Source organism: Phyllostomus hastatus, unplaced genomic scaffold, assembly GCF_019186645.2.
Source record: "Phyllostomus hastatus isolate PE091 unplaced genomic scaffold, TTU_PhHast_1.1 phas_contig_98, whole genome shotgun sequence".
In the NCBI taxonomy this organism is placed as follows: Eukaryota; Metazoa; Chordata; class Mammalia; order Chiroptera; family Phyllostomidae; genus Phyllostomus; species Phyllostomus hastatus.
In genome coordinates this window covers 4,058,829-4,203,007 of record NW_025333999.1, presented here as the reverse complement: position 1 = coordinate 4,203,007, position 144,179 = coordinate 4,058,829, and the positions used below count along the sequence as shown (strand labels likewise).

The window sequence follows — 144,179 nt, the reverse complement described above, 5'->3', positions numbered from 1 at the left end:
AAAATCAGGATTGATGAAGCAGAAGATTGGATCAGCAAGCTGGAGGACAAGGTAGAAAAAAAACACCAAGAGTGAACAAAAAAAAAAAAAGAGGCTCAGAAAGAATGAATAGAGGTTAAATAAAATGCAGGACAGCATAAAACATAATAATATCTGTATAATTGTGATAACAGAAGAAGAAGGGCAAGGGATAAAAAACCTGTTTGAAAAAGTAATGATGGAAAACTTCCCTAATTTGATGAGAGAAAAAGTCACACAAGTCCAGGAAACATAGACAGTCCCAATCAAGAGGAACCCAAAGGGTCCCACTTCAAGACACATCATAATTAAAATGGCAAAATTCCAAGATAGAGAGAGAATCTTAAAGGCAGCAAAAGGAATACAGGAAGTAACATACAAGGAAGCCCCAATAAGACTAGCAGCTGACTTCTCAGTGGAAACGCTTCAAGTCAGAAGAGAATGGCAAGAAATATTCCAAGTAATGAAAATTAGAGGCTGGCAACCAAGACTACTTTATCCAGCAAGGCTCTCAATTAAAATGGAAGGCCAAATAAGTAGCTTCACAGACAAAAGAAGCCCCAAAGTATATACTTCCTCCAAACCAGCTCTGCAAAGGGATGCTAAAGGGTTTGCTTTAAGAACAGGAAGAAAAACAGTGAAAAACAGAGGAACACAGGTACAAGAAATGGCGATTAATAAGTACCTATCAATAATAACCTTAAATATAAATGCATTAAATGCTCCAATAAAAAGACACAGATAGCAGAATGGATAAGAAAATATGACCCATATATATGCTGCCTACAGGACACATCTCAGGATAAAAGACCTACATAGGCAGAAAGTGAAGGGCTGGAAACAAATATTCCAAGCAAATGGACAGGAAAAAAGCCGGGATAGCAGTACTCATATCAGACAAAATAGACTTCCAAAAAAGGGCCATAAAGAGAGGCAAAGAAGGTCATTTCATAATGCTCAAGGGAAGAATCCACCAAGAAGACTTAAACATTGTAAATATATGTGCACCCAACATAGGAGCACCCAATACATAAAGAAAATCTTGGAGGACTTCAAGAAAGATATTGACAGCAACACAATTATAGTGGAGGATTTTAACACCCCACTGTCAAAAATGGACAGATCTTCCAAACAAAATATCAACAAAGATATTGTGGCATTGAATAATGCCCTAGAGGAAATGGATTAAACTGATATAGATAGAGCCCTTCATCCAAAGAAGCAAAATACACATTCTTTTCAAACTCGCATGGAACATTTTCAAAGATAGACCACATGATAGGACACAAAACAAGCCTCAACAAATTCAAGAAAATTGAAATCATGCCAAGCATTTTCTCTGACCACACGGGAGTGAAACTAGAAACCAACCTCAAGGAAAAAAAACCCAGACCCTCAAACTCATGGAGATTGAATAGCATGCTATTAAACAATGAATGGGTCAAGAATGAGATTAGGGAAGAAATCAAAAAGTTCCTGGAAACACATGAAAATGACCTCACAACAACCCAAAACTTATGGGACACAGCCAAGGCAGTCCTGAGAGGGAAGTTTATAGCAATACAGGCCTACCTAAAAAAGATAGAAACATTTCAAATAACAACCTAACTCTATGCCTACAAGAACTCAAGGAACAACAACAAAGACAGCCCAGAGAAAGTAGAAGGAAGGAAATAACAAAGATCAGAGCAGAATTAAATGACATAGAAACTAAAAGCACAATTTTAAGGATCAATGAATCCAGGAGCTGGTTCTTTGAAAAGATAAACAAAATTGACAAGCTTTTAAGTAGGCTCATCAAGAAAAAAAGAGAGAGGACCCAAATAGACAGAATCAGAAATGAAAGAGGAGAGATTACAACTGGTACCACAGAAATACAAAGGATTGTAACAAATTACTATGAAGAACTGCATACCAAGAAATTTGAAAACCTAGGTGAAATAGACAAATTTCTAAAAATGTATAATCTTCCAAAACTCAATAAAGAAAAAGCAGAAAGCCTGAACAACCAATAACAGCTGTTGAAATTGAGACAGTAAGCAAAAAGCTTAAGACACACAAAAGCCCTGGACCAGACAGTTACACAGGAGAATTTTATAAAGCATTTAAGGGAGAGTTAAACTCCATCCTCCACAGATTATTTCAAAAATTCAAGAAGATGGAAGACTCCAAAACTTTTTTAATGTAGCCAGCCTCATCCTAATCCCAAAACCAGATAAAGACACAACAAAGAAAGAAAACTTTAGGCCAATATTGCTGATGAACATAGACGCTAAAATCCTCAACAAAATATTGGCAAACCTCATCCAACAATACCATAAAAAGATCATACACCATGACCAAGTGGGATTCATCCCAGGGATGCAAGGATGGTTCAAAATTCACAAATCAGAAAATGTAATACATCACATAAACAAAAGCAAAGACAAAAGTCACATGATCATATCAATAGGTGCGGAAAATCATTTGATAAGGTACAGCACACATTTATGATAAAAAACACTCATCAAAGTGTGAATAGAGGAGCATTCCTCAACATAATAAAGGCCATATATGAGAGACCTAGAGCCAACATAATACTCAATGGACAAAAACTTAGAGCTTTCCCACTAAGATCAGGAACAAGACAAGGATGCCCGCTTTCACCACTGCTATTCAACACACTACTGGAAGTCTTAGCCTCAGCAATCAGACAAGAAAAAGAAATAAAAGGCATCCAAATGGAAAGGAGGAAGCAAAACTGTTATTGTTTGCAGATGACATGACAGTGTACATAAAAAACCCTATAGAATCCACCAAAAAATTACACGACCTAATAAGTGAATTTGGCAAAACAACAGGATACAAAGTCAATATTCAGAAATCAAGGGCATTTTTGTAGACAAATAAATGAAATATTAGAAAAAGAAACCAGGGAAAAAAGTCCCATTTGATATAGCAACAAGAAAAATAAAGTACCGAGGAATAAACCTAACCAAGGAGGTAAAAGATCTATACTCAGAAAATGATACAATATTGAAGAAATTAAGGAGGACACAAACAAATGGAAGCATGTACCATGCTCATGGATTGGAAGAATTAACATCATCAAAATGTCCATACTACCCAAAGCAATTTATAGATTCAATGCAATCCCTATTAAAATGTTAATGACATAGTTCACAGATATAGAACAAACATTTCAAAAATCTATATGGAACCATAAATGACCTCGAATAGCTGCAGCAATTTTGAGAAAGAAGAACAAAGTAGGGAGGATCACAGTATCTGACATCAAACTGTATTACAAGGCCACAATAATCAAAACAGCCTGGTACTGGCATAAGAACATACACATAGATCAATGGAACAGAATAGAGAACTTAGAAATAAACCCAAGTCTCTATGGTCAATGAATAATTGACAAAGGGGAAGAAGCATAAAATGGAGTAAAAATAGCCCTTTCAACAAATCATGTTGGGAGATCTGGACAGCTCCAAGCAAAAAAATAAAATAAAATAAAATAAAATAAAATAAAACTCAATCACCAACTTACACCATACACAAAAATAAATTCAAGGTGGATAAAAGACTTAAATATAACCCTGGCTGGTGTAGCTCAGTGGATTGAACGCAGGCTGTGAACCAAAGCATCGCAGGTTCGATTCCCAGTCAGGGCACATGCCTGGGTTGCAGGCCACTGCCCCCAGCAACTGCACATTGATGTTTCTCCCTCTCTCTCTCTCTCTCTCTCTCTCTCTCTCTCTCTCTCTCTCTCTCTCTCTCTCTCTCTCTCTCTCTGTCTCTCTCTGTCTCTCTCTGTCTCTCTCTCTCCCTTCCCTCTCTAAAAATAAATAAATATAATTTTAAAAAAAAGACTTAAATATAAGTTGTGACACCATAGAAGTCCCAGATGAAAACATCGGCAGGAAAATCTCAGACATTCCATGCAGCAACATCTTCACTGATATGTACCCTAAAACAAGGGACATAAAGGAAAGAATAAACAATTGAGATCTCATCAAATTAAAGAGCTTCTGCATGGCCAAAGAAAATGGCATTAAAATGGAAAGAGAACCAACTGTATGGGAAAAGATGTTTTTCAATAATACCTTGGACAAGGGTTTGATCTCCAAAATGTATAAAGAACTCACACAACTCCACCCCAGGAAGACAAACAACCAAATCACAAAATGGGCAGAAGACCTGAACAGACACTTCTCCACGAAGGACATACAGAGGATCCAGAGACACATGAAAAGATGCTCTGCATCGCTAGCCATCAGAGAGATGCAAATTAAAACCACAATGAGCCACCACTTCACACCCATCAGAATGGCCATCATGAACAAATCAACAAACAAGTGTTAAAGAGGATGTGGAGAAAAAGGAACCCTACTGCACTGTTGGTGGGATTAGGGTGGTACAACCACTGTGGGAAACAGTATGGAATTTCCTCAGAAAACTAAAAATGGGACTTCCTTTTGACCCAGCAATTCCACTGCTGGGATTATATCCTAAGAACTCTGAAACACCAATCCAAAAGAACCTATGCACCCCAATGTTCATAGCAGCACAATTTACAATAGCCAAGTGCTGGAAGCAACCTAAGTACCCATCAGTAAATGAGTGGATCAAAAGACTATCATACATTTACACAATGGAATACTATACAGCAGATAGATAGGAGACCCTACCCTTTGTGACAGCATGGATGGAAGTAGAGAGTGTTATGGTAAGTGAAATAAGCCAGGAGGTGAGGTACAAATGCCATATGATCTCACCTTTAACTGGAATATAATCAACAAAAGAAAAAAAGCAAGCAAAATGTACCAAAGATATAGAAATTAAGAAAATTTAACAGTAACCAGAGGGGAGGTGGGAGGGGATAATGAGGGGAAGGGTTTTCAGAAACTAATATAAAGGACACATAGACAAAACCAAGGGGAAGGATGGAAGCAAGGGAGGAAAGCAGGTTTGGCTGGTGTGGGTGGGGAGTAGTTGGGGGAAAATGCAGACAACTGTAATTGAACAACAATAAAATAATTATTTTTTAAAATGAAAATGGAGTAGCCAAAGAACTTATACACATGACTCATGGACATGAACAATGGCAGGGGGTTGCCTGAGGGAGCAGAGGGTGCTGGATGGAACGGGGAGAGGGGGAAAAATCAGGACAAGTGTAACAACATAATCAATACAATATAATTTTTTAAAAAAGGAAATGTATTTTTCCCTGGAGCCTCCAGAAGGACTCCAGTCTTGCAGACATCTGAATTATAGCCCAAAGAGAACAATTTTAGACCTCTTACCTTCTAGAATTTTAAGATAGATATTTGTTTGTTTTATGCCAGCAGTGTAGCAATTTTTGTTAGAGCAAGAATAAAATTTCAATATAGGCATTTATCCAATAAATTATTGTTTGCAGGAACTTATGGTTGTCAAGTGGGAGGGTGCTGGGGGCTGGGTGAAAAAGGTGAAGGGATTAAGAAGTAAGTACACACTGGCATTTACAAAATAGTCATGGGGATGTAAAGTATGGCATAGGCCATATAGTCAATAATATGTATGGTGTCAAGTGGGCATGAGACTTACTGGGGGATCTCTCTGTAAGTTACATAAATGTCTAACCCCTATAATGATAAGTGTCAACTGTAACTCAAAAAAAATTTAAGGTACTTTTAAAAATGAAAAAATTGTTGGCAGAATTGCTTCAATATGGTATAGTGCCTGGTGGGTACTGGAAATACCAGGTGGATCACTTTGTGAAGTATATGATTGCCTAACCGATATGCTGTATGGTTGAAACTAATTTGATTTAGGTGGTGGTCATGCCATGCGATATACAGATGATGAGCTATAGAATTGTACACCTGAAACCCATATAATTTTACTAACCAATAACCTAATAAAAATTTTTAAATATTGAATGTCGGTTGTAATTAAAAAATAAAATAAAAAAGAACAAATTATTTGCAAGAACTAATTTTAAGCTGCTCTTTTTTAAAATCTTATTTTATTTTCATTGTTGTTCAAGTACAGTTTTCTTCCTTTTACCCCCATCCCAGCCCACTGCCCCAGCCCTACCCACTTCCCATTTCCACCCCCTCTTGTTTTTGTCCATGTGTTCTTTATACGTGTTCCTGCAAACCCTTCCCCTTTTCCCATGAAATTCTTTCCACTCTCCCCTCTGGTCACTGTCAGCCTGTTCTCAATTTCAATGTTTTTGGTTATATTTTGCTTGTTTGTTTGGTTGGTTGATTAGGTTCCTGCTAAAGGTAAGATCATATGGTATTTGTCTTTCACCACCTCGCTTATTTTGCTAAGCTGCTCATTTTTTTTATTTATTTTTCAGTTACACTTGATATACAGTATTATATTAGTTTCAGGTGTACAACACAGTGATTAGACATTTATTTTTAATATATAATCTTTATTTTTTCATTACCACTTAGCCCCCTTGTGCCCCCTCACCCCCAAAATAACCACCCCGTTGTTCATGTCCATGAGTGTTATTTCTTTATTCCTCAATCTCTCCACCACCTAACCTCCCCCCAGTAGCTGTCCTTTTTGTTCCATCTATGAGTCTGTGTCAGTTTTGCTTGTTAGTTCAGTTTGTTTGTTAGGTTCCACACATGAGTGAAATTATATGGTATTTATATTTATCTGACTGGCCTACTTCACTTAGCATAATAGACCTCTATATAACATAAAAAGTGATCATTCTGATAAATCTAGTACCATCTGACATTATATATAGTTGTTAAAATGTTATTGGCTGTATTTCTTATGCTGTACTTTGCATTCCCATGACTATTAAGCCTCTCAATCCATTCACTGAGCACTGCTTAGGTACAGCCATTTCATGGTAAATCCCACCTTCAAATAGAAGGTGAAAATTAGAGTCCATGTGGAGATATTCTGCCCCACTAGGTGGTACAGAGAATTCTCCATTGCATAAGTGTAAATGTTCTGACCTTGAAGCCTTTGAGAATCTAAGATAGGAAAAATAATTTCTTATTAAAATTATAGTCCTCCTTTAAATCTTCGTGTCAGAATTTCTACATTCTCTCCATTTTGTGTTCGCTCAAACATTCATTCTTTTTATTTTTATTCCCTCCAACTTTCTCTCAAGATTTCTTTAGCATAATAAATGGGAATATATGTGATGCTGTGTGCATGTACATGTATGTGTGTGAAGGTGCTTATTTGAGAGAAAAGTGTACACAATTGTACACACACACAGTCCTAAACTTGAAGATTGTCTTTGAACTCAACAGAGTATTTCAATACATTTAATTTATTCTGCACAATATTTATCTGTAATTAGAATTTATTATCTCATATTACTGTCAGAAATGAAGAAACCAGTTCAGGGTGATTACATTTTTAACAATAACATAACAAAGGAGTTAACCCTTGTACATCTTTGCAAAGTATACACAAATGGAGTCATGTAGTATAAATTCTTAATTTCTGTATGTCTCACTTAATTCAGCATGGTGTATGTGCTGTGTATTATATGTAATTATGCTCCATGAATTAGTTAGGAATTAAATTTTCTAGTAGAGCGTGGCTCAGGGTCACATCAAGAGCACAGGTAGCCAAGTCACCCCCAGAAGCGCTAGGAGAATCTCTTCTAAGCAAGAAGAAAGCAAATGTTATATATCAATATAGGAATTAAAATAAAGCAATTGTCATTTAATAAATTCATTTTCTCCATAAATTAATGACTCACTTGCATGTATAAAGAGAATAAACTGACACGAATTGGTTGAGCAGAGAAGAGCACTACAGCCACATTCAGCATCATGGATGAGCCTTAGAGACACAATAGACAGACTGACAGCTGACACAGACCCGTGAGGAAACAATCAGAACTCAGAACAACTTCCCACCATGTAATCTCATTGGTAATAAATGCATCATATTAAACCATTTGTTTCTAGGATGACATATGCAATGACAGCTATTTGGTAACAATAATCATGGTGAACAGAACTGAAGAAAAATATCATAATCTACCACTAGTCATTACAGGTCTTTGTTCTGAATTTGAAGATGGCATCATGATTGCTCCTACTGAAGTTTATTCCAAGTGACTGTATTAAAAAGTGATTTCATTTTGATTCCCTTGTAGGTAAGCAAGGGGATTGAAAGAACATGTATGTTTGTGCAACACTTATGACTCTGAGTCACAGAACTGGACAAGAATTCAAGCTCTCTACTTACTCATCATTTGGTCATTGCTATATATATGTGACATACCTATAGATCACATATATAATATATAATGGATGATATTGATATAGTTTTTTCCATACCACTCAGTGGTTACACAATATTTACAGTAGGGGTAAATGCTTCCTTTAGAACAATAGAGGGAATCATATCTTTAGGCAGCAATGAAAGTTTTCAAGTGGAGGCAGGAAGACAATTTGGTAGGAAACATAATTACACTAAGCAATAATTCACCCCAAGCATAAATTCCTTTACACACAGACACAGATCTTATATACATCAATAAGTGAACATACACCATAAAAATAGTTTACATAGTAATAAATGTATGACTCAAAATTTTGCTTCTTCACACTTAAGGTCGTCTTTGACTCTAAGCACATATTATGTCAAACTATGTTATGAAATTTGTGTTTCCACATCAATTAGAATTGGAGACATGATTTGATGGTCAGTTTTGCCTGTGACTATGGTAAGAATGTGCACGCCAAGCTCAATAAGAATCAGGATCCTAATGAGGGAAGACAACCCAATGGCCTGTTACTAACCACACTATATGTTGAAGTCTACATTTTCAATAAGAGAAGTTATGGTAGTGAGATATGAAGAAATGATATACAAGAGATGTTAAACTGTGCTCTTCTAGTTTCCTCTCCTATGAAATGATATAAATGGCTTTGGTTACCAAGTGTAGTGTAATTCCATAAGAGAAGTACAACTCAAGATGTTTCTTTTAGTGAAACAAAAGAAAAAGTACTCAGTATGCTATATTTCATTTCAAAGGAAATTGTTCCTAAGAAATCCATGTAGTCTCCATAAGATACATGGGAGCATCCAAATATTTCATCCAAGGCTGGGAATCAACTCAGGAGGGAGAAAATGGATTGAGAAAAAGCTGCTATATATCATAAAGTTGAAAAGTTAACAGTGAGTCGCTTAAATATTATAGAGAAGTTGAAATCACAGAAACACAAACTTGAGGAAATAAACAGAGATAGTAATTTCTACTTTCACAGCCTGATCAAAGAGTCACAATATCTGGCTCCAGGCTTTGAGCTCTATAAACATGGGCATTTCTTCAGCCCTAGGACAAATGGTCCTTTTATAGCTGCCACCCCAAATAATCTTCTCAGAGCCCCCTTTATATCTCTGTTCCTGAGACTGTAGATGGAAGGGTTCAACATGGGTGTGACCACAGTGTACATCACTGAGGCAACTCCCCTTGAATGTGAGCTGTGAGTACCAGCAGAGCTGAGATACACTCCTAGGCCAGTACCATAAAATAAGGAGACGACCAAGAGGTGAGACACACAGGTGGAAAATGCTTTATACTTCCCCTGAGCTGATGGGGTTGTTTGTATGGAGGACACTATCTTAGAGTAAGAGTAAAGGATCCCAGCCAGGGAACCACCACCTAGCAGCCCAGCTGAAATATATATTACCACATCACTAAGAAAGGTATCAGTACAGGCAAGTTGCACCATATGTTTGATATCACAAAAAAAAGTGGGGGATTTCCAAGTCTATGCAGAAGGACAGCCTCAATACCATCAAGCACTGTAGCAAGGAATTCAGGGCACTCATGACCCAGGACACCAGAACCAGGAGATTACAGAGCTGGGGGGTCATGATGACCATGTAGTGCAGGGGGTCACATATGGCCACAAAGCAGTCATAGGCCATTACAGTCAGGAGAAAGTTGTCCAATCCTGCAAAGCATAAGAAGAAATACATCTGGCTGATACAGCCTGCATAGGTGATGGCTTTGTTCTCTGTCTGGATGTTCACCAGCATCTTTGGGATGGTGGTGGAGGTGAAACAGATGTCTACCAAGGACAGGTTGGAGAGGAAGAAGTACATAAGCGTGTGCAGGTGGGAGTCTGAGCTGACGGCCAGGATGATGAGCAGGTTTCCCAACACAGTGATCAGGTACATGCAGAGGAACAGCTCAAAAAAGGAGGGGCTGCAGTTCTGGTTCCTCTGATAATCCCAAGAAATTCCAGATTTTGTGTAAGATTCTCTGTTTCCATGTGGTGCAGTTGACTTCCAAAATATAGCAAAAGTACATGACTAATTTTCACACATGCAAACATTACTAACCTAGCATAAGTGCTACTACTTAAATTTTAGAACCAAGAAATTAATTCCATATTTGGTGTATGGTCTAGCATCCTTTTTAGGATGTGCCTAGTGCCATTACTCATTAGGACTTTTCTTCTGCTAAAAGCACATGAAGAATTCTTCTGTCTTACTCAATTTTTCCAGTAAGAAAAATAAAAGCAAAAAGGCAATGGATGTGATGTAAGGCACAGCATGGTGACTCAAGCTAATATACTGAATCATGTATTTGAAAGTTGCTAGAGAGGAGAGTTTTAAAGTCCTTATCAAAGAGAAAATTTGTGACAGTGACGAGAGGGGAGAGAAGAGGGAATTTCAGGGGAGAATGGGAAGGGTTTACAGGAACAAATTTAAAGGACACATGGACAAAAACTAGGGGGAGGGTGGTAATGGGAGGGAAGTGGGGAGGGTCGAGGGGGTGGTCTGGATTGGGATTAAAAGGGAGAAAACTGTACTTGAACAATGATTAAAATAAAATTTAAAAAAAAAGATTCTAAAAACCAAAAAAAAAAAAACAAAGAGAAAATTTGTAACTGTGTGTGGTGACAGAGGTTAACTACACTTAGTGTGGAAGTCATTTTGCATTATATACAAATATGATATTATGTTGTACACCTGAAATTAATATAATGTTTTATGTCTATTCTAATTCCAAAACATTCCATGCCAATTGGTTGCTATGGGTAAGAGTATTCAAATTGGTGTTTATAATTTTCAAAGTTATATGAAGTTTTCACTTCCTTCGTTTTTTCCTTTGCACAAGAACTACAAAAACTTTATTCCCGGCTTTTTTCCATGTGGCCAAAAGAACATTTAATAAATCAATTACTTAAACTAAAAAATTATACTTCAATTTAAAAACATTTTTTGAAAAAGCCCCAGAGACAACACAGCATCACTGGCTGATAGATTGGAAGACACAAAATTTATCAACTATGTACATTCCCCAAAAGTGCATGTACACATACCTAAAATAACTAAATGGAAAACAGACAGTTTATATAAAAAACTCCAATTCTTGGTTAGAAGGAATCCAATAAAAATAACAAAAGGGAATGTAGCCAAAATATTGTGATAAGCTTGCATAGTAACAGGTAATTACTAAACTTAGTGTGGCAATTGCATTGCAATGGATATAGATGTGAGTCACTCTATTGTACACCTGAAACTGATGTGATATTGTCTATGAACTATACTTAAACAAACAAAAAAGGAATAAAAATACTCTGATAACACTATCCAAGAGCAAGGAACTTTCTGGTGTATGACATAGTGAAAGTTATAATATTGTAGTCCAACTATAATTTAAAATAAATTAATACACATGTAAAGCAAAATCTTGGAGTGAGAAATTTTAACAGAGACACTAAATGCCTAACAAACTCACACATTTCCTTACTCAGCCTCACAGGCAATGAAATAATTACAAAGTGAACCTCATCAGCACACTTGTTTTCACCTACCAAATAAATGCTTTTTCATGTGAATAGCCAGGGTGAGAGAAGATGCTGTGAAATGCATGTCTCATGCACTGCTACGGCAAGGATGTATTTGTGAGCCTTCCCTGATCCAGATCTTTCTCATCATAGGGAGACATAGTCTAATAGGCCCCATCATAACATTTGTAAATGCCCTCACATCACTGTCTGTTCCTCCACAGCTAATAACCTATCTGTCTATTCCTGTTCATTGAACTTATGTTCTACTTCTACTAGAAGGACCACACCTCCAATTCCCTCTCTTAATATTTCTTCAGTTAAAACCACTTAGTTGTCAACAGTGACACCTGTGTTTCTGAGTACAATGTTCACTTTCCTTTCCACATCATGAATAAACACTCATTTATTTGTAAAGTCAGCCAGCAACCACAGTGATCACTGGTGTCTATCTGGGCTGTGTTGGAATGGTTCCCAGGTGATTTCAGGTACAAATTCTTGGTTTCCAGTCTCTCTGATCCTCTCCTGCCATGTCTGTTGGGCTCTCAGACTCACCTGCATGGGAACTCTGACAAGAAGATTTCCCTGTGGGAGTCCAAAATCTTCCCTGGGTGATTGATGATGGAGACAAACTCTATCCCAGACAAGACATCAAGGAATGGTCAAGCATTGCGGTCCCTGCCAGATTCAGGACTCCAAGGGCAACAGCCACGTTTCTCCATCCAAAGGTTGCACATGCTGAGAAGCTGCAGTACAGAAGCGACTTACAGCTCTCCAGGTCTGCTCATTAGGCACATTTACTTCTCAGCACTCTAACCTCTAAGTGCATAGTTCCCATTGGAGATGCAGGTGTAGACAGAATGGAGAGTTTTCCTGCTGATCCTCTGTTCCTAGGAGACTATGTAATAAGCCATCTGAGTACAGTTTTGATTAGTCCTTCTCCATTAACTGCCCTGCTTCCTGATGTCTACACCTCCCAGCACCTCATCCCATCTCTGTGTTAAAGTTTTTGAATGGGTGGACCTAGAGGGTATTGTGCTCAGTGAAATAAGCCAGTCAGAAAAAGACAAATACCATGTGATTTTACTTGTATGTGGAATCTACAGAACAAAATAAATGAACAAACAAAATTGGCACAATTTCATAGGCACAGAGAGCAGACTTGTGCTTGCCAGAGGGGAAGTAGTTTGAGGGACTGGGAGGAAAAGTTAAAGAGAGTTAGAAGTACAAATTAGCAGTTAAAGAATAGTCTCATGGATATGAAGGAGAGCAAAGGGAACATAGTCCATAATATTGTTATAACTATGTGTGAGACCAGTTGCATACTGGAAGTACCAGAGGGGGAAGGGGGGACCACTATGTAAAGTTTATGATTGTCTGACCACTGTGCTGTACACCTGAAACCAATACAAAAAATATTAACAGTAAACTGTAATTGAAAAACAAAGTCTTATACTGAGAAATTTGTCTGACTGGTCTTTGGGTCTTCAAAGCATTGATTTGTGGTGGGACACACCACTGACACCCCTCTTTCCCCTCTAAGAAAGGGGAGATATTTGTTCCCTTAGTATAAAACCTTGGGCACTATACCCCTAGGCTTCATGATTGTTCAGCCAGAACAGTTAGGGATTTCATAGTGATATTGCATGTTAACAGTTGGCATCTGGTGCCCCATCATCAAATGTTTATTAAATATAAAAAGGACATTTAAATTTTAGGCACCATAGCTCAGCCTTCCACTTTGTAACCACTGTCAAATTTATGTTTCACAGAAATGCCTTTTATCGGAAAGTGCATTGAGAAACTACCTTCTCCAACACAGAAAAGGGGCACAGAGGGACCAATTGTTGTGCTCAAAGGTACAAACCAAGGAAGGGAGAGTTTTGATTGCAATCAGTCAGGATGCTTCCAGTTTGGAGATGCTGGGCCAATGATTCTCAAACAGAGATGACTTTGCCTCTGGGGATGTTTGTAATTTCTGAAGGTTGGCTGCTAAACACCTGCAATGCACAGGACACCACCCAACACATAGAATTACCCAGCCCCAAGTGTCAACTGTGACAAAGTGAAAACATCTATTGTAGATCAGTACTTGTCCACTTCATTGTGCATATAAGTCACCAAAGTTTGAAGTTCAAGTGCAAATTCTGGTTTCCAGTGGGCCCAGAGACTGCATTTCTGACAAACTCCCAGGTGATGTTGAAGCTGCAGGTCTTCTTGTTCTGAGGACCACAGTTTGAGTAGCTGGCTATGGCTCTGTGTTAGAGTTGCGGGGGGAGGTAATTTTAGGTCTTCTCCACCAGGAATCTTCTGTGTATGTAATTTTGAAAGACAAATTTTCCACTCATTCCATAGAGGAGGATCATTCCATTCTGTGTTTGATTCTTTTAAATTAGAGTTCCAGAGAGACATGGAATAATTTGTATCTGGGAAAAGCATTGTAGTAGGCAGAATAAGAGCCTCAAAAGATGTCAACATCCTAATTCAGATAACTTTGGAATATGTTAGTTCACCCAGCAGCGTAGCTATGATAAGAGATGAAATAAAGTTATTGGTCATTTGTCATACAATAAGGAGACTGGCTCAGATTGTCCAGGTTGGTGAAATGTCATCACAATTGTCCTCTAAATATGGAAGAGAGCAGAAGAATTGGTGTCAGAGAGCCAACTGAAGATGCTCTGTTGCTGGCATTGAAGATGGATAAATGTAATAAAAATATAATTTTTGGTCAGTTTTTCTGTTATCTTTATCAAACTGCCGATTATATTCATCTTGTCCTCAAAACAGTCCTTCCAGATCCTATTTTTGTCCCTTTTATACGTGAACACATTCCAAGTTGGTTCTTTTCATCAGATGAAAATGCAATTCATATTTTAGACCTAAACAAAAGACTCTGCCTTAGTCCCTAGTGATCTTCAACTTGAGTCTCTACAGTTCTCTAGCATGGCCAGGTAGTTTTGAGTCCTGATGTGCTTGTGACTCTTAATAACTATGATACTCAGCTTTGTTTTTCTCTTCGTTTTTTTATAAAATTTTGATTTTCACATATATATCATTAATTCATCTGGAATTTATTTTCTATATTTTTATTGTTGTTCCAGTACACTTGTCTGTATTTTCCCCCTTTTCTCCCTCAACTCCAGCCATCCCCACCTCCCTCCTCTGATCCACCCCCCTTGATTTTGTCCATGTGTCTTCTATAGTTGTTCCTGAAAACCCTCCCACCTTTCCCCCATTAAATAAATTTTTAAAATATGTTCAACTGTAATTGAAAAATAAAATAGAAAAAGAAAAAATTTTTTCCAGCAACTAATTTTAAGATTCTCATTTTAAACCTTTTATATTTCATTTTGAGTTGACACACAATATCATATTAGTTTCATGTGTACAACATAGTGATTAGGCATTTATGTAATTTACAAAGTGATCACCCTCATAAATCTAATACCATCTGAAATCACATATAGTTGTTAAAATATTACTGACTATATTCCGTATGCTGTACTTTACATACCCATGACTATTAAGCTTCTCAATCAATTCAGTGAGTATTGTTTAGATACAGCCATTTCATGGTAAAATCCCACCTTCAAATAAAAGGTGTAAATTAAAGTCCATGTGGAGATATTCTGCCCCACTGGGTGGTACAGAGAATTCCCCATTCCATAAGTGCAAATGTTCTGAGCTTGAAGACTTTCAGGACCTAAGATAGGAAAAATAATTTCTTATTAAAATTATAGTCTTCCTTTATTTGTTTTTCTTCCGTTATCCTTAATTTTTAAATATTTTTTTATTTTAATTGTTGTTGCAGTACAATTTTCTATCTTTTACTCCCATCCCAACCCACCCACCGAGCACTCCCCTCCTCCCTCTCATTTCCACTCACTCCTAGTTTTTATCCATGTGTCATTTATACTTCTTCCTGTAAACCCTTCCCCTTTTCCCCTGAAATTCCCCTGAAATTCCCTCTCCTCTCCCCTCTGAACACTGTCAGACTATTCTCTATTTCAGTGTCTGTGGTTTTATTTTGCTTTTTGTTTTGTTCTTTAGGTTCCTGTTAAAGGTGAGATCATATGGTATTTGTCTTTCACTGCCTGACTTATTTTGCTTAGCATAATGCTTTCCAGTTGCATCCATGCTGTTGCAAGGGGTAGGAGCTCCTTCTTTCTTTCTGCTGCATAGAATTCCATTGTGTAAATGTACCATAGTTTTTTGATCCATTCATTTGCTGATGGGCACTTAGGTTGCTTCCAAAACTTGGCTATTGTAAATTGTGCTGCTATGAACATTGGGTTCTTTTGGATTGGTGTTTCAGGGTTCTTAGGATATAATCCTAGCAGTAGAATTGCTGTGTCAAAAGGCACTTCAATTTTTAGTTTTCTGAGGAAATTCCATACTGTTTTCCATACTGGTTGTACCAGTCTGCAATCCCACCAAGAGTGTACCAGGGTCCCTTTTCTTCACAACCTCTCCAACACTTGTTGTGTGTTGCTTTGTTTATGGTGGCCATTCTGACTTGTGTGAAGTGTTATCTCATTGTGGTTTTAATTTGCATCTCTCTGATAGCTAGTGATACTGAGCATCTTTTCATGCATTTCTGGATTCTCTGTGTATCCTCCTTGGAGAAGTGTCTGTTCAAATCCTTTGCCCATTTTATAATTGGGTTGCTTGTCTTCTTAGAGTGGAGTCGTGTAAGTTCTTTATATATTTTGGAGATGAAACCCTTGTGTGAGGTATCATTGGCAAATATGTTTTCCCATACAGTTGGTTCTCTTTTTATTTTAATATTGTTTTCTTTAGCTGTGCAGAAGCTTTTTATTTTGATGAGATCCCATTTGTTTATTCTTTCCTTTATGTCCCTTGCTCTGTGGGATGTATCAGTAAAAAAGTTTCTGCATGAAATATCTGAGATTTTCCTGCCTATATTCTCCTCTAAGACTTTAATGGTGACATGGTTTATATTTAAGTCTTTTATCCACCTTGAATTTATTTTTGTGTATGATGTAAGTTGGTGCTCGAGTTTCATTTTTTTGCACATAGTTGTCCAGTTCTCCCAACACCATTTGTTGAAGACACTGTTTTTACTCCATTTTATGTTGCTGCCCTCTTTGTCAAATATTAATTGGCCATAGAGACTTGGGCTTATTTCTGGGCTCTCTGTTCTGTTCCATTGGTCAATATGTCTGTTCTTATGCCAGTACCAGGCTGTTTTGATTACAGTGGCCTTGTAGTATAGTTTAGTGTCGGGTATTGTGATCCCTCCTACTTTGCTTTTCTTTGTCAAAATTGCAGCAACCATTCAGGGTCATTTATGGTTCCAAATAAATTTTTGAAATGTTTGTTCTATGTCTATGAAATATGCCATTGGTCCTTTAATAGGTATTGCATTGAATTTGTAAATTGCTTTGGGTAGTATGGACACTGTGATGATGTTAATTCTTCCAATCGATGAACATGGTATATGTTTCCATTTGTTTGTGTCTTCCTTAATTTCTTTCTTCAATGTTGTGTAGTTTTCTGTATACAGGTCTTTTACTTTCTTGGTTAGATTTATTCCTAGGTATTTTATTTTTCTTGTAGCTATATCAAATGGGATTTTTTTCTTGATTTCAGCTTCTGCTGTTTCATCATTGGTATACAAAAATGCCTTTGATTCTGGATATTGACTTTGTATCCCGCTGTTTTGCCAAATTCATTTATTAGGTCAAGCAGTTTTTTGGTGGAGTCTATAGGATTTTCTATGTACACTATCATGTCATCTGCAAACAATGACAGCATTGTTTCCTCCTTTCTGATTTGGATGCCTTTTATTTCTTTTTCTTGTCTGATTGCTGTGGCTAAAACTTCCAATAGTATATTGAATAAAATTGGTGAAAGTGAACAGCCTGGTCTTGTTCCTGATCTTAGTGGAAAGATTTTAGTTTTTGCCCATTGAGTATGTTGTTGGCTGTAGGTCTCTCATATACAGCCTTTATTATGTGGAGGAATGCTCCCTCTATTCCCACTTTGCTGAGTGTTTTTATCATAAATGGGTGCTCTACCTTATCAAATGCTTTTTCTGCATCTATGGATATGATCATGTGATTTTTGTCTTTGCTTTTGTCTATGTGATGTATTACATTTACTGATTTGCAAATATTTGAACCATCCTTTCATCCCTGGGATGAATCCCACTTGGTCATGGTGTATGATCTTTTTAATGTACTCTTGGATGCGGTTTCCCAATATTTTGTTGAGGGTTTTAGTGTCTATGTTCATCAGTGATATTAGCCTCAAGTTTTCTTTCTTTGTTGTGTCCTTATCTGGTTTTAGGATAAGGATGATGCTGACTTCATAAAAAGAATTTGGGAGTCTTCCATCATTCTGGATTTTTTGGAATAGTCTGTGGAGGTTAGGGGTTAGCTCTTCCTTAAATGCTTTGTAGAATTCTCCTGTGAAACCATCTGGTCCAGGGCTTTTGTGTGTTGGGAGTTTTTTGATTACTGCTTCAATTTCTTTTGCTGTTATTGGTCTGTTCAGGCTTTCTGCTTCTTTTTTATTGAGTTTTAGAAGATTATATTTTTCTAGAAATTTGTCCATTTCACATAGGTTTTAAAATTTCTTGGCATACAGTTCTTCATAGTAATTTCTTACAATTCTTTGTATTTCTGTGCTGTCCGTTATAATCTCTCCTCTTTCATTTCTGATTGTTTATTTGGATCCTTTCACTTTTTTTCTTGATGAGTCTGCTTAAAGGCTTGTCAATTTTGTTTATCTTTTCAAAGAACCAGCTCCTAGATTCATTGATCCTAGATTTGTGCTTTTAGTCTCTATGCCATTTAATTCTGCTCTGATCTTGGTTATTTTCTTCCTTCTGATTGCTCTGGGCTGTCTTTGTTCTTTTCCTCGAGTTCTTGTAGATGTAGGGTTAGGTTGTTTGTTTGAAATGTTTCTATCTTTTTTAGGTAGGCCTGTATTGCTATGAACTTCCCTCTCAGGACTGCCTTGGCTGTGTCCCATAAGTTTTGGGTTGTTGTGAATTCATTTTCATTTGTTTCCAGAAACTCTTTGATTTCTTCCCTAATTTCATTCTTGACCCATTCATTATTTAATAGCATGCTATTCAATCTCCATGATTTTGAGTGTTTCGGGTTTCTTCCCTTGGTTTTGGTTTCTAGTTTCAGACCTTTGTGGTCAGAGAAAATGCTTGCTATAATTTCAATTTTCTTGAATTTGTTGAGGCTTGTTTTGTGTCCTATCATGTGGTCTATCTTTGAAAATGTTCCATGCGAGTTTGAAAAGAATGTGTATTTTGCTTCTTTGGATGAAGGGCTCTATCTATATCAGTTTAATCCATTTCCTCTAGGGCATTATTCAATGCCACAATATCTTTGTTGATATTTTGTTTGGAAGATCTGTCCATTTTTGACAGTGGGGTGTTAAAATCCCCTACTCTAATTGTGTTGCTGTCAATATCTTTCTTGAAGTCTTCTAAGATTTTCTTTATGTATTGGGTGCTCCTATGTTGGGTGCATATATATTTATAATGTTTAAGTCTTCCTGGTGGATTCTTCCCTTGAGTATTATGAAGTGACCTTCTAGGTCTCTTTTTATGGCCCTTTTTTGGAAGTCTATTTTGTCTGATATGAGTATTGCTACCCTGGCTTTTTTTTTTCCTGTCCATTTGCTTGGAAAATTTGTTTCCAGCCCTTCACTTTTAGCCTGTGTATATCTTTTGTCCTGAGGTGGGTCTCTTGTAGGCAACATATGTATGGGTCATGCTTTCTTATCCATTCAGCTATTCTATGTCTTTTTATTGGAGCATTTAATCCATTTACATTTAAGGTTATTACTGATAAGTACTTATTCATTGCCATTTTCATATCTGTGTTTCCCTCTCTCTCTCTTCCTTATTTTCCTTAAAGCAGGCCCTTTAGCATCTGTTGCAGATTTGGTTTGGTGGAGGTGTATTCTTTTAGACTTCTTTTGTCTGGGAAGCTTCTTATTTGGCCTTCTATCTTGATGAGCCTTGCTGGGTAAAGTAGCCTTGGTTGGAGACCTCTGGTTCTCATTACTTGGAATATTTCTTGCCATTCTCTTCTGGCTTGGAGTGTTTCCTTTGAGAAGTCAGCTGCTAACCTTATCAAGACTCCCTTGTATGTTACTTCCTATTTCTCCCTTGCTGCTTTTAAGATTCTCTCTTTGTCTAGGTATTTTGCCATTTTAATTATGATATGTCTTGAAGTGACCCTCTTTGGGCCCCTCTTGATTGGAACTCTCTGTGTTTCCTGGATTTGTGTGACTTTTTCTCTCATCAAATTAGGGAAGTTTTCCATCATTCCTTTTTCAAATAGGTTTTCTATTCCTTGCTGTTCCTCTTCTCCTTCTGGTATCCCTATTATACGGATATTATTACATTTCATATTGTCTTGCATTTCTCTTAATCCCTCTTCATTCTTTTTCAGCCTCTTTTCCTTTTGTTGCTCCTTCTGGGTGATTTCTTCTACTTTGTCCTCTAGCTTGCTGATCCGATCTTCTGCTTCATCAATTCTGCTTTTCATTCCTGCTACTGTGTTCTTCAGTTCAGAAATTGTATTCTTCATTTCCTCTTGGCCCTTGTTGATAGTTTCTATTTCCTTTTGTATGTTGATATAGTTTGCAGTGAGCTCATTGTAGCTTTCCTGTAGTTTCTGGTATCTCATTGTGAGCTCATTGAGCTTCCTGATAACCATTGCTTTGAATTCAATATCTGATCGTTGAGTTGCCTCTATTTCATTTAGCATTCTTTCTGCAGCTTCCTCTTTTCCTTTCATTTGGGTATTGTTTCTTTGTCTTCCCATTGTTTGTGAGACTCTTCTTGTTAGCCTCAGCTTCTTAAATTGATCTGTTCTGGCTCCCTGGGTTTGTGGTGTGAACTTCTGTGGTATAATACCAGTGAGTTTCAGTGGTGCAGTTTCCTTGATCTCCTGAGTTTGCTAGTCTTGGGCTGTCACTGGTCTAGGCTCTGTGTTTGTCTTTGGGTTTTGATTGTTGTTGGGTCTTACTTTGGTGGTTCCTTCCCACTGGCTGGTTAAACGAGGGTCACTCTGTCCACCACCTCTTGTATTTTGTTGTGCTGGTGAGGGCAGGTTTTGTTGAAGCTGGTTCTTCCATGTGAATAAAGCTTTGAGGATTCTCTCTTGCTCTTGTTCAGTTGTTTGTACTGGGTACTGTCTCTACTGTTTAGGTGTATTGCCAGATAGGTCCTGGATTGAGGTTTGTGTGGTTTCCACTCCCTCCTTCACCATTCTTCTGTTGTTATCTGTTAATGGTTTCTTTGTTGTTGGGTTTCCTCTTCTAGTTAGTATCCTACTGTTCACCACTTCCACCTACACTTTTTTGTGATCAGTTGGAGGGGGAAGGCAAAATGGTTTAAGACAGCAAGAAAGTATTCTATGATATTTACAGTAACAGCCAGAAGAGAAGAGACAGGAGATCCTTTGGTAGTATTAACTGTGATTTTCCACCCAGCTAGCTGATTTTTAGAAAGGATGGAAAGAAGATAAGACTCTTGTTGTGGAAGGAAGGATTGTGAGTTGGATCTAGAAAACAGCAAGGTTGTGGGAAGTCAGATTCTGAGGTAAGGTGAGAGTAAAGGATAGTAAATAGATGCAGTGTATGAGAGAGTGGAGTTAATAACTGCAGTAATAGAGTTCAGGAAATTTTGAAGTGGGCTAAGATCTGGGAGGGGTGTTGTGAAGTATTTACAATTGCATGGAACAGCAATTATTTACAATAATATTAGAGCAACAATCATATGACAGAATCTATGAGATCTAGATAACAAGAATAGGGAGTGTAGAACCTTGAGTACTGTGCTAATGGGACACAGGTGAGGTGAAGGACAGTACATTAGCAATACACTATAAAAGAGATATCAGGGGAAATCTGTCAGGTGATACAATATACCAGGCTAGCAAAGCATACTATACAGAAAAAAGAGGAATACAACAATATTATTTAAAAAGATGTAAGAATAATAGAAAAATAATAATAATACAAATATGCAATAACTTGAAGGTTCTCTAATAGCACAGTGAAATTTGTCTCAGCGTCACAGCTGTTGTGATTCCCCTTCTTTGGGTTCAACTCTGGTCCTTTCACAGTTCCAGGTTTTTGTCTCACTTGTAGGTATTTAAAAAATTAAAATTAAAAAGGCAGATGAAGGAAGGAAGAAGAGTTAAAATTGGAGGAAAAAAGGAGGAAGGAATAAAACAAGAAAGCAGGAAAGAGAGGAAAAAGAAATTAAAAGAGAATAAAAATAATAAAAATTAACAAATTAAGAATTGTTTAAAAAAATAGAATAAAATTTAAAAGTCTTTTGGTTTCAAAGTGGCCAAACTGGTTTTTCTGTTCTTGCTGGCTTCAGCAGGCTGAGGGATGATTGGTATGGCTTTTCTTCCTTCAGAATCTGCACTCAGTCAATGGCGCACACTGTCTGGGGAGCTATGGTGGCTCCTGGGCCCTGTGCCCTGAGTATGGGAACCAGGCCTTTCTGCAGGGTTACGGCTGTGGACTGGGGTGTGGCGATGCGCTCCCATGCATGAGCGAGTGCTTGTGCCCTAGGCCAACCGCTTCACCCTTCCCAGCGTTATGGGGTTGTGCAGGGTCCTCCACACATGCACAACCCTGTGTGCAAATTCGGGATCACTGCCCAGCTGGGTGGCAGGGAGGCCAACAATTGCTGTAGGAGCATTCCCCAAACAGTGTCTGTTTTTTTCACTCCTTCCTCTCGAGAAATTCCTCTTATTCAAGCCTGCCACTCCACACCTTGGCCTGGCTTCTCCCACAGCCCAACTCTCCAGCCAGACCAGTGACCATGTGGATCAGCGCCCGTTGTGTGACCCAACCCCGGCAGTGTCCACAGATTCTGAGGGTGCTCACAGCTAGTAACTGGGTTCCTCTTGGTGCCACCCAGACCCTGGTTGGCTGAGGAGGGAGCAGTTGTCCCAGCTCTCTCCCAAGGACTCTGTGGCAAACCCAGCAAGGGGCACTGGGCCTGGGGCTGTACCCCTCTCCCCCCCACCCCCAGTCTAGTCCCTGGGACCCTACCGTCTTGCAGCACTCCTCTCACCGACTGGATTTTTGGTTCTGCCACAATCCTTGGTCCCCTATTTTCACATATGCTGAGGTGTGTTGGTTGCTTGCTCCTCCACTCCATAGATCACCAGGATTCTCTCCTGTGAGCAGAGGGAAGCCAAATCTCCTCCTTCCTACTCCGACACCATTTTCCTTCCTATAGTCCTCCTTTAAATCTTTGTGTCAAAATTTCTACATTCTCTCCATTTTGTGTTCACTCAAACATTCATTCTTTTTATTTTTATTCCCTCCAACTTTCTCTCAAGATTTCTTTAGCATAATAAATGGGAATATATGTGATTCTGTGTGCATGTACATGTATGTGTGTGAAGGTGCTTATTTGAGAGAAAAGTGTACACAATTGTACACACACACAGTCCTAAACTTGAAGATTGTCTTTGAACTCAACAGAGTATTTCAATACATTTAATTTATTCTGCACAATATTTATCTGTAATTAGAATTTATTATCTCATATTACTGTCAGAAATGAAGAAACCAGTTCAGGGTGATTACATTTTTAACAATAACATAACAAAGGAGTTAACCCTTGTACATCTTTGCAAAGTATACACAAATGGAGTCATGTAGTATAAATTCTTAATTTCTGTATGTCTCACTTAATTCAACATGTTGTATGTGCTGTATATTATATGTAATTATGCTCCATGAATTAGTTAGGAATTAAATTTTCTAGTAGAGCGTGGCTCAGGGTTACATCTAGAGCACAGGTAGCCAAGTCACCCCCAGAAGTGCTGAGAGAATCTCTTCTAAGCAAGAAGAAAGCAAATGTTATATATCAATATAGGAATTAAAATAAAGCAATTGTCATTTAATAAATTCATTTTCTCCATAAATTAATGACTCACTTGCATGTATAAAGAGAATAAACTGACATGAATTGGTTGAGCAGAGAAGAGCACTACAGCCACACACAGCATCATGGATGAGCCTTAGGGACACAATAGACAGACTGACAGCTGACTACAGACCCATGAGGAGACAGTCAGAACTCAGAACAACTTCCCACCATGTAATCCCACTAGTAATAAATGCATCATATTAAGCCATTTGCTTCTAAGTTGACCTGGTATGCAGGGACCGCCCACTGACAACAATAACAAAAGTAGACAGAAGGGAAGAAATTTATTATAATCTGTTGCTTGTTATTATAGACTTTTGTTTTGATATTTAAAGACAGCATTCATGATTATTCTGGTATTAAAATTTATGTCAAATAATTGCATTAAAGAGGGACTCTATCGAGTGTCCATGTAGGTTAGCAGAAGTTGTTGAAAGAACATGTATATTTGTGCAACATTTACAACTCTGAGTCACAGATATGGACAGGAATTCAAGCTCTCTAGTGAGTCATTGTTTGGCCATTTATGTACATATATGACATATCTATAGATCACATATATATTATATACACTGCATGAGATTGATGTAGTTCTTTTCCTACCTCTCCAGTGGTGGTTACATAATATTTACAGTAGGGGAAAATGCTTCATTTAGAACAATAGAGGGAATCATATCTTTAGGCAGTAATGGAAGTTTTCAAGTGGAGGCAGGAAGACAATTCAATAGAAAACATAATTACACCAAGCAATAATTCACACCAAGCATAAATTTACACAGGGACACCAATCTTATATACATTGGTAAACAAACATACACCATAAAAGTTGTTTACATAGTAATAAATGCATGACTTAAAATTTTGCTTCTTCACACTTAAGGTTTGTGTTTGACTCTCAGGACATATTATGTTGAACTAAGTATTGAAGTTTGTGTTTCCACATCAACTAGTATTGGAGACATGATTTGATGGTCAGTTTTGCCTGTGACTATGGTAAGAATGTACACAGCAAGCTCAATAAGAATCAGGATCCTAATGAGGGAAGACAAATAATGACCTGTTATACATCACACTATATGTTGAAGTCTACATTTTCAATAAGAAAAGTTATGGTAGTGAGATATGAAGAAATGATGTACAAGAAGTGTTAAACTTTGCTCTTCTATTTTCTTCTTTGAAATGATATAAATGGCTTTGGTTACCAAGTGCAGTATAATTCCGTAAGAGAAGTACAACTCAAGATGTTTCTTTTAGTGAAACAAAAGAAAAATTACTCAGTATGCTATATTTCATTTCAAAAGAAATTGTTCTTAACAAATCCATGTAATTCATGAGGTAAGTGGCAATGTCCAAATGTTTTATCCAAGGTTGGGAATTAATTTAGGAGAGAAGAAAAATGACAAAGAAAAGCTGCTGGAGATCACAGTGTTGAAAAGTTATTAAAGTGATTTACTTAAATTGTATACAGAGGTTGAAATCATGGAAACAGAAACTCGAGAAAATAAACACAGAGTAATTTCTACTTCCATATCCTGATTGAAGAGTCACAATTTTTATTTTTACGGAATCAAATAATAGACTTAGAAGTGAAGTGAGGTGTTTTCCACATCATTAATACCACTTATTATTATTCTATCTACAGAACAAAAACAAATTACTTACAATCATATGTCATTTGAGAAGAAATTATTCTTAAGATAATAATGTTTCCACAGCAGTAAATAAAAACTTCCAAATATTCCTATTCAAGGTTAGAAAAATCTTTGAGGAAGAAAAAGGACAAAGGGAATAACTGTCTAGACAATAGACAAAGTAGAAAGCTTCATAAAATGGTGACTTAATCTGTATAGAGAAGTTGAATTGAACAAAGAAAATTCCAGGACAGAAACAAAAAGAACAACTTCAAAACCCAAGATCTGATTTAAAAAAAATAATTTCTGGTTTTGAGTCTTGGAGCCAACAAAGCAAGGTCACTTTTTTTTTCTTTTTTTAATAAATCTTTTTTTTAATCTTTTTTTAAAGATTTTATTTATTTTTAGGGAGGGAAGAGAGGGAGAGAGAGAGAGAGAGAGAAACATCAATGTGCGGTTGCTGGGGGTTATGGCCTGCAACCCAGGAATGTACCCTGGCTGGGATTCGAACCTGGGACACTTTGGTTCCCAGCCCATGCTCAATCCACTGAGCTACGCCAGCCAGAGCTCAAGGTCACTTTTTCAAACTCAGGGTGATTGTCCCTTTTGTACCTGCCATCCCAAAGAATCTTCTGAGAGCTCCCTTTATGTCTCTGTTCCTGAGACTGTAGATGAAGGGGTTCAGCATGGGTATGACCACAGTGTACAACACTGAGGCTATTGCACTTGGCTGTGAGCTGTGAGTACCAGCAGAACTGAGACACACTCCTAGGATTGTACCATAAAATAAGGAGACAACTGAAAGGTGAGATGCACAGGTGGAAAATGCTTTATACTTCCCCTGAGCTGATGGGATTGGCCCTATGGAGGACATGATCTTAGAGTAAGAGTAAAGGATCCCAGCCAGAGGACCACCACCCAGTAGCACAGTTGCAAAATACATCACAATGTTATTAAGAAAATTGTCAGAACAGGCAAGTTGTAATACTTGTTCACAGTCACAGAAAAAAGGGGGATTTCCAAGTCTGTACAAAAAGAAAGCAGCAACACCATTAAGCATTGTAGCAAGGAATCCAATGCACTTATGATCCAGGACACCAGAACCAGCAGTTCACAGAGCCAGGGGTTCATAATGACTGTGTAGTACAGGGGGTGACAGATGGCCACAAACTGGTCATAGGCCATCACAGTTGGGAGGAAGTCATCCAACCCTGCAAAGAGTATGAGAAAATATATCTGTGTGATGCAGCCTGCATAGGTGATGGTTTTGATCTGTGTCTGGATGTTCAGCAGCATCTTTGGGATGGTGGTGGAGGTGAAACAGATGTTAGCCAAGGACAGGCTGGAGAGGAAGAAGTACATGGGCGTGTGGAGGTGGGAGTCTCAGCTGATGGACAGGATGATGAGCAAGTTTCCCAACACAGTGATCAGGTACATGCAGACCTGGTTATGTAGAGGAACAGCCCAAATAGGAGGGGCTGCAGTTCTGGTGCCTCTGCTAGTCCTAGGAGAAGAAATTCTGACACTCTAGTAAGGTTTCCTGGATCCATTAGGTAGAGCTGACTTTCAAGAAGGTGAAAGAAAAGAGAACAGGAGTAATTTTCATATAAGCCAGTATTACTCACATAGATCTAATGCTACCATTTATATTTTGCAGTCAAGAAATACATTTCATCTTTTGGGACAGATCTGTTCTGCTTTAGTTTTCTGTGTCATCTCAGAGTAGGAATTTTTGTTCCAACCTACTTTTTCCCCAAGATGTCAGGCATACTACAGTTTTAATGAGAAATATATCATGTACTTCGGGAATATAAGTTGAGTGCTGAATGTGTTTTCTACCCTGTCCAGGCTGAGTAGAAGGTGCTGAAGAACACAAGTCCCTACCAGTAAATACTGGCAGAGAATATGAAACAGGAAAAAGCCAGTGTTCATGCTGCCTGTCACATACCGAACCCAACAAGCAGAGATGGGGATTGAATCTTTATGGGTGCTTTATTCATCTGGCCAGTGATCCAGGAAGACAGCAGTTCATACCCTAATGGACCATCTTACATTTTCTTTCCATACCAGCCTTTTTATAACAGAGAAAAAAGTGTGGTGAGAGGTTTTGAAATTCAGGGAAAATTAGATTAAAAAACTGCAGTATTCTAGCCCTGGGCAGTTAGCTGTCCCTGGGCAGATAGGCAGGTGTCTCTCCCTGGAACACAATGGCTCAGGTGTTTCCAGCTGTGGCCCCAGAGGCCAGCTGTCTCTCCAGGGAGTAGTGGACCTTATCTGCAGTTCCTGAAACAATAGCTTTAACATATGCAGTACCTACTAGGCTTATTAACTATTTACCTAAAACTAAAATTTCCCAACTCTTGAGTCCCCTGTCAAATATAGAAACAAATAAAAGAAATAAATTTAACATTACAGATAGTGACAAATCCTGTGGAGAAAATGAAAGCAGGTCTAAAGGAGAAAGTGACAAGGCCATTCTATTTCTCATGTTTTTTTAGGCAAGACCTGCCAACAAAATGACATTTGAGCACAAGACTCAAGGGAGAAAAGGAGAGAGATCAAGCTTATGTGGGCAAGTGTGTGCCCAGCAGAGGGAACAGCCAGAAGCAAGGTCTTAGGGAGGAGCTGCAGGGGTTTAGTGATTTGCTCAAAGTTAGTATCAGAGCATTGATGGGCCTTGATGATAACTTTTTCAGGTTGCTTCTAGTCAGTTGGCCTCAACCATAAATTATTTTGCCCCTACCAATACCTGAAGGGATACCACTAAACACCTACAATTCACAAACATACACACAACCCACCCCCATTATTATCCCTCCCCCATGTCAATGTTAAAAAGTGACAAAACCTACTTTACACCAGCAGTTTTCAGTTTCAAATTCATAGGAGGTCCCCAGGATTCTAGTTCAAATGCAGAATCTGATTCAGCAGGTCCTTCAGGCTCAGAGAAGCTGTGTTTCTGACAAGTGCCCAGGTGGTGTTGATGCTACAGGTCCTGGTCTGTGGACCACTTTCTGGAAAGAAAGGCTGTGGTTCTGTATTAGACTCAGTTGAAGTCATTTTAGTTCCTGTGATCCAAATATCTTCTCTGCATGGGGTTGTGAAGAAAGAGTGTATTCACTCATTCCAGAGGCTATGATTGAATCTGTGTTGCCTTAATATAAGGGTGCTTGAGTGGCACAGAATAATACACTTATGAAAAACAACTTGTAGCAGGCAGGAAAACTTCTCTAAGATGTCCACTCTAATCCTCAGTTCCTTGGAATAAAATATTTTTTTCATAGCAAGGGGAGGATGAGGGTAGCAGATGGAACAGGGCTGCTACTCAGCTGACTTTAAGGTTGAAGATGAGCAGGATCATCCAGGGGGACTAAGGTCAGCACAGTGCTCCCCTACATGCAGAGAGGGAGACCAGGGGAAAATGCAACACTGCTGGCTTCGACGAAGAAGGAAGGACCCAGAGCCAAGGAATGCAGGTGGTCAGAATACAAACTGGAATTAAGGAGAAGACAGGTTTTTCCCCTGAGCCTCTAGGAGGAACCCAGCGCTGCAGACACCTTGAGATTTGCCAGTGATACTCGTGCCAGGCTCTGACACCTAGAGCTGTATGCACATATGTGTGCTTGTTACAGAAACACACCCGTGGAAGGAAGGGGGTAACTATATACTATAACCGAATGGACGCCCTCTTCTCCCTGGATCCCCCTGTTTTAGGTTCACCTCACCCGCCGCCAGGAAATTACGGCTCTCAATGCCACACACTGGTGAAAGTGAAAGGAATTATTTATTCAAAAGTTATACAAACTTAAGAGTAATAACTTAGTGTCTTCACTGAAACCCCAAAGTTCCTTGGAATACCCACAAATGCATACAGTCCTTCCTTCCCCCTCTGTCCAGTCCAGGGTACTGTATCCTAGAAAAAAATAGAAGTCCTTGACTTAGGTAGCCCTTCGGTTCCCAGAAATCTGCACTTGCCTGGCCAGCCTCCTGCAGTTCCCAGCACCATCAGCTGTGTCGCTACCACAATCTCCAGTTAATCCAAAACCACGCAATACCTTCTCATGGTCCACCAGCAAGAGTTGTTTCACCCCTTTTCTTCTCAGCAAGGTCTCTCCTGCTTTCTAAGCCACATAGCAAAAGGGAGCACCCCAAAGTCACATTGTTCTGACTCTCGCCAAAGCTGTGTGGTCCCAACCTCAAATGGTTGCCATGCCTGAGTTTAAATCCCAGTGCCAATCTTCCTCTGCAGCCCCATTTCTGACTCCTCCCACAACCAGCTACTCCCACCAGCACTCCTGTATTTTTCCAGCTTTTCTGGGCTGCCATACTAAGTCCGGGGAGGCATGGCCCTGTGGCTTGGAGCCAATCATCTCTAAGCTCTCACATGGGTGCTGTAACCAGGGGGAGTTGCCTCCCAGTTATGTCATAGCTCAAAGTCACTCCCAATTCCTGGCTCAAAGCGTAGCCACAGCTATTTAACATATCCATGAAACCAGTTAAAAGTTATAGATATGTTAAATGGCCATGCCAGAGGTTAGTTGCAAAACTGTTGCTATGCAAAACAACTCTCAATGGCCCTACTCCATGTGTCCCATCCCCCAGTTCAGACTTGTGGGGGCAAGGACATCCTATATATTTTTTTAATATTTTCTGGACACCCTGAGTTCTGGATCCCATTACAAATCCCTATTTGGGGACCCCCTGGCTGCACCTTGTACCATGCTTACTGTGAACAACTGGTGTGGGAGTGCTTCCCAGCGTCTCTCTCAGCAGTCTAAGAGAGTCAGTCCTTCAGTGACAAGGGATGGAGGGACTGAGCTTAAGCATCTCCACTCATTAGCTTTGTTGGGTAGGCATTTTACTTGGAAAATCCACAGGGATTAGAACAGAAATTTTTAAATATTTGGAGATTTCCACCCAGTTGGCTGGGACAGTGAATCTTCATGGCATAAATACAGTGTTTTCAACTAGAATTCAGTCCTTCAGTGACAAGGGATGGAGGGACTGAGCTTAAGCATCTCCACTCATTAGCTTCGTTGGGTAGGCATTTTACTTGGAAAATCCACAGGGATTAGAACAGAAATTTTTAAATATTTGGAGATTTCCACCCAGTTGGCAGGGACAGTGAATCTTCATGGCATAAATACAGTGTTTTCAACTAGAATTCGTTGGTATCATTAAGATTTAAGGTACAGTGTGTGACCTTAATTTTTTCATCACTGAATTGTCAAAACTATTGTTGCTCAGCACAGTATATACACTTTGGCTAAAAGTCAGTCAGTCCTCAATTTATATTTCCAAGGACATGACAGAGTCTCTCATTCAATGTGTAGAAAAACGACCACTACAGGAAGAACTGACTGTAGGATAGGAATTTCAACTTAATACAAAATTAAAAGGGCACAAACTCCAAAATATATGCAGCCTCACCAATAATGAAGTAAACTGTCACAGGTGGGCACAAGTAACCAGGTTCTTGGTGATCGGGACAAAGAATTGAACCAAACACATAGAGTTTATAGAAGAGAACATGGGAGCAGGCCAACTCCAAGCAGAGACTGACCTCTTGGGCTGGAGGATTCTATTCTTATAGGGTGGATACTTTCTGGCTAGCTTTGGCAGGCTTTTATTGCGCATGTGCAAGTAGTTGTATTACTTTAAAGCTATGGCACATGTGGTCTCCAATGATTTTCCTTGGTTGGCCACTGAAGAAGGGGTCACACAATTTTACCAAATGGACCCCCTGCTTCTCCTGGGGTACCCCTGTACTAGGTTCACCTTGCACACCACCAGGGAATTATAGCTCTCCATGTCAGAGATTGGTGAAAAGAGAGGAATTATTTATTCAAAAGTTATACAGACTTGTGCTCACTTTGGCAGCACATATACTAAAATTGGAACTATACAGAGAAGATTAGCATGGCCCCTGCACAAAAGCTATACAGACTTAAGAGTAATAACTTAATATCTTCATTAAATCCCAAAGTCCCTTAAAACACTCACAAACACAGAGTCCTTCTTTTCCCCTTTTGCCTGTTCTGGGGTACCACGTCTCAGGAAAAGAAATAGAGGTCTGCGGCTCAGGTAGCTCCCGGTCCTTCCCAGTAATCCTTGCTCAGCAGGTAGGCCTCCCTTGGTTCCCAGAACCATCAGCTGTGTTACTGGGATCTCCAGATCTTAATCCAAAACCACATTGCACCTTCTCAGGGCCCACCAAGCAAAAGTCCTTTCACCCTTTTCCTTCCCGCAGAATCTCTCCTGCATTCTTCCAAACTGCTAAGAGAGACCTCTGCATCACTGCTACATCTTGCTTTCTGGCTTCCTAAGCTGAGTGGCAAAGTGACACCCAAAGTCCTGTGGTTCCTTTTGTCATGCTGCTGCGCCTGGGTGTAATCCCAGTGCCAATCTTCCTCTGCAGACCCATTTCCAACTCCTCCCACAATCAGCTACACCTGCCAGCATTCCCATATTTTTTTCAGCTTTTCTGGCCTGCCATAGTAAGTCTTGGCAGATGTGGCCCTGTAGCATGGAGCCAATTATCTCCAAGCTCTTATGCAGTAATGGCAGGGAGTTGGTGAGGGTAGTTGCCTCCCAGTTATATCCTGGGTGGAAGTCACTCCCATCTCCCTGGGTCAAACCTATTAAATAGCTGGGCCACAGCTATTTAATACATCCATGAAACTAGTCAAAAGTTATAGATATGTTAAATGACCCTTCTAGAGGTTATTTGCAAAACTGTTGCTATGCAAAACAACTCTCAATGGCCCTGCTCCATGTATCCCATCCCCCAGGTCAGACTTGTGGGGGTGAGCATAGCCCATATTTTTAATATTTCCTGGACACCCTGAGTTCTGGACAGACTTAAGAGTGATGACTTAATCATTACAAATCCTTTTTGGGGGGGTCCCCTTGGCTGCAGCCTCTTACAAAACTATTTAGTATTTCCCTTAGACTTATTAAATATGTTTTTCATGTGAATACTCAGCATGACAGAAGATAATGTAATGTCTTTCTCACCATCTGCAACTGCAAGATGCTGTCTCCCTCCACTGGTCTGTATCTTTCAATGAATACAAAACATACTCAAATAAGCCTGTCTAAGAAATTTTTTACAAACGCTCTCACTTCACTGCATTGTTCTCCACATCTGAAGCTCCATTTCCTCCCCAAACATCAAAACTTCCCGATGTGTTTTCACTTTCCTGCAACCATTTCCTGCATCTCACTCATTGTGCAGCATCTTCCCACTGGACTCCCAGTCCCATCACCTAATTGACAGCTATGGCCCTGGAGCGCAGATTCAAACAGATGCATCCTTATTAACATATTAAGTAAATTAAGTATAAATTAGTTACTTAACCAAGAATACAAACAGAGATATCTGGTCTCAGGGCTAGTCTGATTAGGGTCCTAGAGACTCAGTAAAAGTTCTTAGGTTCCAGCCTCTGTTCCCCTTTCCTGATGCACCTACCAGGCTCTAAGATTCCCCTGGATGGGTTTTCTGAAAGGAAGATCTCCGTGTGCCAGTCAGAATTGCTCCCTGGATGGTGGATGATGGAGACTGAAGCTCTATCCTACCCACACAAGACAGCAGGGAGGAGTGAAGTATCAGTTCCTGGGCCAGTCTTGGGATTCAACAGCAACAACCATGTCCTGTCCACCAACATTGTACAAGCTGAGGGACAGCATGGGGGAGATATTTACAGTTCTCTGTATATATGTTCATCAGCCACATTTCTCTTGTGTTATTCCTACATCTAAGTGCCTGATTTCCCTTTGAGCCTCTAGTATAAACAAAAAGAAAATGTTTCCTAATGATTCTCTGATCCCAAAAGACCATGTTAGAAGCCAGGTGAATGTAGATTTATGACTCCTTGTCTTGGATCTCACCTGCTTCCCAGAGGTCTTACCTTCTCCACCTTATCCCAACCCTGAGTTAATATTTTCTGCAGTCTGAGACTAAGAAAACCTTCAGGACCATGTTTCTTTGATCCTTAAAGCACTTATTTGTGGGGGGCCACAGACCTGATGTCTGCAGAGCATTGCTATCCCCTCTTCAATAAGGGAATAGCTCTGTCCTTTGATATGTGGTCCTGGGCACCACAATCTTTTCCTTCCTGACACATTTGTCAAAATAATTAGGGACTTTGTACTTTTTTCACAAATTAAGAACTGTCATTTAGTGCCTCATTATAAAATATTTGTTAATTATGAGAGATGTGTTTGATTGTTTTATGCCATATAATCTGAGTACCTTATAGACAGTGTCTGATTTAATTTTTTGAAAAATCCATTCTATGAGGTATTACTATTATGAACTCCATTCCCCTTTGCAGAAATGGGGCTTGAAGTGTTTTAGTGATTTGCTAAAATTTATGAATAAGTAAGTGGTGGGCCTTGATTGGAATCTGTCAGGTTGCTCCAGTTTTCAAACTGTGGGCCAATAGTTCTCTACCTGAGATGATTTTGCCCCTAGAGATATTTGGCAACATGTGGAGGGAGGTTGCTCAGCACCTACAATATCCAACTGAAATAATTATCCCACCTCTATTATCAACATGAGAAGGTGAGAAAGCTTCATCTAGATCGCCACACCTCTAAATTCAATGAGCATATAAATCACTCACTCAGGATTATATTTCAAATGCAGGTCATGGTGAGCCCAGAGGTTCTTTGAATTGAATGAGTGTACTATAGATAGTTTTAGGTCTTCAGAACCAAAAATCATTTGCATGTAATTTTGAATGGATAGTGTGCATTAACTCATTCCAGAAACAGTTATAAATTCATTGTTCAATTATTGAATATAAACATTCATGAACAATATCATATGATGTACCTTTTTTTTTATTGTTGTTCAAGTACAGTTGTCTCTATTTTTACCCCACCATGCCCTCTCGCTCAACCCATCCTCATCTCCCACCCTCGAACCTACCCCCTTTGGCTTTGTGCATGTGTCCTTTATACTTCTCAAAAAGATCTAATTTGACTTATTTACATGAAGGCCCTTGTGTGACACCATGGAAATTATTTTTGGGGAAAGAAATTTGCAGTAAGCAAAATAAGAGCCTTCAGAGATATCTACATCATAATCCCCAGAAATTTGTAATATGTTATTTTTCTTTTTTTAAGTATATTTTATTGGTTATGCTATTATCATTTTCCCAATTTTTTTCTCCCCTTTATCCCCCCTCCACCATGTATCCCCCTCCCTCAAGTGCCCCCCCCTTAGTTCATGTCCATGGGTTGTACATATAACTTCTTTGGCTTCTCTGTTTCCTATACTATTCTAAACCTCCCCTGTCTGTTTTATGCCTACTATTTATGCTTCTTATTCCCTGTAACTTTCCATCCTATTCTTCCCCTCCCCCTCTCCACTGAAAATCCTCCAATAGAGAACAGATTTCCATTTCTCTGGTTCTGTTCTTCTTCTAGTTGTTTGCTTAGTTTTGTTTTTGTTTTTTTAGGTTCAGTTGTTGATAGCTGTGAGTTTGTTGTCATTTCTCTGTTCACAGTCTTTGATCCTCTATTTCTTAGATGAGTCCTTTTAACATTTAATGTATTAAGGGCTTGGTAATGATGAATTCCTTTAACTTGGCCTTCTCTGGGAAGTACTTTATCTGCCCTTTGATTCTAAATGATAGCTTTGCTGGATAGAGTAATCTTGGATGTAGGTTCTTGCCTTTCATGACTTGGAATACTTCTCTCCAGCCCCTTCTTGCCTACAATGTTTCTTTTGAGAAATCAGTGGCCAATATGGAGGTATAGGTGGACACACTGTGCCTCCTTGCACAACCAAAGGAAGGACAACAACAAATTTGAAAATGAAGAACAACCAGAACTGACAGATCAAACTGTATGGAGGTCCAACAACCAAGGAGTTAAAGAAAAAACATTCATACAGACCAACAAGAGGGATGAGGATGGGCAGCTGGGAAGAGAGGACTCGCAGCAAGGCAGTGGCTAATGGACAAGGTGGTCCCACATTTGCGTGCAGATAAGCCAGGAAGAACAACTGGGCAGTGAGACAGACTTCACAACCCAGAGTTCCAGCACAGGGAAATAAAGCTGCAAACCTCTAATTGAGAACACATGTGGGGGTTGAAGTGGCAGCAGGAGAGGCTCCCAGCCTCACAGGAGAGTTCTCTTGAGAGACGAACAGGGTCCTGGAATGTACACAAACCAACCCACCCAGGAATGAGCACCAGAAGGGCCCAATTTGATTGTGGGTAGTGGAGGAAGTGACAGAAACTGGCAGAGAACTGAGTAAGTGGCATTGTTCTCTCTCGAACTCCTCCCCTACATACAGTGTCACAACACAGCAATATGGGTTGCCCCACCCCATGAACACCTAAGGCTCTGCCCCCTTTCTACATAACAGGCACACCTGACAAAAAAAAATGGCCCAAATGAAAAAAACAGATCAAAACTCAGAAAAAATACAACTAAGCAATGAAGAGCTAGCCAACCTATCAGATGCACAGTTCAAAGCACTGGTGATCAGGATGCTCACAGAACTGGTTGAATATTGTCACAAATTAGAAGAAAAAAAGAAGGCTATGCTAAGTGAAATAAAGAAAAATGTACAGGTGACCAAATGATGGGCAGGAAACTGGGACTCAAATTGATGGTGTGGACCAGAAGGAAGAAAGAAACATTCAGCCAGAACAGAATGAAGAAACAAGAGCTCAAAAAACTGAGGTGAGGTTTAGGAACCTCCAGGACATCTTTAAACATTCCAACATCCGAATTATAGGGGTACCAGAAGGGGAAGAGGAAGAGCAACAAGTGGAAAAGTTATTTGAACAAATAATAAAGGAGAACCTCCCCAATCTGGCAAAGGAAATAGACTTCCAGGAAGTTCAGGAAGCTCAGAGAATCCCAAAGAAGTTGTACCCAAGGAGAAACACACCAAGGCACATCATGACTACATTGGCCAGGGTAAAAATGAAGGAGAGAATCCTAGAAGCAGCAAGAGATAAGGAGACAGTTACCTACAAAGGAGTTCCCATCAGACTGTCAGCTGATTTCTCAAAAGAGACCTTGCAGGCAAGAAGGAGATGGAAAGAAGTATTCTAAGTCATGAAAGGCAAGGACCTACATCCAAGTTTGCTCTATCCAGCAAAGCTTTCATTTAGAATGGATGGGCAGATAAAGTGCTTCTCAGATAAGGTCAAGTTCAAGGAGTTCATCACCATCAAGCCCTTATTATATGAAGTATTAAAGGGACTTATCTAAGAGAAAGAAGATAAAAGACATGTACAGTAAAATGACAGCAAACTCATAATTATTAACAGCCACACCTAAAACAAAAACAAAAGCAAACTAAGCAAACAACTAGAAGAGGAACAGAACCACAGAAATGGAGATCACATGGAGGGTTATCAACAGGGGAGTGGGAGGAGGAGAGAGGGGGAAAAGGTACAGAGAATAAGTAGCATAGATGGTAGGTAGAAAATAGACAGGGGAGGGCAAGAATAGTATGGGAAATGTAGAAGCTAAAGAACTTATAACACATGGACATTAACTAAAGGGGGGAAGTGGGACAACTGTAATAGCATAAACAATAAAACATATTAAAAAATAAATAAATCTTTATATCTAAGTTTCTACATTTTTAAATTTTCACCTTAACTTAGCCCATCATTATTTTCTTTTCTGTCCTCTCCAGTTTTCTCTCAAATTTTCTTTCAACATCAAAGATGGGATTATTGACTCTGTTTATGTACATAGATGTAATTTGAGTGTTTAATTATTATTTTTTATTGTCAGATTGGATTTATTTTATTTTTTTAATATTTTTATTTTAATTGTTGTAGTACAATTTTCTATCTTTTATTCCCATCCCAACCCGCCCACCCAGCCCTCCCCTCCTCCCTCCCATTTCCACCCAGTGTTTAATTATTAAATAATCACATATAAATACATATACACATAAGCTCACTACTAACCCATGAGAGAGTCTTGAGTTCAACAAAGTAGTTCCATAGATTTTGTTTATCTGCACTATATTCATTAGTTTTATTATCCCACATTACCATCAGAAATAAGAAAACAGGCACAGGAGACTCAATTTTTTAGAATTACATAACAGTATACTTAAAAAGTTTGTATATTTTCTAGAAATATGTAAACATGGACATATGCAATATGTACTCTTAATTTTGTAAGGTGCCATTGATTCAACACACTGTACACTTTAAATATGTGCAGTAGAAAAATCTAATGATGTGCTTCCAGTCAAGATGGAGACATAGGTAGATATGCTTCACCTCCTCATGCAACCACAGAGAATTACAAATAAATCTCAAAACAAATAACACCCAGAACTGACAGAAAATCTAACTGTTTGGAAGTCTAACAACCATGGATTTTAAAAAGCCACATTCATCAATATGGGTGTCTTTCCTATAATAAGCCAAGCTACTAAGACAGGGAGTCAAATAAGCTCTGCCTAATATAGAGAAACAAACACAGGGAGGCTGCCAAATTGAGGATACAAAGAAATATGGTCCAAATGAAAGGACAGAACAAAAGAATTAAACAAAACATGGAAGGTCCATCAAGAAACATGTATAAGGTACACATGGACAAAGCCAAAGGGGATAGGTTTGAGGGTAGGAGGTGGGGATGGGTGGGGCAGGGTGCTAAGGTGGGGTGCAAATAGAGACAACTGTACTTGAACAACAATAAAAAAAGGGAAAAATTAAAAATTTTTAAAAAGAACTAATCAAAACAGGGATAACCAACCTAAACACTTGTGATCAAGATGCTCAAAGAACTCATTAATATGGAAATAACATAAAGTAATAAATGAAGGTTACACTAAGTGAAATAAAGAAAAAAACATACAGGGAACCAACAGTGAAGGGGAGGAAACTGGAATTCAAGTCAACAGTTTACAACATAAGGAAGAAATAAACATTCAACCAGAACAGCATGAAGAAACAAGAACTCAAAAATCTAGGGCAGTATAGGAAGCCTTTGGGATATCTCCAAACATACCAACACCCAAATCGTGGGATGCCAAAAGGAGAAGAGGAAGAGCAAGAAATTGAAAAGTTATTTGAAAAATAATGAAGGAAAGCTTCCCTAAGTTGGCAAAAGAAATAGACATACAAGTCCAGGAAGCATAGAGAGTTTCAGACAAGTCAGATCCAGAGAAAACCACACCAAGACAGATCATAATTAAAATGCCAAGGGCTAAAGATAAAGAGAGAATTTTAAAAATGCAGTAAGATAAAAGCAGAGTGTTACAAACAAGGGAGTTCCCATAAAACTGTCACCTGATTTCTCAAAAGAAATCTTATAGGCAAGAAGGGACTGGCAAGAAGTACTCAAAGTCATGAAACACAAGAATCTATATCCAAGATTACTCTATCCAGCAAAGCTATTGTAACAGGGTTCAGCCAAGAGGGGGGCCCCTAAATGGAGATTTGGAATGCTGTTCAGAACTCAAGGTGTTCAGGAAATATTTGGATGTCCTCACCCCTTCCCCTACAGGTGTGGACTAGGGGAAGGGACACATGGAGCTGGGCCATTGAGGGCTGTTTTGCATAGCAACAGCCTTGCAGCTAACCTCTGGTGTGGTCTTTTAACATATCTATAACCTTTACCTGGTTGCATAGATATGTTAAATAGCTGTGCCCATGCTCAGAGCCAGGGGAATGGAAGTAACTTCCTCACCAAGATGTAACTGGGGGACAGGTCCCCCAAGTTACAGCACCTGCATGAGAGCTTCAAGATGATTGGCTCCATGACATGGGGCCACACCTTCCCAGACCCATGATGGCAGCCCAGTAAAGCTGGAAGGATATGAGAGTGCTGGCAAGTGTGGTCAATTGTGGGAGGAGTTGGAAATGAGACTGCAGAGGAGGATTGGCACGGGGATTTAAACTGAGACTCAGCAGCCATAGAGGGGAGAACCATTTGGTTTTGGCTGAGTAGAGACTCCTGCAGCCCTGTGAAAGAGAATCACTCTGTCTTTAGCAGAGTGGGGACTCCCTTGACCATTGCGCAGGGGGAGAAGCACTTGGTTTTGGCTGAGTGGGGTCTCCTGTGGCCCTTGTGCAAAGAGAACCACATGGCTGGGGCAGTGCAGAGAGAACCACGCAGCTTTGCCAGAGTGGGGACCCCTGCAGCTTTAGAAGGGGAAACCACCACCCGGCTTTAACAGAGGTCCTGGTGGCATAGCTGATGGTGCTGGGAACCGAGGGAGGCCTACCAGCCGAGGTGGGTTACTGAGAAGAACTGGGGGCTGCTGAGCCATGGACTTTTATTTCTTTTCCTGAGATACGGTACCCCAGACTGGGCAAAGGGGGAAGGAAGGACTGTGTGTGTTTGTGGGTGTTTTAAGGGACTTTGGAATTTTGATGAAGACATAGGTCACTACTTTAAGTCTGTATAGCATTAAATAAACATTTCCTTTCCTTTTCACGAATCTCTGGCATTGAGAAACATCTTTCCTCTGGCGGTGGACATAACGAACCTGGGGGGTTCCTTTCGGGTAATAGTATATTGCCCTTGCCCCCCCCCTTTGTTGTTTGGTAACACTATCATTTAGAATGGAAGAGCAGATACAGTACTTCCCAGATAAGGTCAAGTTAAAGGAGTTCATCATCACCAAGCCCTTATTATATGAAACATTAAAGGGACTTATCTAAGAAAAAGATCAAAACTATGAACAGTAAAATGACAACAAACTTACAACTATCAAAGACTGAATCTAAAAAAAACAAACTAAGCAAACAACCAGGACAGGGACAGAATCATAGATATGGAGATCATTTGGAGGGTTATCAGCTGAGAGGGGCAGGGGAAGAATGGGGGGAAAGGTACAAGAATTAAGAAAGGTAATCAGTAGGTACAAAATAGACAGGGAGATATTAAGAATAATATAGGAAATGGAGAAGCCAAAGAACTTATATGCAGGACCAATGGACATGAACTAAGTGGAGGTATTGCTGGAAGGAAGTGAGGTCCAGGCAGAGGGGGACTAAAGGGGGAAAATTGGGACAACTGTAATAGCATAATCAATAAAATATATTTAAAACAAAATCTAATGTGTGGTTCAGGGTAAGATGTAGAATACAGGTAGCTGAATCACACTTTAACAGGAGATGGAGAACTATCACTGGGTAGAGAGTAAAGTGTGTTGTATGGATGTAAAAACAGTGGCATTAATTTAAGGCAAATCACTTTTTTAGTAAACTAGATGATTAGTCTCTATCTTTAAATACAGGAAACTGACATAAATTGGTTCAAGGCAGGGTGCACACAAGCCTTACATAACATCATGGATGAGCTATAGACCCTCAGTGAAGAGAATCACAGCTGATGCAGACTAAAAAAATTCAGGGCAGAGATTAGAACAATTCCCATCACATAATTCAATTAGACAAAATAGGCATTATAATAATATAACATTTAGGACAGGTTGCTATATAGCAGTAGTTAATTGGTACAATAATCCAGGCAAACAAAACTGAAGGAAATTAAAATAACCCTCCATTTCTTACTTTCAGTATATGTTCTGAGATTTGGAGGCAGCATTTGTGATCATTCAATTATTGGAATTTATTCTGGACAACTGGATTAACAACTAACTCTATTTAGGTTCCTTCCAGGTAATGTGGATAGGCTGGAAGGATTTGCATGTTTAGTGTAAAACTGGTGACCCTGCATCACAGGCCTGGGAAGCAATTCAAGCCCTCTTGTGTGTCACCATCTGGTCATGGAGATGGAGGAGATTCCAGTGCATGAGGAGATATTAATTGATGATACTGACATAGTTCATTTGCTGTCTATTTCATAATTAGGCCAAATTTTAGAAGAGTAGAGATATTTTTGTTTAGAGCTATAGAGGAATCATATTTAAATACAGCACTATAATTTTGAAGAACAAACAGGAAAATAATTGAGTAATAAAATTTAAAATACACTAACCATCCTTTACCTCAGTGAAAACCAGCCCTTGCACATAGAACCCATCTTCTATACACCAGGAGTAGTTTACAGCATGAAAAAAATATATATATTGCAGAGTAATCAGATAAGTAATGCTTCTCCATCTCTAAGGTTAATTTTGACTAAACCTCATATTAGGTAAAACATTTGTTATTTAACAAATTTGTCTTTCCATGTGGACCCTGACTAGAGATACATAGTTAATAATCAATGGTTGCCAGGGACTACGGCAGGCACTGTGGGCACCAAACTGAATGAGAGAATAAAAGCAGGAGTCCAGTTAAAAGTCAGCAGAATGTGAAAGCTCATGTTATCAGGAAGAATAGTTAAGAGAGTGAAGTAGAGTAGAGTCACAGACCAAAGCAGAAATTGTATTTCACATTTTCCTGTGAAAACATCACATGAACAAGCTTAGTTAACAAGTAGAGTTTATTTCACGTGGGTACTACAACTCATGAATATTCTTTCAGTAACATGAAAGAAAATTCTTGAGATCCTATGTGCCATTTGAGAAAAAAGTATTCTTAGGAAGTCCATATGGCCCCGGGAAATAAGAGGAAATTTTCAAATATTTTCAATTCAAACTTGGGAAAAAGTTTGTGAAAGTGAGATGATGGACAAAAGAGAAAAAGTCTATATATTAGAGCAGAAAGCATGATAAACTGAAGTACTTCTTTTTTTAATATATTTTATTGATTATGCTATTACATTTGTCCCATTTCCCCCTTCACTCCCCTCCACCCTGTATCCCCTCTCCCACCCACGTTCCCCCCCTTTAGTTCACGTCCATGTGTCATTTTTATGAGTTCTTCAGCTTCCACCTTTCCCGTACTATTCTTGCCCTCCCCCTATCTATTTTCAACCTACATTCTATGCTACTTATTCTCTATACCTTTCCCCCCTCCCCTCCTCCCACCCCCCTGCTGCTAGCCCTCCATGTGCCCTCCATTTCTGTGGTTCTGTTCCTGTTCTAGTTGTTTACTTAGTTTCTTTTAGTTTTGCTTTAGGTGTGGTTGTTAATAATTGTGAGTTTGCTGTCCTTTTACTATCCATGTCTTTTTCTTTATCTTCTTTTCTTAGATAAGTCCCTTTAGCATTTCATAAAATAAGGGCTTGGTGATGATGAACTCCTTTAATTTGACCTTATCTGAAAAGCACTTTATCTTCCCTCCCATTCTAAATGAGAGCTTTGCTGGATAGAGCAATCTGGGATGTAGGTCCTTGTCTTTCATGACTTGGAATATTTCTTTCCAGCCCCTTCTTGCCTGTAAGGTCTCTTTGGAGAAATAAGCTGACAGTCTGATGGGAACTCCTTTGTAGGTGACTGTCCCCTTATCTCTTGCTGCTTCTAGGATTCTCTCCTTCGTTTTTACCTTGGCTAATGTAATTATGATGTGCCTTGGTGTGTTTTTTCTTGGGTCCAACTTCTTTGGGGCTCTCTGAGCTTCTTGGATTTCTTGGAAGACTGTTCCCTTTGCCAGATTGGGGAAGTTCTCCTTTATTATTTGTTCAAATAACTTTTCCACTTGTTGCTCCTCCCCTTTTGGTACCCCTATAATTCGAATGTTGGAACATTTAAAGGTGTCCTGGATGTTCCCAAGGCTCTCCTCAATTTTTTGAATTATTATTTCATCATGCTTTCCTGCTTGATTGATTCTATCTTCCTCCTGGTCCACTGTATTGTTTTGAGACTCAGATACCTTCCTGTCTCTATTGGCTCTCCTCCGCATATCTTCCTGCATCTCTTTTATGGTAACCTGCATCCTTTCATCTAAATTGTGCCCAAAATCAACCAATTCCGTGAGCTTTCTGATCACCAGCATTTTGAACTGTGCATCTGATAGATTGGCTATTTCTTGGTCGCTCAAAAGGATGAGTCCTGGGGGACTGATCTGCTCTGTTGTACACATGTCTTATATCTTTACCTGTCTCTATTTTTTTTTTCTGGTCTGGTCGCTCTAGTTACGGTGGGGGGCGGAGCCTTAGGTGATCACCAGGGCTGGGCGCCCCAGTCGCTAGATTGTGATGTTATATGTGGGGGCGGGGGCGGGGGCGGGGGCAGGGGCGGGAGGGAATCAATGGCGGCAGTTCAGCTCTCCTGGGCCCAGACCCTTCCCCGGGCTCCTGGGCTGTGAGCTCTGCCCTGGTCCACAATCGCTGCCCCACTGGGCAGCCACAGCTTGCATACTCAGGAATCACCGCTGCGTTCTTGCGCCCCGGATGGCTGTCGCCCCAATTCCGCGCCAAACTTTCCCCAACCTCCGAGCGCCACCGACCCGCGCCAGCCCTGCGCCCGCTCGGCTCGTCGTCTCCTACCAGTCTGGATGTACGGGTCTACTTCAACTTCTTGGCTGTCCAACTTCCATTCAGATAAATCTTCTATCAGTTCTATGTGTTATGCTGACCGTAATTTATTGTTGTTCTAGTCTTGGTTGTGCGAGGAGGTACAGTGTGTCCACCTATTCCTCCATCTTGCCGGAAGTCCAAACTGAAGTACTTCTATTTTTGAGAAGTTGAATTCAAATAAGTGGAAATTCTAGTAAATAAGTGAAAGAGGAATGTTAAACATTCTGAGACCATTGATGTCCCTCTCCACAGACTGGTGCATGGCCAGCTCCATCTTGTACTTGACTCTGAGGTCTTCAGCAGCAAGACAGGCATTGTCAACCTGTAGAGCGATGTGAGCATTGTCCACAGAAGCTGCAAAGATCTGAGCCCTCAGGTCCTCAATGGTCCTGAAATGATGTCTCTAGTCTCTGTTCTGGAGTCCCTTCTCCTCCAGGTGTTTCTGGAATTTTCTTTCCCATCTCCAGTTATCAGCCTCCAAGCTTCTCACCTTCTCCAGGTAGGAGGCCAGGCAGCCATTCAGACATTACATAGACTTCTGGCTTTGGATGCCCCCTATGCCTGCCAGACCCCCAGTCATCCCGGCAGCCTGGACCCCCAAATGCCCAGCTGCCCTGTGCACTACCAGTGTAGTATGACATGGAGATCTGGAAGCTGATCCCCCAGTGCCTGCAAAGACACTGGCTGAGCTGCTGGCTGGCCTGGTCATTGGCTGGGGGACTCAGGAGCCCAGGGTCTGGTAGTTTGTGAACAGAATGGAACAGGTTGTGATGCTCACATTGTTTAGGAAGGAAGGCAAGAGATAACAGGTTTGAGACAAAGACTCAACTTAAAATTTTTTTAAGTTTTGCATTAATTTAGAAACAGAGAAAAATGCAGAGAGAGAGAGAGAAAGGAAGGGGTGGGGAGACAGAGAGAAATACTGACTTGTTCCACATTTTGAAGCATTCATCAGTTGTTTCTCATATGTGCCCTGACCAGAGATAGAACCTGCAATCTTGGTGTATTGGGATGATGCTCTAACCAACTAAACTGCTTGGCAGGGCCCCAACTAATACATTTCTGAAAAAGACTATAGTGAGTAGAATAAAAACCTCCAAATAATGTACACTTACTAATCCCCAGAACTTTGAACATGCTATTTTAATACTAAGGGGTAGATTAAGGAAGAAGATGAAATAATTTTGTTAATGCACTGACCTTTTTTCATTTTTTTATTTTTTATTATTGTTCAATTACAGTTGTCTGCATTTTCCTCCCACAACTCCCCTCCACTCCAGACATCCCCACCTCCCTCCCCTGCTTCCACCCTCCCCCTTGGTTTTGTCCATGTATCCTTTCTAGTAGTTCCTGAAAACCCTACCCCAATTCTGCCCCATTATCCCCTCACACCGCCCCTCTGGTTACTGTCAGATTGTTCTTAATTTCAGTATCTCTGGTTATATTTTTCTTGCTTGTTTTGTTGATTGGGTTCCAGTTAAATGTGAGATCCAGTGGTATTTGTCCCTCAGCCTGGCTTATTTCACTTAGCATAATGCTCTCCAGTTCCATCCTTGTTGTCAAAAAGAGTAGGAGCTCCTTATTTCTTTCTACTGCATGGTATTCCATTGTATAAATATACTATAGTTGTTTTTTCATTTTTTCATTTTTATTTTAATTGTTGTTCAAGTACAGTTTTCTACCTTTCCCCTGCACCCACCCTGTACTATAGTTTTTTGATCTATTCATTTACTGATGGGCACTTAGGTTGCTTCCAGCACTTGGCTATTGTAAATTGTGCTGCTATGAACATTGGGGTGCATAGGTTCTTTTGGATTGGTGTTTCAGTGTTCTTAGGATATGATCCCAGCAGTGGAATTGCTGGGTCAAAAGGCAATTCCATTTTTAGTTTTCTGAGGAAATTCCATACTATTTTCCATAGTGGCTGCACCAGTCTGCATTCCCACTAACAGTGCACTAGGGTTCCCTTTTCTCCAAATCCTCTCCAACATTTGTTTGTTGATTTGTTTATGATGGCCATTCTGATGGGTGTGAAGTGGTATCTCATTGTGGCTTTAATTTGCATCTCTCTGATGGCTAGTGATGCTGGGCACATTTTCATATGTCTCTGGGTCCCCTGTATGTCCTCCTTGGAGAAGTGTTTGTCGAAGTCTTTTGCCCATTTTTAACTGGGTTTTTGTCTTCCTGGAGTGGAGTTGTGTGAGTTCTTTATATATTTTCAAGATCAAAACCTTATCCAAGGTATCATTGGCAAATACATTTTCCCATACAGTTGGTTCTCTTTTCATTTTAATGCCATTTTCTTTGGCCATGCAGAAGCTTTTTAATATCAAATTGTATTACAAGGCCACTATAATCAAAATAGCCTGGCACTGGCATTAGAACAGACACATAGACCAATGGAACAGAATAGAGAGCCCAGAAATAAACCCAAGTCTTTATAAAATTTAAAAAAAATAAACTCAACCACCAACTCACACCATACACAAAAATAACTTCAAGGTAGATAAAAGACTTAAATATAAGTTGTGACACCATAAAAGTCCTAGAGGAAAACATAGGCAGGAAAATCGCAGATACTCCGTGCAGTAACATTTTTTCACTGATATGTCCCATAAACCAAGGGACATAAAGGAAAGAATAAACAAATGGGACCTCAGCAAATTAATTAAAAACACATTTATTTATGTTAAATATTATATTAGGATAGCTTTATTCACTTTAAACATTTTATTGAATTTATTAGGGTAATATTGGTTAATAAAATTATATAAGTATCAGGCATACGATTCTATTATATTTCATCTGTGTATTGTACTGTGTGTTCAACACCCAAAGGCAAGTCTCCTTCCTTCACCATTTAACCCCCCGTTACCCTCTTCCAACTCCCATAGCCCCTTTCCTTCTGGTAAGCACCAAAGTGTTGCCTGTGTCTGTGAGTTTCTGTGTCTGTGAGTTGCCTTTGTTTTTTGCTTACTCCCTTCACCATTTTCACCCAGACCCCCAAATCCTCTCCCCTGTAATTGCTGTCAGGCTGTTCTTTGTAACTATGAGTCTGTTTCTATTTTGTTTGTAAGCTTATTTTATTCATTAAATTCCAGATATGAGTAAAATCATATGGTGCTTTTCTTTTCTGACTGACTTATTTCACTTAGCCTGATTCTCTACAGGTCCATCCTAGAAGTAAGTGGCTAAAAGTAAGATTTCTTTCTTTTTATGGAAGTCTTTGTATGGCTGAATAGTATTCCATTGTGTAAATGTGCCACAGCTTTTTTATCTGGAGGTACTTGAGCTGCTTCCAAACCTTGGCTATTGTAAACAATTCTGAAATGAATGTAGGGGTGTATATCTTCTTTCAAATTAGTGTTTTGACCATTTTTTTCAATGATAGATACATGGACCAAGGAAGTATGTATTCTTAATTTTTTTTAATTTTACTTTTTACATCTTTTCTAAAGGTTTTGTTTTATTTATTTTTAGAGAGGGGAATGGTGGGAGAAAGACAGGGAGAGAAGCATCAATGTGTGCTTGCCTCTTGTGCAGACCCTACTGGGGACCTGGCCCACAACTTGAGCATGTACCCTGACTGGGAATTGAACCAGAGACCCTTTGGATCACAGGCCAGCACACAATGCACTGAGCCACATCAGCCAGGGTTGTATTCTTCATTTTTGTATGGCTCGTTTGGTTGAGAAAATTCTGTATTTACTTGGCTGGCGTAGCTCAGTGGATTGAGTGTGGGCTGGGAACTAAAGTGTCCCAGGTTCAATTCCCAGCCAGGGTACATTCCTGGGTTGCAAGCCATAACCCCCAGCAACCACACATTGATGTTTCTCTCTCTCTCTCTCTCCCTCCCTTCCCTCTCTAAAAATAAATAAATAAAATCTTTAAAAAAAAAGAAAATTCTGTATTTAAATACATGAACATTATTGTATGTCATTATACTCCAATAAGTTATTGAAAAGTCTCATGTCTCAAGCAGCATCAAGAACACAGTAGCCAAGACACATTTTATCAAGTTTTGGAGGTATGTCTTCTAACTGGGTAGAAAAGTGTCATATATAGATAGAAATAGTGGAATTAAATTACATTTGATAATCTCATTTTTTGTAAATACATGTTAGCCTACATACATAGCTAAACTGAAATAAATTGGTTCAAGACAGGGGTGCACTACAGCCTCACACAACATCAAGGATGAGCCATAACCTGCAATGCAGGGACACACAGATGATGCAGACTCAGGAGATCTGAGCAGAGTTCAGAACAACTTCCATCATAGAACCCCACTCGATAATAAAGGCATTATAATAAACCATTCTATTCAGGATGTTTGTTATGCAGCAATAGCTGATACAATTATCAAATCAAACAGCACTAAAGGCAAATATAATAATTCTGTTTTTTATGTTTTACATATGTTCTGATATTTGGGACAACCTAGTGATTTTTTTGTTATTCAAAATACTCACAGTCACCTGTAAGTACAGTTATCTCTTTCAACACAGGTGACTGTGTTGAGGTTCCCTTCTGGGGTCTCCAAGAGGTTGCAAGCTCATGCACATTTGTGCAGAAAACCTGGTGATCCTGAATCATGTGACCAAGAAGGGATTCAGCCTCTCTTGTGAGTCACTTTTAATTATGAGAAGAGATTCCTGAGCATGAGAGAGCTATACAATAGATAATCTGGAAACTTTGCATTTACTGTTTCTTTAGTGGTTAAGACAAAATTTAGAAAAAAAGAAATGTTTTGCTTAGAGTCATAGAGGAGTCATAATTGCAGGCAGCACTGGAATTTTCAAGCAGAGAAAGAAATAAAATTCATTAAAGAGGTAAAATATACTAACCAACAACTTACCCCAATGCACAAAGCCCCTTACACATGGGCATCAATTTTCCATACTTCCATGAGTATAGCAATACTTTGCACAGTACTAAAATTAGTGATTAATAATTTTGTCTCATCATATTTCAGGTCATCTCTAACACTCAGGCCATATTAGGTTAATTGATTAAATCTTTCTGTCCATGTAGACTTCACTGTAGGTATGTATGTGATGGTCAATTTCTGTTAGTGCATCCATTGAGCATTAGGACACTGAGATGAATAAGACAATAAAAGCAGGGGAACAGCTATGAAGCAGAGTGGCATGTTTGTAGTCTAAGTGCCCAACACTAAACTTTTAATTTCCAAGGCTTTGACTTCAAAGATAACCATGCTGAACAAACCTGTGGCCAGCTCTCTGATACAGCTGCCAACTAAGCACCCTGGCCTGCTCCCCTGTGAAGGCCCCCTTACAGAAGGCCCTGGAGAACTTAGATAACTGACCTTGGCAGTGACCCACTATTCACTTTTCACACCCTGACACCTGCTCTTAAGTTTTAAATTCACCAATAAAGACTGAAGCTTTGAAACTCTATCCATCCTGCCCTCAGACCTGAATAAATTTTCCCACAATAATGTCTCTCCCTCTCTCCCTCTCTCCCTCTCTCCCTCTCTCTCCCTCTCTCTCCCTCTCTCTCCCTCTCTCTCTCTCTCTCTCTCTCTCTCTCTCTCTCTCTCTCTCTCTCTCTCTCTCTCTCTCCCCCCCCACTCTCACTCCCCTGCCTTCTCTCTCCATGACCTCATCAGTGGACCTTAGGAACATCTGGGCCCTCCAACCTCTGAGTGATAAACTTGCTTTTACCAGGTTCTCTTAGGATTTTGGCTGAGCAGCATCTGTGATCAGAATAAGAACTGCAAGGCCTGATTCAGCCACAACATTGGCTCATGTCAGTGTCACAGGAATTCAGGGACCAGGTGAGTTCCCCAGGCATTTTAAGAATACCTGCATTATCAACAGGCTGAGGCATAAATGGAACAATGTTTAAAATCTACATTATTAGGAAGAATACTTAAGATAGTGACACAAAAATGGGAGGGATGCAAACAACTGTAACTGAACAACAATAAAGTAATTTAAGAGAAAAGAATGACAGACACAAACTAAAAAATGGATTCATATTTTCCTGTACAATGAAATTAAATAAATGTCCTAAGATGCAAAATGTTGTTTTGTCCATGTGAGTAATACAACTCTGATTATTCTTTCAGGAAAAAGGAGAAGTTTTCTTAGCATGATACTTGTCATTTGAGAATATATTTTAGAGAAATCCAAGTTTTCCTATGAAAGATATGGAATTTTCCAAATATTTCTGATCCAATGTTGAGAAACACTTTCATAATATATAAAAATTGTCAAAAGGCTGACAGTGACCAGAGGGGAGAAGGGAGGGAATTACAAGGGAAAAAGGTAAAGGATTTGTAAGAACAAGTATAAAGGACATAAATAACAGGGTTGGGTGGAAACAAGAGGGAGGTGGGGAGGGCTGGGGGATTGGGCTGGGGTGGAGGAAAAGACAGAAAACTATACTTGAACAACAATTAAAATATTTTTTTTAATTGTCAAAGAGAAAACTGTCCGTACATTGTAGCAGAAGCTTGTAAAGTGAGTTACTTAAACTTATAGAGAACATGAATACAAGAAAATGAACCCACCAAGAAATGAAGAGAAGAAGCCAGTCTATCCCCTGGGATCAAACACTGACAGTTTCTGGTTTGAGTTGTTGAGCCACCCACACAAGGTCACATTTTCAGCCCCAGGACAATTGTACACTTGGTATGTGCCATCCCCAAAATTCTTTTCAGAGACTCCTTTATGTCTCTGTTCCTGAGACTGTAGATGAAGGGGTTCAGAATGGGTGTGACCACAGTGTACATCACTGAGGTGACTGCGCTTGACTGTGAGCTGTGGGTACTGGCAGAGCTGAAGTACACACCTAAGACCGAACAATAAAATAAGGAGACAACTGAGAGATGAGATGCACAGGTTGAAAATGCTTTGTATTTCCCCTGAACTGATGGGATTGCACATATGGAGGACACTATCTTAGAGTAAGAGTAAAGGATCCCAGCCAGGGGACCACTAGCCAGCAGCCCAGTGGCCAAATACATAGCCATGTCATTAAGAAAGGTGTCAGAACAGGCAAGTTTTATCATCTGCTTAATTTCACAGATAAAGTGGGGGATTTCCAAGTCTTCCCTGAAGGATGGTCTCAACAACATCAAACTATGTAACAGGGAATTCAGGGAGCTTATTATCCACAACAGCAAAAGCAGCAGTCCACAGAACTGGGGACTCATGATGACCATGTAGTGCAGGGGGTGACAGATGGCAACAAACCTGTCATAGGCCATCGCAGTTAGAAGAAAATTGTCCCATCCTCCAAACAGGATTAAAAAATACATCTGGGTGATGCAGCCTGCACACGTGATGGCTTTGCTCTGTGTCTGGATGCTCACCAACATCTTCGGGATGGTGGTGGAGGTGAAACAGATGTCTACCAAGGACAGGTTGGAGAGGAAGAAGTACATGGGTGTGTGGAGGTGGGAGTCTGAGCTGACGGCCAGGATGATGAGCAGATTTCCCAACACAGTGATCAGGTACGTACAGAGGAACAGGCCAAATAGGATGGGCTGCAGTTCTGGGTCCTCTGATAGTCCCAGGAGAAGAAATTCTGAAGTTGGGGTATCATTGCCTTGGACCATGGGGTGGTGGTCACTACTAAGACAAAGAAATTTTACATAAGTGGGCATAACTAACTAATTGGAGATGCTACAATTAAAATGCTATGTGGAGAAAAGCATGCACAAAGACAGTAGATGTGGGGTTTATTTATGGAGAGTTCAGGGAGACCTAAGAACTAGATTTCATTAGAACAGGGACCTCAAGGGAGAGAAAGCAGGAGATGCTAATTTATTTGCAAAGAGTATTTCCTACAGAGAAAGAGCCAGTGCAAAGACCCATACATGACACTTTTCCAGACATTCAAGACTAAAAATTGAGTCACATGGTGAGGCAAATGAGCAAGAGGAGAGCAATGAGAGATGATCAGAGAATGAGGGAAACAAGGTAACATTTCTGCTGCTACTGAAACTTCAAGTCACAGGGAATCTCTTGTCCACAGTTTTTCCTTGCACTTTATTAATTTTGTTTCCATGTAATATTGTGGACATAAATGATTCCCCCTTCTTGTTTTCATGTGTTGGTTAACATCCTACATCTCAATTTTAAGGGTCACATTTTGGAGTATATTTTCTCATGTACCCCTGCTTCAGTACCTCCAAAGCTCTCAGACTCACCTGGATGAGGCTCTGAGAAGGTCTCCGTGTGCAAGTCTGAACTGGTCCGTGGATGGCTGATGATGGAGAGTGAAACTCTGTCACCACACAAGAGAGCAGGAAGGAGTGAAGCATTGGTCCCCAACCAGACTTGAGTCTCCAAAAGCAACAGCACTGTTCTGGCCAGTTCAAGGTTGTACATGCAGCAGAGGCAATATTTTCAGTTGCCTATATCTGCTCATTAGATACTCTCTTCATTGTTACTCCCACTTCTGAGTACATCATGTCCCTTAGGACACTGATGTGGACAGAAGGGAAATTTTCTTGCCAATTATGTGTCCCTGTAAACCATATTAGAAGTCAGGTGAATCCAGCTTTCATTATTGCTTTTCCATGAACTCATCTGCCTTCCAGAGGTCTTACCTCCTTGCACCTCATTTCAATCTTGTGTCATTGTTTTCTCCAAATCTAAGACTGAGGACCCTGTCCTGACTAGGTCCCATGGACTGCTAGAGTACTGACAGGTGGTGAGCAACAGCTCCTCCTGTCTCTAGAAATTGCTGTTCCTCTCTTGAACAAGTAGGACTGGTGTGTTTCTTTGCTATAAAACCACAGTACTCTGATCCTTGGCCACATGATGCTTTTGACAAGTCAATTGGCAGGCTCATGTTTGTAACACAAATGAAGAGCTGGCATTTAGTGCTTCATGTAAAAATATTTGCAAAAACACAACAGGGAATAAGAAGCATAAATGGTAGGTACAAAATAGACAGGGGGAGGTTAAGAATAGTATGGGAAATGAGAAGCCAAACAATTTATATGTACAACCCATGGATATGAACTAAGTAAGGTGGGGGAGATGCTGGTGGGAAGGGGGTACATGGCAGAGGGGAATAAAGGGGAGAAAGGATGGGACAACTGTAATAGCATAATCAATAAAATATATTTTAAGAAAGTATTTGCAGAACCAGACAATAACAAAAAGATCAGTAAAAATATAGAGCATCTGAATAACACTAACCACTACTTTGATCTAAGTAATATTTCTAAAATACTCTCCAACCAGCAATAGCAGAATACATATTTTTAAGAACACGCAGTTCATTGACCGAGAAAGACCACATTCTGGTTCAAAATCAAAGCAAGGAGAAAAAACACTATAAACTGCTACATTTCACTGCCTCTCCTAAAAACAAAACAAAAACTTTTGGGAGAAGTAAAAGCATCTTTTCTTTCCCCAGAGAGGGTGACAGGCGATGCTTACTTCAACTACAGGTGCTCAACAAATGCTCAAACAACGCAGAAAGAATCAATCAATAAACTCCATCACCCTGCTGAGGTTATACGAACGGCCTCAGGGGACCCCAAATTAAAGGTAATTGAGAATGAAAATAATCAATTATTCAATACAGTTTTTGAGAAATGCAGGATTTATTTCAATCTACATTTATGGATTTAATTATGATTATTCAAGTACTTGATTACACTTCTTAGGTTGCTTCCTTTTTTAAACCATCTTTCTGGTATTTCTACTAATCTGATTTTATGTCTGTATCAGAGTCCCTGAGGAAAGGGAAGCTTAGACTCAATTTCCATGGCAACTCTATGTCCATCACACTATGTTTGCATATGCAAGTTTGATATAAATACATTAATATATGCAAATTTGCTAAATATAAAAGTTTTCATAATTATAAGATATATTTTGATGTTTTTATGCACTATGTTCTGAACTTAGATTCTTATATAGATTGTCTTATTTCAGTTCTACTAAAGTCCATTCTTTGAGATCACACCACTGTGAACTTCATTCTACATTTGCAGAAATAGGAGTTAGAGGGTGCAGCAACCTGCTCAATATGAACTGAGTAAGGGGTGAACTTTGATGGGAACCCCATCAAGATGTTTCCAGTTCAAGGACTGGCTGGCGTGGCTCAGCGGATTGAGCATGGGCCTGTGAACCAATGGGTTGCTGGTTTGATTCCCAGTCAGGGAACATGCCTGGGTTGTGGGCCAGGTCCCAGTGTGGGGCACAAGAGAGGCAGCCACACACTGGTGTTTCTCTCCCTCTCTTTCTCCTTCCCTTCCCCTCTCTCTAAAAATAAATAAATAAAATCTTTAAGGAAAAAAAAAGGTGTTTCCAGCTCTTATGCTCCAGTCACATGGTGGGCAACCAGGGGTGATTTTGCCTCTAGGGAACACCTAACAATGTCTGGAGGACTATGTGGCTACCAGTAGCACCTAGTGGATTGAGGGCAGGGCTGCCTCTCAATGACTTACAATGCATGGAGTGCCCCACCACAAAGAGGTATCCAGCACACATGTCAACAGTGCAGAGATGAGAAATACCATTCAAGACCAGAACCTCTCCAGCATCAATGGGTATATGAATTCGGGATCTTGTTTAGATGTAGATTTTGATGGGCAGGTCTACGGTGACCCAGAGATTCTGCACTTGTAACCAGTTCCTAGTTAATACTGATGCTGCAGGTCCCAATCTATGACCACTCTGAATACCAAAGCTGATGTCCAGTGTTAGCTTCCAGGGCAAGTAGTTTTTCACCTCCTTCAGGAAGAACCTTCTCACACACACACACCTCAGGTCTAGCCTTAGGCTGTCAAGTGTTGGACTCAGTAGCTCAGCTTCAAGCTCACACATGTCTCTTGAGTATTTCTCTCATGACAGGAAATGACACTTTCAGGCATTTGGTTCCTTATCTATACAAATAGAGAACTTCCAGCTATGTTACGGATGTGGCCTGAGAAGTTAGTCACATTTTAGAGCTGATGGGAAATCACTGGCACAGAGCAGATGCTCAATTTATAGCAGCAATGTGACTATGTCCCAGTTCTGCATTTACTAAGCTCATTGGGACACAGAGAATCTTTAAGGACAGGAAGTGAGTCCAGCATGGCCCTGCCTCTGGAAGAGAGAGAGCTGTGATCTTGAAGGTGGACCTGCTCACGGGGCCCCTCACAGGGAGCAGAGTGCTTGAGTGGCCACTGATCTCTGCTCTGCTGAACTGAGTGATGCAACATCTGACCCTCTCACACTGGCTCCAAATGATCACAATAAGTCTTTGTAGACTCTTCAAGCTGTTTTACTAAGGTCTATGTTTCACTCCTAGGAATTTTTGCCAAGCTGATGTTTCTTAAGGGATTAAATTATCCCACCAGCTCTTTGCATCTTCCTTGTTGCAAGGCTATAGCATAAAAACCGTGTGTTTGTCGTCCAAAAAAAAAGTGTGAAAGCCTTCTGTGTTGTTTGCCCAAGTAAAATTAATTCATATTTCACGAGTCATTCACTCCATCATTCTCTCATGTGGACTGTACAGCTCCACCCATTGCTTTGAGATGTTAAATAAAAATTGTCCTGCTTTACTGAGAAATAATTGATATTTCTCATAATTGATATTACATATAACTTTGTGTAACTTTAAATTGCACACCATGATGATGCATTATACATATATTGTAACATTTTTACCACAGTGTGATTAGTTAACACATCCAGCACATGATATAATTACCCTTTTTGTGGTTAAAACATTTAAGATGTACTTTCTTAGCAAGTTTTAGGTGTATAATACAGTGTTACTAACTAGAGTCACCTTGGTCTTTATTAGATTCTCATGATCTTATACATCATATACCAGTCTTTACCCTTTGACTAATATTTCCACATCTTCCTTACCCCCTGTTAATCACATGTTTACTCTTTGTTTCTATGAATTTGGCTTTATTGATACCACTTGTAAGACAGATCACACCAAGTTTTGTCTTTCTCTGTCTTATTTCATTTATTATAATGCCCTAAAAGTCCATCCCTGTGGTTGCAAATGACATGATTTCCTCATTATTTAATTGCTGAATAATATTTTATTATATGTAATATTTTTTAAAGATTTTATTTATTTACTTTTAGAGAGAGGAGAAAGGAGGGAAAAGACAGGTAGAGAAGCATCGACATGCGAGAGGTACATCCTCTTTCACACCCCCAACTGAGGACCTGGCCCACAACCCAGGCATGTTCCCTGACTGGGAATCAAGCCAGCAACCTCTAGGTTTGCAGACAGGGACCCAATCCACTGACCACACCAGCAAGGGCCATATTTTCTTTATTCATCCACCAGTGCCAGCTTAGGTTGTTTCGTGTCCCCGCTATTGTGAATAATACGGCAATGAACATTGAGAGGGTGCAGATACAGTTTTGTGACAGTGATTTCATTTCTTTAGAATTTATACATGGAAGTGAGATCCTGGATCACAGAGTAGCTCTATTTCAATTACATTTCTACCCACAGTGTCCAAGTGCCCTCTTTCTCCACATCTGTACCAGCAATTATCTTTGTCATTTTGATAAAAGATTCCTGATGGAATTGACCACACAGAATTTATAGTCTCATACATTTCCACCATATAGCTATATGTATTAAAAGAACTAATGACCAACAGGCATTTTGTGAGAAAGAAAAAAACCTTCTATTGTTTTTTGCATGAATGTGATCAGAGACAGGAACAAGAACACTCCAACCTCACCATGCAGAAACAAAGGTCTCCCAGACAATTTGTAATAAAAAAAAGAAATAAATAATAAATGCACATGTCACAAGTAACAAAACCATTGCAAAGTAAAGCTCATTAGCATTCTCCTTTTCACATAGTAAACCCAGTTCTTAATGCGAGACTCAGAGTGAGAGGAGATTCTGTGAAATGTTTGCTTCATGAAATACCGTGGCAAGGGTGTAATTTGAAGCATTTCTTGCTCTGAATCTTTCTCATTGTTATGAAAACAAATATGGCATGTTTTAAAAAATAAAAAAAACACTCTCATGTCCCTTTATATCCCTCCACAGCAGCACCCTAGGCCTCTCCGTTGGTTAATTAATTCAACTTTGGCTAATGCTCTACTTCTATTGGAAGCACTGATGCTTCTCATTTCTGCTTCTACTTGCACCTCCAGTATTATTCAATCAACAACACTGACTCTTGTGTCACTGAGGTCAGTGTCTACTTCACTTGTTAGCCTCATAAATAAATACTCTGATTTGTGAATCAAGCCAGCAAACAACCCCTGTGATCTCTGGTCTCTGGGCTAGAGCGAAATGGCTCTCAGGTGGCCTCAGATAAACATTCTAGGCTTCCAGTCTCTCTGACTGTTGCCTATCGTGTCTGCTGGGTTCTCATACTCACCTGGATGAAAACACTGAGGGGAAGGTCTCCATCCACAAGTCCAACTTCCTCCTGGATGGTTGACTATGGTGACAAAAGCTGTGTCCACACCAGACAGCTAGAGAGAGTGAAAAAATGGTCAGCCAGCTAGACTCGGTCTCTGAAGGAAACACCATGCCCTGCAGAGTGCAAAGTTGCACAGACTGAACCCCAGCTGGTGTAGCTCAGTGGATTGAGCACAGGCCTGAGAACTGAAGGGTCGGCGGTTCAATTCCCAGTACAGGCACATACCTGGGTTGGGGGCCAGGTCCCAGGTGGGGGGTGCACAAGAGGCAACCACACATTGATGTTTCTCTCCCTCTGTCCCTCCCTTCTTTCCACTTTCTAGAAAGAGAGAAAGAAAATCTTTTTAAAAAATAAAATCAATACAATTTTTGAAAAACAGTTGCACAAGCTGAGCATACTGCAGTGGTATGGACAGCTTGCTTTATTGTCCCATTAGGTAGTTTTGTTGTTACTCCCACATCTGCAGAAGTGATTTCCCTGTGGGACACAGACAGGACTGGCCAGAAAGGAAAATGCTGTTGCTGACTCTCAGTTCCCAGGAGACTCGGGTATAAGCCAGGTAAATTTACTTTTTATCACTCATTCTCCATGAACTCTTCTCCTTCCAGAGGTCTAAACTCCCAGCAGCTTACCTCAAACATCAGTGAAAGTTTCTCAAAGTCTGAGACTGAGGAACATGCCTGGATTGGGCCTGTGTATCTTCCAAGCATTGAGTAGTGGTGAGCACAGAGCCCCTGTTACCTCTAGAAAATTGTTATCCCCCTCTTTAGAAGAGACATAATTGTTCCTTTCCTATAAAATCTCGGACACCACATTGTTTGGCTTCCTGACACTGTTGCCAAACTATTAAGAATTTCATACAGTTATCACAAGTAAGAGCTATTATTGGGTCCCTTGTTATAAAGTATTTATAATTATAATAGATGTTGTGGATATTTTTATGCATCATACTTAGCTTAGCAGATTATAGGAATCATCTCTTTTCATTTTTATGAAGTTTATTCTATGAGGTAGTCTTATTATGCACTCCACTCTCCATCTCAGGATTTGGGCTCAGAGCAATTGGAAGTTCTGCTCGAAGTTATGTATTGAATATGGGATGGGAATAAGATCTGTCTTCCAGTTCTTGAACTCTGGGCCAGTGGTTGTCAACAGACATGATTTTGCCCCTGGCTACATTTGGCCATGTCTGGAGGGATGCTGCTGAACAATGAACTGCACCAGACAGTATCCGGTGCAAATAATCAGACCACCCCTGATGTTAATGGTGGAAGACAGGAAAATGTAAACACTACCAGCACTTCTACAATGTCACTGTTTCTACAAATTATCAAGAATTGTAGTTCAAATGCAAGTTGATTCAGCACAGCCTGGAGGGCCCAAGAAACTCTGCACTTCTGACAAGCTCCTAGGTGGTGCTGACGCTGCAGGTCCTGGTCTGTGGATCACAGTTTGAGTAGCAAGAAACCAGTCCTCTGTCAGAGCCAGGGGTAGGTCATATTAGGTCTTTTCCACCAGAAATCTTTCATGTGTATAATTTTAAGATAAGTTCTTTACTCACTTTATAGGAGGCATAAATTCTGTGTTTGTTATTTTTATAGTGGCCTCCGGAGTAACATCAGATAATTTGTATCTGAAAAAGGCTTTGTAGTTGGCAAAATAAGGGCCTCAAAAGATGTATACATTCTAATCACGAGAACTTTTAAATGTTATTTTACGGAGCAAAGGGAATTAAGCTAGCAGATGGAATAAGGTTGTTAATCATTGATCTTGATATAAGAAGATCCCCCTGGATCATCCAGGTGGGACCAATGTCATCCTCATGGTCCTGTAGATGTGGAAGAGAGAGGAAGAAGTGGAGTCTGAGAAAAACATTGGAGATGCTTGTGGCTGGTTTTGAATATGGAGGAAGGGCCTTGGGCCAAGGATTGCAGGTGGCCCTTGGAAGGTGAAGTAGAAAGGCAATGCATTCTTTCCTGGAGCCTCCAAAAGGATCCCAGTCCTGCAGACATCTGAACTTTAGCCCAAAGAGACCCATTTCACACCTCTGACCTTCTAGAATCATAAGATAGATATTTTTTTTGTTTTATGCCAGCAGTGTGGCAATTTCTTAGAGCAAGAATAAAATTTTAATACAAGTATTTATCCAATAAATTATTGTTTGCAGGAATTTATGGTTGTGAAGTGGGAGGGTGCTGGAGGCTGGGTGAAAAAGATGAAGAGATTAAGTACACACTGGCATTTACAAAATAGTCATGGGGATGTAAAGTACAGCATAGGCCATATAGCCAATAATATTATAGGAACTATGTATGGTGTCAGGTAAGTACTAGACTTACTGGGGGATCACTCTGTAAGTTACATAAATGTCTAACCCTTATAGTGATGAATGTCAACTATAACTCAAAAATTTTTAATTTATTTTTTAAAATGAAAAAATTGTTGGCAGGATTGCTTCTGTATGTTATAGTGCCTGGTGGGTACTAGAAGTATCAGGGAGATCTCTTTGTAAAGTATATGATTGTCTAACCGCTATGCTGTACAGCTGAAACTAACTCAATTTGGGTGGTGGTCACGCCATGCAATATACAGATGATGTATCATAGAATCATACACTTGAATCCCATATAATTTTACTAATCGATGTCACCACAATAAGCTAAATAAAAAATTTAAATGTTGAATGTCAGTTGTAATTGAAAAGTAAAATAAAACAAAAAGAACAAATTGTTTGCAGGAACTAATTTTAAGGCTCTCACTTTTAAATTTTCTTTTATTTCTTCAGTTACACTTCACATACAATATTATATTAGTTTCAAGAGTACAACATAGTGATTAGATGTTCATATAACTTACAAAGTAATCACCCTGATAAATCCAGTGCCACCCAACACCATATATAGTTATTAAAATAATATTGACTACACTTCTTATTCTGTATATTACAGCCCCATGGCTATTAAGCCTCTCAGTTCATTCAGTGAGCTTCTCTTAGGTACAGGCATTTCATGTATAAATCCCACCTTAAAATAGACGGTGAATATCAGACTGATGCAGCCACTGTGGAAAACAGTATGGAATTTACTTAAAAAACTAAAAATGGAATTGCCTTTTGACCCAGCATTTCTGCTGCTGGGAATATACCCTAAGAATCCAAAATAACCAGTTCAAAAGAACTTATGCACCCCTATTTTCATGGCAGTGCTATTCACAGTAGCCAAGTGCTGGGAACAGCCTAAATGTACATGAGTAAATGAACAGTAAATGGATAAAAATACCTGCGGTACATTTATACAATGGAATACCACACAGCAGAAAGGAGAAAGAATGCCTACATTTTGCAACAGCATGGATGAAAGTGGAGAATATTATGCTAAGTGAAATAAGGCAGACAGTGAAAGACAAATACTATATGACCTGACCTATAGGAGGAATCTAATGAACAAAATAAACTAATGAACACAATAGAACTACAGGCATGGAAACGTGTAATAGACTAACAGTGACCAGAGGGGAGATGGAAGGGGAATAATGGAAAGAAAGGGAAAAGACTAGACACAGAACACATATGAATGACCCACAGACATGGACAACAGTGTGAGGATTGACTGTGGGAGAGGGGGTGGGAGGGGCGGAGGAGGGCAAAGGGGGGAAAATTGGGACAACTGTAATATAATAACAATTAAGAAGAATGTAATTTAAAAAAGAAAATTAGAGTCCATTAGAGATATTCTGTCCCACTATGTGGCACAGATTCCCCATCACATAAATATAAATGTTCTGACCTTAAAGCCTTTGAGGATCTAACATAGAAAAAAATAATTTTGCATTAAAATTATAGTCCTCCTTTAAATCGTTGTGTCAACATTTCTACATTCTTCCATTTTGTGTTCATTCAAACACTCATTCTTTTTATTTCATTCCCTCCAACTTTTTCTCAAGGTGTCATTAGCATAACAAGTTGGAATTATGTGATTCTGTGTGCATGTACATATATGTGTGTGAATGTGCTTATTTCAGAGAAAAGTGTGTACAAGTACATACAGACATACACTCCTAACCTCAAACGTTACCTTTGAACTCAACAGAGTATTTCAATACATTTAATTTATTCCCCACAATATTAGTCTGTAATTAGAATTATAATCTCATATTACTGTCAGAAATTAAGGAATAGGTTGAGGGTGATTACATTTTTAACAGTAACATAACAAAAGAGTTAACCCTTGTATACCTTTGCAAAGTATACACAGATTTGGTCATGTAGTATAAATTCTTCATTTTTGTATGCCTCACTTAATTCAACATGTTGTATGTGCTGTGTATTGTATGTAATTATGCTCCATGAATTAGTTAGGAGTTAAATTTTCTAGTAGAGTGTGGCTCAGTTTCACATCTAGAGCACAGGTAGCCAAGTCACCCCCAGAAGTGCTGGGAGAATCTCTTCTAAGCAAGAAGAGAGCAAATGTTATATATCAATATAGGAATTAAAATAAAGCAATTGTCATTTAATAAACTCATTTTCCCCATAAATTAATGACTCACTTGCATGTATAAAGGGAATAAACTGACTTGAATTGGTTGAGCAGAGAAGAGCACTACAGCCACACACAGCATCATGGATGAGCCTTAGGGACACAATAGACAGACTGACAGCTGACTACAGACCCATGAGAAGACAGTCAGAACTCAGAACAACTTCCCACCATGTAATCCCACTAGTAATAAATTCATCATATTAAACCATTTGCTTCTAGGATGACAGTATGCAACAACAGATAACTGATAACAACAATAAGAGTGAACAGAACTGAAGGAAAATATCATAATCAGCCACTTGTCACTGTAGGCCTTTGTTCCGAAGTTGAAGATGACATTCATGATTATTCCTACTGAAGTTTATTTCAGAAAACTGCATTGAAAAGTGACTCCATCAGATTCCTTTGTAGGTAAAACAGGAGAGGTTGGAAGAACATGTATGCTTGGCTAACACATATGACTATGAGTCACAGAACTGACAGGAATTCAAGCTCTCTGGTGAGTCATTGTTTGGCCATTTATGTACATATATGACATATCTATAGATCACACATATAATAGATATACTGTATGAGATTGATATAGTTCTTTCCGTATGTCTCCAGTGATTACAACAATATTTAGAGTAGTGGGAGATGCTTCATTTTAAACAATAGATGGAATCATAGTTTTAAGCAACAACGGAAGTTTTCAAGTGGAGGCTGAAAGATCATTCAAAGGAAACATAATTACGCCAAGCAATACTTCATCCCAAGCATAAATTCCTTTACACACAGACACAGATCTTATATACATCAATAAGTAAACATACACCAGAAAAATAGTTTACATAGTAATAAATGTATGACTTAAAATTTTGCTTCTTCACACTTCATGTTGTCTTTGCCTCTAAGCACATATTACATCAAACTATGGTATGAAATTTGTGTTTCCACATCAATTAGAATTGGAGACATGATTTGATGGTCAGTTGTGCCTGTGACTATGTAAGAATGTGCACACCAAGCTCCATAAGAATCAGGATCCTAATGAGCGAAGACAACTCAGTGGCCTGTTATACATCACACTATATGTTGAAGTCTACATTTTCAGGAAGAGTAGTTATGGTAGTGAGATATGAAGAAATGATGTACAAGAAGTGTTAAACTGTGCTCTTCTAGTTTCCTCTCCTATGAAATGATATAAATGGCTTTGGTTACCAAGTGCAGTGTAATTCCATAGAGGTAGTACCAATCAAGATTTTTCTTTCAGTGAAACAAAAGAAAAATTATTCAGTATGATATATTTCATTTCAAAAGAAATTGTTCTTAAGAAATTCACATAGTTCCATGAGATAAATGGCAGTATCCAAATAGTTCATCCAAGGCTGGGAATCAATTTGGGATAGGAGAAAAATGACAAAGAAAAAGCTGCTATATATGACAAAGTTGACAAGTTAATAAAGCAACCCCCTAAATATTATAGAGAAGTTGAAATCACAGAAACACGAACTCAAGGAAACAAACAGAGGGAGTACTTTCTACTTCCACAACCTAATCACAACATCTGGCTCTGAGGCTTTGAGCCCTGCAATCATGAGCATTTATTCAGCCCTAGGGCAAATGGTCCTTATAAAGCTGCCATGCCAACTAATCTCAGAGCCTCCTTTATTTCTCTGTTCCTGAGACTGTAGATGAAGGGGTTCAGCATGGGTGTGACCACAGTGTACATCACTGAGGCTGTTGAACTTGAGAGTGAGCTGTGGGTACCAGCAGAGCTAAAGTACACTCCTGCACTTGTGCAATAAAATAAGGAGACAACTGACAGGTGAGATGCACAAGTAGAAATTGCTTTATACTTTCCCTGAACTGATGACATTCCATGTATGGAGAACAGTATCTCAGAGCAAGAATAAAGGATCCCAGCCAGGGGATCACCACCCAGCAGACCAACTCCAAGATACATCACCATGTCATTAAGAAAGGTGTCAGAACTGGCAAGTTGGCTCATCTAACTGAGTTCACAGAAAAAGTGAGAAACTTCTAAGGCTTCACAGAAGGATAGTTGTAATACCATTAAGCTTTGCAACAAAGAATACAGGGAACTTGTTACGCAGAACACCAGGACCAGCTGTCCACAGAGCCTGGGGTTCATGATGACCATGTACTGCAGGGGGTGGCAGATGGCCACAAACCGGTCATAAGCCATCACACTCAGGAGGAAGTTGTCCAACACACCAAATAATAGGAAAAATACATCTGGGTGATGCAGCCTGCATAGGTAATGGCTTTCCTCTGTGTCTGAATAGTCACCAGCATCTTCAGGATGGTGCTGGAGGTGAAGCAGATGTCTACCAAGGACAGGTTGGAGAGGAAGAAGTACATGGGTGTGTGGAAGTGGGATTCTGAGCTGACGGCCAGGATGATGAGCAGGTTTCCCAACACAGTGATCAGGCACATGCAGAGGAACAGCCCAAATAGGAGGGGCTGCAGTTTTGGTTCCTCTGATAGTCCCAGGAGAAGAAATTCCAGATATTGTGTAAGATTCACTGCTTCCATGTGGTGCAGTTGACTGCCAGGATATAAATAAAGTACATGACTCATTTTCACTCATGCAAGCATTAGTAACCTAGCATAAGTGCTACCATTTATATTTTAGAATCAAGAAATTAATGTCATATACAGGAGGGCTGAGTGTGGGCTGCAATGAGAGTAAAAGGCAGAAAATTGTACTTGAACAACAAGTAAAATAAAAAATAAAAATATTTTAAAAATTAATATCATATGGTGTGTGGTCTGGTCTTTTTTAGGACATCCCTAGTGCCATTTATCAATAGAATTCTTATTCTGGATAAAGACACATGAATAATTCTTATATCTCACTCAATTTTTTCAGTGAGAGAAGAAAAAGTGACAAGGCAATGGATGTGATGTAAAGCACAGCATGGTGACTCAAGCTAATAATACTGAATCATGTATTTGAAAATTGCTAGAGAGGAGAGTTTCAAAGTCCTTATCAAAGACAAAAGTTGTCACTGCGTATGGTGACAGAGGTTAACTACACTTAGTGTGGAGGTCATTCTGTATTATATACAAATATGATATTATGTTGTACACCTGAAACTAATAAAATGGTTTATGTCTATTCTAATTCTAAAACATGGCATGCTAACTGGTTGTTATGTGTAAGTGTATTCAAATTAGTGTTTATAATTATCAAAGTTATATGAATTTTTTGCTTTTTGTTTTGCAGAAGAACTACAAACCTTTATATGTGACCTTTTTCCATGTGGTCAAAAGAACATTTAATAAATCAATTACTTAACCAAAAAATTATACTTCGACTTAAAAATGTTTTTTGAAAAAGCCATAGAGAGATCACAGTATCACTGACTGATAGATTGGACCACACAAAATTTATAAACTTTATACATTCTTTAAAAATGCATGTACGCATACATAAAAGAACTAAAAGGAAAACAGATTGTGTAAAAAACTTCAATTCTTTGTTAGAAAGAACCCAATCAAAAAATAAACTAAGGGAATATAGTCAGTAATATTGTGATAAGCTTGTACAGTGACAGGTGATTACTAGAACTAGTGTGGTGATTGCACTGCAATGGCTAGAGATGCAAGTCACTGTATGTACACCTGAAACTGATGTCATATTGTCTACAAACATACTTAAACAAACAAAAAAAGGAATAAAAATACCCTGATAACACTATCCAAGGGCAAGGAACTTTCGGGTGGAAAACATAGTGAAAGTTATATGATTTAAAATAAATAAAGTAATACACAAGTAAAGCAAAAACTTTCCTTGAAAATTTTTGAGAGTGAGCGTAAGTGGTTTAAAAACCCACACATTTCCTTACTTGGCCTCACAGGTAATGAAATAATTGTAAAGTGAATCTCATCAGCACACTTGTTTTCACCTGCAAAATAAATGCTTTTTCATGTGAATAGCCAGGGTGAGAGAAGATGCTGTGAAATGCATGTCTCATGCACTGCTACTGCAAGGGTGTATTTGTGAGCCTTCCCTGATCCGGATCTTTCTCAACCATAGGGAGACATAGTCTAATAGGCCCCATCATAACATTTGTAAATGCCCTCACATCATTGTCTGTTCCTCCACAGCTAACAATCTATCTGTATTTCTGTTCATTGAACTTATGTTCTACTTCTACTGGAAGGAACACACCCTATTCCCTCTCTTAATTTGTCTTCTATTAAAACCATTCAGTTGTCAACAATGACATCTGTGTTTCTGAGTACAATGTTCACTTTCCTTTCCACATCATGAATAAACATTCATTTATTAGTAAAGCCAGCCAGCAACCACAGTGATCACTGGTGTCTATCTGGGCTATTTGTTACTTTGCTATAAAACCTTAGGCACTATACCCCTAGGCTTTATGATTGTTCAGCCAAAGCAATTAGGGATTTTGTAGTGATATCACAAGTTAAGAGCTGCCATTTGGTCCCTCATGGTAAAATGTTTATTAAATATAAGAGATACATTTAGATTTCAGGCACCATAGCCCAGCTTAGCACTTTGTAACAATTGTCAAATGTATGTTTCATAGAAATGCATTTCATGAGGTAGTACATTGAGAAACTACCTTCTCCAATGTAGAAAAGGAGCACAGAGGGATCTATTGTTGCGCTCAAAGGTACAAACCAAGGAATGGATGGAGTTTTGATTGCAATAAGTCAGGATGCCTCTAGTTTGGAGATTCTGGGCCAATGGGTCTCAAACAGAGATGACTTTGCCCCTGGGGATGTTTGTAATTTCTGAAGGTTGGCTGCTAAACACCTGTAATGCACAGGACACCACCCAACACATAGAATTACCCATTCCAAGTGTCAACAGTGACAAGATGAAAACACCTATTGTAGGCCAGTACTTTTCACTTCACTGTGCACACAAGTCACCAAAGTTTGGAGTTCAAATGCAAATATTGTTCTCCAGTGGACTCAGAGATTGCATTTCTGACAAACTCCCAGGTGATGTTGAAGCTGCAGAGGTCTTCTTGTTCTGAGGACCACAGTTTGAGTAGCTGGCTATGGCTCTGTGTTAGAGTCAGGGGAGGGTAATTTTAGGTCTTCTCCACCAGGAATCTTCTGTGTATGTAATTTTGAAAGACAAATTTTCCACTCATTCCATAGAGGAGGATAAATTCTGTGTTTGATTCTTTTATATTAGAGCTCCAGAGAGATACATAATAATTTGTATGTGGGAAGGGCGTAGTTGTAGGCAGACGAAAAGACTCAAAAGATGTCAACAACCTAATTCAAAGAACCTTGGAATATGTTAGTTCACCCAGCAGGGTAACTATGATAAGAGATGAAGTAAAGTTACTAGTCCTTTGTCATACAATAAGACTAGTTCGGATTTTCCAGGTTGGTCAAATATCTTCAAAATGGTCCTCTAAATGTGGAAGAGAGAAGAAGAACTGGTGTCAGAGAGCCAACTGAAGATGCTCTGTTGCTGGCATTGAGGTTTGAGGATGGGCCATGGGCCAAGGAATGCTGGAGGCTCTGGAAACTAGAATTGGAAAAGGAAGGCATTGCATTCTCCCCTGGATCACCCAAAAAAATCCAAGCCCTGCAGACCTTTTGAACTAAGCCCTTTAAGACCCATTTAAGGCATCTGAACACCAAAACTATAAGATAGAAAGTTGGTTGTTTTAATCACTAGTGTAGTAATTTGTAAAAACAGGAATGGGAAACTAATGTAGACATTGATCCAATAAGATATTGTTCAAAGAAACTAAGTTGAAGCCTCACAATCATTCAATTATCTTCCTTTGGGCAAAGGTATTTTGTGTTGAAATCCTACATTAAATAGAAACAAATTAGAGCTAATTTAGAGCTATTTGGCCCCATAGGTAGTACAAAGAATTTCCTATTGCATAAATGTAAATGTGGTCCTGACCTTGAAGACTTTGAAGCTTTAAAGTGAAGAAAAGTTATTCATTACGATTAAGGTCACATATTTTACTTAAATCTTTGTGTCAAGATTTCTAATTTTTTCTATTTCATGTTAATGCACACCTTTCTTCTTTTTTATTTCTATATTGTCCAAATTTCTTTCAAGGTTTCTTTCATCATAATAGATGGGTTTATAAATGAGTCTATGTGCACACTCATACATATGTGTGAGTGTGTTTATTTGTAAGACATATATGACTTTTGGTCAAGATGGTTTCATAGGTAAACTACAGCTTGCTTCCTTTCAAAACTACATCAGAATTACAACCAAAATATAGGATAGCCATCACTCAGAACTATCAGAAATCAAGTTGAGTGGAAGTCTAACAACTTCGGAATTAAGGAAACCCCATTCATCCAGACTAGTAGAAGGGGTGAAGATGTGGACCAAGCTGGCCCCACATTCACATGTGCTAGATAAAAATCCAGGAGCAATATCTCATGAGTGAGAAGTCCCAGCCCCATACCACATCCCCCAGCATTGGACAAGTCCCCATAACTTCTGGTGGCAAAAAAACAGTGGGGATTCAGTTGGTAGAAGAAACTTCTGGAGTCCCAAGCAGTTCCCCTTGAAGAACCCACACACAAACTTACTCAGATTCACTACCTCTGAGCTCCAGCACCAGGATAGCAGCTTGAGGGACACCAGTGGCATATGTGTCTGGCATTGAAGCGAGAGCTGGGGTAGTTTCCTCTCAGACAGAAAGGCAAGCAGAGGCCATTGTCCCTTCCTGAGCCCTCCCCTCCAAAGAGTCACAGAGCCAGCAGGATGGTGCCATATCTGAGACTCCATCAACCTGGCTAACACTGTTTTCTCTGCCCTGGGAGTCCCCTGAGACTCCATCCCATCCAATTTTTGGGCCCACCCAAACTGTAACCATGAATTTTCCATATAAATGGCTGGTCTTTCCTCATGCTTCACAACCTCCTAAGTCCTATCAAGCAGGCAACCACTGATCTCAATGAAACCCCAGCCTCTGTAACTCTTGCTAAGTGGCCCAAGGCCTGGCACTAGCAGCAGCCAGCCTAGATTCACACTTGGGCTTTCCCTGGGAATCTCCGAGACCAGCACAAGTAGCAGCCATCTCAGACTGTTTTATAGCTTGTGCAGGGTAGGCCTTGGGCAGAACACAGGTGGGGGTTGACCTTGGCCTGCACCACCTGGGAAATCCCAGAGCCTGCACACCCAGTGGACAGCTACAGACCAGCACCCTGCCCCTACACAATTGATCCTCCATGGAGGGTGGAGATTTGTGGTCAGTGGTCACTGCCAGATTTGCAGCTGACTGGCTTGGGTAATCCTCTCCCAGTGACCTGCCATCAATCAAGGCTCAGTTATAAGAGGAGGGTGTACTCAGCCCACATGGAGGGCACACCTCGAGACCCTGCTTACGTGATAGGGGAGGCTGAGCCAATGGACCCTCTAGGGCACCTACTACATTAGATCATGCTACCAAGACAGGGAGTCATAGCGGTTCTAATACATAGAAACAAACACAGGGAAGCTGCCAAAATAAGGAGACAAAAAAACATGGCCCAAGTGAAAGAACAGATCAAAACTCCAGAAAAAGAATTAAACAAAATGGAGGAGGAAGATGGTGGCGAGGTAGGAGGGAGCAGATTTCACTTCACCCTACACGCAGGAGAAAAACCTAGCCAATCTACAGAGGAACAGAGCAAATAGCCAACAGTATCCCAGCATATATGAAAATAGGAGACCAAAAATTGTAGTGGACATTGAGAAACCAGATGGTAAGGAGAGTGCTTCAGGACAATAAGGTCCCAGGGACAGAAGTGGGTACCAGGGCAGCTGCAGCCCCAGGACCAGCACACACCGGGTCTGCCACAGGGTCCTTGGGAGAGAGCTGAGGCAACTGCTCCCTCCCCAGCCAAACAAGGTTTGAGCAGCAACAGGAGAGACCTGGTTGCTTGAAGTTACAGAGAGGGGAATAAAGACTAAGTGGCAAACACACAGGGGCTGTGAGCACCCACAGAGTCTATGGACACCAACTCAGGACAGTTGAGAGTCGCACCATGACCGGCCCTAACCCTGATAGTCCCGGGTCTGATTGGAGAGTTGGACTGTGCGAGAGGGCAGGCCTTTGTACGGAGCAGCAAGCTTGAGTAGGAAGAATTTCTCAAAAAGAAAAAAAAGAGACACTATTTGGGGGGATTCTCCTGCAGAAATCCCTCCAGCTGCCTCCCCACACAGTTGGGCAGCGCTTCCAAGAGGATACAGGAGGCCCTGCCCACCCCCATAGCACTGGGAAGGGTGCACACCCCAACCCGTGGGGCTGGAGACAGCCTGGCCAAGTGCTGACACCCACAACCTGGTGACAGTGTGCTACACGGAAGGCCCCAGCCCACAGCCATAACCTTGGGGAAAGCGTGCTCTGAGGAAGGCCTGGATCCCGCACCCAGGGCCCCGCTAGAGGTGCCAGGCTGGCTCTGGGGAGAGTGCTTGGCTAGCCATGGGGAGAGGGTGCACACGAGGATGACTGAGTGCTGATCGGGAAGGGAGAAAATCCCCTCAGCCTGCTGCAGTCAGCAAGACCAGAAAAACTGGTGTGGCCAGTTTGAAACCACCAAGAGGTTTTGGGGTGGGGGAGGGGGGCAGTCATTTAAAAAAATTTTTTTATTTTTATTATTGTTTTTATCTCTCAATCCCTTTTTCCTCTCTCTCCTTCTTTCTTGTTTTATTCCTTCTTCCTTTCTTTCCAATTTTATCTCTTCTTCCTTCCTTCTTCTGCTTCTCTCTCTCTTTCTCTTTTTTAAATGCCCACAAGTGAGACAAAAAAACCTGGAACTGTGAAAAGACCAGAGCTGGAACCAAAGAGGGGGCATCCCAACAGCTGAGATAGTGAGACAAATTTCACTTTACTATTACAGAGAACCTGCAACTTATTGCATATTTGTATTATTTTTTCCATTATTCTTACATCTTTTATTAATAGTATTTTAGTACTCCTTTCTGTTTAGTCTTCTTTGCTTGGCTGGTTATATTGTATCCTTTGACAGGTGTTCCCTGTTCTCTCTTTAATAGTGTATTGCTATGTCCTTCACTTCACCTGTGTTCCATTAGCACACTACTCAAGGTCCTATACTCCCTATTCTTGTTATCCAGATCACATAGATTCTGTCATATGATTCTTGCTCTAATATTATTGTAAATAACAGCTGTTCCATACAATTGTCAATACTACACAACACACCTCCCAGATCTTAGCCCACTTCACGGTTTCCCGAACTCTATTACCGTAGTGGTTAAATCTATTCTCTCACACACTACACCTATTTACTATCCTTTACTCTCACCTTACCTCAAAATCTGATTTCCCACAATCTCACTGCCTTCTACATCCAACTCACAAACCTCTACCTGCCCAACAAGAGTCTTATCTTCTTTCCATCCTTTCTAAAAAGTGGCTAATTGGATGGAATATCACAGTTAACACTATACAAAACCAAAGGATCTCCTATCTCTTCTCTACTGGCTGCTACTGTAAATATCATAGAATACTCTCTTCCTGTCTTAAACCATTTTGTCTTCTCCCCCCAACTGATCACAAAAAAAAGTAGGTGGAAGCAGTGAACACCAGGATACCCACTGGAAGAGGAAACCCAACAACAAAGGAACCACCAACAGAGAACAACAGAAGAAGATGAAGGAGGGGATGGGAGCCACACTAACCTCAATCCAGGACCTATCTGGAAATACAACTAAATAGTGGAGAAATTACTCAGAACAAACAACTGAAAAAGAGCAAGAGAGAATCCTCGAAACTGTGTACACACAGAAGGAACAACTTCAACACAACTTGCCCTCACCAGCACAACAAAATACAAGAGGTTGTGGACAGAGTGACCCTCATTTAACCAGCAGGTGGGAAGGACTCACCAAAAACAGACCCAACAACAATCAAAACCCAAAGACAAACACAGAGCCAACTTAAATGATATCACAAGACCAGTGAGCTCAGGATATCGAGCAGACTGCATCACTGAAGCTCACAGGTATTCTACCACAGAAGTTCACACCACAAACCCAGGGAACGAGAACAGATCAATTTAAGAATCAGAGGCTAAGAAGAAGAGTCTCAAAAACAATGAGAAGAAAAAGAAACAATCCCTAAATGAAGGAAAAGGAGGAAGCCTCAGGAAGAATGCTAAATAAAATAGAGGCAACTCAACTATCAGATATTGAATTCAAAGCAATGATTATCAGGAAGCTCAACGACCTCACAATGAGCTACCAGAAACTACAGGGAAGCTACAATGAACTCACTGCAAGCTATATCAACATCAAAAAGGAAATAGAAACTATCAACAAGGGCCAAGAGGAAATGAAGAATACAATTTCTGAACTGAAGAACACAGTAGAAGGACTCAAAAGCAGGATTGATGAAGCAGAAGATTGGATCAGCAAACTGGAGGACAAAGTAGAAAAAAACACCCAGAAAGAGCAAGAAAAGGAAAAGAAGCTCAGAAAGAATGAAGAGGGATTAGGAGAAATGCAAGACAATGTGAAACGTAATGCTATCCATATAATAGGAATATGAAGAGAAGTAGAGCAAGGGATAGAAAACCTGTTTGAAAAAGTAAGGATGGAAAATTTCCCTAATTTGATGAGAGAAAAAGTCACACAAATCCAGGAAACACAGAGTCCCAGTCAAGAGGATCCCAAAGAGGCCCACCTCAAGACACATCATAATTAAAATGGCAAAATTCCAAGACAAAGAGAGCATCTTAAAGGCAGAAAGGGAAAAACAGGAAGTAATATACAAGAGAGCCCCGAAAAGGTTAGCAGCTGACTTCTCAATGGGCATGCTCCAAGCCAGAAGAGAATGGCAATAAATATTCGAAGTAATGAGACCAGAGGCCTACAACCAAGACTACTTTACCCAGCAAGGCCCTCAATCAAGATAGAAGGCCAAATAAGAAGCTTCCCAGACAAAAGAAGTCTAAAAGAATACACCTCTACCAAACCAGCTCTGCAAGAGGTGCTAAAGGGACTACTTTAAGGAAAGGAAGGAAAAGAGAGAGAGAGAGGAACACAGGTATGAAAATGGCAATGAATAAGTACCTATCAGTAATAACCTTAAATGTAAATGGATTAAATGCTCTAATCAAAAGACATAGAATAGCTGAATGGATAAGAAAGCATGACCCACACATATTCTGCCCCACCTCAGGACAAAAGACCTACACAGGCTGAAAGTGAAGGGCTGGAAACATATTTCCAAGCAAATGGGCAGGAAAAAAAAAACGGGATAGCAATACTCATATCAGACAAAATAGACTTCCAAAAAAGGGCCATAAAGAGAGGCAAAGAAGGTCATTTCATAATGCTCAAGGGAAGAATCCACCAAGAAGACTTAAACATTGTAAATATATATGCACCCAACATAGGAGCACCCAAATTCATAAAGAAAATCTTAAAGGACTTCAAGAAAGATATTCACAGGAACACAATGATAGTGGGGGATTTTAACACCCTACTGTCAAAAATGGACAGATCTTCCAAACAAAATATCAACAAAGATATTGTGACATTGAACAATGCTGTAGAGGAAATGGACTTAACTGATATAGATAGAGCCCTTCATCCCAAAGAAGTAAAATACACATTCTTTTCAAACGCACATGGAATATTTTCAAAGATAGACCACATGATGGGACACAAAACAAGCCTCAACAAATTCAAGAAAATTGAAATCATGCCAAGCATTTTCTCTGACCACAAGGGACTGAAACTAGAAACCAACTCCAAGGAAAACAACCCAAAATACTCAAAATCATGAAGATTGAGTAGCATGCTATTAAACAATGAATAGGTCAAAAATGAAATTAAGGAAGAAATCAAAAAGTTTCTGGAAACAAATGAAAATGAACTCACAACAACCCAAAACTTATGGGACACAGCAAAGGCAGTCCTGAGAGGGAAGTTCATAGCAATACAGGCCTACCTAAAAAACATAGAAACATTTCAAACAAACAACCTAACCTTACGCCTACAAGAACTTGAGGAACAACAACAAAGACAGCCCAGAGCAAGCAGAAGGAAGGAAATAACCAGGATCAGAGCAGAATTAAATGACATAGAGACTAAAAGCACAATTCTAAGGATCAATGAATCCAAGAGCTGGTTCTTTGAAAAAGATAAACAAAATTGACAAGCCTTTAAGCAGGCTCATCAAGAAAAAAAGAGAAAGGACCCAAATAAACACAATCAGAAATGAAAGAGGAGAGATTACAACTGATACCACAGAAATACAAAGGATTGTAAGAAATTACTATGAAGAACTGCATGCCAAGAAATTTGAAAATCTAGGTGAAATGGACAAATTTCTAAAAAAATATAATCTTCCAAAACTCAATGAAGACGAAGGAGAAGGCCTAAACAAACCAATAACAGCAAATAAATTGAAGCAGTAATCAAAAAACTCCCAACACACAAAAGCCCTGGACCAGATGGTCTCAAAGGAGAATTCTGCAAAGCATTAAGGAAGAGCTAACTCCTATCCTTCACAGACTATTCCAAAAAATCCAGAATGATGGAAGACTCCCAAACTCTTTTTATGAAGCCAGCATCATCCTAATCCCAAAACCAGATAAAGACACAACAAAGAAAAAAAACTTTTTCAGACTAATATCGCTGATGAACATAGATGCTAAAATCCTCAACAAAATATTGGGAAACTGCATCCAACAATAAATTTAAAAGATCATCCACCATGACCAAGTGGGATTCATCCCAGGGATGAAAGGATGGTACAATATTTGCAAATCAGTAAATGTAATACATCACATAAACAAAAGCAAAGGCAAAAAATCACATGATCATATCAGTAGATGTGGAAAAAGCATTTGATAAGGTACAGCACCCATTTATGATGAAAACACTCATCAAAGTGGAAATAGAGGGAGCATTCCTCAACATAATAAAGGCCATATATGAGAGACCTACAGCCAACATCATACTCAATGAGCAAAAACTAAACTCTATTCCACTGAGATCAGGAACAAAACAAGTTTGTCCACTTTCACCACTTCTATTCAACATAGTATTGAAAGTTTTAGCCACAGCAATCAGACAAGAAAAAGAAATAAAAGGCATCCAAATCAGAAAGGAGGAAACAAAGCTGTCATTGTTTGCAGATGACATGATAGTGTACACAGAAAACCCTATAGACTCCCCCAAAAAACTGCTCAACCTAATAAATGAATTTGGCAAAACAGCAGGATACAAAGTCAATATCCAGAAATCAAAGGCATTTTTGTATACCGATGATGAAACAGCAGAAGCAGAAATCAAGAAAAAAAAATCTTATTTGATATAGCAACAAGAAAATAAAGTACCTAGGAATAAACCTAACCAAGGAGGTATATTCAGAAAGACCTGTATTCAGAAAACTACGCAACACTGAAGAAAGAAATTAAGGAAGACACAAACAAATGAATTTATAAACAACTTGTGGTGTATCCATGCAGTTGAATATTACTCACCCATAAAAAAGAATGAGGTACTGATACATGGCACAACTTGGATAAATCTTGAAAAGTGCTAAGTAAAAGAAGCAAATATGCAAAGCCAAGAGAACCCTACTGCACTGTTGGTGGGAAGGTAGACCGGTACAACCACTATGGAAAACAGTATGGAATTTTCTCAGAAAACCAAAAATGGATCTGCCTTTTGACCTGGCAATTCCACTGCTAGGATTATATCCTAAGAACCCTGAAACACCAATCCAAAAGAACCTATGCACCCCAATGTTCATAGCAGCACAATTTACAATAGCCAAGTGTTGGAAGCAACCTAAGTGCTCATCAGTACATGAATGGATCCAAGAACTATCGTACATTTACACAATGGAATACTACACAGCAGAAAGAAAGAAGGAGCTCCTACCCTTTGTGACAGCATGGATGGAACTGGAAAGCATTATGCTAAGGGAAATAAGCCAAGGGAAATAAGCCAGGTGGTGAAAGACAAATACCATATTATCTCACCTTTAACAGGAAACTATACAACAAAACAAACAAGCAAAATATAACCAAAGACACTGAAATAGAGAACAGACTGACCAGAGGGGAGAGGGGAGGGAATTTCAGAGGAAAAGGGGAAGGGTTTACAGGAACAAGTATAAAGGACACATGGACAAAAACTAGGGGATGATGGAAATGGGAGGGAGGTGGGGAGGGCTGGGAGGGTTGGCTAGGATGGGAGTAAAAGACAGAAAACTGTACTTGAACAACAATTAAATTAAAAAAGTAAATAAATAAATACCTAAGCAAATAAAAAAAGAACTAAACAAAATGAAGATAGGCAGTCTGTCAATGCAGAGTTCAAAACATTGGTTATAAGGATGTTCAAGGAACTTAGTAAAGACCTCAACAGCATAAAAAAGATCCAATCAGAAATTAAGGATTCATTAATTGAAATAAAGAACAATTTACAGGGAAACAACAGTAGAGTGGTTGGAACTGACAATCAAATAAATTATTTGGTACATAAGGAAGCCAAAAAAAAAAAATCAGAACAACAAGATGAAAAAAGAATCAAAAAAGAAAAAATAGTGTAAGCAGTCTGTGGGACAACTTTAAGTATTCTAACATTTGCATTATAGGAGTGCCAGAATGTGAAGAGAAAGAACAACAAATTGGAAATCTATTTGAAAAAAACAATGAAAGAAAACTTCCCTAGTTTGGTGAAGGAAATAGACATGCAAGTCCAGGAAGCACAGAGAATCCAAAACAATATGGATGCAAAGAGGCTCGCTCCAAGACACATTATAATTGAAATACCGAAGGTTACTGATGAAATTCCACACTGTTTTCCACAGTGGCTGCACCAGTCTGCATTATCACCAACAATGCACTAGGTTTCCCTTTGCTCCACAACCTCTCCAACACTTGTAGCTTGTTGATTTGTTTATGATGGCCATTCTCACTGGTGTGAAGTGGCATCTCATTGTGGTGTGAATTTGCATTTCTCTGATGGCTACTGATATTGGGCATATTTTCATATGCCTCTGGAACCTCTGTATGTCCTTCTCAGAGAAATGTCTGTTTAAGTCTTTTGCCAATTTTTTGATTGGGTTGTTTGTCTTCCTGGGGTGGATTCATGTGAGTTCTTTATGTATTTTGAAGATCAAATCCTTGTCTGAGATATCATTGGCAAATATGTTTTCCCATATGGTTGTTTCCCTTTTCATTTTGCTGATGTTTGCTTAGCTGTGCAGAAGCTTTTTATTTTGATAAGATCCTATATTTGTTTATTCTTTCCTTTATGTTGATATGGTGGGGTGAAAATGGAGACAAGTACCTGAACAACAATAAAAAACAAAATAAAAATAACATTTTAAAAACAATAAAAATTAAATTCCAAGGGTTAAAGATAAAGAGAGAATCTTAAGAGAAGCAAGAGAAAAGCCATTAGTTACCTACAGAGTCTGTCAGCTGACTTCTCAAAAGAAACTTTGCAGGCTAGAAGGGATTGGCAAGATTTATTCAAAGTCATAAAAAGCAGGGACTTATAGCCAGGATTGCTCTACTCAGCAAAGCTATACTACCATTTGTAATTGAAAGACAGATAAAGAGCTTCACAGACAAGAAAAAAAAAACTAAAGGAGTTCATTACCAAACCACTATTATATGAAATGTTAAAGGGACTTATTTAAGAAAAAAAAAAAGATCAAAACTGGGGAAAATAAAATGGCAATAAATACGTATCTATCAACAGCTAAATTTAAAAAACAAACTAAGCAAACAAGAAAAACAGAAATAGAGTCATGGATATGGGGAGCATTTTGATGGTCATCAGATGGGTTGGTTGTGTTAGGGAATGGGTGAAGTGGTGAGAGGATTAAGAAGTACATATAGGTAGTTACAGAATAGCCGTGGTGATGTAAAGTACAGTATAGGAAATAGAGTAGCCAAAGAACTTATACACATGATCCATGAACATGAACAATGGTGGGGGAATTGCTTGAAGAAGCGGGGGTGCTTGATGGAGAGGAGGAAAAGGGGAAAAATTGGGACAACTGTAACAGCAAAATCAATTAAAAATAATTTTTAAAAAGAAAGAAAGATGTATATAAGTGCACACACACAGACACACACTCCTCACTCTTGAACATTTTCTTTGCATTCAACAAAGTATATTTAACATTTTACTTATTCCTTACAACATCTGGTTGAAGTAAGGTTTATTTTCTTATTGATATGATAATCGTTTTCTTTTTTTAAATACTTTTGATTTTTATTGTTCTTCAAGTACAGTTTTCTGCCTTTTCCCCCCACCCCTTCCCAACCCCCGCCCCAGTCTTCCCCACCTCCCTCCCCTGTTTCCACTCCCTCTTGTTTTTGTTCATGTGTCCTTTATAGTTGTTCCTGTAAACCCTTCACCCTTTTTCCCCATTATCCCCTCCCACCTCCCTTCTGGTTACTGTCAGTTTGTTCTTAATTTCAATGTCTTTGGTTATATTTTCCTTGCTTGTTTGTTTTGTTGATTAGGTTCCTGTTAAAAGCGAGATCACATGGTATTTGTCCCTCACCTCCTGGCTTATTTCCCTTAGCATAATGCTTTCCAGTTCCATCCATGCTGTCACAAAGGGTAGGAACTCCTTCTTTCTTTCTGCTGTGTAGTATTCCATTGTGTAAATATATGATAGTTTTTGGATCCATTCATGTACTGATGAGCACTTAGGTTGCTTCCAACACTTGGCTTTTGTAAATTGTGCCTCTATGAACATTGGGGTGCATAGGTTCTTTTGGATTGGTGTTTCAGGGTTCTTAGGATATAATCCTAGCAGTGGAATTGCCAGGTCAAAAGGCAGATCCATTTTTGGTTTTCTGAGAAAATTCCATACTGTTTTCCATAGTGGTTGCACCACTCTGCAATCCCACCAACAGTGCACTAAGGTTTTTACATTATCTTCAGAAATAAGAAAAGTAAAGCTCTGGCTAGTGTCGCTCAGTTGGTTGGGAATTGCCCCACAAACCAAAATGTCATGGGTTTGATTCCCAGTCAGGGCACATGCCTGGGTTAGGAGTTCAGTCTCCTACCAGGGAACATGTGAAAGGCAACTGATCAATATTTCTTTCTCACAACAATGTTTCTCTCTTTCTCCTTCCCTTTTCCTATCTCTGAAGTCAATGAAAAAATAAATAAAATAAAATAAAATAAAATAAAATAAAATAAAATAGAAAAGTGAAGCCAGGTGGATAACATTCTTAACAATAACAAAGTGTAGTTATAATTTATTGTGCATCATCTCAAGTTATGTACAAATGGACTCATGCAGTGTGCTCTTAATTTATGTATGGCTCCTTTAATTCAGCAAATTATACATTTAAAATATGTGCAGTTTATATACTCCAGTAAATCAGTTAGAATTAAAAATTCTGGTGATGTATATATAACTCATGTTCAGATCAAGAGTACAGGTAGTTGAGTCACACCAGATGGTGTTGGGAATCATACCTTATAACTAGAAGAAAGCAAGGTGTTGTATATAAATATAGGAACTGTGATATTAAATTAAGACAATTCATATTTCATAAACTATTTTAAATAAACTGTAAGATTAACACACACATATATAAATAGTGTAAACATCGTATATTGGTTGAAGAAATAAGTGCAATACAGATAAACTAGGCATCATGAAAAAGCTTTAGAAACAAAATGTAGCAACTCACATCTGAATACAGACTCAGGTGAGCCCAGAGAGATCAGAACAACTCCACACCATATAATTCCATTTGATTATAAAGACATTATATTAAATTATGTGCTTTTAGGATGGCTTGTTATGGAGCAATAGCTAACTGATACAGTAATAAAAGAAAATACAACTGAGATCAATCATTATATAATAATATGCTGTTTCCCATTCTAGGCACTTGTACAGACATTTGGAGATAGCATTTATGATTATATTGTTATTAAAGTTTATTTCAGATAAATGTATTAAAAAGTAACTCCATTGAGGTTCACTAACCCAGAGGAAACTGAAAGGACATGCCCCTTTTCACAAAAGTTGTTACCTGAATCACTAGAATGAATAGGAATTCAAACTCTAGTAATCCATTGACGATGAGGATATACACACACACATATATGAATATACATATACTATTCATATATAATATATATTATTCAATATATATCATTCATATATAGTATATATTATTCATACATGTTACTCATATATATGAACAATGTCAATATTGTTATTCATTGTCCATTTCATGGTTATGACACAATTTAGAAAAGAGGAGACATTTCATTTGGAGCATTGGAGTCATATCTATATGCAGCACTGTAAGTTTTAAAGCAGAAACAGGAAGATAATTCAATGAAGAAACTATAAGCATGCTAACCAATTCTTCACCTCAGTAGAAAAAAAGAAATAACCCTTGTTTTTCTCTGTCTCACATATTTCACTTAGCATGATAATACCCACGTTGTCACAAATTTCATTCTTTTTAAGGCTGAGTAATAATATATCATTGTAAACATGTACCACCTCTTTATCCCTTCATCTATCAATAGACATATAGGTTGCTTCCATACCTTGGCTATTGTAAACAATGCTGCGATGAACATAAGAATGCATATATCTTTTAGACTAGATGTTTTTTTATTTATTCAGATAAATATTCAGAAGTGGGATTGGGGAGGTCATATAAGTGTCTAATCATGATATTATACACCTGAAACTAATAGCACATTGTATATTGACTATAACTTTTTTAAATTTTGGGAGGCCTTTGTACACAGACACCAGTCTTCCATACTTCAGTAAATACATGTACAGTAAAAAAAAAAAATTCATAGTAATCAAATGTGTGGTTAAAAATTTTGCTTCCTCATTTTTGAAGTTGTCTCTGACACTAAGACCGTATTAGGTCAATCTCTTTATCCAAATCTGCCTTTCACTGTAGACTTCACTTGCAATATATGTGTGATAATCAATTTTTGTTAGTACCTATAGTAGGCAGTGAGGACACTGGGCTGAAAAAAATACACTAGCAGACTAGTTATAAAACTCAATAGCATGTTAGAGTTTACATTATCAGGAAGAATAGCTAGGATAGTGATGGTGATGTAGGAAAGAATGACAGACTCAAAGTGACAACTCTGTTTTCAAATTATCTTCTGCAATAAAATTATATAAGTGCCCTTAGTTGCCAAGTGCAGTTTTTTTCCATGTCAGCAATATAACTCATGACTATTCTTTCAGGAATACTATAGAAAATTTACTTGGGAAGTTAGATATCATTTCCGAGAAAAATAATTTTAATAAATCCAATTTATCTTATAAAATAAATGGAAATGTCCAAAGATTTCTCATCCAACTTTGGGGAAAAAATGGGGAGAGTAGGAAAATTTAAAAATGAAAAACTGACCATATATCAGACAGAGCAGGAAGCTCAATCAAGTGAGTTTTTAAATTGTATAGGGAATTTCAAATTTTAAAAAAATGGAAATTCCAGTCATTAAATAGAAAGCGTGATTTTTCCAATCTAATCAAAGAATAGCAATTTCTGGCTCTAATGTTTTCAATATTATGTGCAATTATGGGCATTTTTTCAGACCCAGGATGATTGGTCTTTTTATAGCTGCCATCCCAAAGAATCTTTTCAGAGCCCCCTTTATGTCTTTGTTCCTGAGACTGTAGATGAAGGGGTTCAGCATGGGTGTGACCACAGTGTACATCACTGAGGCTGTTGAACTTGAGAGTGAGCTGTGGGTACCAGCAGAGCTAAAGTACACTCCTGCACTTGTGCAATAAAATAAGGAGACAACTGACAGGTGAGATGCACAAGTAGAAATTGCTTTATACTTTCCCTGAACTGATGACATTCCATGTATGGAGAACAGTATCTTAGAGTAAGAATAAAGGATCCCAGCCAGGGGACCACCACCCAGCAGACCAACTCCAAGATACATCACCATGTCATTAAGAAAGGTGTCAGAACAGGCAAGCTGGACCACCTGTTTGAGTTCACAAAAAAAGTGAGGGATTTCCACATATGGACAGAAGGATAGCTGCAACACCATTAAGCTTTCTAACAAGGAATTCAGGATACATGTGATCCAGGACATCAGAACCAGCAGTCCACAGAGTCGGGGGTTCATGATGACCGTGTAGTGCAGGGGGTGACAGATGGCCACAAACCGGTCATAGGCCATCACGGTCAGGAGGAGGTCATCCAACCCCGCAAAGAGCAGGAAAAAATACATCTGGGTGATGCAGCCTGCATAGGTGATGGCTTTGCTCTGTGTCTGGATGTTCACCAACATCTTTGGGATGGTGGTAGAGGTGAAACAGATGTCTACCAAGGACAGGTTGGAGAGGAAGAAGTACATGGGGGTGTGGAGGTGGGAGTCTGAGCTGACAGCCAGAATGATGAGCAGGTTTCCCAACACAGTGATCAGGTACATGCAGAAGAACAGCCCGAATAGGAGGGGCTGCAGTTCTGGTTCCTCTGATAGTCCCAGAAGAAGGAACTCTGAAATTTGTGAACCATTGCCTGGTACCATGTTGTTGTGCTCACAACTAGGGAGAAAATAAAATAATTAATTTTTACACATGTAGGTATTACCATAGTGAAATGCTAGAATTTATGTTTTTCAGTCAAGAAATTATACATTTATATTTATATTGAGCATATTGTCTTTAAAGAATTTGATGTGACATCTGTGATTAGGAATTCTTGTCCCACACTCAGTCTTATCCCCAAGAGGTCATGTAATAGACAGTCTTAATGCAAAAGTCTTTCATGCACTTGAGGAATTTATCTTGAGTACCAGTCATCTTCTAGGGTAAGAGTATAGAATGCTGAGAAACAAAGTTTTCCCACAATCCAATGATGGAGACAGAATATAAATTAGCAAACATAAAAAATATACTATGTCAGAGGATGACAGATGCTATAAAAAAAAGCAGGTGTAAAATAGAGTGGATGGGGCTCTGTCTGATGTGGCTCAGTAGATTAGTGCCAGCCTGTGAAGCAAAAGGTTGCAGGTTCAATTCCCAGGCAGGGCACACGCCTGGGTTGCAAGCCAGGTCTCCAGTAGGGGGTGCACGAGAATCAACCAAACAATGATGTTTTTCTCCCTCTCTTCTCCCTCCCTTTCTCTCTCTCTAAAAATAAATAAATAAAATCTTTTAAAAACTAGAGTGTGTGGTGTGTTGTATTTTACAGAGAGTTCAGGAAGCCCTGCAAACCAGGTGACATTTGAACAGAGCCCTGGAGAAAGACAGAGTGGGAGTCATGCAGTTGTCTGGGGGAAGTGTGTGCCCTGTTGTGAGAAGGGTCAGGGCAAAGACTCTGAGGATGGCATTTGTTTCAGATACCCAAGGCTCATTTTTAAATTAAATTTATTGGGGTCACATAGATTAATAAAATTATATTAACTAATGTCATCTCAACAAATTTAATTTAAAAATAAATCAAAGTATATAGGTTTCATGTATAATTCTATGATATACCATCTGTTTATTGCATGTGAGCCCACCACCCAAAGCCAGATCTTCTGTCAACATGTATGTGACTCCCTTTACTACCCTGTCACCTCTCTTCCCTCTGGTAACCTCCATATCATTGTCTCTGTGCCTGAGTTTTTGTTGTTTTATCTTGTTTGCTCATTTGTTGCTTCAGTTTTATATCCCACATATGAGTGAAATCACATGGTTCTTGGGAAGTCAGAGTGTGAGGGGGAATGAGCAAGAGGCAGAGTCATGAGGGATGGTGTCAGAGAATGTGGAGGAACGAGGTGGCCCTGCTGCTGCTGCTGCTGCTGCTGCTGCTATCAAAACATAGGTAGTCCCTCTCCTACATGTTGTTCTTTTTTATTTTACATTTTGTTTCAAAGGATTCCTGTGCATAGAATTGTTGTTTTCTTTATTTCCATCTTCTGGTTAAGATTGTAGTGCCTGTTTTTAAAGGGCCACATTTTGGAGTACATGAGCTTAGGTAACACTGCCCACAGTGTTACTTAACACTCATGCCCCACAAAATATGCGTGTGTGTGTACACACACAACACACACAGCACACTGTGACCTGGGTCCTCGTGACTCCCTGCTCTCCTCACTTACCACCACATTAATTGGGAAGGGAATGATATAAGTAAGGCAAGTTTTTAACATCAAATTATCTTTATTATAAAGAATGTAGGAATATTTCCCAACAAGTCGGTAAGTCTCCCGAGAACATGTAAACATGGAAATCCATTTTAATGACATCATTTTTGTGCCCTGTATTAAAAAATTTGAGACATTTGGGGAAAAGTGAGAGAGGAGAGAAATAGACACAGAGAAAAATGAGATCCAAAAGCTCAGAGGGCCCATGAGCAACTGACATGAGGACAAAGCTGCCTGGTTCTGGCAGCATTCCCACCGCAGTTCTATCCCCTTGACGCCCAGAATAACTGAACAAACAGCAAAAAAAAAAAAAAAAAAACTATTTACCCGAAAGAGAAAAGAGCTCGATTTATGGTGTCAAGACATATTCCTGATTGAACATCCACTAGACCAATAAGCTAAGGGAATAAACACACAACTTACAACAGAAAATATATAATGTACAACAATATGAAGGTACTAAAAAGATAATTGGTGAGACGTTTCTAAATGATTTTAGGTGCAAAACTTCTTGAATCAGAAAACTGAATCTCAGTTTTGAATCTTGATCTACCAACCACATGTTAGCTGCTTGAACTTAGAGAAACAACAGAATGATTCTAAATTAATCATTGTATGTTAATATTCTCCCTTAAAAGCTTAGCACAGTTCCTGCCTGTTACTAAGTGAATGGTTATCACTGGTGATGAGATTTGGCTAATTTTTTCTCCTACCCTGAAAATATTTCCATTGCTTCCCCACCTCTTGGTAATAAAGGATTGCAAAGTAATGCTCATTAGCATATTAAATGCAATTTTTCATGTGGATTGCCCAATGTGAACAATGGTACTCTGAAAGGTATTTCTCAGGACCTGCTATTGCGAGGTAATATCTATGTCCATGGGTCTGAACCTTTCTAACAAATACAAAACAGGCTCAAATACAACCTATCTTAAAAAGTTGGGAAAATGCCCTCTGTTACTCTATTTTCCTACTGCCCTTAACTACAAAATTCCTCTAATATGTTCTACTTTTATTAAAATACTCTATGCCTCCACTTCCTTCCTCCATCTCATCCAACTGGACTTCCATTCTTATCTCTTGATTGTCAACAATTACTCTTGTATTGCTGAGTCCAACAGACACTTCTCGTTGCAAGATATTAAATAAATTGATTAAAAATTAATTTGTGTAGCACACAAAGATGGCAACCTCTCAGCTGTGAGTTAGGCTGGTTTGGCTCTCAGTTGACTTCAAGGAGAAGTTCTTGAAATTGTTTGTTGTCAGGTTCCAATATCTCGAAATCTTTCCTGAAGTAGCTACTGGGCTTTCAGACTCACCTGCATGGGGTCTTTGAGTGGAAATCCTTTTGTGGAAGTCTGAATTCCTGCCTGCATCATTGATGATGGAGACCAACGCTCTGTCCCCAAAGAAGACAACAGAAAAGAGTAAAGTGTTGGTCCCCAACCAGACTTAGGAATCCCAAGGCAACAATCATGTTCTGTCCAGTTGAAGGTGAACACCCTAAGGGTCTGCAACCAAGAAGATATTTTCAGCTCCCTTTATCTGCTCATTAGGCACTGTTTTCATTGTTACTCCCACCTCTGAGCACATTATTTCCCCATGGGACCCTGGTCTGGAAAGAAAGGAAAATTTCCTGCTGATTCACTATTCCCTGTAGACCATATTAGAGGTCAGGTGAATCCAGTTTTTGTTATTCCTTTTCTATGAACTCACCTGCCTCCCAGAGGTCTAATCTCCTTCAATCTTATCCTAACCCTAAGTTAATATTTTCTCCATATCTACCACTGAGGAGTCTGTCTTGACTTGGACTTCCACAGTATTGACTTGTGGTGGGAACAGCTCCTGATATCTTCAGAAAATTGCTAACCCCTCTTCAACAAGAGAGAGAGATGTGTTCCTTTGCCACAAAACAAATGGTACTATAATTCTTGGCTTTATCTGACTTCTGACAGATCAATTAGGAGATACATTCTTATAACTCTAATTTAAAGCTATCATTTATTCCTTCTATTAAAAATGTTTAATTATAAGATATATTTAGATCTTCTTATACACTGTAGACTGAGCTTAGAATCTTATGTGGATTGTCTTATTTCATTTTTACAAATGTCCATTCTTTGTGGTTGGTACTATTATGAAACCCATTCTACATTTGCAGAAATGAGGCTCAGAGGGTGAAGCATCTGCCCTAAGTTATGAACTGAGAAAGAGATTGGCTTTGTTTGGAACTCCCTCAAGATGCTTCTAGTCCAGGCCAGTGGGTCTCAACTGGAGTGATTTTGCCACCAAGGAACAATTGACAATATCTGGAGAAATTGTTTGTTGTCAGCAACTAGGGAAGTGCTACAGGCACCTAGTGGATTGAGGGCAGGGCTGCCTCTCAATGACTTACAATGCATGGACTGCCCCACCACAAAGAGGTATCCAGCACACATGTCAACAGTGCAGAGATGAGAAATACCATTCAAGACCAGAACCTCTCCAGCATCAATGGGTATATGAATTCGGGATCTTGTTTAGATGTAGATTTTGATGGGCAGGTCTACGGTGACCCAGAGATTCTGCACTTGTAACCAGTTCCTAGTTAATACTGATGCTGCAGGTCCCAATTTGTGACTACTCTGAATACCAAAGCTGATGTCCAGTGTTAGCTTCCAGGGCAAGTAGTTTTTCACCTCCTTCAGGAAGAACCTTCTCACACACGCACACACCTCAGGTCTGACCTTAGGCTGTCAAGTGTTGGACTCAGTAGCTCAGCTTCAAGCTCACACATGTCTCTTGAGTATTTCTCTCATGACAGGAAATGACACTTTCAGGCATTTGGTTCCTTATCTATACAAATAGAGAACTTCCAGCTATGTTACGGATGTGGCCTGAGAAGTTAGTCACATTTTAGAGCTGATGGGAAATCACTGGCACAGAGCAGATGCTCAATTTATAGCAGCAATGTGACTATGTCCCAGTTCTGCATTTACTAAGCTCATTGGGACACAGAGAATCTTTAAGGACAGGAAGTGAGTCCAGCATGGCCCTGCCCCTGGAAGAGAGAGAGCTGTGATCTTGAAGGTGGACCTGCTCACAGGGCCCCTCACAGGGAGCAGAGTGCTTGAGTAGCCACCGTTCTGAGCTGTGCTGAACTCAGTGATATGACCTCTGACTTCTGACCCTCTCACACTGGCTCCAAACAGCCACAGTAAGATTTTGTAGACTCCCCCATCTGTTCCACTCTTGGGAGTATCTGCAAAGCTGATGTTTCTTGGTGAATCAAATTATTCCATCTCTTTTTATCTTCCTCATTGCAAGTCTACAACATATATCTCATAAACTTTTGGTGCTTGTGTGTCTGTTTCTGCTTCAAGTCGAACTAGTTTCATTTTTTCAAAGTTACTGATTCCCTGCCTCATTACCTCTAGAGATCTGCACATCCCCACCCTGAATGTGCCTCAAGGGGGATGAGCATGAATCTCTACTGTTTGCCTCTGATTTGGGTGGGAGGAGGGGTGGTAGAATGCATGCAGAGAATGCCTAAGAAGCTGTAAGGGGCAATGTGATAATCCACCCTTTCTCTTCCTCTTTTCCTCTGTCATGTGAATGGACCTTTCACATAGGAGCTGTTCCACCAGCCCAGGTCCAGGCGAAGACATCCACTGAGCAAAGCACAGCTGAGTAAGAGCTACAGACTCTCCACAGCCTACGTATACTGTGATGAGGAGTAAATTTTATTAATTTTAACCACTGTGGTGTTTAGAGTTGCTTGTTACCAAAACTGATTAATACATTCCTTTGTGTAATTCTTTTTAAAGTATATTTTAGTGATTATGCTATTACAATTTTCCCAATGTTTCCCCCTTTATCCCTCCTCTGCCCTGCACTGCCCAACCCTCCAGCATTCCCCCTTCCCTTAGTTCATGTCCAAGTGTTGTACATATAGGTTCTTTTAGTTCTCTGTTTCCTATACCATTTTTGACCTCTTCCCATCTATTTTATGCCTACCAATTATGCTTCTTCTTCCCTGTACCTTTTCCACCCTATTCCTCCCCTCTCCCTCCCCACTGAAAACCCTCCATGTAACATCCATTTCTCTGATTCTATTCCTGTTCTAGTTGTTTGCTTAGTTTTTGTTTTCATTGTTTTCTTTTTTTTTTAGGTTCATTTGTTGATAGTTGTGAGTTTGTTGTCATTTTATTGTTCATAGTTTTTTATCTTCTTCAATTTCTTTGATAAGTCCCTTACTATATTTCATATAATAAGGTCTTGGTGATGATGAACTCCTTTAACTTGACCTTATCTGGGAAGCATTTCATCTGCCCTTCCATTCTAAATGAAAGCTTTACTGGATAGAGCAATCTAGGATGTAGGTCCTTGCCTTTCATGACTTGAAATACTTCTTTCCAGCCCCTTCTTGCCTGCAAGATTTCTTTTGAGAAATCAGCTGATAGCCTTATGGGTACTTCTTTGTAGGTAACTCTTTCCTTTCCTCTTGCTGCTTTTAAGATTCTCTCTTTATCTTTAATCTTGGATAACTTAATGATGATGTGCCTTGGTGTGTTCCTCTTTGGGTCCAACCTCTTTGGGTCTTGCTGGGCTTCCTGGACTTCCTGGAAGTCTATTTCTTTTGTCAGATTGGGGAAGTTCTCCTTCATTATTTTTTCAAATAAGTTTTCAATTTTTTGCTCTTGTTCTTCTCCTTTTGGAACCCCTATAATTCAGATATCGGAACATTTAAAGTTGTCCCAGAGGTTCCTAAGCCTTTCTTTCTTTTTTCTTTTTTCTTTTTTTTTTTGAATTCTTGTTTCTTCATTCTGTTCTGGTTGGATGTTTATTTCTTCCTTTTGTTCCACATCACTGATTTGAGTCCTGGTTTCCTTCCTGTCACTGTTGTTTCCCTGAATATTTTGCTTTATTTCACTTTGGGTATCCTTCATTTGTTCTTTCATTTTCTGACCAAGCTGAATCAGTTCTGTGAGCATTTTGATTAATTAGGCTTTAAATTCTCCATCAGATAGGTTGGCTATCTCCTCATCGCTTAGCTCTCTTTCTGAAATTTTGCTCTGTTCTTTCATTTTGGCCCTATTTCTTTGTTCAGAGCATCTGTTAGGTTGTAAGGGGGCGGGACCTTAGGTATTCACCATGGCGGGCAACCCTCTTTGCTGCACTGTGGTGCTGCCTGTGGGGGAGGGGTCAGAAAGGGAACAATGCAGCTCTCTTGCTCAGCTCTAGACCCATTTTTCAATGGACTCTCATGTGAGACTGGGAGTTTCTTCCACTGTGGCAACCCCCACCATAGTCTACAGTCAGCTCTGAGTCTTAGTTTCCTGTTCAGCAAGCCCCACCCACTTGGTCCGCTGCCTTGCCACAGGTTCTTTCCTTCCTTTCATCTTACTGGTCTGGTTGGTCTGATTGACCATTTCTTTAATTCCTTGGTTGTTGGAGTTCTATGCAGTTTGACTTTGTGGCACTTCTGGTTGTTTATTGATTTTAGATTAGTTGTTACCCTCCTTTTGATTGTGTGAGGAAGCAAAGGGTTTCTACCTATGCCTCCATCTTGGCCAGTACTGCTGTGTAATTTTTTTCCACTTATATGGGTTATTTATTTTATTTTTTAATATATTTTATTGATTATGCTATTACAGTTGTCCCATTTTTCTCCCTTCACTCCCTTCTGCCCCTCCCACCCGCATTTCCCCCCTTTAGTTCATGACCATGGGTCGTACGTATAAATTCTTCAGCTTCTACATTTCCTATACTATTCTTACTTTCCCTTTCTATTCTCTACTTACCATCTATGCTACTTATTCTCTGTACCGTTTTCCCCTCTCTCCTCCTCCCACTCCCCTGTTGATAACCTTCCATGTGATCTCCATTTCTGTGGTTCTGTTCCTCTTCTAGTTGTTTGCTTAGTTTGTCTTTGTTTTTGTTTTAGGTGTTATTATTAATAATTATGAGTTTGCTGTCATTTTACTGTTCATATTTTTTATCTTCTTTTTCTTAGATAAGTCCCTTTAACATTTCATATAATAAGGGCTTGGTGATGATGAACTCCTTTAACTTGACCTTATCTGAGAAGCACTTTATCTGTCCTTCCATTCTAAATGAAAGCTTTGCTGGATAGAGCAATCTTGAATGTACGTCCTTGCCTTTCATAACTTGTAATACTTCTTTCCAGCCCCCTCTTGCCTACAAGGTCTCCTTTGAAAAATCAGCTGACAGTCTGATGGGAACTCCTTTGTAGGTAACTGTCTCCTTTTCTCTTGCTACTTCTAGGATTCTCTCCTTCATTTTAATCTTGGCTAATATAATTATGATGTGCCTTGGTGTGTTTCTTCTTGGGTCCAAATTCTTTGGGACTCTCTGAGCTTCCTGGACTTCCTGGAAGTCTATTTCTTTTGTCAGATTGGGGAAGTTCTCCTTCATTATTTGTTCAAGTAAGTTTTCAATTTCTTGTTCTTTCTCTTCTCCTTCTGGCACCCCTATGATTCGGATGTTGGAATGTTTAAAGGTGTCCTGGAGGTTCCTAAGCCTCTCCTCATGTTTTTGAATTCTTGTTTCTTCATTCTGTTCTGGTTGGATGTTTATTTCTTCCTTTTGTTCCACATCATTGATTTGAGTCCCGGTTTCCTTCCCTTCACTATTGGTTCCCTGTACATTTTCCTTTATTTCACTTAGTGTAGCGTTCATTTTTTCATCTAATTAGCAACCAAATTCCACCAATTCTGTGAGCATCCTGATTACCAGTGTTTTGAACTGTACAGCTGATAGGTTGGCTATCTCTTCATCACTTAGTTGTATTTTTTCTGGAGCTTTGATCTGTTTTTTCATTTGGGCCAGTTTTTTGGGTCTTGACATGCCTGTTATGCAGTGAGGGGTGGAGCCTTAAGTATTCACCTCGGTGGGGCAACCCACCTCACTGTGTTATGATGCTGTATGTGGGGGAGGGGTCTGAGAGGGAAAAATGGTGCTTGCTTCGATCTCTGCTGGATTTCAGTCACTTCCCCCACTTCCCACAGGCAAAGTGGGCCCTTCTAGTGCTGATTCCTGGGTGAGTGGGTTTGTGTACATTCTAGGACCCTGTGGGTCTCTCCCACAAACTCTCCTGTGAAGCTGGGAGTTTCTCCCACTGCCTCAGCCCCCCACAGGTGTTTTCAATCAGTGTTATGAGGCTTTATTTCCCTGCACTGGGACCCTAGTTGCCCAGTCCATCCCACTTCCCAGTTATTTCTGCCGGTTTATCTGTGCACAAATTTGGGACTGTCCACTCCACAATCCACTGCCTCACTGGGTCTTCCAGCCTCTGCCTTGCCTGCCCCAGTCTTCCAGCCACTGCCTTGCTGCGAGTCCACTCTGCCCAGCTGCCTGTCTCTGCCCTTCCTACCGGTCTGGATGAATGTGTCTTCTCTAACTCTTTGGTTGTCAGACTTCCATACAGTTTGATTTTCTGTCACTTCTGGTTGTTTTTTTATTTTTAAATTGTTGTTGTCCTTCTTTTGGTTGTGCAAGGAGGCACAGTGTGTCTACCTACACCTCCATCTTTGCCAGAAGTCCCTGTGTAATTCTTAATATAATTAATTTTAACTACCAGCTGGATGGACACTGCAGGATATAGGTTTATCCAAGCTTGTGTCTCCAGATGACCTGTACATGGAAATTAAAAACTCCAAAATAAGCACAGAGTCTAAGACCTGAAAGATATTTTTTAATGTAACTGTGGCAACTCTGTTTTAGTTTTCACTGATTTGAATGCAAAACCATAAGAATAATGCTCCAAATATTTATATATATACCTTGCTTTCTGAACCAAATAGTCCTCTTCCCAAAATTCAAGAATCAAGATGTGGATGTGTGGACTAACTTGTACTATACCTTCTACTAGACACAAATGAAATCCTCATATCTCTTCATCTGTCTCTTTTTCTTCCTCTCCTTCTAAATCCCACATAGAAAGTGACAAATTCAAGTTTTGGCTTAGAATATAGAAACCTAGAAAGCACCTCTCTCTCACCCTAACAAGAAAAAAGCAAATTATCCATGAAATAACTTTTCTTGGGTCCTAGAGACAGCTGAGGTCACAGAGCAACCAAATAGCCTGAAATCCAAGGAAAGTGAGATGACTAACAGGAGACAGGGCTGGGAGGAAGAGCTTGCCTGGGGAAACACATGGGATGAAGCCAGGGCCAACATATCAGCATACAATATTTCAGGTAAAATCTTCACAAATTTCTAAAGGCCAAATGTGGAGCAGCTACAGCACAAACAAAATTCCTCTGTAAGGACTATGAGTAGTATTTCACTGTGATTCTCAGATAACCATGCAAGTGGGCAGAGAGGGTTCTGCTGGTCAGATAAAGCTTCTAGGCAAAGAGAGGCAGCAGCTGACAGTTGGAAACTGGGCTGAAAAATCTCAGAAATGATAAGAATCAAAGTGATATTGATGGGACACCAAGATCATCTAATATAGATACAGATACTATTGTTCCTCCCCTGAGGCCATTGTTGGGAGTCTACCATCCTGAGTTTGTTGGTTTGGTATGAGCATGTCAGGATGGTATGAACATATTGTTGTAGTATAAGCAAGAGATAATCAATTTGAATACTATTAGAGGTCTATTTGTAAGGACAAAGAACTACAATTAGGTAGGCAAGCAAAAGCGACTATAGGATCAATTAGTGCATACAGTTTGTTTAACACAATGAAAAATCATTTAGGTATTTAATCAGAAGAAGACCACATTTTTTCATTCACATCTAAGATCCAGTTCAAGTTAATTTTTGTGTATGGTATGATGTGTGTATAGGGAGTTCACAGTAATTTAAATAGTCCAAGTTAAAGACAAACTATAAATAATTCTAAGAAAACCTAACTTATGTTTGTTCTCTAAGTGTTAGGCATGAGATATTTTTAACCAGCAGTAAGGAAATTACACCATCTATAGATTCAAAATGGTTCAGTAAAGTTTAAGAGCCTAACCAAGAAGGAAGTCTCAGGTTCAAATGCAGCCTCTTTTCTCTCAATATCTCCTTTATCTAATCTTTATTGTATTTTTTCCATTACCATTTAGTCTCCTTATCCCCCTTCTCTTAGTATCTCCTTTGCTCTCTGCTCATCCTAACATCATTTGCACAACCCTTTCCTTCCTCATAAAGACCTGCCTCTCTCCTAGCTCTCTCCTAGTGACCTTGGTGACCTTGGTGACCTTGGGCTTCCTTGACATCTTACCCAGGACCCAGTCTCCTCCTGTTCACCTCACTGGCACTTGCACATCAGAGAAAGCCCACTCCTCATTCACTCACACATTTAACAAGCATTCACAGCCATCTTTGGTTGTCTCTGCAATGGGCACAAATGATAGACTCTCATCCCACCTGTATCTAGGGAGACAAAATGTGGCCATTCAGGAGAAGGGATGAGCACAGTTTCTGCACTGGATAAGCGCTAATATTGGTTATTATTTATATCACTTCCTGAGCACCTTTAGTGAACCAGATGCTTTTCTGTGTGTGTTAAATTTTTGTACAATTTTGAATAGAATTTTTTCCTATTATGTATAAGTTTATTGCTGGAAATAGGGAAGAAAGTGATACATGTTTGTTCTTCATTCTAGCCTAATCAAAATGACTGCTTAGTTCTAATAGCTTCCCAAATCAACTTAGGTAGCCAATTTTATCATCTGAAAATGTGATTAATTTAATTTTACCCAAGACATAAACTTATGATTGCTTTTTCTTCTTTGGTTGCATTGGTTTAAATTTTCAGAAGTGTTGGGTCATGACAGTAGCAGGCATATTTGTCCTCTGTATGACCTTCATGCAGCTTCCTCAAATATTTTCTTGTCAGGTATGATATTAGCTGGTGATCAAGGAAACCATTTTATGATAGTTAAGAAATATCTTGTTTACAGTTTCTCAGAACTGTTTTTATACAGTATCATTTGTATCTTTTAAAATGGTTCTATTATATTCAGATGTTTTCCACTAGTTTATTTTTTTAAAGATTGTGTTTATTTATTTTCATAGAGACAGGAAGGGAGAGAGAAAGAGAGGGACAGAAACATCAATGTGTGGTTGCCTCTCACACACCCCCTACTGGGGACCTGGCCCACAACCCAGGCATGTGCCCTGACTGGGAGTTGAACCGGCAATCTCTTGGTTTGCAGGCCAGCACTTAATCCACTGAGTCACACCAGCCAGAGATCTACTAATTTATTTTAAGACAATAAATAAATTCTGAATATCAGAGGCTCATGGCTTTCTTGAGTTGAATGCTTTCTGTTCATAATTTACATCAGGTAGTCTGCACTCCATACACTGTCCTACAGATCTGAAGAGCACCTTGGTAACAGAATGGCTTATCAGGCTATTGGAACCATCAGCAGAGCCCAAGGACAGCTCATGGCTGGGCCTCCACTCAGCTAAGTTTTCATAGAGCTAAGCTGTGAAGTGCTGTAGTCTGACTTTAATGGGACATCAGCATAGGGAGCCACTGTATTGGGAAAAGAGTCATGATAGTGGACAGGTCTGACAGTTAAATCAGCCAGGGTCTGGGCAGACTGAACAGAGCCTGAGTGATATACATTTCCTGGACCTTCCCACTAGCAGGAAAGAAGCCATATTTAATTTTCCCCTTAATTTTGTGATTTTTTCTCTGATTTACTTACTCCCTATATCTAAATCTACACACTTAAACCAGGAATCTGCAAACTACTCCCCAAGGAGTAAATCCCACCCACAGCCTGTTTTTGTAAAAAGGCTTTAATGGAACACAGTATAGTAGGTTAAATAGTAGCCCGTAAAAGATATGTCTACATCCTAACCCCTAGCACAACCTTATTTAAAGAAAAAAAAGGCTCTTTATAGATATAATTAAGGATCTCAACGTGGAATCATCCTGGATTATCCAGCTGGACCCTAAAACCAATGACAAGCATCCTTATAGGAGCTGTAGAGTGAAGAGACATGCCAAGACAAAAAGACCACATGGCTATGGAGGCAGAAATTGGAGTGACACAGCCACAAAACCCAGGAAAGCTTGGAGTCACTAACAGCAGGAAGAGGCAAGGAACACAATCTCCCCAAGAGCCTTTGCAGAGACTGCAGCCTTTCTGAAATCTCGATATTAGACTTCTGTCTTCAAGAACTCTAATGAAATAAACTCTTATTGTTATAAGCCACCCAGTATGGGCTTAGTTGTTACAGAATTCACAGAAAATGAATACCTATATCCATGTCCATCTGCACAGTATTGCCTACAACTTCTTTCACAATACAATCACAATGGAACACAAGTCTGGCTGCCTGCCTCGATGGAAGCCACATATGTGAGACAGGTGCTCCAGCCACCTGGAAGATGGGGAACTCTTGTCCCAAAGTCCATCTTGCCATCTCTGGTCAAGCCAGCAATTCTTTTCTTTTTAAAGATTTTATTTACTTATTTATTTACTTACTTACTTATTTATTTAGAGATGGGGGAAAGGAGGGGAAAGAGGGGTAAAAAGAGGTCATTGCCTCTCACTTGCCCCACAATAGGGACCTGGCCCACAACCCAGGCATGTGCCCTGACCAGGAATCAAACCAGCAAATTTTCAGTCTACAGGCTGGCTCTCAATCCACTAAGCCACACCAGCCAGTAAAGCCAGCAATTCTTATAGAGACTTGGTGGGAATTGGAGAGGGGAAAACTTCCCTGGAGGAGTGCAGACCTGCTGTGCTGGTGACAGAGGGGAGTGGGAGTAAGGAGAGTGGCTCTGGATGTGCAGTGTTCTTGCTGGTCCCAAAATGGATGGCCAGGGTAAGTGTCCTCGAGTTGGCCATCTGGTTTTTGTCAGCTGAATTCCTGAGCCAGGACCTTGAGGTCAGGCTGCTCCTTAGATTCACATAAGAACTGTAATGGAGCCCTGGCTGGCATATCTCAGTGGATTGAGCGCGGGCTGGGAACCAAAGTGTCCCAGGTTCGATTCCCAGCCAGGGTACATTCCTGGGTTGCAGGACATAACCCCCAGCAACCGCACATTAATGTCTCTCTCTCTCTCTCTCTCTCCCTCTTTCTCTCTCTCTCTCTCCCTCCTTCCCTTCCCTCCCTAAAAATAAATAAATAAAATCTTAAAAAAAAAAAAAAGAACTGTAATGGCTGAACTGTAAGTATATTTAGAAAAGAAACTTTTAACATACCAGATCTAGTTTTGAGAGAAAAATCAAGTTAGAGTAACAAGCTGCATTTAACATTTACTAAAATTAATATGGGTAGCTCTATGTAAGTATAGTATATGTATTCCTCATTACACAATGGCAGAGTTAAGTAGTTGCAACAGAGCACTGATGATCCAACAATAACATTTATTATCTATCCCTTTAAAAATATGCTTGGCAATGCCTGTTCTAAGTCACTATCAGGTACTGATTTTATATTCAAAGTACTCTTTCCTATTGTAAAGGAATGCTCAGAATAGCCTAGCTGGCCAGAAAAAAATATATACCCATGTGAGTTTAAAAGTGTGAATGTTGCCCTGGCTGGTGCTGCTCAGTAGATTGAGCACTAGCTTGTGAGCCTGTGGGTCGCCATTCGATTCCTGGTCAGGGTGTGTCCCTGGATTGTGGCCTAGGTCCCCAGTGGTGGGCAAGCAAGAGGCAACAACACATTGACATTTCTCTCCCTCTCTTTCTCCCTCCAATCTCCTCTCTCTGAAAATAAATGAATAAAATCTTTTTTTAAATGAAAATAAAATTGTGAGTGCATTTACTCCAGATGAAAAATTTGAATTACTGGACCTATGGAACTGGCACAAAGAAAACTTAACCTCTGCAGCCAAAAAATGTTACCCTCCATCAAATGCAATGACCCCTTAATTGTCTTCAGGATCTGTCTCCACTTTTCAAATAGAATTCAAGGTGAAGTTCCTGGGAGTTTTCTATTTGGGATGGATGTGGCCAGGTGACATAGTTACATCTGAGTTACTCAGTGTCACTCACAGCAGCTCAGAGGCTCATGGTGTGGTCCTTTCAATGCATCCTGCATGACAGGTTATATACACTGGGGAGATGTTTATTCTACAGGGGATGGGCTCATCAGTAGGAAGGAACTATGTGTTTGGCCTCCAAGGTGAGCCTATGGGGACTGAACTGACAGAGAGTTTCCTTTTATTTATGGTCCCTTGGCTTTAAGGGAGCTGAATTGCTTAGAGAATTAAGTGACAATAAAACCATTTATTTAATGAGGAGCTCTGAGAACTCAGCCTCTGGACCTCCCTCAGCTGACTCAACTGCAGCTCCTCAGCCTCAGGTCAAGAGCGGCCTCTCTGTGCCTCTCTAAGATGTCCAACTACTCTGGAAATCCAGCACCAGATCCCCATCTATTGCTCTTTACACATCAATTGCCCAACAAAGGAAGGACCAGTAGAGCCAAATCCATCAAGTGATGCCATTGGGGGATGCCAAAGTGAGTACTATGGGAAAGCATCATGGAGGGAAGTACCGCTTTCAGTAACCATGCCTTTTGGGAGAAGTCAGGTGGATGAGATATAAAAGGGGATTGATCCAAAATCCTGCATGTTAGGTGTCCCTAGCCTGAGGGGCATTTTTGCAACTTATTCCTTCTCAGAACCTTTCTTCCCATTTACCATCTCAGAGCACAATCCCACGACCTCTCTCCTCCCACAGCAGGAACTGACCATTCCTTACATCTGCTCAACTCTCAGGGCTCTGCTGTATTTCAACTTGAACAATGTGTGTGTGCATGTGTGCACACGCATGCATGCAGCATTGACAGAGTGAAGCAGACTTGTAGTGTGTGGAAAGCACTGCCTTAGAGTCAGGGAGGTGTGAGTTTGAACTAGTTTCTTCTCCATCTAGTACCTGATGGAAGTGGGAAACATTTCTCACATTCTGTGGATCTTTTTCTCATCCACACAGGAATGAGTATAAGGAGACCTCAGAGAGTGCTTGCAAGAGAACAGCTGCCATGGACCAAGTGTCCAGGACACAGTGTCCTTTGAAAAGTACCATTTATTTATTCTTTCACTAATTTACATAACACATCAATATGCAATGCTTAAAACAAAGCAAAACACCTTATACACATAGGACAAGAGAAGTATGGAGACAGAAGAAAGTAAAGGAGACATAAAAGTAGAAGAATAATTACATGAGTAAATAAATTATCTACCACCCTGGCTGGCATAGCTCAGTAGATTGAGCACAGGCTGCGAACCGAAGCATTGCAGGTTCGATTCCCAGTCAGGACACATGCCTGGGTTGCAGACCATGGCCCCAGGCAACTGCACATTGATGTTTCTCTCTCTCTCTTTCTCCCTCCCTTCCCTCTCTAAAAATAAATAAATAAAATTTAATTTAAAAAGTTGCAACTTCTCTTTATAAATAAATAAATAAATAAATAATCTACCATGAAATGTTACATAGTTGCCAACACTGAGCCCCTGATACCACTGAGAATTCTAGTGAAAACGGGATTCTCTGTTATTAGGATAAAATTTGGCTATATAAACAAAAAGCACTAAAAATAAAAGGCATCCATATCCCCTAGAGGTCACTGTGTCTCTGTCATAAGAAAGTGGGGCCAGCATGATGTCTCCAGGCTAACGTGAGGGACAAAAGTTCATTTCATCTCTCTGCTCCCCTAGCCATAGTATGTGGTTTTCCAAGACATGCCAACTGCAGGAGCCCTATTGTGATGTGCAAATTCCAGACAAAAAGGAAATAGGAAAAGGAAAGCTCTGACAAGCATTCCAGGATTCCCACTCACCAACTTAACATGCTATCCAACTGTTCATGATTACAAGAGAAGGTGGAAACAGGGTATCTTAGCTGGGAATAGGACCACTGAAAAGTGTAATCAGGTTCTGTTAATAGGAAAGCAGGGAGAGGCTATGTCGTCCAAGCAGTCTCTGGCACAGTACTTAATTATAGGGTCCAGAGTGTCCATAATATCAAAACAATTAACTGCTTGACAGAAGCAAGACCCTTCCTGATACTGAGGCAAAAAAATTTTTTTCAGACATTGATGTCCTTAATTTTTGTAAAACAGCCTCACATTGTGTGAAGAAAGGAGCAATGTTTCCAGCCAATTGCCTTATGAAATCCAAAAACATGTTAAGGTTCTCCAGGTGTTTCTGAACATAGGCTGGAGGCATCACACATGGTAACAGTCACACTGTCAGAGGGGTGAGGCAAGGATGCTACATTACAGCTCAGGCATTAAGTATTCTGGGAAAATATCAGCACTAAACCTTGACCAGAGTTAAAAGTGCCGCTTATAGGTGAGATCAAATGGTCTTTCACTGCCTGGCTTACTTCACTTAGCCTAATGCTCTCCAGTTCCATTCATGCTGTCACAAAGGGTGGTTGCTCCTTCTTTCTGTCTGCTGTGTAGTATTCCATTGTGTAAAGGTACTACAGTTTTCGGATCTACTCATTTAACCAGAGGGGAAGGAGGAGGGAGATAATGGCGGAAGGACGGGAAAGGGGTGGTCAAGGAACATGTACAAAGAACTATGGACAGAGCCAAAGGGGAGAAGGAAAAAGGGTGGGAAGTAGCAGTGGATGGGGTGGGAAGATAGTGGTGGCAGGATAATGAAGACAACTGTTTTCTAACAACAATCAAAAAAAAAACTAGAAATTAAACAGAATAAAATAAAATAAAAGGGCTATCCCATCTGGGTGATAAGAGCATTTAGATTCTCAGTAGTAAAGGTTTATTGTGCCAACTTGGTTAACGTATGAACACTAATTTGGTGGCTCTGAATAACAAGTCACTATCCTAATTTTTGAAATTACCTGTCTCTATAGTTTCTGAGTTCTTGTAATTTTTATGTGCCAATAATATATGAATTTGATAAGAAAAATTTCTTCCCTTACCCCAAAAATCTATAACCTGAAAACATTATTACCAAATCTTAGATGAGTGGTCTACCTCATGTGACAAAAAAAATGCCCAAATATAACATCAGCTTTACATACAATGCTTATATTACTTTTTAAAACCATTCTTTAAAACATTCTACTGAAAGATAGAAAGAAAAAAGGCATTTTGGTTGACGGACTTTCTAATGACACAGACCAAAGCATCATGAAATGAACATGTAAAGTAACGTAATATACCATCATGTAAACAGGGAAAATCATTGTGAAAGTTGTAGGTATTTGTACTGAAAAATTAAACACTACTTGGAATAGTTAGGGCCAATGTATGAAAGTAACTCCACACAGATGGCAGCAAAAACATGAGTACTGAGCTCTTATTTTTGGCCACATGTTCAGTAACGAGGTTTGAGGGAAGGTATAGAGGAAAATAAACATGAAGAGTAAAAACTGAAGGGCTCGAACCATAAATGTTCTAGACCAACGATACTCAAACATTCATACGCATGTAAAACTGCTGAGATTGTTAAAGCGTAGATTCTCATGCAGCAGGTCTGACTGGGGCCTGGGATCCTGCATTGAAAGAAGCTCTTGGGTAATGCTGATCCTGTTGGTCCTTGAGTAGCTAGACTATAAAGGACACAACCACTTTGGAACTAAAAGTACATTTCCAGAGAGTAGTAGCAGCAAAGGAAAGGATGGGAGCATTTCAAATTCCCTGAATGAAGGCAATTACGAAAAGGTTGTACTTTGTTAATTCATTAACCAGGAATTCAAGGCAACCACATTTCTACACTGTCAATGTGATGAATGATTGAATGTTGCTTTTTCTCTTTCCTGGCAGTTATTTCTTCCTCATGGAATCAGGCAATCAAACACATGCTCCAGAATTTTTCCTTCTGGGCCTTTCAGCCAAGTCAGAGATTCAGTTACTTCTCTTTGGGCTGTTTCTATCCATGTACCTGGTCACATTCACCGGGAACCTGCTCATCATCCTGGCCATTGTCTCAGACCCCCACCTCCACACGCCCATGTACTTCTTCCTCTCCAACCTGTCCTTGGCTGACATCTGTTTCACCTCCACCACCATCCCAAACATGCTGGTGAACATCCAGACACAGAAGAAAGTCATAACCTATGCAGGCTGCCTCAGCCAGATATTTTTTTTTCATTGTGTTTGGATGCTTGGACAATTTACTCCTGACTGTGATGGCCTATGACCGCTTTGTGGCCATCTGTCACCCCCTGCATTACACAGTCATCATGAACCCTCAACTCTGTGGGCTGCTGGCTGTGGGATCCTGGTGCATCAGCGTCATGGGCTCCCTGTTGGAAACCCTGCCTGTCTTGAGGCTGTCCTTCTGCACAAACCTGGAAATTCCACACTTTTTTTGTGATCTTCCTGAAGTCCTCAAACTTGCCTGTTCGGACATCCTTGTCAATAACATAGTGGTGTATTTTGTAACTGGCCTTCTGGCTGTGATCCCTTTCAAAGGAATACTTTTATCTTATTATCAAATTGTTTCCTCCATCCTGAGGATTTCCTCAGTTGGGGGCAAATACAAAGCCTTCTCCACCTGTGGGTCTCACCTGTTGGTAGTGTCTTTATTCTATGGCACCGGCCTTGGGGTCTACCTCAGTTCTGCAGCCACTTCATCCTCTAGGACAAGTCTGGTGGCCTCAGTGATGTACACTGTGGTCACCCCCATGCTGAACCCCTTCATCTACAGTCTCAGGAACAGGGACATGAAGGAGTCCCTGCAGGGACTGCTCATCAGGGTGGGGACTCTCAGGGGTGGAGCTGTTACGGAACTGTCATGAGGAGCTGGGCACACAATACTGAGAACCAGAAATCCTGCCTTCCTTTGTCCAATGTTCTTTTTTTTCCTAATTTTACATGTTTTCTTTAAAATATATTCTATTGATTATGCTATTACAGTTGTCACATTCCCCCCCTTTATTCACCTCCATCCTGCACACCCTCTCCCACCCACAGTCCCCCCCTTTAGTTCATGTCCATGTGTCATAATTCTTCGGCTTCTACATTTCCCATACTATCCTTGCCCTCCCCCTGTCTATTTTCTACCTACCATCTATGCTACTTATTCTCTGTACCTTTTTCCCCTCTCTCCTCCTCCCACTTCCCTGTTGATAACCCTCCATGTGATCTCTATTTCTGTGGTTCTGTTCCTCTTCTAGTTGTTTGCTTAGTTTGCTTTTGTTTTTGTTTTAGGTGTGGTTGTTAATAATTGTGAGTTTGCTGTCATTTTACTATACATGTTTTTTATCTTCTTTTTCTTAGATAAGTCCCTTTAACATTTCATATAATAAGGGCTTGGTGATGATGAACTCCTTTAACTTGACCTTATCTGAGAAGCACTTTATCTGCCCTTCCATTCTAAATGAAAGCTTTGCTGGATAGAGCAATCTTGAATGTACGTCCTTGCCTTTCATGACTTGGAATACTTCTTTCCAGCCCCTTCTTGCCTACAAGGTCTCTTTTGAAAAATCAGCTGACAGTCTGATGGGAACTCCTTTGTAGGTTACTGTCCCCTTATCTCTTGCTGCTTCTAGGATTCTCTCCTTCATTTTTACCTTGGCTAATGTAATTATGATGTGTCTTGGTGTGTTCCTCCTTAGGTCCAACTTCTTTGGGACTCTCTGAGCTTCCTGGACTTCCTGGAAGTCTATTTCCTTTGCCAGATTGGGAAAATTCTTTATTTGTTCAAATAACTTTTCCACTTGTTGCTCTTCCTCTTCCCCTTCTGGTACCTCTATAATTCGGATGTTGGAATGTTTAAAGATGTCCTGTAGGTTCCTAAGCCTCTCCTCACTTTTTTGAGTTCTTATTTCTCCATTCTTTTCTGTTCAGTTGTTTCTTTCTTCCTTCTGGTCCACTCCATTGATTTGAGTCTGAGTTTTCTTCCCATTGCTATAGGTTCCCTGTGCATTTTCACTTAGCATAGCCTTCATTTTTCATCTAATTTGCAACCAAATTCCACCAATTCTGTGACTATCCTGATCACCAGTGCTTTGAACTGTGCATCTGATAGGTTGGCTATCTCTTAGTCACTTAGTTGTACTTGCTCTGGAGCTTTGATATGTTCTTCTGTTTGGGCCATTTTTTTGTCTTGTCATGCCTATTACATATGAGGGGCAGAGCCTTCTGTGTTCACCAGGGCAGGGCAACCCAGTTGCTAGGCTGTATGTGGGCGTGGGGTCTGAGAGGGAACAATGGCGCTTGTTCCGCTCTCTGTCAGATTTCAGTCCCTTCTGCCACTTCCCCCAAGCAAACTGGGCCTTTCTGGTGCTAATTCCTGTGTGGGTGGGCTTGTACACATTCTAGGACCCCATGGGTCTCTCCAACAAACTCTCCTGTGAGGCTGGGAGTCTCTCCCTGAGCCTTAACCCCTACAAGTGTTTTCAACCAGTTTCTCGAGGATCTGTTTCCTGGCACTGGGACCTTGGGTTGGGTGGTCTTCTCACTGCCCAATTTCTCCTGGTTTCTCTGTGCACAAATGTGGGGCTGCCCGGACAGCCAGCTGCCTTGCACACAGTGCCTCGCTTCACAATTGCCACCTCGTTGGGTCTTCCCGTTGCCACCCTGCACCCAGGATCTGCCCATTGTGGTCTGGTGCACCCAAGATGCCTTACTTGCCCTGTGCCACCGCTTTTTGTGCTGCAACCCCTCTCCACCCAGCTACCCTACTCCACCCTTCTTACCTGTCTGGATGACTGTGTATATTTTAACTCCTTGGTTGTCTGACTTCCATACAGTTCAATTTTCTGTCAGTTCTGGCTGTTATCTTGTTTCTAAATTGTTTCTGACCTTATTTTGGTTGTGCAAGAAGGCACAGTGTGTCTACCTACGCCTCCATCTTGGCTGGAAGTCCTAATTTTACATGTTTTTAAAGTGCGACTTTCCTTGGGTCTTCACTGCTCTCCTGATTTTAATTTAGGTTATATCCTGAGTTCTCTCTTTCAATTCCTAACCAGCCATTTTACCTTTGTATGAATAGAACTTGACATTTCATAATTTATCTTCAGGAATCATTTGGAATATTTTTTAAAATAAATCTTATACCCTGGCTGGTATAGCTCAGTGGATTGAGCGTGGGCTGTGAACCAAAGCATCGCAGGTTTGATTCCCAGTCAGGGCACATGCCTGGGTTGCAGGCCATGGCCCCCAGCAACTGCACATTGATGTTTCTCTCTCTCTCTCTTTCTCCTTCCCTCTCTAAAAACAAATAAATAAAATCTTTTTAAAAAGAGCTCTTCTTCTAATAAAAAGATTAACCATTAAAAAATTAAAAAATAAATCTTATGCTTTAAAAATATATTCTCAGAAGTTATGGCATGTGTACCTATTTGGAAATGCCCTGAAAGCTCAATAACAGAAATTATTTCTGAAATTATGTTAATTCAGTAAAACTGCAGAGTACAAAATCCACACAAAAAAAATTCAGTTGAGTTTTCATTGCTAACAGTGAACTATTGAGAAGAAAAAATAAGTAACCAATCCCATTTACAATAGCATCCAATACAATAAAATATTTAGGCATAATTTTTAATAATTTTTCATTACTGTTCTCCCCCCACCACACCCCCCACCACCCATCCCCATACTTAGGCTTAACCAAGGACAGGAAGTATCTATACACTGGAAACTCTCAGAGATTGATTAATAAGTTGAAGAAGACACAAATAAAGGTCCAGATATCTCATGTTCATGTATTGAAAAAGTTAATATTATTTAAATGTTCATACTACCCAAAACAACTCACAGGTTCAAAGCAATCCATATCAAAATTCCTTTGGAAGCTTTTATATTAATAAAACAATTTTAATATGTATGGTACCACAAATTACCCCTAATGCCCAAAGTAAACTTGAGAAAGAACAAAACTAGAGGCGTATAGTTCCATATATCAAATTACATTACAAGGCTATAGAATCAAACACTACAGTGCTGGCATTGAAACAGACATATAGGCCCATGGAACAGTATTAAGAGCCCAGATATTTACTCATGCATATATTGTCAACTAATCTTGACAAGGGTTCCAAGAGCACGTGATGGGGAATGGATAGTCTTGTCAATAAATGGAGCTGGAAAACTAGATATTCATATGAAAAAAGAATAAAACTTGACTTCTATTCCACACCACTCACAAAAATTATTTTGTAATATATTAAAGATTTAAATGTAAGACCTCAAATTATAAAAGTTCTAAAAAAGCGGGGGAAGACATTGGTATTGGCAATTATTTGTGGATATAACAGCACTATCACAGGCAACAAAACAAAAAATGAACAAATGGTACTGCACCAAACTAAAAAGTTTCTACACAGAAAAGGAAACACCAAAATGAAAAGGCAACCTGGATGCATGGGGCAGACTGATGGCTGAGGGGAGGGGTTGTGGGGCACTAGATGGAAGAAGGTGAAGGTATCATCCAAAGGGCATATATGCATAACCCATAGACACAGACAACAGTGTGGTAATGGACTGAGGGAAAGGGGGTGGGGCTGGGGGCAGGTGGGCAAAGGAGGAGAGAATGGGGACATCTGTAATAGTGTCAACAATAAAAGTAAATGTTTTTTTAAAGGCAACATATACAATGGGACAAAATATTTGCAAACCTTATATCTGGTAAAAGGTTAATACCCAAAAAACTTTTAGAAATGTATGCAACTAAATAGCAAAAGAACAAATAATGTTCATAGCAGCAAAATTTACAATACCCAAGTGCTGGAAGCAACCTAAGTGCCCATCAGCAAATGAATGGATTAAAAAACTATGGTACATTTACACAATGGAATTCTACGCAGCAGAGAGAAAGAAGGAGCTTCTACTGTTTGCGGCAGCATGGATGGAACTAAAGAGCATTATGCTAAGTGAAATAGGTCAGGCAGTGAGGGACAAACACTATATGATCTTACCTTTAACTAGAACATAATCAACAAAAGAAAAAAGCAAACAAAATATAACCAGAGACTTTGAAATTAAGAACAATCTAACAATAGCCAGAGGGGAGCAGGTAGGGGACAATGGGGAGAAAGGTATTGAGGAACTACTATAAAGGACACAGGGACAAAACCAAGGGGGAGGGTGGAACCAAAGGAGGGAGGTGGGCTGAGGTGGGGGTAAGAGAGGGGAGAAAATTCAGACAACTGTAATTGAACAACAATAAAGTCATTTTTTTAAAAGAATAATCAAATTGAAAATGGAAAGATGACTTGAATGGACATTTTTCCAAAGAACATATACAAATGGGCAACAGGTATTGAATACATGGAAAGATGCTCAACATCACTAATCATCAGGGGAAAGCAAATCAAAACCACAATGAGATATCACCTCACACCTGTTAGAATGTCGCTTATCAGTGAGTAAGAGATAATTGTTTGAAAGATTGGGAGGAAAAGAGAACCGTTTGTTGTACACTCATTGGTGGGAATAAAAATGGGTATTGCCATTATGGAAAACTGTATGGAGACTTCTCAAATACGAAAGAATATGACGCAGCAATCTCACTTCTGATTATGTATCCAAAGGAAATAAAATTAACATCTCAAAGAGATACTGGCACTTCAAACTCCATTGCACAATTGTTCACAATAGCAAGAAAATATGGATAAAACATAAATGTCCACCAATGGATAAATAGAAGAAGATGTGCTACCTTTCTCTCTCTCTCTCTCTCTCTCCATTTATATATATACATATATATTATTTTTATATAATATATATTATAATATATAAATACTATATGTTATACTATATAAATATATAATATAATATATTGTTATTTATATAAATATATCTAAATATATAATATATTATTCAGTGATAAGAAGAAAATCCTGGTATTTGCAACTACATGGATGGACTTTGGAGGCATTATAATGACTGAAATATCAGATAGAAAAAGACAAAAGTGTATGACTTTCTTATATGTGGATAAAAAATCCAAACTCACATAAATAAAGAATAAATAGGTGGTTGCCCAGGGCTGATGTGGGGTAAATGGGGAGCTATAAGTCAAAGTGCACAAACTTTTGGGTAAAAGATGTTTAAGTTCTGGAAAACAAATGTATAGCAAGGTGACTCCAGTTAACAGTGCTGTATGGTATGCTTCAGATTGCTAAGGAAGCATATCTTAAAAGTTCTCATCACAAAAGATAGCTATATAAGGCGCATTTTGTGTTAACTAACCTTATGTGGTAATAATTTTGCTATATATACATACATCAAGTCATTATGTTATACACCTTAAAATTACAATTATGTTTCAATAAAGATCAAAAAATTTTAATCTGATGCAAGGGGTGAGAATGTACAGTCCACCTAAGACAATTTGGGAGTGAAAAATTAATGGTGAAAAAATAAATTAAATTCTATCTAGGGAAAATAGATACACAGCATTTCATGTGTCCTTTGACAACAAACATTTATACATTATGCAGGGTGGGGCAAAAGTAAGTTTACAGTTGTTAAAATGGAAAATAATACAATAATTAATAGATCATAACACAAGAATAAACGCTGTGTTTTGCACACTCACAACTGTAAACCTACTTTTGCCCCACCTTCTTCTATGCTTTAGACTTGCAACAAGGAAGATAAGAAGAGTTGGTAGAATAATCTGATTCACCAAGAAATGGCAGATTTGCACATATTCCCAAGAGTGGAACAGAGGACATAATAAAATAGCTTGAAGAGTCCACAAATTCTTACTGTGACCATCTGGGGCCAATGTGAGGGATTTAGAGGTTGTATCCAGGAATACAACACAGCATAGACGGTGGCCTCTCATTCACTGTGTTTCCTGTAAGGGGTGCTGGGAAGAGATCCTCCTTCAAAATCACAAGTCTCTGTCTCCCAGGAGTAGGGTCATCCTGGACTCACTTCCTGTCCCTACAGATACTCTGGTGTCACATTGAGCTTCATAAATACAGAATTTGGACTTACCCACAGTAGCTGCTATAGACTGAGCATCTGCTCTGTGCCAGGTAAGTTCCCATGAGCTTTAGAAAATTACTAACTTGTCACACCAAACCTTCAAATGGAAGTTCTCTAGTTTATAAGTGAATAAAGACTTCAGAAAAGAAGCTCATTTTCTGTCAAGGGAGAAATATTCAAAAACACCTGGAAACTTGTGTACATGGAAGCTGCACATTTGACCCCCTAAGGTCAGACCTGAGGTGGGTGGGAGGATTCTTGGAGGAGAAGGCCTCAAAATACCTGCACCTGACTCTGACACTGATGACGGCCTTCAAAATCCAAAGAATTGTTACAGACCAAGATGGGCAACATCAATAACTGGGAGCTAATTACAAATGCAGAATCTCTGGACCACCCTAGACCTGCCTGATCAGAATCCACATTTGAAAAAGGTCCCCAAGTGACTCATATGCACATTAATGTTGAAGAAGTTCTGGTATAAAACAGTGTTTCTCAACCTCCCCACTGCTGATATATTTACTGAGTCATTCCTTGTGTGAGGGCTGTCCGGGACATGGCAGCATGTTGAACTACATCCCTGGCCTTAATCCCCTAGATGCCAGTAGCACTTCCCTAGATAAGACAATCAAAAATCTCCAGATATTTGCAAGTTTTCTCTGAATGCAAAATCATTTGTGATTGAGAGCCACTGGCCTAGAGCATGAGAACTAGAAATATCTTCTTGCATTCTCATCAAAGCTCATCCCTTATTCAGTTCATACTATGAAGTCAGTGATGTAACCCTTAAAAGTCACATTTCTGACCTGGCTGCTGTGGTTCAGTAGGCTGGGCATCATTCCACAAACTAAAAGATTACTGGTTCCATTCCCAGTCAGGGCACAAGCCTGGGCTGGGGGCCAGTTTCCAGTAGGGGACAGGCAAGAGGCAACCATACATTAATGTTTTCTTCCCTCACTTTTTCCTTCCCTTCCCCTCTCTCTAAAATATAAATAAGTAAAAAAAAAAGTTTTTTAAACAGTCTCATTTCTGAAAATGTAGAATCAGGCTTCTAATCATATGGTTATCCTAGCATGGGCTTTTACAAAAATAGGTGAGATGACTTACCTAGGATTCTAATCTCTGTCCATGGTGCATTACATCCAAATATATCTTATGTTTTAGAATGAAGGAAAATGCAAGCTTCTAACTTGTGTTAAAAGCATAAAATTCCTAACTGATTTATCAAAACCATTATGAGGCCAAGGATCATGGTACCCATGGTTTTATACCAAGGGAATGCTGCTCTCTTCATAGTAGAAAAGGGAATAGAATTTTCTATAGACACCAGGAGATGTTCCCTCAAAAGCAATGCTTTCAAGGCCCAAGGAAACAAAACAAGACAAGTTCTCAGTCTTAGATGTGGAGAAGGCTTTATTTAACTCGGGGCTGTGAAAAGTTTCAATGTTCAACTCTGGAAGTCAGGAGAGTTCAGGGAGGAATAATAAAAACTGGATGCACCTGACTTCTAAACTGGTCTCTTGGGAACTGTGAATCAGCAGGGAAATTTCCATTCTGTCCAGATAAGTTCTCATGGGGAAATGCATTCAGGCCTTGGAGCAACCATGGGAAATGTGTCTAATAATTAGACACAGAGAGCAGATACAGCAAATAAACAAAGCTGTATGTATCTCTTCTGCCACAGTTCCTGAGTTTGTTCAACCTTGAGCTAGTCAGGTGGGGAGGAGTGATTTTTGCATTTGGAGACCTAAGCTCTGCTCAGAGACTACTGCTTTACTCCTTCCTGCTGTCTTGTCTGGAGACAGAGCTCCAGTCTCCATCATCAGCCATCCACGGAGCAATTCATACTTTCACTCAGAGACCTTCTTCTCAGAGACACATCCAGGTGAGTCTCTGAGCCCAGTAGATACTGAAGGAAAGTGAAGAGACTGTAATGTGACTACTTCCACCTGAGGTCACCTGACAGCCTAGTCACCTTATCCCGGAGCTGAGGGATCACTGTATTTGTTTGCTTGGTTAACTAATTAATTGATAAGCACTTTATTTCATATGCTAAAAAAGAGAAGTATTGCTTGAACTCACTTACACAAGGATTATTGTTCACAATTAGTTGACAGAATAAAAGTCCAGTTGGCCTTGATGAGCAAGTCTCAGTTGGTTGGGCAATGTTCTACAAAGCCAGCATGACTCCAGTCAGGGCACTTGCCTGGGATGCAAGCCAAGTCCCCAGTTAGGGTGCATGTGAGAGACACCTGATGGATATTTCTCTTTCACATCAGTGTTTCTCTCCCTTCCCATCTCTCTAAAATCAAAAACTGAAAAAAAATTGAAGTCTACATCAGACAAATAACTCACTTGCCTCCATTTCATTTATCTCTTTCTCTGGAGATTTCTCCTGTTTTTTCATCTGGGCCTGTTTCTTTTCCCCCCCATTTTGGCTGCCTCTCTGTGTTTGCTTATGCATATTAGGTAGACCTGCTATGACTCCCAGTCTTGGCAGAGGGGTCTTATGTAGTAGGTGTCTTGTGGAACCCCGTGGGGCAGTCTCCTTGATCACCAGAGCTGTGGGCACCAGCAATGTCCTTTGTCTGGGTCATGTGTGCCCTCCTGTAGTAATTGATTGATTGATATTGGCCCATTTCTGCATGGGTTTGACCAACAAGCTGGCTGACTGTGAGGATCAACCCCAACCATACTGCATGAGCTGCTGTGCAGGTGCTGACCACATCAAGTAGAATTCATCTCAGCAGGGTCTGGTGCCTGCCAAGGAACCCCTTTGGATGTGCTGCTTGGGAAGCTAACTGAATCTTGCACTGATGTTCTTTGAAGCTGGCCACTGGGTATGTTGGTTTGGGGTCTCTTGGAGGGACTCTGGTGTGAATCAATGTCAGCTGCTGCCTATGACTGGCCCCAGACAATGTGTTTAGAACTACAAAGACATCCACAATTTGTGGGTGCTTCTGCTGGGCCTGAGTGTGACAAAGGCTGCCTTTTGCCAGCACCAAGTCCAGGGTATGTGAGCTACACACCTCAGGCATCCTAAGATCTGCCTCTGCCTACCAACTGCCTACTAGGCTCAGTCACTGAAAGAGCCTCTGGTGGTGTTTGAGTTGCACAAGGTCGGTCCTCCTTGAGCCACAAGACAGAGGCGATGGGGTTCACCAGATTAATATAGGTTAAAACTCAGTGCCAGTGCTGGGTCTCTAGCCACTCAGCAAATGTCCAGGGCGTACCAAGTCTACCTGCCATCCACTGGGCATTCTTGCACACCTTTGTGGTGGGGTGTGGTCACAGGGAGTCATCAGAGTGAGGCCAGCAGTGTGTATCAGGCCCAAACAGACCAAGAGTGGCCATGTGAACCCAGGGCTCTGCACCAGTCAGGCATATGAAGGGAAAATGGCCCCTGTCCTAGACCCCAACAGGGTGGAGCCTTGGGGAGCACAGAAAGTGGGGATAGGGAACCTCCCTTGAGGGGAGGCACTAGTCAGGTTTACAGCAAAGTAGGGACACTGGGCACATCCCAGAGCAACACAACTCAGTCACTGACACCCCCAAGTCTGTCCATACCTCTACACCTTGACTCAGACAGCTGACTCCTCAGCAGGGTGCAAGCTCCACAGGGTGGGGCAACAGAAAGTCGAGATTTAGGGGCTATTGCCTTCACCCAGGCTGAGCCCATAGAATCACCTGCTCCCCCCAAGAAAATTAGCATCTACAGTGCAGGAGAGTTACTTAGGACAGCTGAGGTACTCTCCTGATAGCTCTAGGTGCTGTCCCCTTAGCCACAAACCTGCCTCTCCTCACTTGACTTTACTCATCTCCTCCCCTCCTTTGCCAGAGCCCCAGGTGAGTGTCTGGGAATGCGACTTTGTGTGTTGACACTTTAAGAGGGCACCTGGGTCTCTAGCAGATTCCCATCTCTCCCTGGCATTTCTCCCTGGCACACAGAATCCCAACAGGTTTTCATAGCCAGGCTTTATGTGGGCATCTCTTCCCAGCTCTGGTGCTCTGAGCTGCAGAGCCCAGCTTGGGGTTGACACCCCACTCTGCTCAGGGAGTACGTTTGCAGCTGAGATATCCCTCTGGAATCTCAGCATGGCCCATGGGAGCAGGGACAGCCCTTTCCGTGTCTTTGCCTTACTACCAGTCTTATTGTGGCTTCTTCTATGAATCCTTGGTTCTAAGACTCCTGTTAAGATAGCCTTCAATTGGTTATTCAGTCTGATTGCTCTCTTTTAGTTGTAATTCCAGTTTGTTCCTGGGAGGAGGTGAGTGTAGCTTCCACCTACTCTGCTGCCATCCTCTGAACCCACTATCTTTAATCTGGGTATATTTCCCTGTATTCTTTTTACATCCCATTTCCACATTCTTTTAAAATTCCATTTTCTAAGAATTGGTTTCTGCATAAATGCCCACCTTTGTGAAGACACAGAAGTGGACAAAGCAGATGAGGTTGCTTCTCATTTGATCTCGCATTAAGTGAGGGGTAAGTGTGTGTATGACACAAGGCCCTTGGAGGTACAGCATGTGAAGAAAGGGGACAGATTATCTGGCCTGAGGAGGATTGTATAGCAAATGGTCTGGGGACCTGGGGCCTCTTCATGTTGGACAAGGAATGAAACCAGAGCTGGGGTGTGCCTATTGAATGTGTCAAAAAACAGATCAAATCCCAGAGCCCAAGAATGACAAAGAAAAAATGCCCCAAAAGGCCCATCTCATCTACTGTTGGGCCATAGAAAATCAAGGGTGTCTGAATGAACAGGGCATAGGTGCAAGAATGGCAATTAGGTCAGGATCTGAGGGGTAGTTTCTGATGAGGCCAGTGGGGCTAGAGAGGTCCAGTACCTGTGTGGTCAGTCCCTTGAGTCCGAGGTTACTTCAGTAATCACACTGACTGCCTCTTCTTTCTGCACCTGGCACTTGCTGGGCTTCATTGCTTTTTTTTAATTGCAACTGATATTTTATATTATTTTATATTAGTTTCAGGTGTACAGCATAGTTGTTAGATATTTATATAATTTAAGAAGTGACCCCTCTAATAATTCTGTTATCCACCTGACCCCATACATAGTTATTACAATATTATTTACTATAAATGTACGTGTGTGTGTGGGTGTGTGTGTATGCTACACTTCACATCACCATGACTATTCTGTAATACCAAGCTGTACTTGTGAATCCCTTCACCAGGGACTTTCACTATGTTTTCATCTGTCCCCACAGCAGCTCTCCCATCTGGCAACCAGCTGTTTGTTCTGTGTGCCCATGAGTTTGTTTTTGTTTTGTTTCAGTTATTCATTTCTTTTGTCTTGTTTTAGATTCTACATGTAACTGAAATCACATTCTATGTGTCTAATCTGTATGATTTATTTCACTTGGCCTCATGACATCCAGGCCCATCCGGTTGTTGCGAATGGGAAGATGTCTACTTTGTTATTCCTGAGTAATATTCTAGTATGTATATATAAGGTGGAGCAAAAGTAGGTGCACAGTTGTGAATGTGCAAACCACAGAGATTAGTCTTGTATTATTATTTATTAATTACTGTATTATTTTCCATATGAACAACAGTATACCTACCTTTGGCCACCTTCTGTATAGACATAAATATAAATGTAGATGTAGATACAGATACAGATACAGATATAGATATGTGCCACATTCATTATCCATTCATCTATTAATGAGCACCCAGCAATGCCAAGTCTGGGTATATATCAGAAGAAAACAAAAACAATTCAAAAATATATGGGCACCTCTATGTTTTTTGCAGCATTATTTACAATAGTCAAGATATGAACAGATTTTTTAAATGTTTGTTTAACTACAGAGCACAACATGGCCATCCCAAAATAGAGCCCAAGGTTTTTTGTCCAAAGGAGGTATAGGACAGGAATTGCTGGGAACCATTTCCACAGTGTACAGGGCAACGATCTGGCCAACTTAGGTTGTAGCCACTCCTAGCTGAATCAGTATGGTCGAGGCTGAGAAAGACATGGAAATAATACAACAATGCTCATAGTGTGTGTGTGTGTGTGTGTGTGTGTGTGTGTGTGTGTGTGTGGTATGTGCGTGGCTTGTGCATGTGAGCAGTCCTCAAAACAGGGGGACTAGGGAGCATGTATGGCAAGGTAACTCTTACAATACAGGGGCCAAAACTCAATCAAGAGGAGGCACTGTGGAGGGGATCTGTCTCCCTCATGAGATACATTTGCAACAAGATTAATCAAGAGCAACAGGAGTGTGGACAAGGAAGTAGTCCCTGTGTCTGAGGTTGCAGCAGTAGCAGCAAGACCACATCACTCCAATGTGTCTGACACCTTGTCTCCTCCTCTTCCTCATGCTCATTCACTGCCAACGCTGGCTCCCTTTCTCAGGCTGCACATGAAAACAAATGAACAGACCAATCCCTCTGCTGACCACACACGTTCCCACATAACCTTGAATCTCTTTCCTCTCTTACTGGAGCTCTCTGCACTAATGCCATTTTGTTTGGGGTCTTGCATAAATACCCACAAAAAATTGAATACCCAATTTATTCCTTTATACCTGCTTTCCTTTCATCATACCACCTGTCACCATCTGAAATGTGATAGAGTTTTATTATTTGCTTCTATGTTCTTCCTCCATCATTGCCTTGTAGCAAATTTTGTTCCTCAGCACACAATACTCACAGCTTGGACAGTGCAGAAAACATGGTCAGAGCACAGTTTGCACTCCTAAAATATGGAGGGGGTGGCCAAATAAACTGGAATTATCTTTTTGAGTGTGGGCACCTTGTAGTGCAGGCTTCCCTGGCTAAGTAAGTGTTCTATGAACCCATCTGTATCAGTGTACCTGCTAGTGTTCTGACAGTCTGCATTTGGCTCCTATGAATCATTTTTGAAGACTCTTCCAATGCATTTGGCGAGTGCACCTGCCCACACCACACGGAGTATTCAGCAGTTTTTGACCGCAAACAGCATGACCGCCTTGCCCCACATTCCCTATTTACCCAACCTCACCTGTGAGACTTTTTTTGTTTCCCTGGATGAAAAAGGCCCTCCAGGACAGAGAAATGTACTTTGAACAATGATTAAAATAAAATTTTTAAAGTATTTTATTTATTTATTTTTAGAGAGGGAAGGGAGGGAGAAAGAGAGAGAGAGAGAGAGAAACATCATTGTGCAGTTACTGGGGGCCGTGGCCTGCAACCCAGGCATGTGCCCTGACTGGGAATCGAACCTGCAACACTTTGGTTCACAGCCCACGCTCAATCCACTGAGCTACGCCAGCCAGGAAAATAAAATTTTAAAAGAATTAAATTAAATTCAGAAAAAAGAAAGAAAGAAAGAAAAAGGCCTTCCAAGGGCAATGTTTTGGCTATGTGAAAGAAGTGAAACAAGAAACAGCAGAAGCTCTAAAAGGTATCAAAATGCATAAGCTCAATGTTTTGAGCAATGGGAAAACACTTCAATAGGTGTATTGAAACTAATGGAGGGCACTTTGAAGGTAACTAAATTTAGACGTATAAATATAAATGCACATTTTTTTATAAATAAGTCCATGGGTGTTTGGGTCACCTTGTACATGAAAAATTTCTCATTAAAACTGTAGAATACATGATTCCTTAGGGGAAAAGATGATCAGTAAAAAAGTTTCATATCAAGATGTCATGAAGAATTTCCTGAAATGAGGCCATACTTATAGACAATAAATTGTAGTTTTCCAACTTTTTTGTGAATTAGTCATGTTATTTTCCTCTCTCCTAGTAATCACCTCCACAGTATGGAACCAGGCAATCATACACAAATATCAGAATTTCTTCTCCTGGGACTATCAGAGGAACCAGAACTGCAGCTCATCCTATTTGGGTTGTTCCTCTGCATGTACCTGACCACTATGTTGGGAAACCTACTCATCATTCTGGCTGTCAGCTCAGACACCCACCTTCACACACCCATGTACTTCTTCCTCTCCAACCTGTCCTTGACTGACATCTGCTTCACCTCCACCACCATCCCGAAGATGCTGGTGAACATCCAGACACAGAGCAAAGCCATCACCTATCCAGGCTGCATCACTCAGATGTATTTTTTCATACTCTTTGCGGTATTGGACATACTTCTCCTGACCGTGATGGCCTATGACAGGTATGTGGCCATCTGCCACCCCCTGCACTACACAGTCATCATGAACCCCCAGCACTGTGGACTGCTGGTCCTGGTGTCCTGGATCACGAGTTCCCTGTATTCCTTGTTGCAAACCTCAATGATATTACAATTATCCTTCTGTGCAGATTTGGAAATCCCTCACTTTTTCTGTGAACTTAATCAGATGATCCAACTCGCCTGCTCTGACACCTTTCTTGAAAACATCATGATGTATTTTGGAGTTGGGATGCTGGGTGGTGGTCCCTTTGCTGGGATCCTTTACTCTTACTCTAAGATAGTGTCCTCCATACGAGCAATCCCATCAGCTCAGGGGAAGTATAAAGCATTTTCCACCTGTGCATCTCACCTCTCAGTTGTCTCCTTATTTTATGGTACCAGCCTAGGCGTGTATCTCAGCTCTGCTGGTTCCCATCACTCCCAGTCAAGTGCAACAGCCTCAGTGATGTACACTGTGGTCACACCCATGCTGAACCCCTTCATCTACAGCCTCAGGAACAGAGACATAAAGAGGGCTCTGAGATTAGTTGGGATGGCAGCTATGAAAGAACCAATTGTCTTTGGGCTAAGGAAGTGCCTGTGATTGCAGGGCTCAAAGCCTCGGAGCCAGATGTTGTGACTCTTAGATCAGGTTGTGGTTTTAAAAGTTGCTGCTTTTTTTTTATTTGCTGGAATTCCCACTTGTTTGTTTCAACTTCTCCATGCAGTTTAACTGGCCACATATTTGAGCTTTCTGCTCTGTCATACAGTTAGTTTCTCCCTGAGTTTTGTTTCTACCTTTACAGTTTTGCAAACTTAATCAGAAATACCTAAAATTCCAGTTTATTTCATGTGCAACAGGGGTTTAAGAAAAACTTCTTCTCCAATGATGTACATCACTGCATGTAACTTGTTCTTATTTTATGCACCAAATAGTCCCAAGTGGTATTACTCAGGTGGACAAAACTGAGCTTGGCTACACACACCATTCACATAACTTCATTCCAAGAAATCTAAAACCACTGTTTTCACTTTTGTGTCCCTCTTTCTTTGTACATAGCTACCTTAACTGCTCTTCCTGAGGATGCAGACTTGAGCATTGTGTTGTTTAAGTCTCAGCCTATTGATAGTGGTGCTATAGGCTAGGAAGGCCTGGGGCACTGGCTGGGTCCTACTGCTCACTATTCAGACTACAGTAGTGGCTGGACTGGTCCTTGTGGTCCTGATAATAATTGCTACAACCATCAGGATACTAGGAAAACACAAGGGTCATTACTCACACAGCTCTCAGGAACCACACAGTAGGTCATTGGGAGAAAGTGAGAGAATGTACTGGAGCTCTGTCTTTGCTGGGGTCCAAGGGCAGGATGGCTAGTGTTTTGCAGATTCAGCCTTTATTGGTGAATTTAAAACATAAGAGTGGAAATTCAAGCAGGGGTAGAAAAGCGAGATCACTCAAGAGGTAGTTCTTTAGGCTACACAGGGTTTTCTAAAAGGGGAACTTCATGGTGGGAACAACTGGGGTGCTTGTCCAGTAGCTGTAACATATAACCAGCAATAGGAGATTTGACATGGTTATCTTTGATATGTTGCCTCATAACTCAAAAGCATAATGTCAATCCCTTACATTGTAAACATGTTTCTCTGTTTTCACCTTCTCCCCTGGTTTTATTTTTAAATATATTTTGATTATGCTACTACAGCTCTCCCACGTCCGCCCCTTTATTCACCTCCACCCTGCACACCCTCTCCCACCCACATTCCCCCCCTTTAGTTCATGTCCATGTGTTATAAGTTCTTTAGCTTTTACATTTCACCTTCTATTCCTGCCCTCCCACTGTCTGTTTTCTACCTACCATCTATGCTACTTATTCTCTGTACCTTTTTCCCCTCTCTCCTCCTCCTACCCCCTGTTGATAACCCTCGATGTGATCTCTATTTCTGTTGTTCTGTTTCTCTTCTAGTTGTTTGCTTAGTTTGCTTTTGTTTTTGTTTTAGGTGTGGTTGTTAATAATTGTGAGCTTGCTGTCATTTTACTATACATGTTTTTTATCTTCTTTTTCTTAGATAAATCCCTTTAACATTTCACATAATAAGGGCTTGGTGACGATGAACTCCTTTAACTTGACCTTATCTGAGAAGCACTTGATCTGCCCTTCCATTCTAAATGAAAGCTTTGCTGGATAGAGCAATCTAGGATGTAGGTCCTTGCCTTACATGACTTGGAATACTTCTTTCCAGCCCCTTCTTGCCTGCAAGGTCTCTTTTGAGAAATCAGCTGACAGTCTGATGGGAACTCCTTTGTAGGTAACTTCCTCCTTATCTCTTGCTGCTTCCAGGATTCTCTCCTTCATTTTTACCTTGGCTAATGTAATCATGATGTGCCTTGGTGTGTTCCTCCTTGGATCCATCTTCTTTGGGACTCTGAGCTTCCTGGACTTCCTGAAAGTCTATATCCTTTGCCAGAATGGGAAGTTCTCCTTTATTGTTTGTTCAAATAACTTTCCCACTTGATGCTCTTCCTCTTCCCCTTCTAGTACCCCTATAATTCAGATGTTTGGATGTTTCAGGATGTCCTGGAGGTTCCTAAGCCTCTCCTCATTTTTTTTGAATTCTTGTTTCTTCATTCTTTTCTGTTTGGTTGTTTCTTTCTTCCTTGTGGTTCACTTCATTCATTTGAGTCTGAGTTTTCTTCCCATCACTATTGGTTCCCTGTGCATTTTACTTAGCGTAGCCTTCCTTTTTTCATCTAATTTGCAAACAAATTTCACCAATTCTGTCAGTATCCTGATCACCAGTGCTTTGAACTGTGCATCTGATAGGTTGGCTACCTCTTGGTCACTTAGTTGTATTTGCACTGGAGCTTTGATCTGTTCTTCTGTTTGGACCATGTTTTTTGGGTGTGGTTTTTTTTTTGTCTTGTCACACATGTTATGTATGGGAGCGGAGCCTTGGGTGTTCACTAGGGCGGGGCAACCCAGATGCTGGGTTATGACTCTGTATGTGGGCGTGGGGTCTGAGAGGGAACAATGGCACTTGCTCTGCTCTCTGTAGGATTTCAGTCCCTTCTGCCACTTCCCCCAAGCAAACTGGGCCTTTCTGGTGCTAATTCCCATGTGGTGGGCTTGTGGATGTTCTAGGATCCTGTGGGTCTCTCCAACAAACTCTCCTGTGAGGCTGGGAGTCATTCCCTGAGCCTCAACCCCCACAGGTGTTTTCAATCAGTGTCTCGAAGCTCTATTTCCAGGCACTGAGACCTTGGGTTGTTGTCTGTCTCGCTTCCCAATTTCACCTGGTTTATCTGCTCACAAATGTGGGATCACCCGGTGTCAGCCAGCTGCCTTGTGCACAGTGCCTCTCTTCACAGTCGCCACCTTGCTGGGTCTGCCTGTTGCCACCCTGTGCCCAGGGTCTGCCAGCCACCGCCTGCATTCCCAAGGTCCACCGGCTGTGATCTTGTGCACCCGGGCTGCCTTACGTACCTGGTGCAACCGTTTTTTGTTCTATGACCCCTGTTCCCCTGGCTGTCCAACTCCGGCTTTCCTATGGATCTGGATGAATGTGTCTGTTTTAACTCCTTGGTTGTCTGACTTCCAAACAGTTCAATTTTCTATTAGTTCTGGTTATTTTATTTCTAAATTATTGTTGTCCTTATTTTGGTTGTGCGAGGAGGCACAGTGTGTCTACCTATGCCTCCATCTTGGCTGGAAGTCCCTCTCCTGGTTTTATTGCCTAATTCAGCTCAGTGTCCACATACCTACAGTAATTATGGCAGAAATTGGTTATCAAATATATATTTCCCACTGGAGTCTACATGGAAAGCCAAGTTGTGAATAAATAGATTAACCCAATATGATGCCAGTGTCAGAGATTACCTTAAATATGAGGAAGCAAATGCTTTAGTCCTTCATTTTATTCATATGCGGGGTATTCCTTTTGCATGCTGTACATCTGCTCATTGAAGCTTGGAAGATCAGAGTCCATGTGTAAGGGGCCTTATGCTAAGGGTGAGTGATTGGTTAGTTGTATTTTATCTTTTAATGAATTATGTTTCTGCTTCTGCTTGAAAATTTCAGGGCTGTCTACAATTATGCCTTCTCGATAGCTCTAAACAAAATATTTCTCCTTTTCTAAATTTTGTCATAACTACAACATGGATGTTGAATGAACAATGTTAAAATTATCTGTTATAGGTATCCCTCATGCTCAAGAATCTCTACTCTCTTGTTGGAAGGATATCTTACAAGAGAGCTTGAATTCCTGCCCAGTCATGTGATTCAGGGGCACCACTCTTTCTGTACAGACATGCATGTTCTTCCAGGCTCTTCAATGTCCTTGGAACAGAACCTCAGTACAGTCACCTGCTGGTACAGTTATCTACAATAAATTTGAGTAAGAGTACAGTCATGAATGCTGTCTCCAAATATCAAGCGTATGCCAATAATCAAAAGAAGTAGATTACTATAATTGCTCTCAGTACTATTTGCTTTCATTATTGTATCAGTTAGCTATTGCTGCATAGTAAGCATCCTAAATCAAATGGTTATTATAATGCCTTTATGACTGAATGAGAAATCACATGATGGGTGTTGTTCTGATCTCTGCTCAGGTACTACTGAGTCTGCAGCAGCTGAGTGTCTCTACATTATGTTTCTGCAGCTCATCCATAATGTTTGGTGAGGCTGTAGTGCACCCCTGTCCTGAACAAATTTATGTCCATTTAATTAATAAGTAGGTAAAACTAGTTTAACGTAAAAATGAGTTTATAGGAATTGCCTATATTTGTTCACACTATATTTATACCATAGATGACTCTCTGCTTTGTAACCAGTTTGAAGATGGATCTCCAACCCCAGTTAAAATGTGACTCAGCTACTGTGCTCTACATCCTGTCTTGGGGCATAAGATTTTTTTATATAATTTATTATGGTATAATGACATAAAATCAAGTGCACATATTGAAAATACAAAATTTGCTGAATTAAAAGAGACATGCAAAAATTAAGAATGCATACTACACGGGTTCATGTATATATAATTCAACTATGTTCACAAAGCTTTGATTCCTTTGTTATATAGTACAAGTGTAAAACATGCAATCACCCTGAGTCTCTCTACCTTATTAGTGAAGGTGGTGCAATAGTCAACCTAATTCAGGTGAATGTTGTTAGGGATAAATGAAATGTTTGGAAATACTTGTTAAGTCCAGGAACTCTCTTACATGTGAGAAGTTTATCTATGTATACACATGTGTTCATTTCTATTATACATGATTAAAATAAGCATACTACATATACACATGCAGAAACTCATTAATAACCCCATTACCAACCAACATTTTATGTTGAAATACAAGTTATAAGAAAGTTGGGTAGGATATAAATTAAAAGAATGAATGGTTGCATAAATGTGAGATAAAGCATTGTAGAAATTCAGGTACAAAGACACAATAGGAAACTCACTGTACCTGATAAAGGTGCATAATATCCAAATTGGCTGCAGTATTTTTTCTTCTTACTTAGGGTTAGATTTTAACACAAAATATCCTTATCCGAGGAAAGCTGAGCGAATGAACTGAGAGGCTAAAATCCAGTTTTCTCTAGAAAAACTTTTTTGGATACATGGCTGTCTTAACTTCCTGTTGGTGCTGTAACAAAACACTACAGTAGGGGGAGTAAAAGCAACATATCTATGCTCTCCCTGTTTTAGAGGTCAGAGCCTGAAACTAGTCTAAGTGGACAAAAATCAAGTAGGCGGCAGGACCAAGGTCCTTCTAGAGGCACAGGTGAGTTCCATTTCCTCTCCTATCCCAGTTTCCCACAGCCACAGGCATGCCTTGGCTCATGGCCCTTTCTCTGTCTTCAGAGCAACTGCTGCAGCATCTTCAAATCTCCCACTGATTCCAACTACCCTCCCTTTTCCTTCTATATTCTAGGAACAAAGTCATTACATTAGTCTTATTGCATATTTATCATCCAACTTCTTATCTAAAAGTCAGCTGATCAGCAAAAGTAGCCCATCTACTATTTCAATGCCCCCTCCCATGGTATAAAAAAATAACACGTTTAAAGGCTCTGGGGATTAGGATACAGACCTCTTTTGGGGGATCCTATTTATCTACTATAAAGTCTTCTTTTTTTAAATACATTATTTGGTGTCATTCTAAGGTCTGTATTTTCAAAATGGACAAAGCCTTTTTCAGAAGCTCATTATTTGATGTTGTTCAAGAGCCTTTATACCAAAGACCCAAACTCAGACTTTTTAACAGCTTCTAGAGTAAGTGAATACACTATTCACTCAAATTACATGCAAATGAAATGTTGGTTCAGAAGGCCTAACACAGCCTGCACTAGACTCTGACCCTGAGCCACAGCTTTGGTGGTCAGGGAGTGGTCCTCAGGCCAGGAACACCTGGCCTCAACACCACCTGGGAGATTGTTTGATTTTCACAATCTCTGGCCCACCAGGATCTGCAAAAGAACTAGAATCCTGGGTGATCCGTGTGCACACTGAAGTTGGAGAAGTGCTGCTCTAGGCTAGGCTTTCTCACCTTCTCATGTTGACAATGGAGACAGGATAATTATTTGTGATGGGAATTACAGGTGTTTAGCAGCCTCCCTCCAGACATTGTCAAACATCCCCAGGAGCAAAATCACCTCAGGCTCAGAATCACTGGCCCAGGGTTTGAAAACTGGAAGCAACCTGATAAATTCCAATCAAAGCCCCTCTCTGGCCCTGGCCTGTACAGCATTGGTTGGAGAGTGGTCCCAATGCTCCAAGGTTGCAGGTTCGATGTCCAGGCAGGGCACATGCAAGAAAGTCCAATGAATGCATGAATAAGTGAAATAACAAATCTATGTACTCTCTCTCTCTCTCTCTCTCTCTCTCTCTCTCTCTCTCTCTCTCTCTCTCTCTGTCTCCTTCCCTCACACAAATACAATTTAAAAAAAAAAAGAATTGTGGGTTGGGTGGGTGTCTGGAGGTAGAAAGGAGTGTAGGGGGGATAAATGATAATAGAAAAATACAATAAAAAATAAACTATTTTTGTAAGTTTGTAAAATCTATAACAAAAAAGGAGAATCTAAAAAATAAAAGAAGAAGCCCATCTCTTACTCGGTCCATACCTTAATCAGTTTCTAACTTTGAGCAGATCACTAAATCCCTTCAAACCCCATTCTACAAAGGGGACTGCAGTTCATAGCAGCACTGCTTCATGCAGTGGACTTTTCAAAACATTTTAAGTTCTGAAAGGCAAGGACCAACATCCAAACTTACTCTACCCAGCAAAGCTATCATTTACAATGAAAGGGCAGATAAAGTGCTTCCCAGATAAGGTCAAGTTAAGGAGTTCATCATTGCCAAGCCCTTATTATATGAAATGTTACAGGGACTTATCTAAGGAATAGAAGAAGTTCAACAACTATGAACAGTAAAATGACAACAAACTCACAATTATCAATAACCCAACCTAAAAAAACAAAAACAAACCAAGCAAACAACTAGAACAGGAACAGAATCACAGAAATGGAGATCACAATGGAGGGTTCTCAGTGGGGAGTGGGACGGGGAGAATGAGGGAAAAGTTACAGGGAATAAAAAGCATAAATAGTATGTACAAAATAGACAAGGGGAGGTTAAGAATAGTATAGGAAATGTAGAACCCAAAGAATTTATATGCACGATCCATGGACATGAAGTCAGGGTGGGTAATACCAGGGGGAGCTGGGGTGCAAGCCCATGGGAAATAAAGGAGGGGAAAATGGAACAATGTAATAGCATAATCAATAAAATATATTTTAAAAATTATATCAGGTGGCTCTTGTAAGATGCTAAGCTAAACCCTGGCTGGTGTGGCTCAGTGGATTGAGCACCCACTTGTGACCCAAAGGGTAATTGGTTTGATTCCCAGTCTCGGGGACATGCCTAGGTTAGGGCAAGGTCCCCAGTAGGGGGCAGGTGAGAGGCAACCATACATTGATGTTTCTCTCCCTTGCTTTCTCCCTCCCTTCCCCTCTCTCTAAAACAAAAAATACGGAAAAAAAATTTAAGTCACATTTCTGCCAATGCAGAATGAAGCTTCTAATCATATGGTTATCATAGCATGGGCTTTTACAAAAATAGGTGAGATGATTTACATAAGATTTTAAGCTCAACCTATGGAACATTACATCTAAATATATCGCTTATAGTTATTAAATCTTTAAAGATGAAGGAAAATGACAGCTTCTAACTTGTGTTAAAAGCATAAAATTCCTAACTGATTTATCAAAACCATTATGAGGCCAAGGATCATGGTACCCATGGTTTTATACTAAGGGAATGCTGCTCTCTTCACAGTAGAAAAGGGAATAGAATTTTCTATAGACACCAGGAGATGCTCCCTCAAAAGCAATGCTTTCGAGGCCTAAGGAAACAAAACAAGACAAGTTCTCAGTCATAGATTTGGAGAAGACTTTATTTAACCCGGGTCTGTGAAAAGTTTCAATGTTCAACTCTGGAAGTCAGGAGAGTTCAGGGAGGAATAATAAAAACTGGATGCACCTGACTTCTAAACTGGTCTCTTGGGAACTGTGAATCAGCAGGGAAATTTCCATTCTGTCCAGACAAGTTCTCATGGGGAAATGCAGTCAAGGCTTGGAGCAACCATGGGAAATGTGTCTAATAATTAATTAGACACACAGAGCAAGATACAGCAAATAAACAAAGCTGTACGTATCTCTTCTGCCACAGTTCCTGAGTTTGTTCAACCTTGAGCTAGTCAGGTGGGGAGGAATGATTTTTGCATTTGGAGATCTAAGCTCTGCTCAGAGACTACTGCTTTACTCCTTCCTGCTGTCTTGTCTGGAGACAGAGCTCCAGTCTCCATCATCAGCCATCCACGGAGCAATTCATACTTTCACTCAGAGACCTTCTTCTCAGAGACACATCCAGGTGAGTCTCTGAGCCCAGTAGATACTGAAGGAAAGGGTCAGAGAGACTGGAAGCTGAGTACTTCCACCTGAGGTCACCTGACAGCCTAACCAACTTATCCCAGAGCTGAGGGATCACTGTATTTGTTTGCTTGGTTAACTAATTAATTGATAAGCACTTTATTTCATATGCTAAAAAAGAGAAGTGTTGGTTGAACTCAGTTATACAAGGATTATTCTTGACAATTAGTTGACAGAATGAAAGTCCAGTTGGCCTTGATGAGCAAGTCTCAGTTGGTTGGGCATTGTTCTACAAAGCCAGCATGACTCCAGTCAGGGCACTTGCCTGGGATGCAAGCCAAGTCCCCAGTTAGGGTGCATGTGAGAGACACCTGATGGATATTTCTCTTTCACATCAGTGTTTCTCTCCCTTCCCATCTCTCTAAAATCAAAAACTGAAAAGAAATTGAAGTCTACATCAGATAAATAACTCACTTGCCTCCATTTCATTTATCTCTTTCTCTGGAGATTTCTCCTGTTTTTTCATCTGGGCCTGTTTCTTTTCCCCCCCATTTTGGCTGCCTCTCTGTGTTTGCTTATGCATATTAGGTAGACCTGCTATGACTCCCAGTCTCGGCAGGGGGGTCTTATGTAGTAGGTGTCTTGTGGAACCCCGTGGGGCAGTCTCCTTGATCACCAGAGCTGGGGCACCAGCAATGTCCTTTGTCTGGGTCATGTGTGCCCTCCTGTAGTAATTGATTGATTGATATTGGCCCATTCCTGCATGGGTTTGACCAACAAGCTGGCTGACTGTGAGGATCAACCCCAACCATACTGCATGAGCTGTTGTGCAGGTGCTGACCACATCAAGTAGAATTCGTCTCAGCAGGGTCTGGTGCCTGCCAAGGAATCTCTTTGGATATGATGCTTGGGAAGCTAACTGAATCTTGCACTGATGTTCTTTGAAGCTGGCCACTGGGTATGTTGGTTTGGGGTCTCTTGGAGGGACTCTGGTGTGAATCAATGTCAGCTGCTGCCTATAACTCGCCCCAGGCAATGTGTTTAGAACTACAAAGACATCCACAATTTGTGGGTGCTTCTGCTGGACCTGAGTGTGCACAAAGGCTGCCTTTTACCAGCACCAGGTCCAGGGTATGTGAGCTACACACCTCAGGCATCCCAAGATCTGCCTCTGCCTACCAACTGCCTACTAGGCTCAGTCACTGAAAGAGCCTCTGGTGGTGTTTGAGTTGCACAAGGTCGGTCCTCCTTGAGCCACAAGACAGAGGCGATGGGGTTCACCAGATTAATATAGGTTAAAACTCGGTGCCACTGCTGGGTCTGTAGCCACTCAGCAAATGTCCAGGGCGTACCAAGTCTACCTGCCATCCACTGGGCATTCTTGCACACCTTTGTGGTGGGGTGTGGTCACAGGGAGTCATCAGAGTGAGGCCAGCAGTGTGTATCAGGCCCAAACAGACCAAGAGTGGCCATGTGAACCTAGGGCTCTGCACCAGTCAGGCATGTGAAGGGAAAATGGCCCCTGTCCTAGACCCCAACAGGGTGGAGCCTTGGGAAGCACAGAAAGTGAGGAAAAGGAAACTCCCTTGAGGGGGAGGCACCAGTCAGTTCATAGTAAAGTGGGGACACTGGGCCCATCCCAGAGCCACACAACTCAGTCACTGACACCCCCAAGTCTGTCCATACCTCTACACCCTGACTCAGACAGCTGACTCCTCAGCAGGATGCAAGTTCCACAGGGTGTGGCAACAGGGAGTCGAGATTTAGGGGCTATTGCCTTCACCCAGGCTGAGCCCATGGAATCACCTGCTCCATCCAAGAAAATTGGCATCTACAGTGCAGGAGAGTTACTCAGGACAGCTGAGGTACTCTCCTGATAGCTCTAGGTGCTGTCCCCTCAGCCCCAAACCTGTCTCTCCTCACTTGATTTTAGTCATATCCTCCCCTCCTTTGCCAGAGCCCCAGGTGAGTGTCTGGGAATGCGATTTTGTGTTGACACTTTAAGAGGGCACCTGGGTCTCTAGCAGACTCCCATCTCTCCCTGGCATTTCTCCCTGGCACACAGAATCCCAACAGGTTTTCATAGCCAGGCTTTATGTGGGCATCTCTTCCCAGCTCTGGTGCTCTGGGCTGCAGAGCCCAGCTTGGGGTTGACACCCCACTCTGCTCAGGGGGTATGTTTGCAGCTGAGATATCCCTCTGGAATCTCAGCATGGCCCATGGGAGCAGGGACAGCCCTTTCTGTGTCTTTGCCTTACTACCAGTCTTATTGTGGCTTCTTCTATGAATCCTTGGTTCTAAGACTCCTGTTAAGATAGCCTTCAATTGGTTATTCAGTCTGATTGCTCTCTTTTAGTTGTAATTCCAGTTTGTTCCTGGGAGGAGGTGAGTGTAGCTTCCACCTACTCTGCTGCCATCCTCTGAACCCACTATCTTTAATCTGGGTATATTTCCCTGTATTCTTTTTACATCCAATTTCCACATTCTTTTAAAATTCCATTTTCTAAGAACTGGTTTCTGTATAAATGCACACCTTTGTGAAGATGTGCATTTGACAAAGCAGAAGTGGACAAAGCAGATGAGGTTCCTTCTCATTTGATCTTGCACTAAGTGAGGGGTAAGTGTATGTATGACACAAGGCCCTTGGGGGTACAGCATGTGAAGAAAGGGGACAGATTACCTGGCCTGAGGAGGATTGTATAGCAAATGGTCTGGGGACCTGGGGTCTCTTCATGTTGGACAAGGAATGAAACCAGAACTGGGGTGTGCCTGTTGAATGTGTCAAAAAACAGATCAAATCCCAGAGCCCAAAAATGACAAAGAAAAAATGCCCCAAAAGGCCCATCTCATCTACTGTTGGGCCATAGAAAATCAAGGGTGTCTGAATGAACAGGGCATAGGTGCAGGAATGGCAATTAGGTCAGGATCCGAGAGGTAGGGTCTGAAGAGGCCAGTAGAGTGGTAGAGGGGTCAGTTTCTTTAATGGTTGTTTAAATACACAACAGGACATGGCCATCCTGATATGGAGCCCAAAGGATTTTGTCCACAGGAGGTATACGACAGGAATTGCTGGAAACCATTTTTACAGTGTACAGGGCAACAATCTCGCCAACTTAGGTTGTAGCCACTCCTAACTGAATCAGTATGGCCAGGCCTGAGAAAGACAGGGAAATAATACAATGGTCATAGTGTGTGTGTGTGTGTGTGTGTGTGTGTGTGTGTGTGTGTTGTATGTGCGTGGCTTGTGCATGTGAGCAGTCCTCAAAACAGGGGGACTAGGGAGCATGTATGGCAAGGTAACTCTTATAATACAGGAGCCAAAACTCAATCAAGAGGAGGCACTGAGGAGGGGATCTGTCTCCTTCATGGGACACATTTGCAACAAGATTAATCAAGAGCAACAGGAGTGTGGACAAGGAAGTAGTCCCTGTGTCTGAGGTTGCAGCAGTAGCAGCAAGACCACATCACTCCAATGTGTCTGACACCTTGTCTCCTCCTCTTCCTCATGCTCATTCACTGCCAACGCTGGCTCCCTTTCTCAGGCTGCACATGAAAACAAATGCACAGACCAATCCCTCTGCTGGCCACACACGTTCCCACATAACCTTGAATCTCCTTCCTCTCTTACTGGAGCTCTCTGCACTAATGCTATTTTGTTTGGGGTCTTGCATAAATACCCACGAAAAATTGAATACCCAATTCATTTCTTTATACCTGCTTTCCTTTCATCATACCACCTGTCACCGTCTGAACCATCTGAAATGTGATAGAGTTTTATTATTTGCTTCTATGTTCTTCCTCTATCATTGCCTTGTAGCAAATTTTCTTCCTCAGCACACAATACTCACAGCCTGGACAGTGCAGAAAACATGGTCAGTGCTCAATTTGCACTTCTAAAATGTGAGGGTTGGGCCAAATTAACTGGAATTATCTTTTTTAGTGTGGGCACCTTGTAGTGCAGGCTTCCCTAGCTAAGTAAGTGTTCTAGGAATCCATCTGTATCAGTGTACCTGCTGGTGTTCTGACAGTCTGCATTTGGCTCCTATGAATCATTTTTGAAGACTCTTCCAATGCTTTTGGTGAATGCACCTGCCCACACCACACTGAGTGATCAGCAATTTTTGACCACAAACAGCATGACCGCCTTGTCCCGCATTCCCTATTCACCAAACCTCACCCTGTGAGACTGTTTTTGTTTCCTGGAATGAAAAAGGCCCTCCAGGGGAAACGTTTTGGCCATGTGAAAGAAGTGAAACAAGAAACAGAAGAAGCACTAAAAGACATGAAAATGCATGAGCTCAAATATTGTTTTGAGCAATGGGAAAACATCTCCATAGGTGTATTGCACCTAATGGAAAGCCCTTTGAAGGTGACTGAAATTTAAATATGTAAAAATAAATGCACAATATTTGATAAATAAACCCATGGATTTAGTGGGTCGCTCTGTTACAGGATGCAGCCAAGAGGGAGTATCCCAAACAGGCATTTGAAACGGGGTCCAGAACTCAAGATGTCCAGAAGATTTTAAGGTGTCTTCACCCCTTCCCCCACAGGTGTGAGTTGGGAGAAGGGGCACACAGAGCAAGAACATGCAGGGCAGCTTTGCAGCTAATCCATGGCGTGGTCATTTAGCATACCTATAGCCTTAGACTTCTTGCTTAAATATGCTAAATAGCTATGGCCAGGCTCAAGGCCAGGGGGATAGAAAGGGATCCCCCCTACCCTGCAAGATGTGACTGGGGGGCAGGTCCCCCGAGTTACAGCACCTGCGTGGGAGCTCGGAGAAAATTGGCTCCAGGACATGGGGTCACACCTGCCCAGACCCACGATGGTGACCAGAAAACCTGGAGAAGACAGCAGATTGAGGGCAAGTGTGCCCAAGTGTAGGAGGAGTCGGAAATGGGGCTGCAGAGGAAGACTGGCGCGGGGATTTAAACTCAGACATGGCAGCCATTGAGGGAGAACCACGCAGCCTGGACAGAGTGGGGACTCTCCCTTCCCGCAGCCCTGAGAGAGGGAGAACCACATGGCCTGGACAGAGTGGGGACTCTCCCTTCCCGCAGCATTGAAGAGAGAACCACGCGACCTGGACAGAGTGGAGACTCCTGTAGCCTTGGGAGAGAGGACCACGTGCCTTTGCCAGAGTGGGGACCCCCGCAGCTTTAGAAGGGGGAGCCACCACCTGGTTTTAGCAGAGATCCCGGTGACTGAACGGAAGGTGCCAGGAACCCAGGGAGGTCTCCCAGTCGAGATGGAGTACTAACTGGGAAGAACCAGAGGACTGCCTGAGCCATGGACTTCTATTTCCTTTCCTGAGATACGGTACTCTGGACTGGGCAAAGGGGGAAGGAAGGACTGTGTCTGTTTGTGGGTCTTTTAAAAGGGACTTTAGGATTTTTGATAAAGACATTAGGTCACTACTTTAAGTTTGTATAGCATTAAATAAACATTTCCTTTCCTTTTCACGAATCTCTGGCATTGAGAGACGTCTTTCCTCGGGCGGCAGACATGATGGACCTGGGGGCTTTTTTTTCAATAATAGTATATCATTCCAGGCCCCCCTTGTTTTTTCTGTAACACCACATCACAAATGAAAAACTTCTCATTAAACCGTTGAATAAATGATGCCTTTGGGAAAAAGATGATTGATGTAAAAGTTGCATATCACAGGTGTCATGGGGAATTTCCTGAAAGGGGGTCATACCTACAGACAATATGTGAAATTAATTTTTGACTGACAACATAAATTGTAGTATTGCTAACTTTTTATGAATTAGTCATATTATTTTCCTCTTTCCTAGTAGTCATCTCCACCATATGGAACCAGGCAATGGTACACAAATTTCAGAATTTCTTCTCCTGGGACTATCAGAGGAACCAGAACTGCAGCCCATCCTATTTGGGCTGTTCCTCAGCATGTACCTGATCACTGTGTTGGGAAACCTGCTCATCATTCTGGCTGTCAGCTCAGACTCCCACCTTCACACACCCATGTACTTCTTCCTCTCCAACCTGTCCTTGACTGACATCTGTTTCACCTCCACCACCATCCCAAACATGCTGGTGAACATCCAGACACAGAGCAAAGCCATCACCTATCCAGGCTGCATCACTCAGATGTATTTTTTCCTCCTCTTTGCAGGGCTGGATGACTTCATCCTTACTGTCATGGCCTATGACAGGTATGTGGCCATCTGTCACCCCCTGCACTACACAGTCATCATGAACCCCCGGCTCTGTGGACTGCTGGTCCTGGTGTCCTGGGTTACGAGTTCCCTGTATTCCTTGTTGCAAACCTCAATGGTATTACAATTATCCTTCTGTGCAGACTTGGAAATCCCTCACTTTTTCTGTGAATTCAATCACATGATCCAACTCGCCTGCTCTGACACCTTTCTTGAAAACATCATGGTGTATTTTGGAGTTGGGATGCTGGGTGGTGGTCCCTTTGCTGGGATCCTTTACTCTTACTCTAAGATAGTGTCCTCCATACGAGCAATCCCATCAGCTCAGGGGAAGTATAAAGCATTTTCCACCTGTGCATCTCACCTCTCAGTTGTCTCCTTATTTTATGGTACCAGCCTAGGCGTGTATCTCAGCTCTGCTGGTTCCCACCACTCCCAGTCAAGTGCAACAGCCTCAGTGTTGTACACTGTGGTCACACCCATGCTGAACCCCTTCATCTACAGTCTCAGGAACAGAGACATAAAGAGGGCTCTGAGAAGATTAGTTGGAGTGGCAACTATGAAAGGACCAATTGTCCTTGGGCTAAGGAAGTGCTTGTGATTGCAGGGCTCAAAGCCTCGGAGCCAGATGTTGTGACTCTTCAATCAGGTTGTGGTTTTAAAAGTTGCTCCTTTTTATATCCTAAGAACACTAAAACACCAATACAAAAGAACCTTTGCACCCCGATATTCATAGCAGCACAATTTACAATAGCTAGGTGCTGGAAGCAACCTAGATGCCCATCAGTAAATGAATGGATCAAAAAACTATGGTACATTTACACAATGGAATTCTATGCAGCGGAAAGAAAGAAGGAGCTCCTACCCTTGGAACAGCTTGGATGGAGCTGGAAAGCATTATGCTAAGCGAAATAAGCCAGGCAGTGAAAGACAAATACCATATGATCTCACCTTTAACAGGAACCTAAACAACAAAACAAAGAAACAAGCAAAATATAACCAAAGACACTGAAATAGAGGACAGGCTGACAGTGACCAGAGGGGAGAGAAGAGGGAATTTCAGGGGAGAATGGGAAGGGGTTACAGGAACAAATTTAAAGGACACATGGACAAAAACTAGGGGGAGGTTGGTAATTGGAGGGAAGTGGGGAGGGCTGGGTGGGTGGGCTGGAATGGGAGTAAAAGGGAGAAAACTGTACTTGAACAATCATTAAAATAAAATTTAAATTTAAAAAAAAATTTTAAAGAAAATAACACACACACACGTGGGCATACGTGTGCAAAGTTGCTCCTTTTTCTTATTTGCTGGAATTCCCATTTGTTTGTTTCAACTTCTCCATGCAGTTTAACTGGCCACATATTTCAGCTTTCTGCTCTGTCATACAGTTAGTTTCTCCCTGAGTTTTGTTTCTACCTTTACAGTTTTGCAAACTTAATCAGAAATACCTAACATCCCAGTTTATTTCATGGGCAACAGGGATTTAAGAAAAACTTCTTCTCCAATGATGTACATCACTGCATGTATCTTGTTCTTATTTTATGGACCAAATAGTCCCAAGTGGTATTACTCAGGTGGACAAAACTGAGCTTGGCTACACACACCATTCACAAAACTTTATTCCAAGAAATCTAAAACCACTGTTTTCACTTTTGTGTCCCTCTTTCTTTGTACATAGCTACCTTAACTGCTCTTCCTGAGGATGCAGACTTGAGCATTGTGTTGTTTAAGTCTCAGCCTATTGATAGTGGTGCTATAGGCTAGGAAGGCCTGGGGCACTGGCTGGGTCCTACTGCTCACTATTCAGACTACAGTAGTGGCCGGACTGGTCCTTGTGGTCCTGATAATAGTTGCTACACCCATTAGGAAACCAGGAAAACACGAGGGTCATTACTCACACAGCTCTCAGGGACCACAGATTAAGTCATGGGGGGAGAGAGAAAGAGAGAGAATGTACTGGAACTCTGCCTTTGTCGTGGCTGTGGCAGTGCAGGGAGAACCACGCGTCTTTGGCTGAGTGGGGACCCCACGGCTTTGGGGTGCTCCCTTTTGCCATGTGGCTTAGCAGACAGGAGAGACTTTGCCTGAAAGAAAAGAGGTGAAAGGACTCTTGCTGGTGGACCATGAGAAGATTGCACATGACTTTGGATTTACTGGAGATCGTGGCAGCAATACAGCTGATGGTGCCGGGAGCCCCAATCCTGGACATCTACTTCTTTTCCTGAGATACAGTACCCCAGACAAGGGCAGAGGGAGAAGGAAGGACTGTGTGCATCTGTGGGTGTTCTAAAGGACTTTAGTATTTTAATGAAGACATTAAGTTGTTACTCTAAGTCTGCATAACTTTTAAATAAACAGTTCTTTCCTTTTCACAAATCTCTGGCATTGAGTCGTCTTGCCTCTGGTGGTGGGCATAGCGAACCTAGTAGGGGGGGCGCCCGGATAAAAACGGGGGTCCTCCTGGCTGGCATAGCTCAGTGGATTGAGGACGGACTGCGAACCAAAGCATCGCAGGTTCCATTCCCAGTCAGGGCACATGCCTGGGTTGCAGGCCATAGCCCCCAACAACTGCACATTGATGTTTCTCTCTCTCTCTCTCTTTCTCCCTCCCTTTCCTCTCTAAAAATAAACAAAAAGAATCTTTTTTAAAAGATTTTAAAAATATTTTTAAAAAACAGGGGTCCTTTTTTGTAATAGTATATTGTACACCCCCTGGGTCGGTCCTGTAACAGGAACATGATGATTACATTAGTCCAATTGCATATTTATCATCCAACTTCTTATCTAAAAGTCAGCTGATCAGCAAAAGTAGCCCATCTACTATTTCAGTGCCCCCTCCCATGGTGTAAAAAAATAACATGTTTAAAGGTTCTGGGGATTAGGATGCAGACCTCTTTTGGAAGATCCTATTTATCTACTATAAAGTCTTCTTTTTTTAATACATTATTTGGTGTCATTCTAAGGTCTGTATTTTCAAAATGGACAAAGCCTTTTTCAGAAGCTCATTATTTGATGCTGTTCAAGAGCCTTTATACCAAAGACCCAAACTCAGAATTTATAACAGCTTCTGGAGTAAGTGAATACACTATTAATTCAAATTATATGCAAATGAAATGTTGGTTCAGAAGGCCTAACACAGCCTGCACTAGACTCTGACCCTGAGCCACAGCTTTGGTGGTCAGGGAGTGGTCCTCAGGCCAGGAACACCTGGCCTCAACACCACCTGGGAGATTGTTTGATTTTCACAATCTCTGGCCCACCAGGATCTGCAAAAGAACTAGAATCCTGGGTGATCCGTGTGCACACTGAAGTTGGAGAAGTGCTGCTCTAGGCTAGGCTTTCTCACCTTCTCATGTTGACAATGGAGACAGGATAATTATTTGTGATGGGAATTACAGGTGTTTAGCAGCCTCCCTCCAGACATTGTCAAACATCCCCAGGAGCAAAATCACCTCAGGCTCAGAATCACTGGCCCAGGGTTTGAAAACTGGAAGCAACCTGATAAATTCCAATCAAGGCCCCTCTCTGGCCCTGGCCTGTACAGCATTGGCTGGAGAGTGGTCCCAATGCTCCAAGGTTGCAGGTTCAATGTCCAGGCAGGGCACATGCAAGAAACTCCAATGAGTGTGTGAATAAGTGAAATAACAAATCTATGTTCAATTTCTCTCTGTTTCTCTCTCTCTCTCCCCCACCCCTCACACAAATAAAAATGTTTAAAAAGGAATCGTGGGTGGTGGGGGTGTGTGGAGGTGGAAAGGAGTATAAGCAGGATAAATGGTAGTAGAAAAATACAATAAAAAAAATAAACTGTTTTTTAAAGTTTGTAAAATCTACAACAAAAAACAGAAAATCTAAAAAATTAAAAAGAAGCCCATCTCTTACTCTGTCCATCCCTTAATCAGTTGGTAGATCACTAAACCCCTTCAAGTCCCATTCTGCAAAGGGGAATAGAGTCATAACAATACTACCTCGTGCAATGGACTTTTCAAAAATTTTAATCAGATGGTGCTTATAAGATGCTTAGCTCAGCCCTGGCTGGTGTGTCTCAGGTGATTGAGTGTCAGCCTGCAACCCAAAGTGTTGGTGGTTCCATTCCCAGCCTAGCACACATGCCTGGGTTGCAGGCCACATCCCCAGAAGGGGGCGCACAAGATGCAACTACATGTTGATTTTTCTTTCCCTCTCTCCCTCCCTTCCCCTCTCTCTAAAAATAAATAAAATCTTGAAAATAAAAAAAAAAAGATGCTAAGCTGAGGTTATGTGGCATAAGAATTTCTGAGTATATCTCTCATAATTAATATATTTTATAGTGAGGCACTAAATGACAGCTCTTAAGTTATGAAAGAAGTGAAAATCTCTATTATTTTGACAAATGTGTCAGGAAGAAAAAGAGTGTGGTGCCCAGGACTGCATATCAAAGAAACACAGCTCCCCCCTCATTGAAGAGGGGACAGCAGTGCTCTGGAGAAGGGTCAGTGGGACCTGGTCCTGATAGATTTCTTAGTCTCAAACGTTGCAGAAAAGGTTAACTCATCAGAGTTGGGATAAGGTGGAGAAGTCAGACCTCTGGAAAACAGGAAGATCAAGGACAAGGAGAAATAAAACTGACTTTACTCAACTTCTGTTCTGGTAGCTTGGGATCAGAAAATCATTAAGGAAAGTTTCCTTTGTTATTTCCAGAGGCCCAGGGAGAAATCAGGTACTTAGAGGTGGGATACCATGAGGGAAATGTGCCTGATGAGCAATTATAGAGAGACTATAAGTATCTCCCTGTGCAGCCCTTCAGCTTGTATGTTGCTAGGCAGAATGTGTCTTGTTGTTAATTCCCAAATCTGGCTCAGAAACTGATGCTTCACTCCCTCCTGCTGCCTTGTGTGGAACAGAGCTTCAGTCTCCATCACCCACCATCCAGGGAGCAATTCTGACTGGCACACAGAGACCTTCCTTTCAGAAAACCCATCCAGGGAGTCTGAGAGCCTGGTAGGTACATCAGGAAAGGGTCAGAGAGAATGAAACCTGAGAATTTTTACCTGGGGCACTGCAACCCTAATCAGCCCAGCCCTGAGACCAGATACCTCTGTTTGTATTCTTGGTTACGGAACTAATTTATATTTAATTTACTTAATATATTAATAAGGATGCATCTGTTTGAATCTGAGATCCGTGGCCATGGCTGACAATTAGGTGATGGGACTGGGAGTCCAGTGGGAAGACGCTGCACAATGACTGAGATGCAGGAAGTGGTTGCAGGCAAATGAAAACACTTCTGAGGAGTTTTGCTGTTTTGGGAAATGAAATGGAGCCTTAGGCATAGAGAGCAGTTCAGTGAAGTGCGAGTGTTTGTACTAAATTTCTAAGATAGGGTGTAGTTCAGCATGTTTCTATTCATTGAAAAGATCCAACCAGTGAGGCAGACAGCACCTTGCAGCAGCAGTTAGTGAGTGAGACAGACATTGTAGTATCTTCTGTCATGCTGAGTATTCACATGAAAAAGTTGTTTCATAAATCTAAAGTGGAATAACACATATTAAATTGAATTACTACTTTGTCATATGGTAAATGTCCATATATATTGACACCTAATTCTGGAATCATTAAATGAATAATAACTGTATCTGCTATGTGCCAGAACACTCAAGGAACAGTATATATTAAATTATTTTATGTTTTGCCCTGGCTGGTGTGTCTCAGTGGATTGAGCACTGGCCTGCGAACCAAAAGGTCACCGGTTTGGTTCCCTGCCAGGGCATATGCCTGAGTTGAGGACCAGGTCCCCATTTGGGGGCAAACAAGAGGCAACCAATCAATGTTTCTCTCCCTCTATTTCTCCCTCCCTTCTCTCTCTGAAAATAAATGAATGAAATCTTTTTTAAAAAATAAGTGAATGAATTCTTTTTGTCTAGGTCTTTGACAATTTAACTGTAAGTCATGTTTATGTCATTAAATTATTGCTATTTTATTTCTTGTTTCAGTTAGTATTTGATGTTTCAATTCAATTTTGCTTATACTTTAACCTGGTCTCATTTTATCTTCATTCTTCATATTCTTAGTTTTGTTCCTGTATGAGTTCACATCTATTCACATACCTTTGTGACAAACCCAAACATGAACAAAGTAGATGAAGTCCCTGCTCTTTGGATCAATCAGTACAACTTCGAAGACAGAGAACAATGAAATGTATGTGTGTTGAAATAATGTCATTAGACAGAACCATACAAAGAAAGCTCTTCCCATCTAAATAGATAGAGTTGTCACGGTGTGGGCAGGGTTTACAAAGCGTGGTCTGGGGAGATTTTGCATGTTAGATGAAGACCAGAACCAGGACCAGAGTGTGCCAGCTGGGTTTGTCACAAAAGAGATCAAAACCCACAGCCCAAGAAGTCATAGAAAAGATGCCACATGAGAACAGGAACAAAGGACCTAACCCCATCCCCTATCAGACCATATAACAATGAACTGGTCAAATAATTATGAAATAGGTACCAAAAAAACAAGTCTTCCTCTGCTTGATTATAAAAACCACCAATTTTGTTACAATTTACATGTTTTCTTTTGCAAAGTGTGGGTTCATCCCTTTGCTTTGGGTGTGTGGTATGGAAAGATAACGATCACGGTATCACCTCTTTTGTCTTCTAGACAGGTTTGTTTTTGTTCTTTCTTTTATTATTTTTGCTGGGTGTCAGGGGAATGTGTTTAGGGTTCAAGTGCAGCCAAAACCAAGGGAGACTTTTCTTCCTCAAACCTGAGCTTATTAAATCATTTTTTCTTCAACCATTTCATTTCATTCCTCTCTCTTTCTCTCTTTTTTCCTCGCTCTCTCAGATTTTTATAAAATTGCAACTATTATTTTATTTGTATTCATTATTGAAGTACAGTTATGCTACCTTAATTTCTGGTGTACAACATAGTGATTCGACATTTATACATCTTACAACGTGATCATCACCCTGAGTCTCATAACCACCCATCACCAAGCAAAGTTATTAAGATATTACTGACTGCATTCCCCATGCTATTATACTACACTACATGTCCATGACATTTACTTTATAACTGAACATTTATACCTCTTATTCCCCTTCAACCTTTTCACCCATTCCCTCACTGTCTCCTCTCAGGTAACCCTCTGTTTGTTCAGTGTACCTATCAGTTTGTTTTTGTTTATCTTCAGTTGTTCATTTGTTTTGTTCTGTTCTGTTTTGTTTTAGATTCTACGCGTAAGGGGAATCATATGGTATTTGTCTATCTCTGTCTGATTTCACTAGCATAATGTCCTCTAGGCCCATCCATGTTGCTACAAATGGGAAAATGTCATACTTTTTTATTGTCTCTGTTTCTATGTTGTGAGTATGTGAAACACAGAGATTATTCTTATATTATTATTTATTAATTATTGTATTATTTTCCATTTGAACAACTGCATACATATTTTGCTCCACCCTATATGTATGACATTCATTATATATATTCATATATATATCATCCATTACCCATTCATCTATTGATGGGCACCCAGCAATTCTACTTCTGAGTATTTATCTGAAGAAAACAAAAACACTAATTCAAAAAAATATGAGCATCCCTATGTTCATTGCACATTATTTATAATAGTAAAGATATGAACAGATTTTCTTAATGTTTGTTTAACTACAGAGCAGAACATGGCCATCCCAATATGGAGCCCAAGGGTTTTTGTCCATGGGAGGTATAGGACAGGAATTGCTGGGAACCATTTCTATGATGTGCAGGGGGATGATCTGGCCAAGTTGGTTGTAGCCATTCGTAGCTGAATCAGTATGGCTGGGGCTGAGAAAGACATGCAAATAATACAACAATGGTTGTAGTGTTTGTGTGCATGTGTGTGACTTGTGCATGTGACAGTCCACCAAACAGGGGGGCTAGGAATCACATGCTCCAAGGTAACTCTTACAAACAGGGGCCAAAACTCAATCAAGAGGAGGCACTGAGGAGGGGATCTGTCTCCTTCATGGGACACATTTGCAACAAGATGAATCAAGTACAAGAGGAGTGTGGACGAGGAAGTCCCTGTGTCTGAGGTTTCAGCAGCAGCAGCAGTGAGGCCACATCACTCCAACGTGTCTGACACCTTCTCTCCTCCTCTTCTTCATGCTCATTCACTGCCAACACCAGCTCCATTTCTCAGGCTGAACATTAAAACAAACACCTTCCTCAGGGCTTTTGCACAAGCCAATTCTTTTGCTGAGCACACACTTTCCCAGGTAACCTTGAATAATCCCCTCCCCTTTCTTACTTGGGTTCTCTGCACTGATGCCATCTTGTTTGCAGGTCTTGCCTAAACACCCGTGAAAAATTAAACACCCTCTTCATTTCTTTATACCTGCTTTCCTTTTCTTCTATACCACCTGTCACCATCTGAAATGTTATAGATTTTTATTATTGGATTCTACCCTTCTCTCCATCATTGCCTTGTAGGAAATTTTGTTCTTCAGCATGCTATACTCACAGCCTGGGCAATGAGGGAAACATGGTCTGCATTCAATTCACATTCCTGAAACACATGAAAAACTTCTCATTAAAACTGTAGAATACATGATGCCTTAGGGGAAAAGATGATCGATAGAAAACTTTTATATCACAGGTGGCACCGTGGATTCATACACAATATATTAAAATTAATTTTTGACTGACAATATCAATTGTAACATTTCCAAGTTTTTGTAAAGTAGTCATATTATTTTCCTCTTTCCTAGTAGTCACCTCCACCATATGGAACCAGGCAATGGTACACAAATTTCAGAATTTCTTCTCCTGGGATTTTCAGAGAAACCAGAACTGCAGCCCCTCCTATTCGGGCTGTTCCTCTGCATGTACCTGATCACTGTGTTGGGAAACCTGCTCATCATTCTGGCTGTCAGTTCAGACTCCCACCTCCACACACCCATGTACTTCTTCCTCTCCAACCTGTCCTTGACTGACATCTGTTTCACCTCCACCACCATCCCAAACATGCTGCTGAATGTCCAGACACAGAGCAAAGCCATCACCTACGCAGGCTGTATCACCCAGATTTATTTTCTTATACTCTTTTCGGTGTTGGACATACTTCTCCTGACCGTGATGGCCTATGACAGGTATGTGGCCATCTGTCACCCCCTGCACTACACAGTCATCATGAACCCCCGGCTCTGTGGGCTGCTGGTCCTGGTGTCCTGGATCATTAGTATTCTGAATTCCTTGTTACAGAGTTTAATGGCATTGAGGCTGTCCTTCTTCACAGTCTTGGAAATCCCTCACTTTTTCTGTGAGCTCAATCAGATGATCCAACTCGCCTATTCTGACACCTTTCTTAATAACATGGTGATGTATTTTTCAGCTCTCCTGCTAGGTGGTGGTCCTTTTGCTGGGATCCTTTACTCTTACTCTAAGATCGTATCCTCCATACGTACAATCCCATCAGCTCAGGGGAAGTATAAAGCATTTTCCACCTGTGCATCTCACCTCTCAGTTGTCTCCTTGTTTTATTGTACAGTCCTAGGCGTGTATCTCAGCTCTGCTGCCACACACAGCTCACGATCAAGTGCAATCGCCTCAGTGATGTACACTGTGGTCACACCCATGCTGAACCCCTTTATCTATAGTCTCAGGAACAAAGACATCAAACAAGCTCTGACAGCACTTTTTGTGAAGGAAATGACCAACCGGCCAATCGTCCTAAGACTGGAGTAGTGCCTGTGATTGTTGAGGTCAAAGTCTCAGAGTCAGCTATTGTGGCTATTTTCAGACTAAGGAAGTAGAATCTTCTCTTTCTATTTATTTTCTGGAATCTCCATTTCTTTGACCTTAACTTCTCTATTCAAGTTCAGAAACTCACTTTATTAAGCTTTCTTCTCTCTTATGTCCCACAGCTTTTCCCTTTGTTGTTTTTCTACTTTCCCAAAATTATTTCCATCATGGGTCAGAAGTATTTGGAAAATCCCATTTACCTAATGAGACAACATGATTTTTTAAAATATTTTTTCTCAAATGACATATATCATATGAAATATTTTTTTTTACTAAAAGAATCATCCTGAATCATACTATTCCTATGGGGAAAAGTACACTTAATTACCAAGGAAATTTATATAATTTTATAAGTGAGGAAAATGTGAAACCACCGTTTTTCACTTTTATGTCTGACATTCATTTATATACATCTTTATGTCTTAACTGTTCTTCTTGACAAGGTAGACTCTAACATACCAGTGTGTTTAATAACCAGTTCCTGAATTTTATTCTCCTCATTAGGATTCTGTTCCCTTTCAGCTCAATGTTCACAATCCCTCCTAAGCCCTTCGCAAAACAATTATCAAATACATGTCTCCAACAGGTCTTCAGTGAAAGACAGATTTTAATAAAGTTGACCTAATATGACCTTTGAATCACAGATGACCTTCAATACAGTGAAGCCAAATTGTGTAATTACTGTGCAAAATATTTTTCCCCATGATGTGCATCTAGGAACATGAAACACTGGCATCCATGAGTAATCAAGGGTGGGAGGTGGGGATGCCTGGGGTGGGGGGAGTGGTGGGAGGAAATGGAGACAGCTGTACTTAAACAACAATAAAAAAGTAAACTTAAAAAAAAAGGTGGGGGAAAGAAAGTTTTGTGTCCATGTGTAAAGGGGTTTATAATAGATATGATAAAAAACCTCATTAGTATTTTTCTATTTTTTATTGAATTGTCTTTGTGTTTCTACTTTAAAATTTCCAGCGTTCTCTATAATATGACTCATTTCATTGCTATAAAGGCAATATATTACCCCTTCTAAATTTTCCATCACCACAGAAGGGATGGTGAGTGATCACTGTCAGTGTTATCCATCATTATCTCCACGATGTTCAGGACTCCATCCATCCTTTCTGACCAAGGAATGACTGAAGAGAGACCTTGGGGTCCTGTCAGTCATGTGAACCAGAACTGGCAGTTTTCCTACACAAACATGCATGTCCTTTAACTCTCCTGGTTTCAGGGAAATGAACCCCCAATGAGAGATCTTAGATATAGTGATCTGTCTTAGAAACAGAGAACAGACTGGCAGTTGCCAGAGTGGAGCAGGTTGGAGGGCTGGCTAAAAAAAAGTGAAGGGATTAAGCAGTACAAATTGACAGTTACAAAATAGTCACAGGGATATAAAGCACAGCATAGAGAATATAGTCAGTAATATTGCAATAACTTAATTACTAAGTATGGTGCCAGGTGGATACTGAAAATATTGGGGGCATCCCTTTGTAAATTATATGATTATCTAACCACTATGCTGTGCACCTTAAACTAATACATTGAATGTCAACTGTAATTGAAAAATAAAACTAAAACAAGAAAGTGCACTAATCATATGTCAGAACATTTAAAAGAGCCCTGGCTGATGTGGCTCAGTGACTGGCAAACCAAAGGGTCATTGGTTCAATTCCCAGTCAGGGCACATGCCTGGGTTGTAGATCAGGTCCCCAGTAGGGGGCACAAGAAAGGCAACCACACACTGCTGTTTCTCTGCCTTTCTTTCTCCCTCCCATCCCCTCTGTCTAAAATGAAATAAATAAATTTTTTTAAAGAACACTTAAAAGAGAAATTAAAAATTAATACTATTTTCAGCATTTAAAAAATATATTGCTCCAGAGCATTGAAAATGAAGTAAATAAATACATACAAGTTGTCTAAAACAAGCTAAAATGACAGAGTAACCAGGAATGCTATCTTCAAATATGAGAACAAATACAAGATTGTTCTTCTGTATACTTAGTGCTAATAAATCATCTTTTATACATATTTCCAACTTGTTTTTATGTCTATTATCCTTTATTGTTCCTTTTGGCCTTCTGTGATTAGATCTATTTCTAAACCTTGCATCATCTTCAGCCATTATATCCACATTTAACTAAAGATCACCTTTCTTTCCATAAGTGTCCCATTTAAATCCACCTATCTTTTTTCTTAGAAGAGAGCGCAAACACAGTCCCCCACTACCACAAATCATGCAGTCAGGTTTCCCACATTTGGGGAAATCGCAGGGGTTAGCACACCCGGAGTGCAATGCATGAGCCTCACCCTGGGAAAACCACCTCCATGACATGGCATCTCCCCTGCCAGGTAAGTATAAAATCCATCTCTCTTAACATAAGAAATTATAACTGAGAGACTACTCCATCTGCATTTTTAAAAACCCCTCTATTATATTTTTCATTTCTAAGTCCTTGGAAATCTACTGGATCAGTGACCCATGTTAATATCCTTAAAATATTATTTTGTGTCTTTCAATAAGTTAATTTTAGATTCTCACTCAATTTTGTTCATAAAATTATTTTGAAACCTATTTTTAGTATAATTCACTCCTACTGACGATCTGTATACCATAAGTTGTTAGTTTTTTTTAAACTTCTCTTCCTGTGTTATGCTCACATGCACACTCATGGGCTTTTGTACAGATGCATAAACAGCATCATGGCCATCAGAAATGCTCTTTGTGTGTTGTGCAGTTTTTTTCTGTGTCCACTCTCCCTTCTACTCAACAATACCTATGGTCTTCCCTTCAGTCAAAAAAGGAGTAAGATACTGATTCATTATTTCCATGTCTACATAATATTCTGTGGTGTGGCTCTGCAAGTCACACCTGAAATCTAAGGTACACTTCCTCAGTATATTGCTATTATAACAATATAAGAAAATATTTTGAGATTGTTACATTAAAACTCTGGTTCTCCACCAGAGGCAATATATTGTTCCCCCAGGGGCCACTGAGCAATGTTTGGATACATTTTTGGCTGTCACATGGGAGGTGCCAATAAAGTCCAGGGATGCTCTGAACGTCCTGCAATGCCCAGGAGAGACCACCCCTCAGACAAAGACCTGGCCCAGGATGTCAGCCCTGCAGAGACTGAGGAGCCCTGCGTTAGAGATACAGGTCCTCATAGTGTGTGCGGCTGCCTTCAGACTGTTTTCCCGATGTTGTAGCACTTCACAGTTCTGCCAGGAAAAAACAGAGCATCCCTTTGCTACCTGTTTAAAAGTTCAGCCCCAGTTCTTTACGTTTACCCCAGACTGGTGGGTATGAAAGAGATGTTTTTGTTGTTTTCTAAACTATTACTGACTTTGATCAATAATTCATATATTTAATGGCCATTTTGAGTATTAGTATTATATGCTCATATACGCCTATTATTCTACCATTATCAGCCTTTTACATTATTTTTCACAATTATTGTTTCTCAGCTGACTTTTGGGAGACATTTTGGCAATAAAAATGTTCTGTGTTTTATTTAGTTAAATATGTCTGTCTTCTTACTTCTGAGTCTCTTGACTTGATTACAATGATTTGGCC

The 144,179-nt window shown here is 40.4% G+C and overlaps 7 protein-coding genes, 2 non-coding genes and 2 pseudogenes across 9 annotated transcripts; 5 read left to right on the top strand and 6 right to left on the bottom strand.

The window, feature by feature from the left end:
• Positions 1 to 9,296: 9,296 nt before the first annotated feature.
• Positions 9,297 to 10,173, bottom strand: LOC123828553 (olfactory receptor 7A10-like). The gene is made up of 2 exons (XM_045853599.1): positions 9,819 to 10,173; positions 9,297 to 9,532 (listed from the first exon to the last, which is right to left on the bottom strand). Exons 1-2 carry the CDS (start codon positions 10,171 to 10,173, stop codon positions 9,297 to 9,299), a joined length of 591 nt encoding a protein of 196 aa, XP_045709555.1.
• A 15,783-nt stretch (positions 10,174 to 25,956) lies between these two features.
• Positions 25,957 to 26,819, bottom strand: LOC123828552 (annotated as a pseudogene).
• Positions 26,820 to 31,246: 4,427 nt separating this feature from the next.
• On the top strand, positions 31,247 to 31,351 carry LOC123828630. Its single transcript, XR_006787476.1, has one exon. It is a non-coding gene; the product is annotated as a U6 spliceosomal RNA (small nuclear RNA).
• An 18,968-nt stretch (positions 31,352 to 50,319) lies between these two features.
• Positions 50,320 to 51,282, bottom strand: LOC123828285 (olfactory receptor 7A17-like). The gene has a single exon (XM_045853118.1). The coding sequence runs from the start codon at positions 51,280 to 51,282 to the stop codon at positions 50,320 to 50,322; it is 963 nt and encodes a 320-aa protein (XP_045709074.1).
• Positions 51,283 to 63,240: 11,958 nt separating this feature from the next.
• LOC123828296 lies at positions 63,241 to 64,169 on the bottom strand (annotated as a pseudogene).
• A 17,020-nt stretch (positions 64,170 to 81,189) lies between these two features.
• LOC123828284 (olfactory receptor 7A17-like) lies at positions 81,190 to 82,158 on the bottom strand. The gene has a single exon (XM_045853117.1). The coding sequence runs from the start codon at positions 82,156 to 82,158 to the stop codon at positions 81,190 to 81,192; it is 969 nt and encodes a 322-aa protein (XP_045709073.1).
• Positions 82,159 to 100,486: 18,328 nt separating this feature from the next.
• LOC123828287 (olfactory receptor 7C1-like) lies at positions 100,487 to 101,450 on the top strand. The gene is given in 2 exon segments (XM_045853120.1): positions 100,487 to 100,789; positions 100,791 to 101,450. Coding segments are annotated over 2 exon segments (963 nt in total).
• Positions 101,451 to 115,461: 14,011 nt separating this feature from the next.
• LOC123828551 (olfactory receptor 7A17-like) lies at positions 115,462 to 116,328 on the top strand. The gene is made up of 2 exons (XM_045853598.1): positions 115,462 to 115,816; positions 116,102 to 116,328. The coding sequence occupies exons 1-2, from the start codon at positions 115,462 to 115,464 to the stop codon at positions 116,326 to 116,328; spliced, it is 582 nt and encodes a 193-aa protein (XP_045709554.1).
• A 14,242-nt stretch (positions 116,329 to 130,570) lies between these two features.
• Positions 130,571 to 131,440, top strand: LOC123828550 (olfactory receptor 7D4-like). Its single transcript, XM_045853597.1, has 2 exons — positions 130,571 to 130,925; positions 131,211 to 131,440. Exons 1-2 carry the CDS (start codon positions 130,571 to 130,573, stop codon positions 131,438 to 131,440), a joined length of 585 nt encoding a protein of 194 aa, XP_045709553.1.
• An 8,145-nt stretch (positions 131,441 to 139,585) lies between these two features.
• LOC123828549 (olfactory receptor 7A17-like) lies at positions 139,586 to 140,545 on the top strand. Its single transcript, XM_045853596.1, has one exon. It carries the CDS (start codon positions 139,586 to 139,588, stop codon positions 140,543 to 140,545), a length of 960 nt encoding a protein of 319 aa, XP_045709552.1.
• Positions 140,546 to 142,796: 2,251 nt separating this feature from the next.
• Positions 142,797 to 142,959, bottom strand: LOC123828636. The gene has a single exon (XR_006787482.1). It is a non-coding gene; the product is annotated as a U1 spliceosomal RNA (small nuclear RNA).
• Positions 142,960 to 144,179: the final 1,220 nt, after the last annotated feature.

Bases quoted from the DNA above. Each gene is read 5' to 3' on its own strand.
- LOC123828553 (XM_045853599.1), bottom strand. From the start codon at position 10,173: ATGTACCTGATCACTGTGTTGGGAAACCTGCTCATCATCCTGGCCGTC. The intron at 9,533-9,818 runs GTGCCCTGAATT...CTCACCTCTTGG, and splicing joins TCTGGTGTCCTGGGTCATGA to TCGTCTCCTTATTTTATGGT.
- LOC123828285 (XM_045853118.1), bottom strand. From the start codon at position 51,282: ATGGTCCAAGGCAATGATACCCCAACTTCAGAATTTCTTCTCCTGGGA.
- LOC123828284 (XM_045853117.1), bottom strand. From the start codon at position 82,158: ATGGTACCAGGCAATGGTTCACAAATTTCAGAGTTCCTTCTTCTGGGA.
- LOC123828551 (XM_045853598.1), top strand. From the start codon at position 115,462: ATGTACCTGACCACTATGTTGGGAAACCTACTCATCATTCTGGCTGTC. The intron at 115,817-116,101 runs GTTCCCTGTATT...CTCACCTCTCAG, and splicing joins CCTGGTGTCCTGGATCACGA to TTGTCTCCTTATTTTATGGT.
- LOC123828550 (XM_045853597.1), top strand. From the start codon at position 130,571: ATGTACCTGATCACTGTGTTGGGAAACCTGCTCATCATTCTGGCTGTC. The intron at 130,926-131,210 runs GTTCCCTGTATT...CTCACCTCTCAG, and splicing joins CCTGGTGTCCTGGGTTACGA to TTGTCTCCTTATTTTATGGT.
- LOC123828549 (XM_045853596.1), top strand. From the start codon at position 139,586: ATGGAACCAGGCAATGGTACACAAATTTCAGAATTTCTTCTCCTGGGA.